Source organism: Adelges cooleyi, unplaced genomic scaffold (assembly GCF_023614345.1).
Source record: "Adelges cooleyi isolate 19-005CV unplaced genomic scaffold, UGA_ACOO_1.1 ACOO_flye_CR_arks_rails_tigmint_CR_PRNA_21, whole genome shotgun sequence".
Classification (NCBI taxonomy): domain Eukaryota; kingdom Metazoa; phylum Arthropoda; class Insecta; order Hemiptera; family Adelgidae; genus Adelges; species Adelges cooleyi.
In genome coordinates, this window is record NW_026095871.1 from 10,487,959 (window position 1) to 10,591,057 (window position 103,099).

At 35.3% G+C, this 103,099-nt stretch overlaps 3 protein-coding genes and 1 long non-coding RNA gene across 12 annotated transcripts; 2 read left to right on the forward strand and 2 right to left on the reverse strand.

Moving 5' to 3' along the window:
- Positions 1–10,966: 10,966 nt before the first annotated feature.
- LOC126834930 (mucin-3A) lies at positions 10,967–78,009 on the forward strand. Of its 2 annotated transcripts, none has more exons than XM_050567159.1 (18): positions 10,967–11,525; positions 61,660–61,716; positions 62,887–69,753; positions 69,823–70,040; positions 70,104–70,476; positions 70,542–74,609; positions 74,675–74,916; positions 75,002–75,131; positions 75,198–75,344; positions 75,417–75,539; positions 75,618–75,871; positions 76,047–76,295; positions 76,364–76,466; positions 76,557–76,683; positions 76,764–76,878; positions 76,950–77,030; positions 77,122–77,210; positions 77,283–78,009. In XM_050567159.1, the coding sequence occupies exons 1-17, from the start codon at positions 11,432–11,434 to the stop codon at positions 77,152–77,154; spliced, it is 13,281 nt and encodes a 4,426-aa protein (XP_050423116.1). In that variant the 5' UTR covers positions 10,967–11,431; the 3' UTR covers positions 77,155–77,210; positions 77,283–78,009. The 2 variants fall into 2 exon arrangements, with proteins under 2 accessions (XP_050423116.1, XP_050423117.1); XM_050567160.1 differs by having other exon boundaries at positions 69,826–70,040.
- Positions 78,010–79,951: 1,942 nt separating this feature from the next.
- LOC126834336 (uncharacterized) lies at positions 79,952–84,545 on the reverse strand. Of its 5 annotated transcripts, XR_007685068.1 has the most exons (7): positions 84,141–84,428; positions 83,785–84,032; positions 82,195–82,289; positions 82,014–82,135; positions 81,030–81,121; positions 80,405–80,690; positions 79,952–80,327 (listed from the first exon to the last, which is right to left on the reverse strand). It is a non-coding gene; the product is annotated as an uncharacterized LOC126834336 (long non-coding RNA). The 5 variants fall into 5 exon arrangements; XR_007685069.1 differs by lacking the exons at positions 83,785–84,032; positions 84,141–84,428 and adding an exon at positions 84,440–84,545; XR_007685065.1 differs by lacking the exons at positions 83,785–84,032; positions 84,141–84,428 and adding an exon at positions 82,642–82,739.
- On the forward strand, positions 83,392–91,148 carry LOC126834335 (uncharacterized). Of its 4 annotated transcripts, XM_050566184.1 has the most exons (4): positions 83,392–83,486; positions 83,592–83,717; positions 85,720–86,113; positions 89,743–91,148. In XM_050566184.1, the coding sequence occupies exons 3-4, from the start codon at positions 85,964–85,966 to the stop codon at positions 90,217–90,219; spliced, it is 627 nt and encodes a 208-aa protein (XP_050422141.1). In that variant the 5' UTR covers positions 83,392–83,486; positions 83,592–83,717; positions 85,720–85,963; the 3' UTR covers positions 90,220–91,148. The 4 variants fall into 4 exon arrangements, with proteins under 4 accessions (XP_050422141.1, XP_050422140.1, XP_050422143.1 ...); XM_050566183.1 differs by having other exon boundaries at positions 83,483–83,717; XM_050566186.1 differs by lacking the exons at positions 83,392–83,486; positions 83,592–83,717 and adding an exon at positions 84,600–85,377.
- A 1,194-nt stretch (positions 91,149–92,342) lies between these two features.
- Positions 92,343–102,349, reverse strand: LOC126834654 (platelet binding protein GspB-like). The gene is made up of 6 exons (XM_050566747.1): positions 102,037–102,349; positions 98,287–98,400; positions 97,562–98,179; positions 95,640–96,297; positions 93,953–94,472; positions 92,343–93,151 (listed from the first exon to the last, which is right to left on the reverse strand). The coding sequence occupies exons 1-6, from the start codon at positions 102,040–102,042 to the stop codon at positions 92,692–92,694; spliced, it is 2,376 nt and encodes a 791-aa protein (XP_050422704.1). The 5' UTR covers positions 102,043–102,349; the 3' UTR covers positions 92,343–92,691.
- Between the last annotated feature and the right edge of the window lie 750 nt (positions 102,350–103,099).

Here is a 103,099-nt window from a genome sequence, read left to right on the forward strand (position 1 = left end):
TATTGATAAATGACATTCAAGGGTAAAGCTGTTTTCGTGTAATGTGCATTTCACTAATTTATTTTTACTGTTTACACGCAAACTATACTATATATTAACAATGCATACCTAAACGTTAAAGTTTACACGGGTGGTCGTATTTAGTTTAATTCGACTTTTTGGAATTAAAAGCATGCTACTGCTTTGGAGAAAACTGTTTACCATATCAGGGTTTTATATAATGTCGATTAGTTTAGTAGATATTTGAAAGTCAGATTTACACTGCGACAGTCAATTAGGCCAGAATATATTAGAGGATGTCTAAAATAGTATTTTATATAATAATATTTTAATGTGAATCAACAGTAAAAAAAAAATCTTCTTTAAATAAAATATAAAAAAACAATGTCACTTTATAAAAAAAGTAATGTCACACTTCCAATTAAAAAGAGTGTTTTATCAGATTCATTCGTGTCATAGTATTGTTAAAAATGACAACATATTCCCAAGTAAAATCTTACAAGGTATTGTTGTCGTTTGCAGCAAGGCATCCGCTCACTGGAGCGTCGCGCTTTAAGCAATTATTATTATATATTGTACTTACAAACCAGAACTTGGGTATGTTTTATTGCGTACACTGTACGATTACACTCACCTATAAAATTTATAATCCAAATTCTAACGGGACGCGCTTTACTTTATGTTGTACATTTTATTCGCCGGCCGTGTACTGTGTAGTGCCTATATTTTATGTACATTATTATAATATTAGAGCATAATATATTGTAGTTACGATCAACGAACACGGGTTGAGTGTACAATGATAATTGTATATAGTCAAAAGTAATTATACAATGCGGTTAATTAGTTATTCGATATTACAAGGTGAAAAATAAACATTATGATATCCGCAAACTAACGGCGTTTTCCAACCGGTAAGCAATACGATCAAATATTATAATCTTGGAAACTAAAAAGATATCAGTTAACAAAAGAAGGTTTGAGGTTTATTTTATTATCAAAAAATATATATTTACAACGTATACAATTTGTACATTAAATGTAAATATGATAAAAACGAATAACATGACAGTGGCATGGGAAGGCTCTCAGCAATACTCATCCGACAATTTGGGTGCATTTTCAGGAACGTAGGCCGAGAATAGTTAGTTGCTTTACTAGGGGATTAGAATGATAGCTAATTAGATTAGAACGGAAATTTGAGCAGTGAGACTTAGCCGACTGGTCAAGTTTAGGTATTTTTTGGTCTTTGTGTAAATGTTGGTTTTATTTTATATTATAACCGGATAAAGTAGAACGGAACGGACGAGTACAGTATTGAAATACTGTTTTGCAATTTTATAACTTTGACTTTATTACAATACTAAGTCGGAAACAAAGGCAGTGCTGTCCGATTGGTGTGAACTGTGAAGAAACGCCGTTATGCGGTTGTAACGATAATAAAACAATGCGTAAGATTTGAACACCGTATAAATGAATCGTCTAATTAAAAAAAAAAAAAATTTCATTCATTTCTCGCCAAACGATAGCAGTTAAACATAAAGAGGTTTACTATCTATCACAGGACAAGCGGCGATCGAACGACAAATCTGTCGCCGCATTACGACCACAATAAAATTAATACACATACATATACCTATATGCGCAGTAATATTGATAATATTCTAAACGACCAAAACGATTACCACGGTGTTCCATTATGGTGTTACAGCCTGCAAATCCTGTCCAATTAACAATATGCACACACGCTGACTCTCCACGGCACCGTCAGAATAATATGCAAGAGAAATTTCCCGCCGACACAGCCGTTTAATGAAGTAGGTTGGCCGCCGCCGCCGCTGTTATTAAAAACACTGTTTTTAATAGATATTCATCTGGAGTCGTTTTAGACAACACGGAAATACATTATTATTTTGGTTTTTTTACACATCTTCGGCATGCGTTTAGGAGATACCAGCCGAGGTGTAAAATCAATTATTTCTGGACGACGACCCTGTCCGTCCATGACTAATAATTAACATCTAACAATAGTAATTATGTTAATATAAGCCGACTTTAACGTATGCTCGGGATAATCGTAAGTACCTAGTCATAATACTGTTGTGAACGCTTTCATTCATAGTGGTACTCATATTCAATATGACATATTGGATGGTTGTATCCTAACTTAGCCAGGGGGTGATAATAAGTCAAATATTATGAAGTAAGCGAAAAGGCGAGCTGCAGTTGGTCCATAACGGCGAAATTACATTTATCTGGTACATATTTTTAATTAGCAATACAAAACATATGACTTATCAATTATATGTCATGTTATCATGACAATGTTGTGAAATTTGAATTAACCTATTGATCTGTTTAGTCGGCAAGGATTACACTGTCACAACTTATAAAAAAAATATTAATTTCTATTTTAAGCGGCAACATTGTCTCTCGCCTTCTTGATCACTTCGTTGCTGACAGCAGGGTAATCATTATATGATGTTACCACTCTATGATATTTACACACGGTTAAAACAACAACATATTTAATATTAGATGTTCTTGCGATTGGTCCATATCCGGTAGCTGCAATAAAATATTCTGATATCGTTTTGGCCTCGGAGGAGTTTAGACGCGTTGGCTTTTTTCATATTTAAACAAAGCCCTAGAGAGTTCCCAACGGTCCCAACTCCCGTTTCGGAAAAGTTAACCGTAGCACGAATCATCGGCAAAAGAAATGAAATGAACGCGTTCTTTGGAATTTGCAATAGTATTAAATTGAATCGCAGTCTAAATGTAATAATAAATCATAATATTCAAAGGTAAAAATATACTTTTGACTTTGAGAAAGTTCAACCCCGCATAATATGTCCGAAGAAGTGTTGCAATTCTTCCGTACAAACATATATTGTCATATTCAATATCAGTTCCTGTTTGTTTCAAAATATACTTTTATCATAGTAGTAGGTATGCACGAAGTTTTTCAGTCATCACTTAAGAAAACCAAACATATACGTCTTCCTACATTGAATAAATTAACACTATCGTAGGTACTTTTTTTCATTATAAAATATCATAAACTACCATAATATGCTATTTATATTTTATATTCTTGTATATATGGGTAGCTTTCAAATGAAATTATTAACTTCTTGTTATATGATATGTTAAATAAATTATACTAATCTAATAATATTTATATATATATATATATATATATAAAACAATAGATAATAAATAATTGTGTAGGATATTACTTACAATATTGTTTTATATAACTACCTAACCTAACCTTACGACATTTATTTTGTTGGCAAATGTATCGATAATTCCTTCAAGTTCCCACACAGATTGTGTATTATTTTATAATAATGTGCCTAAGCGCTAATAAGGCCCTGGATAAGTTTAAAGTAGAAAGTACATATCATTGTATTAGAAATGCAATAAATCATCAATGATATAAAAACCATGCAAATCGCAAAGAAAAAGAAATATAAAATATTATGTTGTTTGGCGATTTCAGATTATTATTATTATTATTTTTTTTTTTTAAACAGACAGCCTAAGTACTAAAATGCTAAGTGCGATTTTCATTGAAACGTCAACCGGGCAATTCTGAAATAGTTGGAGCGTGCAATGAAAAGTATTGTGTCCGTTTCTACGTGAAACAATACAACAAATCCGTCGCGCGGACAAGGTCAATATTTTTACCAATAAAAAACGAAAGGGGCAAAAAAAATCTCTGATAAATCGCAATTGATAAAAAACGTGGAATTTTCACCAGCCATTTTCACACTTTGAGCACGACACCGAAAAGGCTCACGATGTTCGTGAAATCTAAAACTCCTAACATTCGAACCCGATACGTTGACACTTAACCCGACACTTAACGCGTTACAGTACATAATATAATAATAATATTCTGTAATAAATTGGAAACGCAAGCGCGGTGTAATTCCAATAAAAACTACCGAATTCAAAGCTGTGGTACACTTAACTTTTTTCGATGACCTAAAGTAGGTACTTACTTGCTTCGATCAGTGCGTACAATTTCAACTAAATTATCCAATGATCAGACATTATGCCAATAAAATATAATATATCTTATGTTATACAAGGTGAACATTTTATCTCGAACCACTCAATATCTCATTGGGTTTAACTAATAGTTGAATATTTCTTTGCCATAGTGTTCTTACGTATTATGTGATCTCAATTTTCGACAAATTTTCATTCCTGCCCCTCTTCCAAACTAATTATTTTAATATCGACGTATGATCTTAGACGATAACGCATAGGTACATTTTTCATTAATTTTTTAAATTGAGAGAATAATGAACTAACAATTTTTAAAATCATTAGTTAGGGAGTAAAAGCAAAAAATATTGTGAAAAAATAAGATCACATTGTATAAAATCACTATGAAAAAAAAAGTGTTATTTCTTATTAAAATCTTTGTGATATTGAGTGGTTCACAATAAAATGATCACCTTGTATTATTTTTATTGTGCTATACGATCCCGTCACGATTCAGTGGGGTTTAATTTTTTTTAATTTTTTATATTAACGAAAAAACCAACAGTATCCGACCAATAATTTATTTGACCTAATTTATGTATTATATTATTGTATATTTGTATATAATATTCACTCTTACTAGATTTAATAAATACGATCACAGACAATTCAAAGCCCGTGAGAACTATAGCCGAGTTTCCGACCGGTGACTATACCACCGACGTCCATCATATTTTATCATTATACCTTATAGAGCGCATTTTTAATTGACAGTGTACCTCTAAGTACTGTATAAAATATAATATATTATTATATATGCGTGGACAGCGTGTACCTATACTGCTGTATAGCTTTGGTACCAAACAATTATATTTCACGGATTACCTATTTCGTCGGACGTGTAACATAAGTGTCCACAATACGGTCAGACACAATCACTATTATTAACTTATTGTACAGAGTGGTTCATTAAGAATAAGACATTAGGTTTCTCTTAAAATAATATTGCATTTTCATAGTTTTTTCTTTTTGGAGACACTTTACTTTAATACAAGTTGTTTTACAATATATTAGGTAATATTCAAGTTTTTATCTTTTTTCCATTCTTCCAGAGCTCTATCGAGTTTTTAAATTTTATCTCATGGAGGTGGAGTGCGGTAGAGTGCGCAGATAAATATAATACTTACACTCCACCTTTTCTGTCGTCCTAAACTTTAATGGCTTTAAAAGTAACCATCCAAAACTGAGCTCTGGCGCGAATATTAAAAACAAGTAAGAGAAAAACGATGAAAAACTCCAAGTAAACTAAATCAGACGAATACCGCAGGGATAAAGCGTGGTTTAATTAATTGTGTTGATTTTCGACGGAACCGTTCACAATTTATTGTTCATTAATTACAATAAACTTAAGTTTTTTTAAAAAATCATCATTTTTATACCCGTTGGATTAAAAAAAAAAAAGAATACCTTGTTATTTGTTAATCTTTTGGTTATTACAATTTATGTAAAAATAAAAGGGTATTCCATGCTATGTACATTTCAAACGGTATTAAATCCGCTGGTGTAACATGCATTCGATAAATTTATTAAAATATAATTATTGTAATCCGATACCGTTTGGAAATATCATATCGGGTTCTAATCGAATAAAACATACTTAAAAGCTGTACAATATGAACTAGATATTTTATTATGAACGTAATATATTATATACATATAATATAACTAACTCTTTGATTCTGAGCAATTCAATACGATTCAGTAATTATTTTGTAAACGTGTATTATTGTAATATCACCGTTATAACGATATTTAGTTTAACAATGTATATTATTACAAAAGCTTTTATTTTTTTTTATTGAATAATATGATTTACAATATGGCGTGTGTATACTATATACATATATAAATGAAACGCAATTACAAGGCGGCTTGATAGAAAAAATATAATAGAAAAATAACCGTGGATCGTATAGTAATTTCCCCAAACATAATAATATTATTATTATTGTAACCGACAAATTAACGAATTGGCGCTGTACGAACCTGACCGTGTATAAAGTCAACGTATATTATACCAATAAAACACTTTTTCCCCTTAACTTTCATTAAAGTCTCAAAAATTCGACGCAAACGCAACATAACAATATTATATTACAATATTCATGACTAAGGTTAATATTATTATGGTCCTTAATAGGCCTACTGTCTACTGGTCGTTAAAAATTAAATCTAGAACTTAAAAGGCTAATGATATTAATATGATTGATTTAATAGAAACATAAAAGTCTGTTTTTTTTTAATGTCATGCAATAAATAAATAACAATGAGACATCAATGGAAACATAGGTACACGTACAACATGAGAGTGTAGGTACTTAATACAACGGTATTTTTACTTTAAGTAGTTGTTGTAAACGTTAAAATATCCCTTGGCTACAATGTCCGTTATAATCATATTATACAAATTATTTATTTATTTTTAGAAACGCATTTGAATAATATAACATTGTGTCGTTGTGGTCGCCTGAGAGATGAAGTGTGAAAGAGAAAGATATTTGCATAATATATTTGAAAAAAAAATCTTTTTTTGGAACATTATTAAGTATCTCTGATTTGGCTTATTAAATAAGTTTAACAATGATTGATTGACATATTTTTGGCAGTTTAAACTTATAGGAAATTGTCGAAAATAAATTAGCACAATATCCTGATTTTTATGGAAAGAAAAAAAGTATTTAAATTCAATTAAAGCAGTGATAATAAACGTAGGTATACTTACGGTTTTCGTTTAGATATTTTATAAGTAAAAGAAAAATTATTCTGAAAAAAAAATTAAATTGAGACCTTTAACATTCTAAAAGGTTGTTTTTTTTAAACATCAAATGTTTTAGTAATTAGTATGATTAGGTTAATGATTTGGTATATATTTATTATGTAGGTATGTGTTACAATCAGATGTTATCAAAAAAAAGGAACGCTGTAAAAAACATACAGAATAAGTTACTTAAATGTATAAATGTGGGGACTGTATTTAAATGATATTTTTTTAATGAAAAATATATATAACTATCAACACCTTTTAAGGTTTTTTTATAATATGTACCTGCTCACGTGTCATTTTACAATATTACGCTGTATTAATTTACACTTGCTTTATGAGAAGCAAAATACAATATTTTTTTAACTGTATTTAGTTTCACACAAGTGTAATTAATAATTATAATAGTTAGTTCGATTTTATATCGATTGTAATGTGACCCGGAAGTAGAAAAATATTTTTTTTAAAAACCCGTATTTACACATTTTTCGATTATTAATTTTGACATTTAACACAAAAAAAATGAACTATATCAATAACTTTCTTTTCATGAATCATATTCGCATTTTGTAAATTTCATAAAAAATATATATTGCTTTCAAATGTAAGCCTTATCGTCGTTTTGCTAATTATACTAGTATGCATATTAGATTTCCGTCTTTAGGCCATCGTTCCAACGAATGGATCATAACATTACTCGAGCGGTTGTCATAAATATAAATTACTAAAAAAACCAGCTTTCGTGATAAAATCCTAATTGTGCCTCTAAACCAACAGCAGCTGCTATAATATAGCTCGCCGACCAAGAGAAAATACATCCGTTTAAACGATATTTAAATATAAATAATCACCGAACATTGACGTTTACCGGATAGGTTAGATCTGACATATAATACCTGATTTGTATGCAATCAATTAATTATGGGACACGATAGAACACTGCGTTGATTGACAAGAATAAAATTTCAAAATAGAAAAAACACATATTTCCAACAAAAAAAATGACACTAAATAAAACCGACATATTAGTGAAATCCTGTCCAGTTCGTCCATTACTTTTACATGAAAACGCAGTGGGTAACTGTGCTCAAGATACTGGACCTGTTGCAATAAAAATTGTATATTAATTGAATGTGCCCGAATTCGATAAAACGGAAAATTTTTAATTTCTTAATAATGTCTAAAAAGATAATAATTTGCACGCATCCACCAAAGTGCTTAGGCCGACATCCACAGTTATACCTACTGTAGGAGAATAGAAGCAAAATGTTACAAACATTGTATTGTTTCATACAACTATTTTCACGCTGTTAAATATTATAATATTACTATAAAGTAAAGACGCTCGCAGACGTCAAACAAGTCATCACTACGATGATAATATTTGATGTATTTATACATTATTTTTAGTCTATTTACACTTTCACGCTTTTATATTGAGGGCGCTCACGGTTTTAACGACAAAAAATATAAGGTCAACACGATAAATACTTAGGCAAATGTATTTTATTGTTTTTACGATATGTGACAACCCGATCATAAAAATATATATTACTCGAAACCAGTTTTCATCTTAGTATAAGCATATAGCTGTAGTATTTCCAATGGTAATTTCTTTTAGTGTTGTCGAATAGAGACTTGTGAACTATCTAGCTTTAGTATTGATTAGTATGTTTTACTAATATTTGTCATACTTGATTTTTTTTTTGTAATTACAAAAATAAGTACTACTGCAATAGACTGATTACTGACATGTTGCCAGGAATCCGTTCGCGGTAATACTTCTATGCGGTTAAAGCGAAGAAAGTGGCACGAACTCGTGAATTACAACATCAAAATGAGCAATCAGAGATCCCAACGTCAATTTTGATGTCTTAACAAAAGAAATTTGTTATTAGGTATATTTTTAAAATAAATAAAAACTTGTTGTACGGGTGGATAAAGATTAAAAAATTAATAATTTAGGTTCAAGCATTGGCGAAGAATTGGGAGAGGGGGAGAGTGGCTTCGGATTCTAAAAACCGTAAAAAACTTAAAATCTGCGTGCTCCATTTATTTTTATTTCAACAAAACTCTCACACTAAAAAATGAATGTAGGTATTTTAAAAAGGAAACTTATTTTAAGTTCTAAGGTTTTTAGTATCCCCCCCCCCTTAATCTACGCCCATGGGTTCAAGTTGAGTAGACGTGGGAATATTAGGGTACATACGTAGATAAGGGTGTAAACGAAAAAAGCAAAATTATTTACAGTTTTCTGATACAAATATAAAGTGATGAAACCATTTCAACTTTTATCGTTAGATGTAAATGTTACGGTTTCAATTGAGATAAGTATATTACTTTGCCAAATATGACTTTACTAATTATGAATGACATAATTGGGCATTTGTGATCTATTTAAAACCAACAGACATTTCAGAAAATTACTTGTAAATATTATATTCCGAAATATTTTAGTTTATATTATAATATTTTATGAACTTTGCATTACTTTAAAGCAAAAAAATATTTTAAAAAATTACTTATGAACGCGTTCAACTTCTGCCATAACGCCACAGAAGTAATATAAAAGAAAGTAACAACGGCTATAACGACCATTTGGCAAACCGCCAATGAGTTATTTACATACCAAGTTGTCTTATGCTTATAAAATGTAAAAAAAAAAATTACATATTATGTTTGACTTGTATGATAGTCCGAAAAATGTTAGTTGGCTTTAATGCAAAAAAAATTATAAGCAAGTAAAAAATTAAAATTACCTAGCAAGCTGGAAAAGAAAATGACAATAATATTAGGTCTCGGAATTTCATGCATTTGCATGTTTTCATTAAATGCCATATGGGTGGAAAAATAACTATAAATGATACAAATTTGAATTACATTTTAAATAATCCAAATTTCAAAAATTTGTATGCATAAGTTAGCACATTTTGCGGTTTTTCTATTAGTATTTACGAATATTTTTTAATGTTTTCAAAATATTTGCATTTTTTAAATTGCATTTATCTAAAATTATCATAAATATAATGAAAGTATAATACAATTTTTTTTAGCATAATATAGAGAATTATAATATAACAAAAATTGGTATTATAAGATGAAAATGAAAAGAAAGAAGTTGCTAGTCATTTTTTTTGTATAATTTGTGTTTTTTTAACTAACAGTATTTATTATTATTATTTTTTTTTTATTAACGAATAAATATTGTAAATTTAAATATATATCATTTTTTCAATTAGACTTTGTGGTTACAATTAGCAGTTTTAACGTAAAACACTTAAAAACGCTTCAAGAGCATATTTAGTGTTTTATCAGTGATTAAATACAGGTCATTTTTTACAGGACATAAACGCATGTATATTTGGGTTATTTTAATAATTATTAAAGTTTCTTCTTTTTGTTTCAGCCACCGGCAGCCAACGTATGGTAGGTGTGATTAGTATCCAAGTACTAGCCGACATCTAGTGTACTACAATTATTACAAATATATAATGCGTTTTATTGAATGCATGTGAGTTATTCATTTTTTTACAGCGAATACTAGAAGTGTATACCGTGTATGACGGAAAGGAAGGAAATTACAGTTTTATTTACACACACTCTGAGTAGGTTTTCCATTAAAGCGCATGTTACGGGTAAACAACCACACCGGGTCTAGCCGGGATGTGCTATATATTATACGGTGTCGGGCCCAAGTGATTCCAGGACAAGACCGGTCATTAGGTCTCCGGGACCGCGGCCGCCGCGGGGGATTCTTCCGGTTCGGACGCGACTACATTAGGATAGGTTATACCGTGTGAGGCACAAGTACTGTAGACAAGGCGGGTCATCGTCGTCGTGGTCAGCCCAGGCCGGCCGTCAAAGCAGAGGTCAACGATGGCAATATAATATTGTATCGACGGAGGCGGCGAGTTTTAATTAATGAAGTCGGAAGAGACGCGACGTTTATAATAGGTACATTTTTTTTTTTTTTTTATACTGCCCTTCTCCTCAAACGGACGTCCGATCGAATGTGCGGCGCGTACAATATAGTAATAATAATAATAATAACAATATTATAGTCATAGTAGAGCTGTAGTAGTACCTAGTAGTAGTAGTAGTAGTAATAGTCTTAGTGATAGTAGTAGTAGAAGAAGAAGTAAAAAGAGACGAAGAAGGAAACGCGGTGAAAGATCCGACTGTTTGTGTGTGTGTGTGTGCGAGCGCCGTGGATTGAGGTTAACCTCATTCGTTCGTTGGCACAGACAGCGGCATCATGTCTGAATCGCGCGAGTGAACCGACCGGTGTGATATCGTCGCGTATAATATAATAAAAATTAAATCGTTTTATTTAAATACATATATTAATTTTTTTTTTTTTACTCAAATATTACTTACATTTTACCGGCGTGTCCGCCGCGTGTGTTTTGGCGCCGATCCGATTTTGTTTGCCGCGCCCGCCAGTGTGTATTGTGTCGCCAACTACAGACTGCAAGTACGAGAATAATAATAATAATAATATGATGTTTGTTGTCGTTTCCATGGATTACGAGCACGCGGTATACCCACAAGTGTCGGTTTAACTTTCGACCGTACTCCAAGTCCGGTGCGACGGCCGCGAACACCGTGAAAATGCCGGCCAGGCGCAAGAAGCTGTTGCCCGCCAGAACGCTGGCCCTGCTGTTGGCCAGCGCGTTCTTGTTCGACTGTTTAGTTCTAAGTACAGGTGAGTCCTCCACATTTTTGTGTTCTATTTAAGCCCTTAGCCATTCACCCCCGACCAAGGATCTGCCGTTTGGACCTTTGAATAGCCGTTGCAGGGCCAACCGGCAAAAAAAACAAAATTTAATAATATTTTATAGAAAAACCCAACCGTGAAAACTATATAATATTAAAACGTACGCTAAAAATAGTAAAAACACACTATCCGCTTTGTACACGGTAAAAAAATACATAGTTGGTCCGGCTAAAAACTATAGAGACACAATAAATAATTTATAGTTGCAACTATACAAACACTGGCGGACTGGGCTGCAGGGTGAAAGGGTTATCGCCCGATGGACTGTTAAAAATTTGAGCTATCTGAGCTCATGAAATTACTTATTTCTAGGTATTCCTCAACCGAAGAGGTTTGATTGTACAATCGCCCGGGTCTCTATTTTATCCCAGTCCGCCCCTGCAAACTAAACGCATGGGGTTACTTTAACATTTAGTTGGCATATTAAGCATAATTATTTTATTTGGTCAACTGTGAATTTTTTTTTCCATGTACCGGTCGATGCGAGCATCATGAGTTGCAATAACGCATATTTTGTTTATGCTGTAAAATTGTGCTTGTTTTAAGTTTTCCTAACCGTACCAGTAATCCGCCACTTTCATGACCGTGCGTTCAAGTCACCGACAACCATCCAGGTCTCCGGGTCGACCTTCTATAGTAATAATAATCATCTAAACCGCTTCGGTAGTTTTTTTTTTTTACAGCCTCCGTTTTATTTTTACGACGGTCGTAAATCGGATGAAAATATCTCTTCTCTAATCCGTGCGGCATTTTCGTTTTGATATCCACCAATATGTATGTATAACACAATACTTTCAAGTGGTCGTTTCCGACTTCCCTTTCGTTTCGAAATCACAACAATATTATTATCATTGTTTGGCGTTATTCTATTAGACTGCCGCCACCGCTGCCGTCTCGCCGGGGCGCTATGGTAAACGATACACACCGGACGAACACAATGGGCGACAAACCGAACGGTGGCGGCACCGGCGAAGGTCGATTCGAAACAAATTAAATACAATGGGAACGAGGCAAAGGCAAAATACACACGTAAGATCGCAAAACAATACTTTCTTTCGTGTTTGTATGTAAACACAGATATAGATCTTTAACATAATGCCATACACTCATATATATGTATGTATCTACCGGCGTGTACCTATCTACAACTTTTGTTTGTTTGGTTTTCCTACGAGACGTTATTTTATTACCATTGTGTTTTCGGACGCGTTTTTCCATGATGTCGGCAAATTTGTATTAAATGGGCGTGCGTACACGCTGCGGTGAGAGATGAGCACAGGGAAGACGACACTTATCTGTGACGTACAATAACAATATGGCTATCGGGTGATCAAAACCAAAAGCAGGCACGTCACCGCGCCGGATAAAAAAATAACAGCGAAAAGTAAAAGTACAAATTTGTTGCATTGTTATATTGTCCGAATAATGCCGGATGAAAACATAACATAACGTGGTACTAATAATAATTATCAATCAAAACGAGAGTGCGGATCACAACAAATGCAGGAAGTACATAATATGTCACCGACCCGGCGTACCTTTTTATGGAAATATTATGTCTGGGCTCGGCAAACATCTTGGCACTTTCTGTAACAGTTGTTGTAAGAAGTCGCTCGCCCTCGATACTTTTACCACAGTTGTGGACAAAAATTAAACAGTCCGTGCAACGCGTGATTAGGCAAAAACATATTATGATGGACCCCATATCTTCTAGTTCAAAACGGGGTGTATTGTAGTACACTGACTTCCATCGGCGGAGAAAGTCGTTGCGCTAAAGGCCCCTTGGCTTGTCGTCTCGATGATTACTGTCGATGACTGGTTAAAAACAATACAATAATATAATAACATATATGTACTCAATGTGTAACCAATAGCCAAGCCCTCGAGTAGTCGGCCGTTTGTAACGCTTATAATATTATATTATTATGTTCTGCCGACAGAAATATACCGGACGCTTCTTATTCTCTTTTTCTTCTTCTTCTCCTCTTGTAATAATAATAATAATATTGTTATTATTATTATTCGATTTTTATGCGCGCGCGCACTAGTCAAAAGCAAGATGAAATAATTACGTCTTTAAGCGTTTCACTTAAAACGGTTCAACCTCTTTTCGCTGACACTTGAAAAAACCTCACAGAAACATTATTATCATTATTATTATTGTTCTATTAAAGCCGACGCTGTGAATAATAATGATTGCGTTGGGTTTTCTTCCCGACCGATCTTGCAGACCTTCAATATTTTTGTTATTGTTGTTATTGTTGTGGTTCTAGAACAAGTTCTGATTTTATTCGTTCTAATATATACCACTGATCGAACGTCTTTAAAAACATTTTATGGAAATTAAACAAGATCAACGTACTCGGTCGGTTTTTTGTAAAAGACACCGCGGTGGTAATGGCGCGTTGAGCCATGGCCGTCACAGGCGAAATCCTCCGGCGAAGGCTTTACATACACTTTGGTGGGAACCCATAAGTCACCATAAGTGCGTCCCGGTCCAAATGTAAACACCAACTTCGACGAAACCGAAAAACCCAAAGAAAGCGCGGATCCGTGGCGACTGTGAGCATATCATAACCACTTTTAATGTATTCAGAAAATTTGGGATTCTACATTATTCAAGATACTATGATTTTATTTGAAAACCCTAACATGCCTTTACTGAACAATTTATATTTAATATTTATACGCCTTTGGGATGGATACAAAGTCGGGTAATCCGCCATGGGAATTCAACGATGATGTTTCCTGAAATATCAGATCCCTATAGGTACCTACTGCGTAAAACGGATCAACCGAACAATTATTTTTACATAATTAGTATTTAATTTCGTAATTGGGTCGTTTTTAATGTATGGGCTTTTGTTTGTCCGGCGCTCAAAGCTAAAACCGAAAACGTCGCCCCCATTATTGTTGGTTTTGCCGCAGACGTTTCTTTGGTGCAGCAGCAATTGGCGTCAGCCACTGCAATCGTGCCTATAAAGCGGCGGTATTATTGTATTCTATTCTCGGTCATTGAGGAAAAGAAGATTTTTTTTTCTTTTTTGGCGGTGGTTCGGTCGTGAGCAATGGTCACGGGGCAGAGGGAGAAAAATAATCGCCGGATGACGGTCGTGGGTTTATACCATTCGGCGGCGGCGGCGGCGTCTGACACAATTTCTCAGGTCGATCGGAGCCGGAAGCCTCCGAGCATAGTGTATAATATTCTATGTATTTATATAGGTGGCACAACCAGTCAAACCACACTCGGTTTTATGTGCTAATGCCGTTTTGCCGGCAACTCTCGACTTCGGCACGTCTATCCGCCTATATGCTGTCCATGTTGGTGCGAACGGTCCAAACGAATTCCGAAAATGTGTTCGCTAATTTAGTTTGTTTGTATTAATTTTTTTTTGCTTGCTACTTTTACATATCCACATCAAGTCCCGAGGCCAGACATAGGTACACACAAGTTATTCCACCGGACCGTGTGCTGTGTGACTCATCGACTCGATCCATTCGGTATTAAAGCGACCGCGCATCGGTAAAACTATTAACAACAGCAGAGTTCGTATGCGATGGCCCGCAGGTGAAAACTACCCACGGAAATTGAAACGATGCCGCCGCCCAATAACAATTAAAGATCCAAACTAAATTTGCCGACGCGCATGTATATATATATATATGATGATAAAATTGCATTCCTTAATAAACGACCTGTCCCGGACGTACCACGGAAGAAAAAAAAACTTACAAATACACCTCTAAATAGAACAAACTGAAAGTTTGCCGAAGTGTTGTGTTGTAATTGATTAGGATGAGTTAAAAAACTATTGTTGGAAGTGAGGGAGGGGGGCGGGACAAAGTATGAAAATTCTCCCTACGGAAATCACACACAATATCTATAAAACAAATTCAATCATATTCAAATCAACGTTCGCAACCAGTATTGTTTAGAAATCTAGCCTTGTTGAAATAAAAGAAAAGTTGTATATTACCATATTATGGTTTAAGGTGTTCCGTTAAGAACGCGTAACGTATTATCTGTGAATTAAAATTAATCACTCGACGTTAGTGTGTTACGTGAACAGAGTACGATCATCACGTTTGTTTGTGTACATAGAAAAGCAAAATTGCCGTTGCATAACGTCGAGGAGAGGCTGTGTACGGGTTTAAAGCGACCGCCATAATTGGCAATAACACTATTGCCCACCCTGTGCCGTCTGTAAATAATTAAAAGTACTTGTTAATTATATTAAAAGGTGGCGTAACACAGCAGCGACCGGTATAGATCGGCCGGCGTAAATATTGCAATTATTGCTAGCCGTTTCAAAAGTTTGTACACATTTTCTGTGCCGGTGTATTATGAATTATGATAAATAACATAATCGTTTTGACACCGTCCATGCCAGATGGTCCCGTGGTGTTCTATATGTTTTTGAGTTTGACCAATCGACGATATTGCATTGCTGTAAATCACACACACATATTCGGACACTGCGGATTATTATTAGAGCTATCGAACCATGGGCAAACGTTCTCGGTGAAAACAGAGCCATGCCGGTCAGTGACTATACTATGGTTATCGTTATAATAATACCCGAGAAAGAAAATACACGTATTATTATTATTAAAAATTTCATTTTGTCGCCATCGTTGTCGTCCGTCGGAATGAATACATAAAATGCGGTATAATATTATTTATATGATATCCAAACGGCTAGCACGTGGTTTTCCTACACCTACCTATACCTACACCATCCGGCCGACCTTGATGACCATTTGACTTGAATTTAAATAGGTAACTCCAGCGTAGATACTCGTGTAAACACCGACGATAACCCATAAGGCACTCTTGTACATAGCAGTTGTTCGGATCTCGGTATACGATTAAAAGCGAAACTAGCAAAACACAAAAAACTGGTATGCGCGCCAGTATGCAATCATAATTAATTATCATACTTATTAAATCGAGTATCGAGTTTGTTGAAGTTCAACGAAAACCAGCTATTCCACTCTCGAATAGGCACTAAATAATAATATAATATCCAGAAGAAGAAAAAAAAATCAACCAACGATATTTGCATTGAAGAAGAAACGGGCACGTCGACAGCGGCCACGCGTTACCTATGTATATCATATTTTTCTTTTTTTTTTTTAGACCGTTCATGTCCTTTGCCGCAACCATAACTTCCACCTTCGTCTATCTTTTGCCTCCCAAGTGCCCATTTTTCGAGTTCTTCCATTATTCTACCCCGTGCAGTGTCGCAATTATATCAGCATATTCTTCTAACATGTGTACCGTCTTATAGGGTTTCTTATAATATTGTTTTTACCGTAATCAAACCTCAAGGTATCCATCCTGTAGTTGACGAAAGGTACGAAAGTTTTGGTGCGGGCACGTTTTTTTTCTCTTCCGTTTTTGTTTTAACCACAAAAAGTAAAACTGTTTGCCCGCGCGCTTCCTTATCCCAAAGGTATACACAAGCGGTTCGAAATCCTACACACGGTTTGTGCACCCGGGTCCTTATTATTATTATTAGTTTCCTTTCCATTTCGACGGTTTTGTCACGGTACGGTAATGCCATTCAAGCGAACGTCATCGATCACGTTTTATATATATATATATATATATATTTTTCATAAATAGAAAACTACATTGGGCGGCTTGTGGTATTCAAAATAGCTCGCAGACCTATCCGCGGCTGACAACAACAACAACATTATAATATTGTTTTTGACGGATTTTCCACGACATCGGTGTAGGTACGCGTTATTGGTTTATGTAACGCTTTCGGAGAGAAAACTCATAGAACACGTCTTATGCCTATACCTAATGTCAATTCGAGTCATCCTCACAAGAGTAGGTACGTGTAATGACCAATGACACAGTAAAATATCGTTTACTGTTTTTATTGTGTTGTCCACTATACGTACACCGCAGCTGTGACTCGACTGAAAATCATAGATGTGACGACGGTGTGGCGTTTTTTATTCGGAAGGGTTCATTTCGTTTTTTGCCCCCCTATTTTTCGATAGACTTGTGTATACCTATCCCACGAGGTCAAGACGTCAACCAGTGACAACGCAGTCGTTTTATCGGAAACGTTCGACGGGTTAATAATGATATTCAGAAACGGTGCATTGTCCGCACCGAGACGAAATCAATAACATTATGATGAATGATGATGGAAATTTTTGTTTCCGGAACAAGGTGCCTCGGAAAATCGTGCACAAAACGATATTGTAATTCATCCGTAGTAGGTACATACCTACCAATGTACGTCCGACCGTGATAACGTGTGCGTTTTTCCGTTCACTTTTCATTTCACTTTCCTATAGCTGTCGAAAAAAACATGTCAAGCCGTTCAGCAAGACATCGAGATTCGTCTTGGGCTGTCCAAAACGCGCGGGGGAGTCAAGTCACTCTATACAAGAGGGGGAGGGGCTATAGCGTCGTCGTGTAGCCCGGTTGTTCTATATTTACATACTATTATGAGCACGTGCATGTGTGTGGCCCGAACTGGTTCACACGCTCCGGGCTCTTCTTCTCATCCGCCGGCGTGCGTTCGTACAGTATACCTCAAACCTACAGCTAAAACTTATACCTAATAATAATACACCGGTGTAGTATACTGTACTATGTTGGGCAGTGGGCGAAAAAACGAAAAAACGTGGTCGTGATGCGGTAAAACGATTTTATACTTTTATTAACGTTGGATTTTCTAATTTCCCATTAAGGAAGCTCTTCGGGGCAAGCCCACGTTGTAGACTTACGACCGCGGCTCGTTGCCTTATCCACCGTTATACAAGTTCAGCAAGTACAGTAGTATAGTTTTAAAAACATACAAACCATTAGCCGATTCAAAACATTAAGATTTTTTGCGCAACCCAAAACGGCTAACGTCGGAGTAGGGTAAATATTCTTTGTTTACAACTAAAAAAACGTCTTCTGCCGGTTGGACCGTTTCGAAATACAAATGTATCGCCCGTCCAACCGAGATAAAAATAATATTCCAGGCGACCTCGACAGATAATTTGCTAATAATATAATATTATGCGGCCGTTGCAGTGCGCAGCAGACTGCATCTCAAGATTGAGCAACAGTTTTTATGAGATACATTCGATTATTGTATATTCAACATAATTTCAAGGTCCGACGAGTTTGGAACAACGTTTGTGTTCGGCTCGGATTGACCCGATTTGAAATATTACAATAATGGGAATCGTCGTTAACTATTAAACAATCGCGAAAGCAACCGAATTACCATAATATAACAGACAGCATAGTAAAACCAAATCGTATTTAGTACAATTTTCTAGTGTTCAAACAATGTATGTTACGTGGAATTGGTTTTTCACCAGCCAAGTCACGACTTATAAACGGCTACGACGTCGAGTATACACATACATAGGTCGACGAACGTCCACAGTGGATCGAAGATGTACTCTCAATAATATCTATAGCACCGTGTAAAACGTGCAATGAGGGTTTAAGGGGAATTTCGTCTCGAAAGTGCAAGACCATAGTGTCGGATACTTCATATTATTATTATACCGGCCAAGAAAGGGGAGACACCAGATTCCATGTGGCATATAATAATATATTTTTATGTAGCTGCCATAAGCGAGTGTCCGTAAAAGGGCGGTGCCGATCTACCGCGGTCGGTGGGCGCGAATCGGAAAGTTTTTATAAATTTTTTTTTTAAGTCTGTTTTGTTATATATGGCCAAGTCTGAATCGTCTAGAGCGGCGTTAACGCGTAAGAATGTGATATTATGGCTGCGCCCTATTTTTATGTAATGACATAGCACAACCCCGATAAAGTCTCATAGTATTATATGTGTAATGTTGATCATCGCCTAAACACAACGAATACCACGCGTTTTACGATCATAATGGTTGCAAAAATTCAATTTAAAAAAAAAATAGTCATCTCTAGTAAGTCGAGTCCATAAGTAACGGACACAGAATAAAAAACTGATAGGATACGCCTATATAATAATACTGGCAATGTATAATTAGTGGTTTAGAAAAGTGAAAGATTTATAAAAAGATAGGTATATTATAATTTTCAAGCAATACTCAACGGATTTTATAAATAACCAAAAACAGCAGTAATTTATGTTTATAGGTAGTTATTTTATTGTACTATTTTCAAACTTTTAAATTTATTACAATATTACATACGTTTTTATTACAACTTAATTAAAAAATACCTATACTTTCATTTATTAAAGTTTTTTGTTTTTATCTTAATACTTTTAATAATAATTATTGTTTAATATGTATATTTCATTATTGTTAAAAACGAAAGTAAAGACTTTATCCTCAGGCGACAAGCTCGATGTCATCGATCCATTCTAATCGTCGTCGCAATATCACAGAGTTGATAATATTATTACACCTGTTTGGAAAATCATTAGCGGGCAACGTGCAATCAATTAGCGCGCTATTTATCGTTATCCAAACAACAACGACAGTCGCTATTGTACAATATGTATAATATTATTATAAAGTGTTCACACCGGTCGTCTGCAACAATAATTATTATTATTTATTATCATTATTATATTGTGGTGTACCGGCTATTTCGCAACGGACAATCGACCGGCGCAAGTACGGCATATTATAATAATATACCAGCTAATACAAATAACCGTCTCCTCTTTTTACAATATACAGATCCGATTTGAGATTTCCGAACAAACAATGCGCGGCTTACATAACGACAACGATAATGCTAAATATCGTATCCGGTCGACGTCTCCAAGGGAAACTACAGCGCCATTTCGTGTATATGCATATAATAATAATACAATTATTATTATATATAATAATATATTATTATTATAGTAATTGACACTGTCGGCACGTCCGAAAACACTCGACGCAATAGCGACGGCAACTTATCAATTCCATATTATTATATCATGTGGCTGGTATAATCGGTGTAGCGTCGTCTTGATAGGCATTTGTACCTACGTTTCTAATATTTTTATATCGAATGTAGAAGGAAAAAAAATAGCTGTTAATTGATTTCTTACTTACACGGGCGTGGTTATAGTTTAATAATTGACATTAGAGAATGTATACCGGGATTATTATCGTGTCGACGGACGGCTGCAGCTGCAGCTTTCTTATCCGTGATTATGAAATAAATAACTTTTGGACGGACTCGTGACAACATGATTAAAATAAATTAACAATATAATAATTCTATATTATTTTTATACAACATCTTCTTTGGAACCGACGCGACGGTGAAATTAATGTATTTAGATGTTATTATTGTACGCTGATGTTTAAAAAAATATACCTGGACTCCCTGGTTCGTTTTCGAATATATTAAATTATATTATTATAATACCGATAGATATATAAGTAAGTCCGAAAGGTAGGTAATTTTTTATTTTTTTTTTAACTTTACGATTGATGGCGTGCGTCCGTCAGTGAACGCATACCTATGTATGTACTTTATACGGACAACTATAATAATAATAACAACTGGACCTTGATTTCGACTGGAAATTACCGTTTTTTTAAGGCCTTAGCTCGACTTTCGTTTAGGTTCCTTGTACGTATACAATTATGACGGGAATGGGGGGGGGGCGTGCAAACGGATCAGGGTAAAATCGTGGACTCGTTGATGATGCCCGGCGATCATTAACAACGATCCTTTTCTTTAACAATTTTTTTATGGCGTTGGTGGCGTAGTCGATCGCCCGAACGGTCTGGAGAAATTTCTCGTTCGCTTAGCTTGGCGTCAACCGTACACAAACCGACTAATATAATAATAAACGAAATCAACTTGTAATGACGATCGAATTCCATTTGTTACTTTCATCGCTAGTGTGTGTATAATATACAATATTATTCTTGACCGTCGTTGTCAGCCGTCCTTTCGCTGTGTAATATACCTAAGGTCCACGCGCGTGTAATTACATCATCCATCATCGTCATAATACCTAACCAGTTACCATTATTACAATTACTCGGCACCGGGGTATTTGCGCTCTGGGCGTTCATTAGATCATTTCTATTCTTATTTTCATTTTTCTCGTGGCCCTAAACGGGGTGGTAATAAATCCCAAAAATATCATTTCTAACCGGTTCACGCTCGTTTAACACAATATCGGCCGACTCCGCCGTAGAGACCGAAGACGTTCTTCTATAATGAGATACCATACCATTAATGATTATAATCGTGTACCTGTTAGTTTTTTGTAACGACTCTATTGTTATAATAATTTACATAGGTAAACGCACACAGCCACTGCGGACTGTCGTCTATGGGACGGATTATACATAGTAATATGATATAATATTTATATGTACTTTGGGTTGTAATAACACATTGATAATAATAATAATAATATATAGCTATAATATTCGGTTTGATGAAATCAGTGCATGTATCGCGTCGCCACGGCTGAAAATGTAACACTAATTTTCTTGCTTGGACCGATGCTGTTTAAAGGACACGCTGCTCAATTGCAATCTCTGGGACAATGACAAAGTATATATACGGTTTTCTTATCATTCTAGGACGCGTCTTATTATTACTAAACACAAATAATGTACGTGCATGCGATTGATAACATGTACTATATTATTATTATTATTATTATGTATATAATATTCTGTACGCAATAGAAGAAAAAAAAATACTCAATCAAGTTGTAAAGCGACGTCCACGGTTAGATCTAATATACCACCCACCGACATAAGGCAATTATTTGAAAAAAAATAATGTTTATTTTTTACATCGGCTATTTAACACAGCATTGCCAGACAAATTAAATTATAATATATCATCATTTAATGATCATTATAGCTATTCTATATTATAATGTTCATTTGCATTGTATAAAATCAACTTATAAATCTATTATTATAGAACGTATAATATCCGTACTAAACACTACATTTTCAGCTTTGCCGGTTAGAAAAAACAAACCATAACAGCTATGCCGTATAATTAACGTTGCAATTAAGCGGGAAAACGTCCATATTGTTTAACGACTGAACCGAAATGTGCTCAAGAGTCGTACTTGGCCTTGGTACCGAGAAGATGGAAAACAATATAAGTTTTTCTTTTTTGTACAAGCGTACTTATATTAAAAACGCGCAGTTACAAACAGCAACAATGATTACCTTGACAGAGAACCTTCTCCAGTACCCAAATATGATTGGACTGGCCGCGTGGATCGAGATCGACGATTTTGGCGCACGATTTGCGAATGTTGTATCTCATAAATCAGAGTGGTGAAAACGTAACCGGTGCCGGCCGATAAGGTCAAGTACAAAACGTGTATCGAAAACCATCGTGATCTCGGCTATCTACAGCTTCGGATGGGTGTAAACTTTCTACACAGATCGATGGCGCACCGCGAAAGCAAAAGTGACAGAGAAAGTCCACCGACGCTTGTAATGTATGTATATTGTTAACACGGTCCAAGTGCATGCTGTGTATTTTATACTACACCTAAGGGCGACTTAGAACTGGTTCTGTGGCGAATTTCTAATCGGTCCGCGCAAAAGGGACAAACCCGGATAGATTACGTCATTAGTCAGACAGATAACGCTTTATCAATATAGGCTTTTTGACAGAAAACCGTTTTCGGCCGAAAATGTACCGTTTCGGAAAACACGCACTGACGTTGTATAATATATTATATCGGCCCATTAACTGATTCAGCAGACCGCCGCGCCGCCATCGAGTAATGCGCTGTTTAGATTAATATTTAAATGGGAAAAATGCGTTCCGACGGTACAAACGGTGCACCTAGGTCTGGTCAAATAGCAGCGTTTATGATATCACCCGACGCCCATAGCATTGGAGAAGTATTGGCCTCTGTAAAGAATCAACGGTATAATTTTAACCAAATTGCCTACTGGAGATTCCGGACGGTTGGCACGCACATATTTTGTGTATCTCATAAGACGGTTTTGACGATTCCTCGGGGCTTAACTAACTAAACTGGCTACGACAACGAAGAGAGCGAAATCCTTTACTCGCCCATAGGGTTTAAAAGCCATCGGCGAATCCGGGTTACAATACCAGCCGGCAAGGAAAAGTGAAATTGCCCAAGTCCTGCGGGTCCCCAGTGGTAAAACTATATATGGTCTGCCCGGTGTACTATCCGTGTAAGTTCATTTCGATGTGGTCCGTGTGAACAAAAAACCAACGAGCGTTAATTAATCGTTTCACTAACAGGTCAAGGTGCGGCCCCGTTAACGGTATATTTTGTTTTGGCCGTTTCCTCGGATGGCGTGTACACGTTCATCGAGATGTCTTGGCAAACATATACCGTATTGTACATGTGTGTAGACGGAAAACAATACAAATAATACTATATATATATATATTAACCCGACCGAAGCCGAGAATCAAAAAACGAAATACATGTATTAATTCGGTTAAACGGACCGGTTGAATATTCATTACCGTAGGTAGCTTAACAAGAACACATTTTAAACACCCGACAGAATTAGCGTTTTCCGATACAAGGCGTACATAATTTAGTCGAATTTAAAATACAAGAAAAAATACATTTGTTGCATATTTTACCGTCGTATAGATGAAACACAAAGGTTTTATCAACTTTTCCTCACACATATATTGTATTTTTTTTTCTATACCAGAAAGAGAAAAAAATTACTGGGTTTCCCTTTAAAAAAAAACGATTACTCACGATAAAACCGAACTCGGACGTTTTCAGTGTAACCTAACCGTCGTCGTAAGTGGTGCAATTAAAATGTATCGTTCCGCACTTTAAGTGCTGTCCGAGAACGACGGCTGTCCGCCTGACGGGTTGCCGTGTTGCGTAAGTAGCCTGAGTAGCTGAAGCGCGCCACGACGGTTGGCTCACTTTACGTTCTGTCTATACCTATACGCCGTCTTTATGGACGTGGGTGACGTGCATCCAATGTAGTATTTAACCCTTTTACATAGGCGTCAAAGACCATAGTGGCTTATAGGTATTAAGCTGTTAATCTTTCGGATACGTCGTATTATTGTATTAACTAAAAACTACTCAAGTGACGTAACCCTCTTGGTTGACCTAAGGTACAAAACGCCCACGCACCATCGACAACCCGTGGCTTTCACGCTAATCGAATGTAGCGGCGGATAAGCTAATTACATTATGCCAGCCATACCTTGGGCACGGTAACGTTAAGTATAGAATAATATACCCGCCGTTTTGGTCTATGCCTGTACTTAGACTATCCTTCGATAACGGTCGGATTTATTTTTTTCTTGCTTCACTTTCACTGCCTCCTGCGCTCCATGTTCGTGACCGAAGGGGTTTTAAGTATATACACATACACAATAATAATATGTGGCCGCCTCCGAGAAAACGTGAGAAGAGGCCCGGTAACGTTTTTTTTTTTTAAAAAAGGCGCCGACGGTTAATTGTGATAATTATTGACTAGAAAAAAAATTCTACAAATATCTACTACACGCACCGACCGAAAGTTTTGGACTTGGTACTTTTTTCGACGTCACCATAGCGACCAGGCGTTACTATGGGGAAAAATAGACCATAGAAAAAACTCGGTAGAACAAAAATTAATCCTTTCCGATATTTCAGTCACGTCCCCCCGAGTGCAAAACAAATAATGATAATACACAGGTCCAAGACTATATAATATATGTATATATTATATCTACACAATAAAATATATATAATAAAATCATAATCCTAAAAAGATTTGGCTGTTTTTTTTTTTAGTGGTTTTACGATCCAGACGTTTTTATCTATTACATTCTTATTCAAATCACTTTCCGTTCGCCTACACCGCGTCTGACGCTTTTGTACAGGACTGGTTCAATATTATAATTATTACCACAATCCTCTAGAATATATTATATGATATTTGTTTTACATATTCAATAATATTTCGCAAGAATACCTATACTGCTGTAAATTTAATATTTAAATTCGGTTTTGGGTACGACCGGTCGCGATTAGGTTTGCGTCACGCGCATATGTTGTTATGAAAAACTTACAGTGTTTAGTTGTTTACGTGGGATCCGACATTGTTTCTTCTCCAAAATAAATTAGTTTTCTTGCACAACGCGGTCGCCTCCTTGTTTTCTTTCAGACGGAAATTATCCTTAAATGAATAAAAATAAAAAAAACAGTCAGTGTTTGACTACAGTGAGTGGCGGGCAATGGCACGAAAGCTCCTAACCGTAATCCAACGATACGATTGCGTTTACAATAAAAGAATAATATTATAATAATATATTACTTAATAATTTGGAAAATTTGATTTAGACTTTTGTTTTTGATTGTCAGTACTGAGAAAAACCCGTCGGTTCGCAGGTGCTTAAAAAACGGTATACATATAATATAAACATACCCGTCTATATATGTACAAACGAAAATTCCACGTCCGCATAAATCACGCAGATTTATTAAACGTCTACGGCGTGTGTCGAGGGTAGGAAACCCGGACAGTGACGGGGGGAGGGGAGGGGGTTGGTCGGTACATTCACGTGTAACTGCCGCCCACCGGAGCTCGGGCTTTCGACGGATTCCCCTAAACCGGGGTCCAGGTCATTTGGGACATCTGAAAGTTAAAAAAAAAAAAAACAGCAATATACACCTGATACGCTAGTCTGGCTGGCGGTGTTCTCGTTCTGCAAGCCAATCGAATAATATTGATCATTATCACGGTCAGGTGGCAACGGCCGGCTCGGGTTTGACTAAAAAAAAAGACAAATCAGAGTTAAAGAGGGCCGCCGCAACAAGTAACAAGTATTATGAAGCCAGCGAAAAGGCGAGCTGCAGTGTGGCCATAATGACGAAACTACATTTATCTGGTAGATATTTTTAATTTGCGATACAAAACATACGACTTACCAGTTTTAATATTATCATATGAAATTTTAATATTTATCTATTGATCTGTATAGCTGTTGATAAAGATAATACAGTGCAGTGTTCAACAACTTATAAAAAAAAAAATGATTTACTTGTATTTAATGCGATCACGCTGTCGCTCGCTTTCTTGATTACTTCGTTGCTGAGTGCATGTAGTATCATTTATATGATGGTACAGCATTATATTATATTTTTTACTCTACGGTCAAAACAACAACATACTCAATATTAGATGTTAGTCTTGCGATTGTTCCATAATATTATAATATCTGGTAGGTATAACAAAGTGTTCTAATATCGTTTTGCCCGAATCTCGGATAGAAAAGAGAAACCCGTTGACAAAGACCCGCCGGTCGAATATACTCCTATACATTTCCAAACAACGAGTTTTATTTGGAGCATTTTTTTTTCATCTGGATAAACGGGTTATCGTCGAAACGTGCACTCGTGTTGGTTTTTTAAACAAACTGGTAATTAGACCTACGGTCGAGATGTTTGTTTTTTGGAATTGTCACTTTTAAAACTAGTCATTATATATATATACGTACAGGATTAGGTATATTATATTATTATTATTATTTACTTTTACTTTTTTTCTCCTCGTTATTTGTATTAGCTAACCGCGTTGATAACATGTCCAACACATGTCACCGGAATGTTGTCTAAGCGTGTAAAAAAATAAATGGCAAAAATCTATATTACCTATCAACAATACGAAATAATGCAATATTGCTGATAAAAGCTGTTGCTCGACCAAGTGTGACAACGGGCTGTTTGTGAAATCACAATGTTATTATGTTACTAGTTTGTTATCGTTATGCCGACGGTGTTGGCATTGATGTATACAATTTGTCATTAATTGTCCGGTACTTAAAGATTCTTTGATACAGAGGCGGATACAAGTGTATTTTTAATGTTTATTTATGACGTTGTATATGAGATTATGTATTGCTTTTACTCTGCAAACTTTAACTCTTGGTATTTGAATTTTTTTCTAGCTCCCCCCCCTTCTTTTTATCATTATTAGAACCGCCTCTTCTTTGAGATGATGAGAGTTGTTAAGACGATTTTGGGTAGCATTAAACGGGAGGTGGACAGTCAACTCAAAAAGTAACACCAATAATAATCAATCGGTATAGTGTTATTTCTGATGACTTGATGTGCGCGAGACCAGAAATGGAAAATGCATTTAACTATCGAGTCGGTAATTTATTGCTGGATTGGAAACCAAATACCGACTTCTTGATACCAATCTCTGAAGCTCATGCGCTATATTGTCATCACTGTAATATTACACAGAACCTAACCAAACCTAACCAAAGAAACGACCAATTCTCCACGTGACTTTCGGTCGGACACTTTTTATTTTTTCTCACGCAGTCTGTACCTACTTGTATTTTTTACACGTCAACTTGCATTCACGATGCGAAACGGCTGTTTTTTTTTTCTTCTTATTTTTTTGATCGTTTGTTTTTCAACGTTCCTCCTCGACTACCGGACGACCGACCCTTAGTGCGGTCGAAAAGCCTTTTTGCATCGATCAACGTCCACCGGGCTACCGGGTCGTGATAAATTATTATTATTGACGGCATGCCGGCGGCGGTGGCGGTGGTGACGCCGGAAGGCTTTGATTTCTCTCCGCCAACCGGTTATCGGAATTCGGGACCTACTTCGGAGGAGCTGCTGTACAGATAGATAGGTACATCCGGGCTCCGGCATTTCCAACACTATCTCCTAAAACACACACACATTAATACCGTGTCTGTGTGATGTGTACATACACACACACACACGGCGTGTATCCATTTAATGACATTTTTTTTTAAACTCATATAACATTGTTTTGGGTCGCCCTGGCCGTGGGTACTGTCTTGGAGAAACGACAAAATAACGGCGGGATCCAAACGATAAGAGGCCACTGCGACTCGCGCGAGAAACTCGAAACGGACGACAATCCACTTGTAATTAGGTATTATTATTATTTTATCTAGATGTAGCGGCCACGAGAGTACTTACCCACATCGGACGCCGTTAGAAACAAAAACAAAACAAATTATAAAATATGTAATATACAATATGTTTTATTTCAACTGTTAAGAGGACGTCGTATCCTTTAAAAATAATCGTTAAAACGTGTTAATGGAAAAGTGTGTAGGCCAAAGCGAAATGGTCATAGAAATCAAATTTTGATACCATTAAAAAGAATAAAATTTCAACCCGGGTTTCTCGTCGGTTTTTTTTTAGAAAACTTAAATTTTACTTTAAATACAAGCACTTTACAAATGTAAAAAAAATGTCAGAATTCAATTGATAAATTGTGAATGTTGGGTAAATAATATTAAAAAAAAGCCGACGAGAGAACCTTTCTTATTATTTTGAATAAATTAAAAAAAAAGTTGTCTACGATTATTATTTATTTGATAATAAAGAATATGCGTAATAGCTCTGATTGGATGATTTTTTTTTTAAATCACTGTCAAAGATGCTGTGATAATCTGAGAAACAAATAAACTACCAAAAAAGAGCCCTAATTACAGAACTAATAAGTGCACATACAGTTTAACCTTTAAATTAAGATTTTGTAAAATATTGCCTATACTTTACTCCTTAAAAATGGACCTAAGAGTTATGCCGGGACCGAAAATTATAATTTACGATTTTTATTTTCGTATACTAGTGAATAAAAGCGTACCTATTTAATATCATGTTTAAATATAAAATACACAATATACCGGTACGGATGTAAGTACTCGACTTGGAATTGAAAAAAACAAACAAACACCGTAACGCCCGTGACCGAGTGGACTTAAGTCGTCGAAATTCGCGTTGAAAAACCATAACGTTAAACGGGAATTTTCCGTCCCGAGTGTTTTTTTTAAGAAATAAAATTAACTTGGGTATTATGGTGACTTAGCGGTGCGTAACGCCCAGACCAATATATTTATATACTTGTCGAAATCACTTAGCATGTGACCGTGCACCGACGGAACGCAACGTCAAATTACATGTCAAATACCAGCCATTTATTATTATTATTATTCTCTTTGGCCGTTAGTATACTTAGGTCCGGTTTGTTGAAACGCGCTCGGAATCACTAGCCGGCTTAACTATGTACAATAATATTATATTATTTTGATAGAAACGCACTGTTCCAAATCAAATTTTCAAAAGGTCTCGTCTTATAGAGGCTTAAACTTGTAACTTACAAACTTCATCGACCCAATCCCACACGCGACTGGTGCCGGCCACCGCTGTTAAGTTCAGTTCTATCCGTCTCATTCTACCCTACGCTCCTCCTGTTCTCCCTTAATAACATTCGCCCACTTCCTTTAATTTTTTTTTTTGGCTTTCGCAGACACTAGCATCCCTGATCTTTTTCAATAAAATAAAAGACCGTAATAAAAATATAAACTATATTTTTTTTACAGAGTTCTATTTTTCATGGCATGTACACGGTTTTATATTTGTCCAATATTTCTACGAAAACTTGTCTACGGATAATTCTATTATCACCCCGAATATCATTTAATAAGTAATACTTGTAAATGTTTTTAAACAACTGTAATTATTATTATTATAGTTATATTTTTTTTCTAATAAAACTTACGGTTGTACAAAGCGCAAACTATAATGGTGTTGTTAAATAATATTGGAAAACCAATATTCGAAAACAATAGAACTGTCGTGCTCTTTATTAACGTTTGATGTACTTTTAATTAACTGGCCAAAAACCTAAAACTACAGTGGTTGCTGTGCGCAGTTAACGTGACGTAACTATTAGTTTTAGAACAATTTAAATAGTTTTAAGGGTAATATTATAATAATGGAATCGTTCCGAAATACTCTTTATAGATAGGTCTAACAAAAGACGACGAGAACCCTGAAGCGCCGCACTAATCGACCGTTATTATACAACGTAGACTAATTTAAAGCTGCTGTTGTGCGCAGTACAAATAATATTACAACAATTTTTAGTTTCTACAAAACTTCTGCAATATAATATCCGCTACGATTTGCCGGCTAAACGTTGTGCAACAAGACACCACTGCAGCTGTACACAGCAAATTTAACCCGGTAAATTGCGCGCCATTGACACGGTAAAACGATGTCACGTTATGTAAGTACGGCCGATTGGCACAAAAGGCACCTGAATCGATTTGCGCTTTTGAGTTAGGGACCTACGGCAAAATTGAATGAAAAACGCCTCTAGAAAACGACGTTTATTGGATTTACACCGGCTACGGACCGTCGAATATTGGAGATGGCAATACGTCTCTATTGTGCAGGCACATTACAGAGCGCAAAAAAATAAAATATAAAAAATTGCTGGAAATAGAGACGTACCTACACAACAATACCGTGATCGATGAGTGCGTACTTACACCTACAGATCAAGTGTGCAACACCTTGTACAACGATGATTAAATAAAACCATCGCACCCCTCCTGTGACGCCGAGCTATATAGCCTCTCCACAGGAACCTCACACAGCGTTTTATGTTACCTATGGACCGCCGTGTTATGCTGTTGGAGACAATAATATTTTGTCGATATCAATTTTACCCATGATTGAAATATACAAGGTTATTGCACATAATATACCCCTTCTTTGTCAAATATTCGACGATAAAAACAAATGTGTCGGCGTAAAGGGAGCCCAATCGAAATAAAGTAAAATATATAGTAAAATATTGATATCCCCTTACACTGCCATGTGCAATAACCTGTATATTTCAACCGTGATTGTACCGGTGGAAATAACGTTTTGTTTTTATGGAAAGAAAGAAAGAAAAAAAAGTCAGCAATCGTAGTAGACGATAATGATAATAATAAGACATATATTTTTTTTTTTACATGAGAAAAAATACAAATAACGCGACGATGCGCAAAATATGTATAAATAAGCGGAGAAAAATTATACCGCTCTCGCAAATGACATAACGAGTGTTAACGGAATCTGTCGAATGCAATAATCTTGTAAAAAAAAAGGGGGGAGGGGAGAGAGGCGCGACAACCACTACGATTCCCAGTGCAAAAATTGCTATAAAACGTTTTCAAGTGTATGTATTTTATACATTGGCGTTTTTTTATTTTACATATAAACACACAAGTGGGTGACCTGAGCAAACCTTCTACGAGTCGAAATTTTGTTTAAATGTAAAAAAAAACCCACCCAAACAAAACGATCAACCTCTGATGCGCGGATTTGCACAATAATATTAATCTATGCCGGTTATCGTTAGTCACGATTTGTGAACGCTTATTGTCGTTACATTAATAATTTGTATAGACTATATTATTATGTAAATTGATTTATCAATGAGGCACACGCGTTTCGAGCTACTGTTGTAAGAGAGTCTAACGTGACGTGGCTGGAAATTATGATAATATCGTGCGAGGGGGGGGGGGAATAATTATTATCCATTATAATACACCAAACTGTGTACATTATAATACGTCTTGACTCTTGTGTGTCTTGACACAATCGTTTTCGGTCTTCGTGAACTTCAAATTTGGACGTATTAAGAAATCGAACGGCTGATTCCCACCCTCGCTCCCTCGCTCGTCGAGTAGTGAGTATAATAATAATTTTTTTTTTAAAAAAAGCGTTCCAAATAGTTTTTACGGTTGTTGTTTTATTTATTTTTTCTTTACATTAACATTGACGGACGTCGTCAAACGGAACGCGTCGACAAAACGGTTGTTTTTTATTTTATTATTTACTTCCAGCTCCAGGGGATGACCTCGGGGGTTGGCGGGGGGGGGAGGGGGAGGTAAGTGTACACTATGCGATTGACTAGTCGCGACTCGTGCGCAATCATAAAAATATCTAGTGCACTAAATCGTCATCGTCTCGAAAGAATGCCGTCGAGCTGCCGAGTCGACCGTCGGCTGGCTATAAGCGTAGGGAATAAAAGGCGAACCCGTTAACTGGCAGCGGCCAATTGCCGTGAATATTATGAATTATCATCTTGGCCGGATAATCCCGAGCCGAAGAAGCCGCTTATACAGTGTTTCCGTTCCAATGAACCCGTAAAAGATCACGAGAAAAACGCGTTGGACGATCCGACGACCGCGCCAGATCATAATAATAATAAAATAAAACAACGACAATGTAACTCGAATAAAATATATTATTCTAATAATACTTTTACTTGAACAATGTGTTGTATGAGATAATAATGTGTTACATATTATTATGATTATTTAGATAACGTTTTGTTAGAATGATGCACAACTCTGCGCTTGTCTGTCAGCGCAAACGGTTGATAAATCGAACGGCCCAATAAAAATTTAACGCAACGGTCGTGGATCATTGGGATCACTACTACTACTCAATAATTTAACAAACCGCTTAATACAATGTCGACTCAATAATATATTATGTATATCCATTTCGGTAGTCGTGCTAAATCGCCAAGTCTTATGGTATGTAATTTGGTATACGGATGTATTAAATAGGTACATACATAGTTAATGTGTCATGTATGTGTGTGTGTGTAACTGAAAAACTTTACAATTCCAAATATACTGCGTGTGTTGTTCGCTGGCATCGCAATATATTATTAAACAATAATTAGTATTTGTTAAATGTGTACATTCCATTTAGGAACCATTACGCTATTAAATAGGTCGATGCGATCCGATTGCTTCATATTATAATTATTTTATCTATTATATTCAACCACGTTGTATAGGTCGTCCGAACCTAGTAAATGTCAAAACATAGGTATTATTGGCGGTTTTATTATTTTTGTTTTAATGAAAGTGGTTGTATCATTATTTAAATCTACTACAGCTTCAAACCAGTGGCCATCTCGAAACCGGTGACCGCGATTTGTAAGATGTCTATTCGCGCACGGTCAAGTTTGATAGGTAGTGAAAATTACACACAAATATTTAAATGAACACATTCAATACTGCTAGCCGCCTTTCCAACAGGCTATTTCGAAACTATTCAAATAACCGTTAGCAAACGTTTGTAAAATTACATATTAAAATCCAACAATTTTATTACACTATAATAATATATACAGAAGTTATCTAGCTAAAGAATCAACGTTTGTAATTCGTATTATTATTATTGCTCAATACTTCAACGATAGTAATGAATCGTTAATTTTGTTTTTATTAAATAGGTTTCATACAATATAATATGTATATATATATATATTTTTTTTACACCCACATAATAAAATTCGGCTGCATGACTTGGACGCGCAGTTCGTGACTGGTAGACGGGTATTTACAATATAGTGCCTAATAAGTTGTTTTGATTGTATTTAATTAAACGAAGGCCTTAAAAATAAATCACCCGTTAAGAACATCACAACAATTTATAAACCTTATAAAGTGATGCAACTAATGTGTTTTCAACGAAATTATAATATACATCTTTTTATTCTTGACAAATTAACTAAATTCGATCATCTTTTTACTACTTTACGCGTGACACTTTGGCCAAACACGTTTCGTTCGAAATAATAATTAGTTTTTAATTAATTAACATATCATTCGCAGAGACATTTTGTTTATGTGCCTATCAATAAATCTTGTTTGCATCTTTATGAACGACAAGACAAGTCGATTATATTTTTAGTTTATCAACACTTTCCGTCAGTTTTCACTCGTTCGGTAAATAATTCAATCAACGAATACAAATTAATAGATACAAATTGGCTCTAAACCCGTTTACCGGTTTAGCTATTGCAATAGGCAATCTGCCGATAAACTACTATATTTAATGATGACTATATGACTCAAAGCGCATAAATTTATATCAATCATTTTTAGTTGAACGACGATTTTGTCTTAATATATATTGTATGAAACAAAAAACATCATAAAAGCAAATATGATATCTATATTATTATAACTCAATTGTATACTTTTCAATTAATCTAAACCAAAAATTAACCTGTATGTAGTTGTTTCCAAAATATTAATGTCTAGAGGAACTTCGACAGCTGTTATTGACACACGTGACAAGTTAATTTTTAGTTTGATGTATTTAAATACATACAACTTTAAAGTTAACCTGACGTGATTACAATGTATAATTCACGGACTCGGCCAATTTTTGGCCGTTGTGCGCGTACTTGGGCGGCTATAAAATTCGGAGAGAGAGCATAGAATAAAAAAATAAAACAATATATTATACACTTATGAATGGCGGCGGCGGCGGCGGAACTGGTCAGTGTGGCACAAGTCCATAAATCATCGGTTTGTGGAGTGAGTCAATGGGTCATGTTTGTCGGTTGTAAAATCCGAATTTTTTTATCGCTTCTGCCTTCCGGGCTTTACCCTTTCGGGATAGTCTTCAGCCGCTCTCTAGTTATCCAGAGAAATCTCATAATCATCGTCATTATTAAAATATATTATTATTATTTGCATGAAGAACAACCGCTCGAGCATTGTGTGGTCTTATCTATTTATCTGTGCGTGGACAAACTTATTAATTTAAGGTGCAGCCTCTACAGGTGTACGACAGTCGGACCGTATTTATTCTTATACACAATAGGCCGGCCGGACGATCCGCAATGAAGACGTCGACGCAGATAATAATAATATGTGTATATTATTGTTGTACAGTGTGTATTTTTTTTATATTGTATTAACCGCGACGTTTAAAAAAAAACAATAGGGAAACGATTTTTGTACGGTATTTTTTTTTTTTACTGACTTCTAACCGCTGCCGCCCGTGGCAATGAGACAATAGCGAACACCGCGGTGTACACAAACCGTGGTACACATTATCAGTATTGTTTTTCTCACTCTGTATAATACACGTCTTGTGATGTGTATACATAAAAGGTCAAACGGAACCAGCGACGATGTCGTCGAACGCGACCGTTGATCCGTGAAATTTGCCTATTGGCGGCCGAGGCGCATCTGTCATCATCGACAAAAAGCACCTCGCCCCGGTTTTTTTTTTTTTGCGCACCTGTAAAACAAAAAATACCTTCCCAGGTCTTACCGAGTGCTGATGCTGGTAGTGGTAGTGGTCTCTACCGCTTCTTACGAATTTTCTTCACTTGTACACAGAGTTTTGAAAAAAAAAAAGGCACAGAACGAACGGGAAAATACACAACACCGCCGGCATTCGAATGCCCGGCGGACCATAAATCTCGAGGCGGCCGCGTTCGTTGCCCGCCAATTATATTAGATCTCAAGACGAAGAAGAGGCCGCCGCGTACTTACCATGACCGAAAAAAAATTAAATAATAATATTTAAAAAAAAAACGTACGCCGTATACGACTAACCAAACGTTTCGATGACGTTTGGGTGTACCGTATAGGACACACGCAATAATATGGTATATAATAATAATATAATTACCAGCCACTATTATCATAATATACAATACCGAATCGATGGCTAAAACGGCGTGCTAAAATATAATAATAATTATGTCATACTAAAAATTGTATGTGATACCTTTTAACAACACGAGCTTTCTGTTTATCGTTGTGGATGATTATTACATTCATAGGTACACCAACAATAGGGCTGCATTGGATGTATTTATTAGAATCAAGCCTACGAGTTAGGTTAGGTAAACTAAACAAAAATTTAATTTCTGAAAATTCGCTCCCCTCGGACGACCGCAATCAGGTGGTACTACTGTTGAATGATGCATGTGGATTCCAAGCGGTGACTGCACACCCAAATAATATATAATATACCTATTGGCATAAAAATGGCAATGAGTCATACATTTTCGACACACTTCCATACTTAGCAGTATAAGAAAGCGATATGGTTTACTTTTAGTGCCTAGCAACGCACTCACATCACTGTCATGTTATGGGCAGTGGCCGATAATGTACCCATCTATAATCGCTAACCTACTGGTATGTTAATGTGAACTGTTGAATATGTTCAGACCTCGATGACGATTATTATGATTATGGAATACCGCTGCCGGGATGGCGCCGTTGGTTTATTTTAGCTTCGACGAAAAGCTGCTATTTTGAACAGAGGAACAAATTAGTTTTATTTATAGTCATTGTAAAAAGAGCAGTGCGCGGAGGGCAATGTATAAATTCGCTTGGTTGCCGCTGCAAAATAAAGACTAATCTCTTGTAAAAGACTTTTGCCGTAAATCGGTTTGATTTATTATTGTAAGTTATTTCGCTGTGGTGAAAATAAAAGTGCTTTTAATCCTTTTCCCCTTTCTTTTAAAGTTCACGGCGAACGTTCTCGGTAATCCTCATCAGAAGTCGACGCAACAACTAAAGTTTCGTTACACCTACTACTTGTTGTTTAATAATATATTATTATATGTTTACAATAGGAATTAATGCTTCTTAATGGTGTTTGGTGTACTCGACAAAAGTCAGCAAAGAGCTTACGTGAAAACACAAAGATGTATTGTGTAATTTTTTATTCATGCCAATTAGGTTCATTGTCATCGTGTTTGTATTATCGATTACACGCTAGTTTAGCGAAACATCAAAGAAAACTATGCTGTACAGTGTACTATAAATAACGCTATTAATGCGTTCTTATTATAAAAAGATTAACATTGTAATAATGTAAAAATAAGTTTCTATGTGCGAATTACAATATATATATATATTGTTTTATTCATTCATCAAATGGACGGTCAATAAGTCTTATTACAATGTATGCAAAATTCTATAGATTATTAAAATATTCCAGTAGGTATTATATAACATTTATCTGATGTCTACAAACATTTAAGGGCTGTACAAAATAATCAAATTCATATTTATTACCGGCAATCGTTAAAAGATTGGCGAGACTGTTTTGTAATGTAATCTTTATGCGAGACGTACACCGTGTGGAATGTAGATTAAAGCGAATCCATTCAATATCCCAAGGTCTGCAAAATAACGAGTTGCAGTGAACAATATGCTAAACAAACGTATATTATATTAAAAAAACAAAAAGAGTTCAATTGAATTTCTGACCAGATTGCCTTCGATTCAATTACCTACTCATCTGTCAACATTGTACTCGACTATATTTAAATATAATAAATTAAACGTTTTCTCGTACATATTAACAATTTTCAAACAAATATAAATATCAATAAATTTGTTTTCGACTTGACCACCTTCAAATAAACGGATATTATATAATAGGTATGAGTTAGCACGCGAACAAGCAATAGCGTAGGTTGTCCGGTGATAGTCGATGTGGTTTCGAATGGTGCTGAGAAATTTGTACGACTGTATTAATAACCACGTTTAACGTGAATAATTATCAGAATGAATATCAGCACAATATATGTGTATTTTTTTCTATATGCGGCGAAAGTGACATTGAATGTGTTGCACGGGGCAAATGTCCATCGCAAAGCGGAAGCAGCGTTGGCCATTCATATTTTGTAGAAATTTGAATGAATATGAAAATGAAACGATAGTGATTCGTGCGATCTTGGTTCGGTCACACTTGTTTCTTAGATATCGCACAATGAAAATGACGGGAAACTTTTATTCACAAAAATCGTCACAGTCCAACAACAGCCTGTTGTTATACATGTTCCCAAACGGACAGACGGGACAGATGATCAACTTGGGAGATGTTTAGTTGTACACATTACGCAAGTTTGTTCATAAACGCTGTATTTCCGCTAACGTGTACCGGATTTCCGAATAGTACACGAACGTTGTTATTCAACTGCCGAAGATCTTATTTGATTACAACTCACTGTTTTAAAAGCTATATGTTGTCGATTTTCGTACATTTTGGAATGCCTATTTTATCTATTTCTTCTACGTTAAGAAGGTTGCGGAGACGACATTCTAATGTGTTACAGTTAAATACAATAAAAAAAAACGCTTTTCGATTTTCTATTGATATTCGTCCATGAATATTTACCAATCGATTATCCGATCTGTGTCAACGACGGCATTCCTATTGGTTTTTAAGTGTCGTCGGTTGACAATGGCAAACGACTCTCATTCACATCCGCTTCGACCAATTTGCGCGTCACTGCCAACAAACACAGCACAATAACAGTTTATTTACAATGTGTGGGTCAGGCGGACGGGCGGGCTAAAAAGAACTAGAGTTTTTTATTTGTTTATTTTTTTTCCTCCTTTACTTGGCCGCACAATGCAAATTGCCCAAAAAATCACTTTACAGCTCAATTGCCGAATGTAATTCGTCAACATTTTTTTTTTATTCTAGTACGGTTATTGTGTATCTAAAAAAAAAATCAACAAAAAACGGAGGGCAACAATACTATATTATAATAACAAGTACCCACACAAGTGTACGCACTTTAGCAATAGCATCACGGACCAGCACCAGGACCGTGTCCAAACCGATAGACTGCCCATAATATACATACGCCAGCACACCGGGCCGTCTCCTCCTGCCTCAGCTCCTTATGTTTGCTTGCGTGCATCCGATTTCTTCTTATTATTTTAGGTACCTACTTACACACGGGAATGACGCGTGTTACAGTAAGGCACGTCGACTTTGTGCTCTCATTTTTTTTTATCATGTTTACATACGTATGAAATGTGTATCTACGCTAGCTGGTACCGCTCGACAATGAAGGAAATCGCGCGATGAAAACTTACACGGATTCTCCGTGAGGCACTTCCTGCGGTAAGCAAGCAAACCGGTCGTCGAACCTCGCCAAAACTACATCGTAGGTACTTCCAAAACAAGTATGCCGAAAACTCTGTCATGTGTAAATCCTTAATTCTGATATTAACGCGTCTTTTGCCGAGTCCTAAGGACTTCTCGGCAGTCGTCGGAACGGTCCATGTGAGTGGGCGCCATATCTTGATTGTTCAACACCGACGGTACCTACTTGGATGGAAACATAAGATAGATTATCATGAATTATTATACTGTTTTTAGCAGGCCGTTTAACCGTACAGCAACATAACATAATAATAATAATAAATGTTTGACAACATTGTGACTATATCGGTTTAAATTAAATTAATTCGGTCGTGCAATAAAAAATATGTCATCGTTGATGTACACGAAGATGTATCAGTAAAAATTCTACCGTTTGTATGTTGTTCGCATTAACGAATCGTAGTAATCATTAGGATATTGAATATAAAAAAAAACTAAATTATAACGACGAGTTCGAAGACATGGCGTTTTAAAGATTCACCTACCGCGGTCGACTTATCCGAGTCGGATCTGACACACCCCGCATCCATTATTATTTTTTAAAACCGGCACGTAGCAGCATTATAATATTTAATAAAGGTAGAATGACGATGAATGGACAGTAAATAGTGAAATGATTTTTTACCGACAGCTAGATAATGTTCAATGGATATGATGGCGGCGGCGTTATCAGAGAGAATGCGCGAGACGGAAACCTTCCAGCGGTGATCGGACAAGGCAGAGACCGGTAAATAAATCTATGTTGGCTGTGGGCCCGTGAGATTAAATCGATGGGCTATACAAGAAAGTGAATGACTATCAATAATTGTTGTGAAATGAAAACACCGTCGAGGTGTCAAAGATGGAATTCAAACGTCGTTCAAGACCAACTCTAAATTAGTATTAACGATTTCGCGCACTATAAAATATATATTTTTAGCAAGTTATCAAGTTTTATCAGTTTCAATGAGCTGTGACTTGATAAAAACAATTTGTATCGTGAACTATCAGAAAGGTGATTTTTTTAAATGGAAATTTAAAATTTATCATGCTAATCAAATACAAAAAAAAATTTAATTAACGAGGAAGTACTTAGAGATGAGTTAGACATCTGAAATTTTAGAAATTGCTTATTCGTATAGGCTACTATGTGATGGGAGGGGGGAAGGAAGTAAACAAATTTTTTCTTTAAACAGTAATAGCCAATAGGCAATATGGCACGTGTCGAATAAGTAAAGATATATTGTTGACCTCTCGGAAGTGTTTTTTTTTTCAGTCTGGTGACACTTTAACGAAGACACCGTGTGCGGCCGTGTACGTTAAGTGCAACGAATAATAAATAAAAAATAAAAAACCTATTGTCGGCGGATGCCCGTCACGTCGAGCGCGCTAACGATTTAAAAATTAACGACTTAACGCGAAAACACCTAAAGCGCGCGTCTGTGAACATGTACAGCCCGGATAGAGAATATACACTACTCCAATCGACCAAGAGACATAATATTATGTTCTAATGGGTTTTTAACCGCACTTGAAAAAGAAAAAACGGTTGTTGGCTGGCAAAATACGTGGACGGGGCTGCGTCGGTTGGCAACAAGATGAGTTTGAGCGCCAAAATGTAAACATGCGTTGTCGACCCACTGACTCATTTCCTTAAGGCTTTTTTACAATATGTATGAGCACACACACGCATATGTATTTATATATACATATAATATAACCGCACCATTGACAACCGTTAAACAAGGATTCCGTCGTGACTGGATTCGCATACAATGAACGAACACACGTTGGCGATTTCTATTATGCCGTGTAATTTTTATTTTTATTTTTTACCGACACAATAATAAAAATCCGCCGGAATCGTATCAGTGAAACGCATCGAGATAATATATTCGAATTATTATTATTATTATTATTTACGACTAGCGAACCGTCGAGTCACACATACATAAAGTCCACCACCAGCATCCACTACCATTAATATTATACCAATATTTAGGAATAGGCGTTTATACGGTACATTACTATAATTTAAATATCTATTATATATTATTATTATTATTATTATTAAGCCGCCGTCGCGGAAATTTAATATAATAACAGGTTTATAAAACGGAAATATTATGAATGTTAGCCGATAGCAAAAAAATAATAAAACATCTAAATACGGGGTATACTTAAAGATCTAACGAAGTCGATAAATCGAATTTTATTACCACACACACACATATTAGAAAATATTCTTGGCCGCGACCGTTCGGTTTATTAATTTTTTGTATTATTAAATTTGTGTGATCGGCCGGTTTTGGTGTTCCACTTGAACGCGGCTTAACCTTTAGCCAGACCGACATTTATACCGAAATAATATTATAATGTGTATGTAGCCCACAAAAATGTCAGCAACACCTGAAGTAGTTGCCTATAATACCATTATGTATGTGTACCAAAAACTTGTGGGATTTTAAACTGAGCATTTCACCACAGGCATGCGATTAATGTTCGTGATCCGGTTTTCGCCCCGAAACCAATATATATATACCTACATAAAATATATTTTTTATTATCGCCTGATTAAATTTAATTATTATAAATACTATATTATTAACATAACACGTTAGTATATATAATATATATCGTATATGTGTGAACGCCGGCAGAGAAGGTATGCCAGTGTTGCTTTTGCGGATTAAAAAACAAAATTGTACCGTCCATTGATAATAACATGTAACATGAATGAGTCAAAATATGAAAATTGAAATATGGAGGCAGGTTGGCTTAATAATACTGTTGGCTCTTAGAAATGTAACGTTTCTTGCCAGTGGCTCATATGGACGGGAAGTAAGAGGGAAGATAGAAGTGCTAGAACACTCGAGATGGGAAGTAATTGAAAAAAAATTGCCTCTCATCAGCTTACTACAAGAGAAAAAAAAGGTGATACAATAAGTAAAGACCATCAGTCCCGAATGGATTAATCTTTCTATTTTTTTTTAACCACCAAACAAAACGTATTGACAAGTAAAACCGTTCATCAACACTTTTTTTTGCTCGACGCTTAAATTATTCGGTAAAGTTTAAAGTTTTGTTTTGCGCAGACCATTAATGATTTGTTTTAGTTTTATTTCGAGCAAATTAAAGGTAAAGGTAGTTTCTGCCTTAACCTTGATCCAACGGAGTGAACAAAATATTAATCAAAATGCTGTTAAAAACTTTGTCGAATCGAATTGTGTCATAGAATTACTTACGGTATTTTTTTATTTTTTCTTACGGAACCAGCCGTTCTTTAAGACGTTCTTTAAGACGGCTATAGTACGAGGGCATTTTTTTGCCAACAAAACCGGTAGTGTCGATAAACGATTAGCCGGAAGCGACTATTATTCAGCTCGCGTAAAGAACCCGCGCAAGGTATGTCGGACGGTCGGTTGATACCGCGAACCAGGTAAACGGTGTCGACCGGACAACTATGAACTTGACCACGCGAAAAGCCCATTTTTGAAAAACAACCACCGCCGGTTATGGATAATATACCGTTGTCGATAATTATTATTTTCATCGTCTCTCTCTCTCTCTCTCTCTATGGACGTTCCAGTAAGGCTGGACCCGGTGACCATATAATATTATATAGGTCTGACGGTAAGTGCCCGCCCGTGTAGGTCGGTGTATACCCCTTAAAAGTGCATAATATTCTTGGCCATTCGACTACAACGGCTGATAACCGTTGTGTTTATCGGTCAATAGCTGTGGACGACAATTTTGAAAACCCGTCGTTTTCGTACTTGGTTTAGCTTGGCCAATACAATCGGACATTACTTACATACAAATATATACATTTAGCGAGTTGGCAAGAGGTTGGTTTGGACGTCCAGAAAAAAGTACCTAATTTGTTAAAAAAAAGCGCACTTCCGTTTTGTCGATTTAAATACAAACATTTACAACCATAAAGATATACCGATTGAGAGACGAGAAAAATTAATTATTCCTTGGCACGATTCTACAAAATGCACTTAAGTGTTGTTGCCGGTTTTTATATTTTATGATTTACCTATCGCAACACTGAAAATGCAGCTAAGTGCAACGCTTCGACTACGCCAAAAGCAATACCGGTATTATGAATTATTACTTTTTTACGTTGCTTTCCAAGTATAATTAGTTTTTGTTTATGAAGTTTCGCCAGTTGCGTTGACAGAAAGTAACGTTAATCATAGCCCACGGTATTATATTATTATTACTTTTCTTGTAAACAATCGCGTTGTACATTTTATACGAAATTGGTTTTAAGTTTAACAGGAGAAAAACATTAAAAAAGGAATGTCCTGAATTCTTTTTAAGCTATTACCATACGATTCATCTGTACATTCGATTACCGATTTGTAATCTCATCTGGAATCTCTTAATAGTGCTTCCGGATCGAAAACTACACACAAACTAGTCGGTTATCGCTTTGGCCGTCGTTGCACATTTGTTGAGTGCCAAAAACGATTAGAAACGAATATTAATTGTGGCTATTATCATAGAATTAATTTTACATTTTTTTTGCGAGACAGTAGTAATAGCATTATATTATACTCCGGGTGAGGATTCTAAACTATAAGTGAATAGAAAGTTAATTCTAAGCTCATTAGAAAGAGTTTGACAAGAACATATAAAATATGAATTAAAAAATTAATTATTTAAGTTTTTCACAATAATTAAAAAGATAGTCAAATGTAGCTATTTTTTCCACTCGCAGATATTGGAAACCGATAAACGGATTTTATTGTTTAAGATCTTATTATACAGAGCTTTAAAGTTGTATATCATAAATAAACAAATAAAAAGTTAAACACGTACATAAACATATTTTAATTAAACTTATTAATTCTCCAAAAATTAAAAATCAAGAAAGTCTACCTCGACTTGGCAAGGGTAATTTAATAGAAATTTCCCGAAACAAATGCCTGCGTTACACAGATGCTATACAATAGCTCAACTGAAATACCTAATATTTAATTATGCAACGGCCAACTGTCGTTTGGAACATAAACGGCCACGACCGCGCTATATGTTTGCATATAAAACATAAAATAATGCGTTGCTCGGAAAACATTAATAAAAACCATTTTGAAAACATAATACATATTATGCAAAACGACACGGCCGTGAATATAGCTGAACAGTTTGTCGCCCGCGCTAAGCTCTTCGTGTCGAGACGTTTACGAGACGGTGTAATATGGAATAGTTGTATGAGCGACAGACAATCCCTATGGATACTCTAAGACAGAGAGAGGCGGGCGGACAGACAGACAGACAGATAAAGAATCATGGACCGTGCGCGCAGTAACGGTAAACGGTTCACCGGATTTTAGCGATATTAGTTTTACCGCTAAACTATTGCCCAACTATTAGTTAACTCGACCGTATTGCTCACCCACGTCTCTATGAAAATAAAAAAATATATATGTATATATATGTATGGTATAACTGGAAACGGCATAGGTAACGATGGCGAGCATCCGTCGCTTGTAATTTAATACAGTACAACATCATGTACAGCGTACGCTGAACCGAATCTGTCGGTAAAAACGGTTTTTGTCAAAACGAACGAGACAAACAAAAATATTATATAAATAGAATTTCAAAAAAAAAAATAACAATAACGCGTACACGTTACAGTAATAATTATGAAAAAGCTTATTAAATTTAACAAACTCGAAATTGTGAATAACTGTTTTAAAAAAAATTGAATTTTCGACATCGTTTTTCTCATATTTCAACCCCACTCGATTCTATACAGGTTTCAGCCGTGTCAGACGAAACCGTCCCATATCGGATGCCAATTGTTGCTGTGTGTATATTGTTAATGACACCCAACACAAGTCGTATATAATTTGTGCATACCTCATGTAAGAGTCGTTGGCCGGCGAAACGGAAACCCAAAACTTTCGGTTGCGACTGTTTTTTTGAAATACAATAACACTATATAGTGTTTCAAACGTATCGTTTATAGAGTATTATGATTGTAGCTTTATCGAGTGGTCTCTCTCACTTGTCAACTCTAGTTACGTTTATATTTATATATATATATATATTTTTTTTAACGTGATAACCTGGTCGTCGGTTTTTTTTTAATGTATTTTCTTGTACCCACACACCATTGTCTCGGCCGCGGGTAATTGCGTTTACACGACAAACGTGACATTTGCATTGTTCCTGCGAGCCAAACACTTCACTACCGATAACCACAAGCCGAAGGTACTGCACCCGGTGGGTCAACCGTTTTCCGGTGCTCGGTTCCGCAAACATGACTTTAGAGCCTAATAATAATAATAATATTATTAACAAAACACATATCAATCACTGAACTCAATACATGGAACGCGCATTGCATATACAGTCGGTTGCTTATGCTTATCATCACCTGACCTGACATTTCTAAGGTTTAATAAATAAAGGTGCGAGTGGATAAAAAGATATTCAAAGGCTTGGAACTTTTTTTAATTTTTAAGCTCAACACACATTCAACTGTTATAATATTTAGCTAAATTGTGGGTAATATATTCTAATGCATCCATTCATTCAAACTATTATCATATATATATATATATATATATACATTATTATTATTATTATGTTACAACAACAACAATCTTAACATTGTGTTTTGATTATAATAATTTACTAACGTGTTCTGTGTTTTTATTTTCTGTTACAGGTAAGGATTTTCTCTAGTGTTTTAACCCATTCGTTGACACGGTTTCCAACAAAAACTATTGGTGGTATGTAAAACTAATACGTTTGACTAATAATAAATGTTGTCTTATAACCAAAATCGTGATCGTTGAATCGCCCTGTATAACGTGAACTTTGGTTTTTGTTTCAACTCCGTAAAACGTGTATGAGTAGTTAAGACCTATTTCAACTATTTTTTTTTTTTTTGTAGCCTACTTCTTAATATAAACATGATTTTTTATGTGACACACAAAATATGAACGATGAAATGGAAAGGCGATTAAAAAAAAAAACAAAATCAAAAGCAAATAAACTATAAAATTTACACGAAATCTGGTAACATTATAATGAGGGAACCGGTCGGTCGGATCTCACACGGTCGGACGTTTTGTCTTCTCTGTGTTCTTAACCTCTCTAACCGTTAATAGCGTTTTCCTTAACAGTGACACTGGAAAAAAATCAGATATATACACAGATAATATAGGAACAACATCAAAAGGTTACCCCTCCGCGACAGTGCGATAACGGGACAACTCGTTTTGTGAAGAAAAATATCATAAATAAACAATTCTCTGACAAATTCCGGCGGACATCCTTGTTCTCAACTAAATTACAGAAACCATTAGACAACATAAACGGATAGCACAGTATATACATTATGTACGCCTCTTACATTGGTAACCTTAGTAGTTCACGTCAAGTGTCGTAAACCGGTAATCCAGACGTCAGGCGTTTACAAAATATTTGTTGTATTTTTTTTTCCACACTCAATAACGATATCATATAAAATTGTATTTAGATTTGAGTAGCCTAAAACCAGGTGCGGTTCAGATGGGGGTTAAGGGGCTTAATCTTGTTCACCATTAAAACTTTAGAGTTGTGAAGTCGAATTAAATATACTTTACTCCTTCTTTCAGGGGAGAAAAAATATATGGTGATTCATTAACGATAAGACACTCGTTTTCTCTTAAAATAATTGTATTTTTGTAGTTTTTCTTTTTAGAGACCCTTCAGTCTTTTTTATTTTTTCATGAATGTTTTTCAACAAACCACAAATTGCCAATCTGGCTCAAATCAGCTTTTTTCATTGTATGCAATTAATTTACTATGTATACTTCTACTATTATATTGTATGTGTTCTTTAATGTTTTCTCTTCCTCTCTTGTGTCTACATAAAATGTTATTGTAAATGTTTAAGTTACCTGATAGAAATGCCGTTTGGCGTATACGATAAATAAATAAATTAAGTTTGAAGGCGAAATTTCTTTTCAGAAACACGATATTGTATATTTTCCCTTGCACAAGATTTTTTTTGCATTTCATTGAATTATTCATATAGGTAACCAGTTTTGGCGTTCATCGATCACATTTCATATACCATATCTACATAAGGAGCGCGCTGCAACATATTGCGAGATTAAAGTTTCCCTAAGGGTTCAATGCAACTTTATAGCGGACCTACGAGTCTAATGGAAAGCCTACGTTGGCGGACGTCGCTAAGTTTAAACGCATTTGAGTCTCAAGACGATTATAACAGGACAGTTATTGTAATGTGCGAGGAATCCGCACATTGAAAGCTTGTTTTCCTCGGTAACTTCCACGAGACACCTCGGAACTTTAACAATTATTATTGCTATTATTATTATTATTTATTATTAAATGTAAACGCGCACAAAGTATGGCGAGCCGGCGTACGGCGAGTTTTTCAGAGTCACCTGACCGGCACCGACAACAATGTAACTACATATATACTATCTAGGTAATAGGTGTATTATTATTATTATTGGTTGGCTGTGTAATATAATAGTATATAGCTATCAGCCGTATTAATATATTCGCGGGCCCGACGATAATGTCGATTTACCGAGTACAATTGATAAAAACCCCCAATAGATTTGAGATTTGTTCGGATCTAGGTTAGCCAGTGACTTGTACACATCAGACATCATAATATTATACAGACTCTCGAGCGCACGCACACGACCAATATAACCTCAATTCGCCTAAAACGCCTTATGGAACTTGCGCGGTAAAAATGTTTCTCCGACCGTTTAATTGTCCGCATTGTTATCAACCGAGTGCGTTTTCCCATCGTGGCCGCGATTTCCTTCCTTCGAATAAAGTACACCAATTCACAATTTGAGTTTGTGGAGGGGTATTTTTCAAATTGCCTATACCAAAATCCTTAATAAATAGGGTGTGAAACGTCCAATCATTCGTTAAAAAAAAAAAGTAGACACGGTAAATATTCCGAAGATATTCAAACTGAATAGAAAAAAAAATAATAACAAACGATCAAAGTTCGCAGAACGTTTTGGGGAAACGTGGCTGGCACAGTGTCCTCGCCCTGCCTACCCGCCCCGTTATGAGCCACTTGTAAAAAGACCGTTATAGTACTCACTACTCATCATCCTGGTCGTCGTTAACGCATAACATGTGTGTAATCGCTGTAATCAAAAGCATGTAGAGAAAACAAATTTAAAAAAAGAAAAAAAACATTTATATATAATTTACTATGGAATCGTTAAACGCCCGCTTATACCGACGGACGCGATATTTTGTTGGTTTCATTCCGACGAAAAAAAGCGACGCGTTAAAATGTGTGTAATAAAATAATAAAAAGCAACAAAACGGGTTTTCAATATTGCGAAAATGCCGTTTAAAAGGTTGTAAATTCTGACTTGGGCGGTACGTTGTGTGAGGTCGATTTCGTGTTGCTGAGCTATATTATTCTTTGGTCGACCACAAACGGTGAGTTCAATTGCTTCTGAACATAGGCCTATAAGAATAAAAATATAGCGCAAGAGTTGTCACTTGTCTGCACTTATGTAAAACGATATGTAAATTTGTTGGACGCGTTTAAGTACAAAACACAATACGAGAAATGTAAAAGTGCATAAATCAAATTTGAACTGCAGTGTTAAAAGGAATGCGTTTATAAGGCGTTATGCAATTATTTGCAATATTATGTCATTTCTAAAGTTCACTGCAGTCCAGTGCGCCGTTTAACAAAGCCAAACCCTTTTTCTTTTGCACATAAGTTCAGTTGGGTCGATTATTTCAGAAGCAATATGTAAAAATATCAATTGTATATTATGAGGCGCTTAGAAAAACGAGACATACATTTCAGATAATATTATTATAATGTCCCTAACAAAGAGATATTGTTGACTCAGCTCAATAAACAAGATAATATCGACCTATTCAATAATATTGTTGTTTACCCATAACTCATGGGCCGTTTAAAAATATTGAGCATAAACGTTTTATCAGATAATCAGTGGCGAATTGGGGCTGGGGATGGCGCTGCGCCTTCCTGTATCGTCTAAAACCCTCTGCAAATCGTTTAACCAGCTTCTGCAAGTTAATTTATTTTGGCTAATATTACCCGATATTCTGAAGCTAATTATTGCACCACTGCAAATAAATTCATCTCCGGCCTTATCAACATCAAACCCCGTCACGGCGAAACCAACTCATACGAGGCACAAATCTTTTAGACTTACAATCTTCTAATCGTGTACCCGTCTAGATGGTTTTCATTATACCCCACTGCTGCAGTCGGTAACAATTATATTGTGTATATATATATTTATTTATTATCGTTATTAAATATGATAAGATATTATATCCTCTGCGATACACACAATGCGCAACCGGTTAAATTCCATCACGGCTATTTCCTTCCCGGTCGACCAGTAACCTACCGGAAAATGAATCGCGGTCACAGACCAGAAGAGAGACGACTCAGACGAGTAATACGTTTAATTAATAATAATAATAATAATAATACTGGTCGGTGCGCGCGTGCCCGTTTCCGTATCCGATTGCAGCGACCACGCGCTGACGTGTGTGCTAAATCGTTTATGGTCCGTCTGTCAGTGTGTCTGTGTGTCCTCTCTTCGTCCTCGCAATTTCCAGCCACAATAATAACAATTACGGATAGGTTTGTTCTGTAAAATAATGCGGGAGAGGGAAAAAAATGCTCATAAAAACGATGCATCTCTTGCGAGCAAAGAATTAAAACACTTTTGTGGAATAGATGTACGTTTGCCCGTCAAAAGCCTAAAATTAGCATACAGAAAATGTCTCACGAAAATATAAAAAAAAAATAATAACAATAAATTGCTAAGAAGAATTTAGTTAAGGATCACCGTGCATTATTCGTCCTAAAGTTTTCCAATGAATCCTCTTTACACAATGAACATGGTACTAGCTGTTGAGCTAGTTTTGACTCTCACTGCAAACCGCTATTAATGCGTTTGCCAGTTACCACTACTAATATGAGTTTACATACACTTACAAAAAGTAAACCAATAATAATAGCTAATATTATATAATTGATACAATGTGGCAGTTAAATTTAAATAAGCGCAAACACGGATAAGATTATACAACGGGTTATTATAAAAACAAATTCAACAGAGAAAAAGTATCAATTAAATAATTATATTTAATGTAATTCAAATATATAATTAGTGATTTCGTTTTCGATTGTTAAAAAAATTATGTTATGTACACATCATGACACGATGACCCATAAAAAATGTACGTTTTCAAATAAACGACTGAAACTATGTTAAAACTTATCCGGTTGATAATAATGCTGTTATTAAAATTAATGATACACCGTGAGAAGACAAAATTAATTTAGACCTTTGGGCACTAGAAATTTAATTAACAACGCCTGTAGAAGCCTGTAGAAATGAGAAGAACCACTATTAGAAATTAGTTTTTCATTCTTAGTTTTTTACATGTATACAGGGTTATCGAAATTTCATGTTAACTATGGTTTATCTAATGTAATAACTATTTAGCTTATAAACAATTTTCTAATAAAAACCTTAATATGTTTAATGATGAAACGATATATTTAATATTTAGTGAAAAAAATAAAGGGTACTTTTAAAGGATAAAAAATGTTAAAAATCAATAAGTAATTAATTAATACATATTTTAATTACTTATCAAAAGCAGAATGATGTAATCAAATTAATACTGATCGGTAAGTAGGTTTGAATAAAATATACTTTTTGAGTTAAATTAGCATTTAACTCGACCGGTCATTATTTTAATTACGTGATTTTGATTTTCATAGGTTATTATTGAATAATTCGACTTTTAAAAGTCTCCATTTAAAAAAAAAGTAGGTATTTTTTACTTGATTATTATAAATATAATTTTTGATGAGGAATTTATTTGAATGTTTTTCAGATAAAAACGTGGAAAAAATTAATATAATATGACATTTGAACAACCTTGAATAGTGTAGTAAAAAACAAATTATCAAAATCAGGAAGCTTAAAATATCCATTCGAACTAAGTTGATACCGTTTCAATATTACTTAAAAATGACAGCATTCTTGCGCCGCTATGTAGAGTACCATTGAGTATATAATATAATATATACGGTAAATACACAATGGTAGTACTAACTGGAAAATTGTCATTAGAATTGTTCGGCTAGGTTGTGAACACACTGTTATAACTGATGATAATTTGTTCAGCTAATCTAGTTAAGACGGAGCGCGGCCAAAAAACGCTAAATAATTTTTCTAACTGTTCCGCATGCACCCCAATGTTTTGTGGTCTGATGTTATGAAATTAACATAAATATATGTATATATATATAATATAATGTACACACATTTTTTTTTTTCGATCTGTTTCGGTCAGTCGGGTTATTATACATTTGCGACGGTCCCGAACAAAAAAAAAACACTTCGGCTGCGACACTTGAGTAATATAAAAAAAATAAGTAGCCGTTTCAAATATTTCAGGCGCGATAACCCGATACTTCCGCACGCAATAAGCGAGCATTTAATTTCGAAAGGAATAAGATACGCAGTTTCTCAGGGGGGACGGCGGGGAGAAGAAAGTAATCTTAAGGATTAACCGTTTTTAAATAGTTAATTAATGTTTGCCGGGCGCGAACAAGTTCAAAATTATATAGTACCTAAAAATGGGAAAATGTACAATTAAACTAAACGTTTGAACGTTTCGCGCACTCAATAAAAATACAAACACGTATAAAATGTACGACCGTGAGAGCAATTATTCCGTTTTAGTGTTCATTGTAGTCAAATAAAGTACACTTTTCAGATATAAATATCCAAACGTACCGTGCGTGTTTCGCGCTAATTACACATTACAGTAGAATATATATATATGTGTATATATACATATATTTTTTGTTGAAACTTGAAATCCTAACCGGAGCAGCAAAGTCGTATATAAAACCATTTTTTTTAGATCGGCGTTATTGCACTAAATGCAAATTTCTTAACACGGTATTGTATGAAATCCACATTTTTTAGCTCGTCGCCGCGGTGGACCGAGTTCGGGTTTATTATTGGCAACCATTAGTGTCTTCGAGCTCTGACCTAATCGGCGCACGAGGTTCTCAATGACGACTTGCGATAGCACAAGACATAAGACTTTTACACAGTAACTATAGGTAGGTACGACTTGCCGGGCTGGTATGGCACACAACCGTTTGTGGGGTTCGACGCCTGTTTGCTCGGACCGATGAAGCGATAAACACACGGTAGGTATAACCGCACCGAGACCAGTTTAGCGTGTCGTAACTGCGGTGTGTGTGTGTGTTTGTCAGCCCAAAGAACAAAAACTTGATCGAACGCCGGCGCTGAACCGTTGTGTAATAATTTCGCGTGTGAGTCTTTCCAATCGTGACCGTCGTCGCCGTCGATGGATAGTCGGTCGCATCATCCCGAAGGAAAAACAACAGATACTAAAAAAAGAAAAATTAATAAAAAAAAAAAACATTGCACAACGCGGTTAGGTGGCCCTAACACGCGTACCTACCGGGAGCGTCGGTCTTGACTTTTGATCCGCCGCCGCCGTCGCTCAGGGGACTGCCGGTCAATGTGCTTTCACCCGACAGCTGTTATAATGTAATTAGCGGTTAGGTCGCCATATTATAATGTGTACTTGCGTGTACACCCGACCTGGGCGGAAACGCGACGAGTAATATCTATATTGCACCTCACCTTTTGACACGGCCAACACAGACCTGATAGTATCTTCTTAAAAATTTTGAAAAAATAATCGTGAGAATTTGTTGATAAAAATAGAAATGCAGAAGCGTGTCAACGTTTTTAGGCTTTGTTTTATACACGAATGAATCGAGTAAATGAGTAAATAAATCTACTAATCCAGTAAACGAATAATCAAATCAAGTAAATAAATACAATAAACGAGTAAATAAATCGAGTAAACGAGAAAAGAAATTGAGTTAACAAATATCGAGTAAAGGAGAAAATAAATTGAAGGAACGAGCGGACAAACCGAGTAAATAAATCTAGTAAACGAGTAAATAAGATGAGTTAAAAAAAAATTCGTTTATTCGATTTGTTTTTACTCATTTATTTGATTTTTTTTTTGCCCGTTAATTCGATTTGTTTACTTTTTTACTCGAACTATTAACTCAGTTTATTTATTCGCTTACTAGATTTTTTCATTAGTTTACTCGATTATTTTATTTATTTGCTCGATTTGTTTACTCGTTTATTCAATTTGTTTACTTATTTGCTCGAATTATTAACTCACTTTATTTATTCGCTTACTAGATTTATTTACTAGATTTTTTCATTCGTTTACTCGATTATTCTATTTATTTGCTTGTTTACTCGATTTGTTTACTCGTTTATTCAATTTGTTTACTTACTTATTCGAATTGTTCGTACGTTTATTCAATTTATTTTTTTATCGTTTACTCGATTTATTAAATTTAATCTTAAGCAGTTTTTGAGCACCATTTGACTGGACTATAAGTACTCAATCCTAAAGCTGCTGACAGAGTTGGGCATTATTCTAGCAATATCGTTTTATTTATATACTATTCTCTATAATTATTATATAACGACATGTGGAATGACATTAAAAAAACTATAAATATTTACCATAGTAGTTTATGTAATGTTGCAAAAATTGTGTGGCCAATTCATGTGCCACCAAATATACAAACCTACATTATTTCCTATAAGCCAAAGGTATAGGTATATATTTTAGAATGTATTTACCTGAATTTTATTTGTAATTTGTCGAATAATGTTCTTTGAAAAAATATTATTGTCGCCATTCAATTAATAAATTATTCCAATTGTTTTAGCTTTTACATGTTATTTAACTAAATGTTGAACTACCCTGGCCTCTATGACTCGTATAATCCGTGTGGAAATGATTACCCCACAATGCTCATCTACATGAGACAACGGTTTAAACATTAAAAGGGTTTCGCGCTCAGATTAAAATCAGAAAATCACTGTCATAGGCCTATAATTAATTTGTGTTTACACATCTGCTGGTGTATTATTAAATTACACCACTGATATTATACCCGTTACATGACTGACACAGTTAGGGCATCTTTGTTGTACTCACTCTATATTTACGTGGGCGAACACGGTAATTGGAAATAATTTGACACGATATTCGATATCATTATGCAATAAAAAAAAAAAAAAAAATTGTTCAACGGACAATAGCCCATTGACTAGTATAATGATAATAATATCGATACGGGATAATAACTTCAGCGCACGTCCTGGACACATAGTTGTAGTAATTCGGTAAAGACCACAGTTATAATATATATATATATATATATATTTTACATATAACTTGTCAAATATAATATCAAATAATTAAAGGTCTTGTCCGCACAAACAAACAAGTTAACTGGCAAGCTATATGAGAGCTTTGGGCTTTTGACAGTTGAATATGATACTCGAGCCAGTCAACATGTTAAAGGCCAACTATGCAAAACGAATTTCGTGGAACAAAAGGATCCAAATGATTTTGACCATATGACTTTGTTGTAAATAACATACAAGTCGAGTAACTAAGTTGGTCAAATGAGACGGATCTAAGGTATAAACGAGCTGAGGAGTAGTCCTCACCCCACCTCTTTTTTGGCGTTTTCCTCCTTCCTTTCTTTTATCAAAATTGTAATATATTTCACCAACAGATCTACCATACTGTACGACGCTAATGCTAATGAATAGTGTAAGTATGTCTGAAAATATTGTTTCATTGTTAACACACCTTGACCTCTAATTAATAAATTGACGGTCGGTAACAATTAACCTAGTTACACTAGCCCGCTTTACACGTTTATAACAGAATTCCCACGGACTCGGAACTTGGTTTTTAGTTTTGAAAACGCACTTATTGTTTTGGCGTTTTATTTTTTAATTACACCATTCTGAGATCATTTTTAATTAAATTCGGGAATTTTTTTTTTCTCAAGAATATTCAAGAAAACTCCACTTGGGGTACATTATGATACTGTGATTGTGCTATGTGATTGGTCTATCCTGTTGCGTGTACTGCGCGGTATGCCAAGTATCGAGTATCTTGAACTTTAATAAAAACAATTAAATATGTTTGTCTGCACAAAGCCACGGTGCAGGTATGTGTGGTCGGGGAACGTTTAAGACGTGGACCGCAACATTGCGGCGGCTCTGTGTTATAACGACCCCTCGTCAATAAATCTTCTCAACAGTATACTCTGTCACGTGATACCTAGGTAAAGGTTAACCCACGTAGGTAATTATTTTGCGGTCGGGCTTGGAGTGTAATCAAAGACAACACGAGTGTAGCGATTTGATATACATAGCGGTATTGTAATACACAAAATCGGTCGCCGTTGTTTGTATAGCACCACTTGTTTGTATATTCTAACACCAATAACATAGTCTAGAGAGCGGATTATTAGATTTTAAAAAGTTTAAAATATAACACTAATATGCATCAATAAAATATTAAACAATCCCTTATTGTTCCAAACTCAGTAAAAATATGTTAAAAAAATGCTCAAACTGTCCACATTTTGCATCCCCCGCTGAGCTGCATAAAGCTCATAAATATGGGTAAAAGTCTAAAAATCTCGTTCTCTAAGTATATGTATAAATTTATGGAACAACAAAATGTCAAATTTTCTGTTATTCAATTGAAACAACAAAATCGAATAACACAATTTTAACAAAGAAAATAATTTAAATATTGCATGATAGATTCAAATATTATAAAAAACATTTTATTCCCGAAAGATATAGGAAAGATAAGTTTAGGAAAGATATAGCTACTAAAAAAAATGTCCAATTATCGTATTGAAAACAATATTTCTAAATACCAAAACATTTTTAATAAATACAACAATTACTATAATGTCATCGCATAACGTTAAGTTGAATAATCATTTTTTAATAAATTGTATTTTTATAAATTGTTCGCCATTTCTTTGGCAATTCATTTATGCGTAGTAACTTTTAAAATAGTCTGTCTTAAAATCAATAAATATGATTTTTTACGGACAATTATGTAATATGTAATTTTGAATTGAGCAAATTATTTTCCAATCTCAAAACTTTCCAGCGATCTCCAATCTCAACTTATGGAAAATAAATTTGCTTATAGTTGGCGATAGACAAATCGTGTACATATTTTGTTCATCCCCATTGAACTGCATGTTAAGCTCTCCAGACATAACCTACCGGTCTTCCGGCTACATGTTAACCTGTATTAATAATATTTTAGGCGTCGGTGCTCTTCGATATGGTGATCCGTCCGGCCAAGCTAAACCGACCGTGTAATCCGACAACGACACGTGACCGGACAGATTAATTTGCGTGGAAATTCAACTGCCGTGTGCGCGATAATGCACGTGATTTTTTTCTAATTACAAAATCGACCAAAAAAACGAGTCTCAAATAAAAAAGCTAAAAAAAGAATAACGACGGACCATCGTCCGCAGCCGTGTAGTACGTGCGGCTTATTAGCGCGCGTTAACAGCAGCTCTCCAGCGGTTAACCCACCGGATTGCTGTTAAATGTCAAAAAATGATTTCTTGACAAATCTAAAAAACAATAACATTCACCGAGTCTAATATCTCGGCTGATTGACAATAACTAGTCCCCACTGGGTAGCACACGTATGCCTCCGTCACACGAGGTGTATACAGTGTAATATTAACAGAAGGAAAAAAAATCACTTAACCTATATTTTGTATTTTAGTAATGATCGCGTGACATGGGAATAATGTCAACCCGAATACGAAAGGCCGCGTATGCGACGTGCCGGCGAAACGATTCGGTTTCCACTTTCCACGGTTCATAACGAAAACATCTAGAAGAAAAAAAAAATACACGTTTATCCAAAATCTTAGCTACCGATCACCTTTTGATCCGATCGGATACGACTATGACAACGGCGTTGATATTTTATTTATGGTCGATTAACTCGCATAAAAAATGGTCTTTTCGAGTTACACAAAAAAATAAATCCCGCTTATACTTAATTAACCATAATAAGTGTACCTAAGCCGCTCAAAGAGGTGAAATCCACTTGAACGGTATCATCGTTTTGACATATTTTACGGCAAGACCGTTGTTTTTATCGTGAAAAAGATATTATAACAAAATTTCCAAAAAAAAAAAAGAACTGTAAAATTAAAAATTAAAATTTCAACCGACAAGTGACGATTCTTACTTTATTTCAAACACTTACGGTGTTCAAAGTTGAATTAGTTAGATTTTGAGTATTAACCTATCCTTAATAGATCTTATTAATTTTTTTTAAAAATGTGTAGTATCAACAAAGCAAAAGGCTCTTTTTGCAGTCCGACAACAACTTAACACACAGTTGTTACACATTCATTTGGACCGTTACACGAAGAAATTACTTGTCTTTATATTCATTTTGCAACAATATTACAATTGTTGTTACTTAAGGACGATGAGTCGGGTCGTTTCTCATACGTTTGCATTTCTCTAGATGACTTTGAACATGTGCTCTGTCTAGATTATCCAACTCACTCGATGAACGTCGTGGGACCATTATGCGGACGTGTTTGTGTTTCGTTACATCCGTCTTTGTTGCACTTATATTATAATTAAAATTATATATATATTTTTTTTAATTCGATCATTAGTAAACGCAATTGTAAAATGCGAGTAACCGAACGCGTACCTAATCCTAAGTAATCACTATTGATATAACTGTTGCTAAATTTGTATACGACACACACAAAAAAAATAAATTTATTGTAAACTAAAAATGAGCTGTACATTTAGCTTGCGGTTTCGTTAGGTGTGTCGAACAAAGGAATTAGCTATACCTTCTAATAAATTCGCCATATCTAACAAAATAGGTCATCCAGACCAGTTTCCCAGTAATTGTATCGCAAAGAAACTGCATATTTGTGGTTCACGGAGTCGAGTCATTAAAGTCTGCTTATATTTAACATTTTTTTGTTAATTAAATAAGCACAATACGACGACCCCACGGGGAGATTTCAACGAGTGGGGCCATTATTCACGCGTGTCGTCGTACACAAACGTTTTAGCCGGTACGTTACTGGCTTTTTCCATTTATCATCGTGTACCTTGGAGTGTTTTGGAAAATTCCCTGTTTGAACGTCAGCGATTCCGAACACTTTCTTCGTTTGATTCACTCTCGGCGATTTTGCAAAGTAATAGCCACCGACTGTCATTGTTACTTGCGCGTTCCAAGCGCACATTCAACACACTCACACGAGATGATGTATAACAATCATGCGCAGGCAATAAACCGGTCGGTGTTGCTGATAGTATTTCGCATCGTAGCGCCGACCAACAACCGGTAGAGTTCAGCGGCTCGCACACTAACCCACATAAGATTCGAACGAGAGAGCACAGGAAGAAGAAAAAGAGAAAAAAAACACTGATAATTAGCTCATACGGTTGGACCGCACACGACGCGCAATTTGTTTTTGACATTTATCAGAACTACCAATATTGTTGTTACTCCAAGACTTTGGGCCGAAAAGACTGTCGCTCGGATCGGTGGAATCCTCGGTGGATCAGCTCGATCCCAGTCTGAAATCTACACACTGAAACGCGCACCTAGTATGGTGGTGCCTATCAGATCGGTACAGCATACAACCACAGAATAAAATATAAAGCCAGATAGTGCTTTGTCCTGACATTTGTCATCAGACATCTGTCTGTACTCGATACCGACTGGATTGGAAGATAATAATCACGTGCATCGTTAAAATGACTCATACGTACATTTAATCGGCGATACAACGCTCAGCCCGTCAAGTCTATAGCAGTTTTTTTATGAATGGAAATCGCCCGAGTGCCGGCTAATGAAACGCAACAAGAGGAATGCGCGAATCGTAGCCCAGTCTTAAGTACGGCCAAAAATAATATGATAAAGTGCGTGGAGGGCAAAGCCACTATTCGCTGACCCTTTAACCTCTCGCAAACACTTAATAATGACGTTTATTATATTATACACGAACAGTCGTTTATTATTGTACGTACCAATTAACAGTACGATAATATTATGACTCACGATTAACCTTTATAGAGATCATTGGCTCCTCTTAAAAGGAATATCCAAATAGATGTATTATGTTCTTTACGTTTGCAAATCAGCTACTCTATTCATTGGTACCGGTATGAGTACATAATAATATTAACAACGATGTGAAACTGAAATCGTACTAATTGTTAAAACTGTAGAGACCTATCATTAGCAAACAATATAATATTATATATTTTACTAAAAACCACTCGGTGTGTATTGTTAAAGAGCTTTGATCGTCATGATGAAGATTAAACTAATAATGAATCCATTGGAACCCAAACAATACAACCTATGAGAGGTACTCAAAGGAATATCAAAAAGTATATAGTACAGTTTTTACATTTAATATGTACAAATTTGCCGAAATTGCTCAACGTTTGATATCATTTCAAAACCGGGGAAAACAATTTAATTTTTTTAATTTCTAAATCAATTTTTTACCCGACTAATTAACCAATCTATGCACAATTTTGCATTCGTTCGATGTGTATTTAATATTTATACACACCATTTTTAAGTACATTTTTTCTGTTACACATTTGTATACTTACCTATGCGCTTCTATTCCGTCAAAATCGTGCGATGAACGATAATAGCGATATTGTAAGATTACTGTACACTCAACCGAGTATAATATTTTAATTCGAGCTATAAAATTGCATTGCATTGCAATAGTTTTTTAACAACACTATACGTGGCATTGGCGGTCAGATGTAGACGTAGCGTCGTTGGCCGATTAATCTACCGCATTAACGTATGTAGGTAATTTTCTGCGTCTGCTCGTGTCGAAAATTCTTAAAATTATAATATGTAGGCTACACAAAAGAAGATCGCATTCTACTCGGGTCTTCCGTCGGTCCAGCTAGGATTCCCCGGGCCAACACCACAACCGGTTCGCACATCCAACGGCAATCGTGCCCTGGGTGTAACCGTTTTCTACTTTCGACCGCATTTTTCGAACCCCCTTTCTCTTTCCTCGGTTTGTGGCCGCGAACGTCGCACTTGGGCACTTTGCGCTTTGAACTTTCGTCATAGACTTTCGCTCGATGACGTCATCGACGAGTATCGATAATTATTATGTTGTGTACATTGAAATGCGCGCATAACGACCGATTACTGCAATGACCATACGATAAGGCACATCCAGGCGAGCCATGGAAATCTTCATAACACTCGAGCAGTGAAACCAACAGCCGTCCCTAATAATCAGTTGGGTGTACTAAATAATTAGTTAAATATATTTACATTTGAAAATAAAAGAATCCCACGAATCCAACAAATATTTGCAACATATCGACAATGTGCTAAGCTAGCCAATTTAATAACAGAAGCAATGGCAGTTAGGTCTGTATGCTATCATTCAGGAAATCTTGTTGGTGGCTTTTAGTTTCATCCAATAACCCAGACTGATATGGAGACCAGATGCACAGTGCAGTACATTAATGCTAACAGGATCAGTGAATTCCCCAACAATTACGTTTAAGGAACACACATATGTACGTGAAAACTTATTGTGTATTATGACAGCTGTTATGTGTTCATTACAAGACAAATCGGAAGAAAGCGTTCGTTCGATGTTTTCATTTTTGTCGCATGTCGAGGTGTCCCCGATCGTCTTTATTATTATCATGACAGTACTTAAAAAATAATGACATTTCTCACTCTGTTGCAACGTTTTCGAAGATTATTTATGTTAAAAAAAAAAACACAGTTCTTAGAATAAAAAAAAAGAGCCTCATCTAATGTGTTTGACTTATTGTCATTTTCCATATAGTAAAAACAACGATCTTTTTTTTTTATACTTTACTTTATAATTTATACACATATATTTATCTAAATACCAGTGTATATTTATGTATATAGCAGGTATATAAAATTGGATGCAGCGTTACTGTTTTACGAGAACGCACACATCAAAAACCAGAACCAAATAACAATGAAATGAAAAATGAATGGAATTTTTTTTCCTGCAATTTAAATACACTTTCGAACCATATGATAGCATTTGAAATATCAAAACGTGAAATTGGGTGTCTCGTCCGTATAAAATAACTCTCTCAAACATGATACTTCAATACTTGATATTGCACACTTAAATTTTTTTTTTTTTTGGTCATATACCCAATGTCGATTTGTTGTGTTCATGTTTTTTTTTTCAATACAATAATAATATTATTTTGATTCGCAATACTCTCGCTGGCGATTTTCTCATGTGTTTTCTTTCGGCAACGGAAAAACGTTAGACGAACTTGTAAATTTTCATAAAAACATAACAATATAATAAGTGGAAAATATTTTAACGAAAAAGAGCAAGGTTGTTCGATTGTAAGAGCAGATACATTTAAGTCAAATTAGTATTTGGATGTTGCATTCGTTTATCTAGTTGTCGTCCGAACGATGATATACAATATAACACATCATATAGCAATGAATGTTGAAACAATAATTTTCATTTCCATAGGTGTTTAAATTTGTATATTCTATTGTTGCAGGTGATATATTGCTCAATGAAAATGATAAACTTGTGGAGAGTATCAAAAGAGATGGCGGTAAGTTTATGATCCAACCTAAAAGTTAATATTGTACATATTGTATAGAAAACTATGAATAAGTGGATAATGCATAAGTAGGTATATTGTAAATAGCTAGAAAAAATGAAATCACAAATCGAGATTTAAACCTATCTAAATAATACGATTTAACTAACTATGAATTGTTCTTATCTATTTTGATTTTTATTAAGGTTGAACCATAATTGATTTTAAATAAGTTTCCTAAATTTAAACTAATATTATAATTCGAAGTACTTCTTACTGATTAGTTATAACACTGGTATACTATGTAGGTATTAACATTAATGTGTATTTAATAAGATAAAAAAAAACACTCATACTCTAATAAACACATTTTTAACTGTTAGTATATCTGTTTCTTTTTTTTATAGAAATTTTAAGAAACTTTTAACTATTAAACGCTTCTAATAATATAATAGTATTTGTATTACATTTTTAACAAACCCAAGGCTAAGAAAATACTTAAAGATCAAATTAAAAAAAAATACTTTCCTTGTAAATAATAATATTATACTTTAGATAATATATTCTATAAAATAAAAAAAACTATTAGTTATCTTATACCTAATAGTTTTTGTTTATTCTATTATAAATAAATGTATTTATATTTTCAAAATGCATATTGCAAGTGTATAATTATGGTCTAACAAGTTTATAAAAAATAAGGTTAGTTCCTGTATATATAACATCATTAAATTTCTATACACGTTTAATCGACTAAATACTCGTAAATAAATAATAAGTAGTAATATCACTGATTGGTTAAATATAAAGCTTAACTTTTGTAAATAGCAAATACATATAAAAATACATATTTAAAAAAAATATATAAATGAAGAGTGAATTTGTCAGATAGTCTAAGTGACAAAATAAAATAAAGTACCGAGTGCTGAAAAAATCTCGTAAAAAGTGGGTGATACTTCAAAGCACTAATAAACATAATCCTTTTTTTTTTTTGTTAATACTAGAAAATAATTTCGGGCCATGGCTTTGAGTACAAAATGCATGAGATGAAAAAACGATTTTGTGGGCACTTGAAACGTTTGGCAATTTCACTCTCCATATAATATCTTAATTATATATTGATGTTTGTGTAATTTCTTGTCTATTCTGTCGCTCTAACTTTGCTTCACCCCTGTGGTTTAGATGTCACTGTATTATTATTGGACGACACCGGCAAGAAGAAGACATCCCCAACTACCGGGCTATTGTCTTCGATGGCCCGCACGTTTGTCCAAGACGGTGTTACCACAGAGTATGCCACTCACGTTATCGGCACTACAGTTGGCGACCGTTATGCGCACATTGTTAGTACAGGTTCTCGAGTATTTTACGATAGCATTAAGCCCACGAACAGGCACGATACTCCTGAAATCAACTTGCAAACTATATTAGATAATTTAGGACAGCCGCAGATCTTCGAAAAACCTAAAGAAGAGGAATCGAACTTGATCGAAGCGAAAAAGCCGGAATCGGCAACGACGCCAGGACCTTCCGGCAAGCCGAACATATCGGTTAGGCAAGAAGTGTCTGTGAGAAAAAATTTCGGATCGGATATCATTAAACCGGCGAAAGTTAGTCCGAAAAATGGTTTACCGACATTTACGGTTAAGAGTAACGACGAGGAATATTTACCACTCGCAGAGGAAACGACGAAACGCGATGACTCGGCTCTGAACAAATTGAGATTATCTAAAAACTTGTTCAGAACGGGACTGAAGCCGGTTGAAATTAAAAAATATGAAACGGTTACATATTTCGGGTTTGCTGACTTTATGACAACTGTTGGAAATACTGTCATAATATTTATGCCGAAAACCCCGTCTTTGTCAGAACCTACTGGTGTCACAAGTATTAAAGGTGAAGCTACCCTTCGACCGGAAGACCTGATAAAGCCTTCGAAGTCTAATCAAGTATTCCCCACTCAAACATTAGCTCCTTCCGTGGAAAACATGGATTATCCTAGCCTAATAGAGTCGAGCATGACGAATTCAGAAGAATCAATGTCTTTGCCTACAGAACCACTGTCTCGTCGTATATCGGAAACCACGAGAGTATTTAACAACGAGCACGAAGCTCTAGGCCTTTTGAAGACTATTGGAGGAGTGGATGTAATCGATAGTAAAACGACTAGACTCACAACGTTCTTCTACGGTACGTATACCAATGGAAAATACACACAACTTGAACAGACTGTTTCAACACTACTATCAAAGCCTTCACAAGTTACTAAGCATCCTAAACCCGAAATAACATTAACCAAAGTAACTACTACGACAACAGAGTCCAAACCGATTGAGCCAGTAACCGAAGAAAACAAAGTCGTTACTACTACTGAATCTGAAGTTGACATTCCAACAACGCCAGAAGAAGAAACAGTTACACCGAGTTCGATTTCCGAAGGAACTTTATATAAAACTTACACATATTTGACAACTTTCTTTATACCCGTCGACGAAAGTGTAACGAAAACCTCGGTTAAATCAAGAATTGTTTTATCTCCTGAGCCGACTAAAAGCATGTCAACAACCATGATGGAAACAATTAGCAGTACGACTGAAGAAGTACTAACAACAACTCCCGAAGATGAAGACATAAAGTATACAACAACAGAAGAAATTCCAATTACGACTGAAAATGATTTTATTGAAAAGAAGCTTGAAGAAAAGGTTCCTGAAACGACTACTAGTTCTATGAAAGAAGAAATTAAAACTACAGAAAAGTCAGCCAGCAACGAAACAACGAATAGCGACGTAGTAATTGAAATGCCAACAACTACAACAAAACCCGAAGACGAGGAAGTTGAGCTACTATTTAAAACATTTTATACTACTTATACATATTTAACAACGTATTTCCATGAGTCAACAACTAGTGTCTTAAGCAGGGAAGAAGTAGTGACTAACGTCGTTACGTCTACTTTGGAGAAAGATTTCCTAGCCACAGACCCAGCAGTGGCTGGATTGTTTGCCAGGGAAGACGGTAGCTTATTAAATTCAGTTGTACACGAGACTGCAAGACAACCGAGAGTACTAGCAACGCGTGTTCGACCAGAGAGACCGTCGTCGGCTTACTTACATAAACCAAGTGATAGTTTATTCGCTTCTACCTTAGAATCGGTAGATTATAAAAAAGAACTCGCCACACCACCATTAGATGACGGTGCAGTTAAAACCTTCTCAAAGACATACACCTACTTTACAACGCTCCTATCTGACGGCTCTACAAACCTAAAAAGTCATACAGAAGTTTATACAAACGTTATCATGCCTTCGAGTATGCTGGTATCCAAAAATATTCAACCAACAGTCGTACAAAATAATATCGAATCGGCTGTATCGAAAGGTTCTGAACCACTCTATGAACCTATGGATGAACCAGAATTAAATTCCGAGGAAGAAAAAAATAACGAAGAAGTAGATGATGAACAAGAAGATAAAACGGAAAGTAAAGAAAACAATAATAAGATTACACCATCTTATAAATATGACATGACAATAACAAGAAATCGTACTAATTTTAATAATGCACCTGAAGACAAACCAATAAAGGATATTATTGGGGAATCGATGGTAACTGATACGAAATCAATTTCGTCAAACAATATTAAACGGAAAGTTTCCACTGAAGACGACGAAGATATGGAAAGTTCTGAAACAAATGAAGACTTCGAACCATCTCCCACGCGCGAGTTGCAAACAAGTTTCACTACTTATACATATTTTACGACAATCTATAAAGGAGTTTCTTCTAGCGATATCATAAGTCGTTTTGAAACTGTCACGAATGTCGTTCCTCATACTATACAGCCTACAGAAGCTTATAATATAAACAATGAAGAATCTACGTTACCAATAACCTATTTTACAACTTATACGTACTGGACCACGTTGTATAAAGACGGAAATACATTAGTTACAAGTCGAGAAGATACATTAACAAATGTTGTAACACCGTCTGTTTCTGAAAGTGTAATTGCTTCGGTTATAAAGCCAACTTCAGTAACTGAAATTACAGCGACGACAAAACCTCATGAACTTGAGCCAACCACTTTCTTCACTACTTTTACTTACTTCACAACGTCTTATCTTGACAATGAAACAATCGTTAACAGTAGATTGGAAACGGTAACTAGTGTTCTAAACACTTCAGATGTCAGTCAAACTACAACCGATGAAGACGAAGAAATGGAAGATAGTGTTATAAAAACAGCACCAGGAAATACATTGTCAGGAAAGCCTCCAATGCCGATTTTAAAACCAACAGGATTACTTTCGTCGATTACAACTCAAGAGGTAAATAATGGTGAAACGACAGCATTCACAACAGATGTCTATGGAACTTACATTGATGGTTTGTATGCACAAATTCTTGAAAGTAGATCTAATATTTTAAAAGCATCGCCAATACAATCTGATGCTAAAAATACAGGCGTTGTTGCACTAAATGAAGGCAAAATTATAGATGCAAATGGAATTAGTACAACGTTTTATACAACAAAAGCTATCGGTACATACATAGATCAGCTATATGCTCAAGTCATTGAAAGTACATCGTCTATAAAAGTAAATGACAATAAAAAAACTTTAGACCCATCTACAGTAATAATCGGTTCTAAAACCTACCGTACGGGTTTAATCAGTTTAATAGAAGGGACAAGTGTCAAAGATTTAAGTACCACATATTATGAAACAAAAGTCTTAGGGAACGTTGTAGATGGAAAATATACACAAGAATTTGAAAGTTCTTCCGTGGTAAAAGTAGGAGTGAACCCAACTGCAGTTCAAGAAACAAAAGCGTCGGCAACTCGACTAAACGAAGTATTAAATGAATTGCCAATATCTCCTTCGCCTGCTGTAATTGAGAGTTCACAAGGCGAAACCGGTTCTACCACTGAGAAGAACGATGAAGCCATTGAGGATGAATCATCAAATAAAAGAAAACAATTCCCCGTAATTAGGCCATTTGCTTCAAGACCACGGCCAACGTTCTTACCGAAAAAAAAATCGACTGATAGTTTAGGAGCTGCGACAATAAACCGTAGTATTACTCCCACAATTGTCGCTACGCCTGCGCTTAAGTCTAATGAAAAAGGTTTTGGATCTACTAGTCGAAATCGATTTGCTGGTGTTCGAAAACCTAGCTCATCTCAATTATCTGAATTGAGTCCATCATCTGCAAGCACTCGAAAATTTTCAAGATCTAAAAGTACCAACACTCCATTAGTATCTCCTTCATTAAATTTCAAGAGCCGATCTTCAATATCAGCTACTAGAGCAATATCGGCATCTTCAACTGCTAGTTTTGGTAGTGCAAGACGAAGCAGTCTTAATCAGAGATCATCAAGTTTAAAGACACCAGAAATCGCACCCAAGAGCTCATTGCCATCGAGATTTAGAATAAGACCAACAGCTTCTTCTGGATTTAATCGCTTTTCAAGCACATTAACTACGAGTACTGAAGAAATCCCCGACAATAATGAAGTTAGTACTTCGATAGTAACTGAGGAAGCTGTATATACTCCTGATGACGAGAGCGAAGGCATTACTGTGCCGGCATCGACTACAACAGAATCGTCTAGAAGAGGAAATAACCCATTGCTAAAACTTAGGCGACCTCCACTTCCAAAAACACCTGCAACTACTCAATCTCCAAGAAGAAACACTGTGAGAACTGCTAGCCCAACGACAAGCACAACGACGACTACACCTAGACCCCAAAGGCCAAAGACACCCAGTCCTTTAATAACACGCAACCGACCCAGGCCTGTGAATGGATTGTTCCCATCTAGAGGGCTTGGGAAAAAAGAGCAAGAACCAGAGGTAATAAATGAACAGAATATAGAAGAAGAAAGACCACAACAAGAATTTAAAACCGACGATGAGTTAGAAACTTCCTTTGACGCTTCTGGAGTCCAGGTAGAACAACAATCTAACGCAGTCGCTGAAACCGAACGGCCATCTAGAGGTAGCAGAACTTTTAATAATCAAGTACAAATAAGACCATTCAGTAATAAAAGAGGTCGATCGAAACGTCAGGTTGAATATGGTAGCAGGTCCTATGATAATAGCAGAAGCTATAGAAGTAAACAACCAGCTAAAAACACAGCCGTTGACTATTATTACTATGACGAGTATGTTGAAGCAGAAACTCCAGCTCCCGTGAGAACGCCACCACCTCCACCTAGAAGACAGCCTAGTCGAACCAGACAACAGCCAAAAGTTAATCCTACAGCTTCGTCATCTAATTTTGGTAGGTCACAATTTACATTACGAGAAAAGACACCTACAACTACGCCGGCGCCAACCCAAAGAACGTCGAATTACAGAAGAACGCGGCCACCAGTAGTAGAAACTACTACATCTAAACGGTTATCTAGATTGAGATATCCAACTACAACTACTCCGGAACCCCTTCGTAATGGTCGTCGCTATACACCATCTTCGCGTCGCCAAAGTACCCGACCTAGATATAGGGATCAAGAGTTGAATACTTACGTTAACACACAAAGTGTATTTGATGGTACAATAACAGTAACTCATAAAATACCAACCGAGTTAACTATACCTATTGTCATAGGTAAAAACACAGAATACAAACAAGTATTGACAGCTAAACCTAGTCTCGAGGTATTGGGTCCAAATCAATATAGTACAGTTGCAGGCAAGAACGGTTACCCAACCGTTCAACTTGTTAGAGAGGTAACTGAAACCTTGCAAAACGGAGTAACAGAAATAACTAAATTCGTAATTTTTGAACAACCAACGAGCAGTATTACATTTACACCAACTTATATACGGGGAAGGAAAACCTCATACTCGCATATAATACCTAGTACAATATATGAAATAAGACCTGAAGTTTCCACAGTCCAGCCACAATTAAACAATGCACCATTAGCTAATTTGCTATTATCACAATTACTTTTGGGCAACTTAGGAATTCAGCAAACGGTTAACCCCTTACTAGCCTTAAACTCAGCTATGGTAACACCTCAATCACCCGTAACTGAATTCAAAACCAAAAGTACAACTTATGTAACCACCGTAACAAATTCGGTATCGACAGTGTTGCCAATCACTTTCAGAGGAAAAGTTATATCGACAACAGTTATTGATAGCTCTACTAATGTTATTACTGCCACGGAATATATCACGGAAACTATTGTGACTACACCAACTATAACGCAACAGCCAACTAATCAATTAAACACGTTACTTTTGCCAGCGTTACTCCAAGCCCAGCTATTGGGGCAAGCTACTACTTCTAATAATTTGCTGGGCAGTATTGATACGACTCAAGAAGACCTTCTTCAAGAGCTTATTGAACCCACGCCGAAGTACGACGATGATGTAAAAGGTGACACAAAACCATCAAAAAAGAAAACGGTTGCAAAAAAACCACCGGATCCGGCAATAGATCCTGCAGAAGCAAGTGTGGTAACTCTGTACGTATCAGGGAAACGACCAGGTGAATTCAGCACTGTATTATCGACAATCAATTTTGATGAAACAGCTACAGTACGCAAACGAGAGGTAGAACCTTCGTCTGTATTAGATTTAATGGCAACAGTATTTGAAGACTTCTTATTGTCACCTACTGACGAGGATCTTGTTCATGGTTACAACGAAGAAGAAACTCAGAGTTTGGAGAGTATGTTGGGCGATGTGAGTAAAAACGTAAAACTCGAGAACCGAGCTACAAAGGTAAAAGTGCTACTCGCTGAACCTACCGCCAAGCCAACCCAAGAAACTACCGATCATTTTTTATGGAAAAGCTCCGCTGATGCTCCAGTTCAGCGGGAAAGCATAAAACCAAAAATCTGGAGTTCTGGAAGTCGAACGAAAAGAGAAGCATCTCATTTTTTACCATCTAATGATGTTTTTCTGTTTGACTCTTCAAAAATACCAAAAAAATCATTAACCCAAAACAATTTTTATAATGTCGGTGATAGGAAAAATTCTTCTTTTACTATCTCAAAAAATCTACAACAAAATAAAATTGACGCAAAAGGTAAGATATTTGAATGCAAGTCCTTGATACAATTATACTCTTTAATACTAACACTTATGGTTATTTCAGCAGACGAACAAAGGGGGTTCGAAGATAGGAAGTTTAACTTTGCTACGAAAAAAATGAGCAATGGTGTTGAAGTAATAGTTGCTGGAGATAAAAGCACATACCCTGGACAATCTAATGTACTAAGAGTATTGCCCACTTCTCCCGCAAGACCTATAACACTTGCACCAAGTACTCTAACCGACCATATGCTCATGATGCTACCCCATCCAATTAAACAAGTTTGTTTTTTAAATGCTTTTAAATTAACGTAAACTAAAACAATTTTTATTCTCTTATTTTAGAGCATGAACAATCAATTTGTTACCAAAACATATTTAACAACTTACACATATTTAACAACGTTCTTGGATGGAGAGGCTACAGTAGTATCTAGTCGAGAGAAAGTGGTATCAAATGTTGTTACTGACGAAGTGAATAAAATTACTCCAACTGCAACACTCAGTCAAGTTACATTAACATCAAGCCCGAGTTTAGAAACTGGGGTTTATCATACCACTTATACGTATTTAAATACGATTGTGGACGGAGACGTTCCTCTCGTTATGACCAGCCAGAAAACCGTGGCCAACACTGTAACAGCTCCGCATGAGTTTTTAACACCTTTACAAGCCTCCGAACCTGCTTACCACGACACTAACACCTACCTCAATACTGGTAAGATATTTTATTTTTATTTTCGCCATTTACTAACAAAAGTTAATTAATATTTTTACTTTTAGTTTCATTTACGAAGACGTTAAGTGATGGTCCTGATTATACTGTAGTAAGTACGGAAGACATATTGACTCAGGTGATCATTACAAAAACGGATAATACCCCAACTTTGGATAAAACTTTATCGAAACCCGAAAGTTCAGTAACTGACGTAACTAAAACTTATTTTGTTACATATACATACTTTAATACGGTACAAGAAGGTACAAACACCGTAGTTAAATCGGATATATCTGTGTCCTCTGATATAATCACGGAAAAAAACCATATAGCAACCAAAACAGAACAAATACTACCAACGCCAATTGTTGATAAACAACCGTTTAATGTGTATGCGACTAAGACGTATCTCACAACGTATACTTATTTTACAACTTTATTGAAAGACAATGATGGGAAAAATCCGTCTAACACACAAATCAAATCCAGAACTAAAGTGGTTCAGAACATTGTAACAGAGTCGTTGAATACATCATTGTTTGACTCGAATTACTTATCTGCTATAAGTTCATCAGTACAAAACGAAAAAATTCCTATAACCGCCACAGCGACATTAGGAAATGGTCAAAAAGTCGAATTTACTGCTATGAATGAAGTACTGCCAACGGAACAAAACGATATATACCCAACAGATTCGGTTATTTCAACTTCGTCTCCTGAAACAGAAAAACCACCAGTCACAGAAAATGTTATAAAGCCAGCGGATAAACTTAAAGATTCTATTAAGCCGTCTAGTGTTAATAAAATATCACAAAAAACTGAGATACAAAAACCACCAAAGAAGAGTCCTCCTCCAAAATCTGAACAAAAATTCCCAGTAAATGCATTGCCAGTTAAACCAGCCAACTCAAATACGGGGGGTAGTTTGATTGATTTTGGAACAATGGCTCAAAGCTTAACAGCCTTAAAACCAGTTATTAGTGCTGTGGCCGGTATAATACAAAATAACTACAAAAGTGAGCAAAAAACTAAAAATGTTCACATTCAACAGAAATCAACGCCCAAGCCAGTAAAACATGAAACAACCAGTAGATCCCCGATATACATACCTGTTGGTGGACTAGCAGATTCTGTAGGTTCAGAAAGTCAACAATATCCAGACACAGATCAAAGACACCCTCACGTAGGATCTGCAAGACCACCACTCGAAGCAGCTATGTTATCTGGAGGGATACCAATAAGTCCTGGAGAAGTAATAACAACTAATAGTGACGTTATTATTGGAAAACCATCAGTTTTAGGACCCAGACCGCCAGCTGATAATTTTAAAAATGACGAGAACCCTTTTGGTATAAGACCAACGGTAGAAAACTACAAAAACGATGATATGTCATTTGGTATGAGACCACCACCTCCTTCCCCACAATTTAAAGATAAGGTATCAATACCAAATAACGGAGCGAGGGAACATATTAAAAATCCTTTACCTCACACCGACAGAAAAAATACTCAACCATTGCGATATCATGAAAACCGGGTGCAAGGCCATTATCAGATAACTAACGCACCAATTAAATCAGAAGTGAATATAATACCTTTAAGTAAACCTGACCCTTGGCCAACAAAATTGGTCACTGATGTACAACCTTTAATTTTAACGAATCCAGACTTTGACCCAAACGTTAGCTACAGTGATCAACATCTAGTTACATCAAATAAACCTTATCTAGAACAAACAGCTATTGACCCTTTGTTGGTAAACATTCAACCATCTCAAGTAGCTCAAGTTGTAATACCGCATGGAAGTCAAACAGCGTTAATATACAGTGATCAACCTGCAATCGGACATGGTCCTAAAGGTGAAATATTTAATGACCCGCAACCTTATCCAGAAAACCATGTAAATCCTGGGTTTGTAGGATTAGAAGTGTATGGAACTGAAAATCGTCCAATAAAAACTGAAAATCGTCCAATAAATAGTGTAAAATCAAAAATACCTGCAAATGCTATACACTTTGATATACCAGTATCTCCAGCAGGCATAAAAGTAGGTGATACAGAATCACACCACGTAGTTTTATATGATAATGACACTGGAGAAGTAAAAACCAGGCCTATTGAAATCCCTAGGCCTCAAAATAATAACAACCAATATTTGGTCCCACCACCAGTGTCTCAAGTTAATTCATTTATTCGGAGACCCGAAGGAAGACCTGAAGTAGGATCTTCAGTAGAAGATGATTTGTTACAATTTGAAGATGGTGAAGTAACGCAAGAGTCAAAGAAAACTCCATTAAGACCAGGAGAATTACCTTATGGGGTCCATAGTAGTGAGTTTGATGAAGAAAGAACACCTATCATCACGGGTAGACCACATGGGGGCAACTTCAAAGGAGAAGAACAGATAGTTTCAGTAGGAAAACCTTTAGGAACTAACGAACACATTGAATTGAGACCCGGTAACTTAGTCGTGTCCAATCAAAATCATCAAGAAATACAGCACAATATTCAATATTTCAACAATGAACTAAAATCTCCTAATCTCACACCAACAACTGGCAATTATGATGATACGAATAGACCAAACAAGCTTATAATAAATGTCCCGCCTAGAGATGATATCAAGCAGGCTATGGACATGGACGAAAAATTACCACCATTACCGCCATCGTCACCGACGAAAAATGACAATAATGATTTAGATGTTCAAGGAAGCACACCACAACCAATAATAGTAAGACCACAGCACGATAACGAAGTGTTGGGATTATCTCCGCCTCCAATGATAACTCACACTGTAAAGTATGATAATGTTACATTAAAACCACAAAGTTCAAGAAGACCGTACCGTCCTAAACCTAGGACTACGACTCCACCTCCATATCAGTTTGAGAGACCTCAAAACAAACGACCGCCACCACCATACCAGAATCAAGAAGATGTAGTATTAAAACCGGTGTCCACTACAGCGAAAGTTGAGCCCGTGCATAAATGGGAAGCTTCTCCAAGTTTAAAACCAGATCACAAGCCAACTTACGAAGAGAAACCGGAAATTTTAAAAGCGGAAAGTAAAGTAGTCAGCCAAGGTTCGTATGTTAAACCCAACTACCGCGAAACGACAAAAGACAAAACAATAATTTACGGAAATCCAGTGACAAATGTAATCCCAACAATTGTCACACATGAACCAACTAAATGGCACGACTACAGTCCTATTTCCAGCACCGAAAGCAGAATTGAGACAATACAGTCTACTACTGAAACTCCAGCGTTGACTTCTTCTACTTTGGGGATTATCAAATCATATACAACACCGAGCAAACCCGCGATTAAGCCCACAAGTAAAACGACCGACTATCATAGCGTTATAAGTGTTGTTGTCAAAAATGAAGAGAAACCCGAAGAGAAAATAAACGAGGATGTCTTGGAAAGTCCTACGACTCCAAAACAAAAGACTCAAATGAGACCGCAAGTAACAATTTTACAACTACCGGAAAGACCATCGTTTATGGACGAGTTTCACAAGCAACTCCACCAAGCTTCTTCGTTACCGACGCGATTTGTCACCCACACCCAAACATTATCTGTAACAATAACGGAAACAACTGTTCTTCAGAGTGATGGTTTTGAACCTTCGACGCACACCCTTGTTCTTACTAAAACACAGACGTCGACGTTGGTGGACACAGTGACCGAAGTCCATACGTTAGTCAAGCCTACTCAGGTGTTATCGACAATAACCACTACTGTGCCGGTGCCGGTGCCAATTCATACCGATCCGGTATTATTGGCCCCAGTTGTCGAAGGAACCAAATCCAAAACCATTGCCGTGCCTCCGGACGAAAACGAAACGCTTCTAGTCGTTATGACCGATAAAAAAGGCGGAAGCAATCACAATCATAACTATAATCACAACCATGGTATACCACCAGAAATTCAAGTCCCTGACGAAACCAACGAAATTGGTCCCAGTGACGTTTTATTAAGTGGCATTTTAACTCATTCGTCTGATTCGGAATGCCGGCCCGAATGTAAAGCGACCAAAAACGAAATTTGCCAACGAGTAGAAAACGTAATGCGATGTGTTTGCCGACCTGGATTCGCTAGAATATTTATGGACAGGCCTTGTAAACGTAAGTTATATGCATTTACAAAATTAATTCAGTAACAATGTTAACTGTAAGTTTATTGATTTCAGCTACGTACACGTATACAATGAAATTGGTTTTGGACAAGTTCCGCAAAGAACCAATAAAATACTCCAATTTCTTGGAGAATCCTAGTTCGTCTCAATACCAACAGCTGACTGAAGCAACCCGGGAAGGGCTTAATCGGATGTCAATGCAATCGGATCTCAGAGACATATATCACGGTGTTATCGTAGGAGGATTTGAGCCGGCGGTCAATGGCGAAAAGACGGCCGTTTCGTACATCATACAAGTATGGTTTTTTTGTTTTTTCTATCAAATAATATCACTAAAATACAATTTCATAATCCTCTTAAACCTTTTTTGACAAATTTTAGCTATCCGAAAACGCGGAAGACACTAAATTATGGGAAGCGACTAAAAAATCACTTAGAGCTACCAACTTCAGTTTGGGAGGAACTGATGTATTTGCTGCTCGTGATCATTTACAACTTTTATCAGCCGAAGGTAAAACGTTTCTATGGAGCACACATTTTTCAGTAGATTCTAATTCGATTGATGTACGGCTTTTAGATTTTGACGAATGTAGTGACACGAAATTCCACGACTGCTCAGATAACGCCAAGTGCTTCAATTTACACGGAACGTACACGTGCAGTTGCAAAGATGGATTCACTGATATTTCACACAACGCTCAATTCCCTGGAAGAGTCTGTTCTTGTAAGGATTTTTTTATTTTATATTTATAATAGAAAATATTCAGTTTTTGACCGACATCACTGTTATTCTTAGCTGAACTTGTTGGATGCGACTTATGTAACTATCACGGTACATGTTATTTAAGTAACCAAGATCAAACTATTTGCGAATGCTTCCAGTGGTATGCTGGCAAACACTGTCAATTCAATTTAAGAGGTGAATCATCCGTATTACAATATTACAAATTATGTTCATTATTAAAATATTATTATTATTTCTTATTTTTTTGTATAGTGCTTCTGCTAGGTCTGATAGCTATCGGAGTGATGTTATTGTCACTGCTTATCGCATGCCTTTTGATGGCGTGCTGCAAGAAAAAATCTAGAGAATCGGTAATGGGACTCTATCAACCTCAGCGACCAGTTATGGGTTTCCGACGTTATCGAAACATGATGGCTGCCACCAGGGGCGATAAAAGAGCAATGATCAGCGTCGATACGGGAAGCGAAACGAGCGTCGACCGAACGCCTCCTCCATACGTCAAACAGGTATGAGCTACAAATATTAAATGATCCAATGATTTTCCTACAAAGGAAGAACTAAATTTGTATTTTTATTTAACCTTCGATATAAAAGATTTTAAACGAAATCAATTAGAGTTTCACGGAGGAAAATACAATAGTTGATACTAGTATTGAATCTGTTTTTTTTTTTCGATTAAAGGTGATGAGCCCGCAAAGGCAAGTGCACGCTCACGGGCATTCTCACGCTAAAACACCGTCGCCTTCGAGCCACGGCGGCAGTACCATGCGTAGTGGACTGGACCAACGAGATAGAAGTCTGACAGTGATGATACCAAGGGCCAAGTATCGGGCTGCACCACAGCAATCGCCGTCGGTGTTGACCATGTCTACATTCGGACCCGAACAAAAGGAAATGACCTATCTGGACTCGCGGCAAACGCCGATCAAGGTATAAACAAACATAATGTAATAACAATACCTCAGTCAGTCCATTGAAACTTACTCGCTTCTTTATAGGGCTCAAGGTGTAGCAGCAGAAAACCTAGTGATACAACGCAGCGGTCGGTGGAAATACCTCCGCCTCGCAAGAAGTACGCAGCCCCGAGAAAACCATCGACGGGTAAACAAAGTTATATAATATAATATTACTTAATTTTTTTTTTCTCGACTTCCTGGATTTTTTGAGCAAGCACGATTTTCTTTCTCTTAGGCGCCCTCGTGTCAGCCGGATTCGAGGTCTCGGCCACAGTGGTCAAGACCAAAGAACTAGATGAAGCGTACGTGGGCCGCGAGGACGACAAACCAGATTTCAACACTGCAAGAACAACCGCCGCCAGGTAAATATTAGTGCTGTTAATAATAATAGTAATAACCGATTGTTTGTCACATTATTTAATCGTTGGTTTTCTTCAACCAGGACCGTATCTGTGGCGAGGTCTTTCGACGAAACGACCATACAGAATCCGACAAAATGCTATCATGCCGACAGTCATTACGAGTCCAAATCGCAGTATTCCCAAAAGACAGCCGACGTAAGTTGATTTTTTCTTACTTACCACAATGCACACAGCTCCTAATAATATGCCGTGTATTTCTTCTACAGGAGGGACACACGATGGTCGAAAGAGACTTGGGCTCTACGTACCTGATGCCCCAATCAAAACTGTACAAGCCGGATAATAGGGTAAGTGGTGTCTGAATGAATATATTATGTTGTATATTTTTTATTTTTGGTCATTGTTTTTCATCATACATATGTAATCCCAAACCCGCAGGGAAGTGATACGTCGAATTTCGATTCACTGTGATGGATTCGACAGAGATTACCATCCCAATCATGCCATACAATATTATCAACAGTCAAGTGTGTTATTAAAATATAAATATAACATTACTGTAACTGTAAAAATGACAAAAAAACTTTTGCCTGTTTCAGATAATCATGTTCATAATTTACCTACGTTGTACAGCTTCCGAAACTCTGTACTTTTAATTTATTGCTGTATTATGATATTATTCTAGTTACATCCTAAAACAGTATTATCTTTAGTATTTTTTATATGTTATTATTTACATAGTTTTAATTACATACAATGCCATATATATAGGTAATTTTGTTATTAGTTTAATTGTATATTATTCATTATTTGTTTCGTGAGATCGTGTTTTTAAAATTTTTTTACTTAAACATTTATTTGTTATGACATATTATGAGATGTTCTCTTTTCTTATGATAACCTATTGAAGGATCATAATGAAACGACAATACCTCTTATTTTATTATTATTTCTTCGATTTCGATATTATGTAAATACACGTATGTTGAAATGAAAAAAAAAGAAATACATAATTATTTAATTACAATAACATTTTGTTGGTAATATGCAGATGACAAATGTTTTGATCAATTTTAATTTAGTTGCTAAGGATACCAAGCCTTATTTGTGCCAAAAAAATATTGTCATCTTCTGAAAAGTTACTTAACAGACAATAACAAATATTTGAATACATATTTTTTTTACCTGCCATTTTACGTTATAATTATAGCCTATTATCATCTGTTATAGGCTAATAAATTGATTGTACTTCACTGTTGAATAAAACAACGAAGTCACTTTAGATGTATGTTAATAATTGTTTAAGAATATGAAAAAATAAAGATGTATTTTTTTTTCATTTCATTAATGACTGTTTTTGTATAACCTTGATTTATATATGAATTTTTATTATTGTAATAAACAAATAAAACAAAACATTATAATACACGGTGGTTTTATGTTTATGCACAACTTCCAATGACATAGATAAAAGGTATGTCATTAGTTTATTTTTTTTTTTTTTAGAATAGAGGTTATTTAAATAATTTATTTTCAGTCTTACAAGTATGAATATTTAAAAAACAAAGTATACAATTGTTATTACATTATAGTGGTATCTATATAGTTAGTAGCTATTACAAAAGTAAAACTGTAGAATAAAAGTACAAAGTAACAAAGGTAGTCGGTACTAATAGACTAAATATTTTAGCTAATGCTCGAATGACTTGTGGCTTGTTTATAAAATACATTTTAGTTTTTATCAACAATTCTTAAATGGTCTGGCATTTATTAAATTATAGATTGCTGGTAGTTGACACTTAATTTATATTTATATTTATCTGTATAAATGTACAAGTATGTATTTCAGTCCAGTAGTTATTACATGGCCCCGAAAATATATCATCTGATTTCAATGTGACCAAATAAATAACTCAACACTTGCCATCGCTGCATTTTATACTTTCAAGTGTTTGGACACAATATTTCATCTTCTAACATTCATAATATCGATGAAATAACAATGGCGGACGGTCACTTGAATTGACTGTCACAATTAAACTCTGAAGGCGTTCTTGGAAATGTTAGCGAATGCTACTTACGGTACAAAGTTCTGTCTTACATCAGAATACCGACTCAACTTGTACTCGAGGGTTGCAGGGAAATTCTGGAAACTCTTGTTTTATGCACAATACAACCAACAGCAATGGAAGGGTACGCGCTTTTCAATGCGATGTCCGCCATTTCCAAACTGGGCTTTTGTCATTCCTACAACGGTTATAATCGCACACAATAGTCAATACAAACCATAACCATTCACTAGTGTCTATATTGAAACTATACACAAAACGGAATAGTAACAATTATGTATAATAATTCTATAGTCATTGGAAACGTAGAACAACGCATATTTCCCCTTTTTTTTCGAGGGGTAAACTTAAATAAAAATAAAAAAGTTCAACTACAGATTTTCATCGATTTTTTTTTTTATTAAATTATTTTAATGACTGGTGCCTATAACTGCTGGTCTGTTTCTGGGATGTTCAGTATTTAATCACTGTGACTTACATGATACAGTACTAATAGGTTGGCACACAATTATTTATAAGTATTATTAAGCTAGTGTAATCATCATTTTTAGCGCATTAAACAACAGTGCGGTCAATTATAGGTAATCCTTAACTCTGGGCATTTTTAACAAATATTAACCATGTTTAAATTTAAAAATAATAACGACGATATTCATATGAAATCTTAACGGTGTTGGTTTGCTGGAACGCGATTAAAATGTTATATACCATCAACCATTAAGAAGTTACCAGTGAGTATATAGTTGAAAAACTAATAAACAATTTTAAATACTTATAATAAAATACTTATCATTAATCATTAGATACATTCTAATAGTATGAACTTATACACGTACTTAGATCACACAACATATATTACTCAGTATTAGATTATGATTTATGTGTATTTTATCATTAATATTGCTAAATAAATGTTGGTAAATGTAGATCATCAATTTTCAATTTTGCTAACATTTTTCTTTTATTCGATATACTTATATTGTGATTATATAACAGGCTATACACTAAATTTCAAGTTTTGTATCACTTTTTGTGTTTTTTCATTATCTCATAGTTGGCCTACGCAATATTAAGCATTATAAATTAATATCAAATAACTAATCATAATATGGTTGCTAAAATTAAAGTAATATAAAAAATATACATATATTTGGCTCATGACTAATGTTCACTGGAAAAGGAATGAACATTTTCTGAAGTAATACTTCAATCCTTTTTATATTTGAAAACAACTCAACACTTAATTATTTTTAGAAAAATTGTATAATATTTTATAAATCATCCTGTACATAAATTTCTATCTTATCTAGACTGATAATTTTGACATTGTCTGCCCCGTAGCTGGTGTTTGAGAATCTTTTGTATCCTCCAACAACAACCCAAGGGTTACTCGGTCTGTCAGATTCGTTGTCCAGTCTTTCTTTTCCGCAGATACCTATGCAGACATGCCCGTCGTCAAGTGTTCTTTCATGACGTGGATGTCGATATTAATGCCTGCGACGTCCCAGCTGAGGTTAAACGAATTGACAATTAGTCTGTCGACTCCATCAGTACTTGACTCACAAATATAACAATCTGAAACATCAATAGAGTTAAATGTATAAAAGAAAATTATCATGTTCCTGTTTTTTTTTTTTTTTTATGTAACTTACATTAAGTTAGTGGGGCATTTCGACCCCCTCGATGGTGACTCTCCTAAGCCTCACCATAGTCCCTGAGTACACAGTCACCGGACTGTTAAACGTGGCTACGTTAAACCAGCTGATGGTTGAGTACCGACTGGTGTGATGTCAACGTCCTCTATTGCTCCTCTTAATGGGCGTACTGCTACTGCCAGCGACCAGATAATTTCTAGCCGCCACTGATATTATCGAGAGCCAGTGATGTCCACATTACATTCTTCTACTGCTATTGTCGTTTGCATTGTATAGATGAATGCTTTAATAACCAATAAGTTTTTAAATAGAACATAATATAAAATAAATTAAATACCAAAGTTAAAAAATTAACTGATCAATTATGATTTTAAGCGTTGAATACCAAATTTATTACAATAATAACATTTTTGTTGTCCTAAGTGGTTACTAAAATTGGAAATATAACTCTTAAATTGCGTAATAACTCAGCCAATTACTTAGTATTATTTTGAAGTAGTCAATATTCCTTTTAGTATTTAACTTTTTTTGTTTTTTAATGCATTTATTTTTGAAATATTGTTCAAACAAGAACTAATTATCTTAAAATTTAATATTATTAAAATACAATATATCTACATACTACAATTTATTAAGTCTGGAGGCTCTAGAGATGCATTTTCACCACACAAATATACTGGAAAATGACCACGGCATATGGTATGTTATAGTCATCTGAAAATCGCCACCATAACATAAATTAAATTAAAAATTTTCTTAATTTATCACTTTTTCTTCTCCAAAATAAATATTTAAAATATTTTATTGTTTTTTTTATAGCAACACACCCCAAATAGTAAATTAATTATTTCAAAAATATCATGAAAGTTTTTGCCATAACCTGTTTTTAATATTTTTACTGGGAATTTTCTAAAAGAACACCATGCCAGATATTTATTGTATGAAGTATAAACAATTGCTCGCAAGTATTAATTTATTACAGCTAAAAGAATAGAGTGTAAACAGTAACTTTAGTGTAATACTGTAATGAGAATTCTATATGGGTTGTTTTTTTATTTTGTCAGCTTATACAGTGATTTCTGCAAAAAATATGCAAAAATATGCTTTGGATGGGACAAACTTTTGAGAGCATTATTCACACTAGATATATTACATTTTTACAATACACAGAAGATAGCTTAATCTGTTTTTGTTGTACAATTGGTTTTTGAAAGTGACAAGGTAATTGATAAATATACTTAACATGAAACATGTGATAATACACACAATTATTTATGTCTTAAGACTTTATAACCAGTAAAATTGTTTAAATAGTAGACATGTTTATAATGCAATTATTCTTTAACCAAAATATGGGGCAATTTTGGTGGATAAATGTACTAGTGAATACTATTAAAAATTAAAAAAATTAACTGGACTTGCGTTAAAGGTAAAGTTGGTTATTGATCATTTAGATTAGATCGGGTTGGAATAGATTAAAATAACTAAACCAAATAAAAAGGAATACAAAAGCTACTGTAACACCACTTACTTCTTAGCTAAAACCACTAATATTTTTTAAATGATTTTATGGTTGTTAAAAGCAGCTATTAAAATTCATATTTACCTATCGGATTTCCCTTGTAATATTCTCGAATTCAGGATAACTATATTCAATTAAGTGTTCGATTTTGATTTTTGATCTTGCCGATTCGTCAAACATTTTTTTTTGAATGCAGTATAGATTGCCTAAATATTTTTATTTTTTTAGTTTATACAAAACAAATACAAATAGGAACATTTATTACCGCCAGTTATCCACTTCTATCGCACAACAGTTTTGGAAGAATATCAACGTTTATTGCTCTTTTAAAGTTATCGAAATATAATATGTATTTTTCATCTGAAAATCACCAACATAACATATAAATAAAATTCATAAATTATTAAAAATTAATATTCAAGTAAATTTTTTTTTCAATACAGCCCAAACATCTAATTATAAATTGTTTAAAAAATACCATAAAATTTTGGCGATTAAAGGTTTTTTTAAATATTAACTTTTTTTAAAAAAAAATGTAAAAATAACATATTTCATAAAGCATTTTATTATTTTCGAATATAAATATTTTAGTTAGTTTAAAAGCATACATTTCTGTCGTTTACCGTAATAACAATACTATTGTTTAATATACGTAATTTACATTTTGTATTGATATTGCTTTCATTTGTATATTTTAATAGTTACTACATACTTAACGTCGGTGAGACTGCAACAACAAATTTTCGGATTTCGGTTTTCATGATTCATCCCATTTTTCATTATTTTACTACAGATAACAGAATGTAAACAAAATCTGAGCTGATAATGAAACCAGTGTGACCGCATTAGTCGGAACAAAATTATTTAACTTTTTAATTACCATAATATTTATAATAATAAATAATACAGTTTTTTAATTTTAAAATTATTCCCCTATATTTTATAACATTTAAAAAAATAATCGAACTAGTTCCATGCATTAGTATGAATTCTTATTTTGAAAATATAAAAGTCGACAAACCAAAAAATGTCCAAACCCTTATATATGTGATTTTAGGACCTTTAACCTTAAGGTTTTGGAACTTAGACTGATGGTAGATCTGTAGTCTACATAATTATATAATTTTCTCAAAAGTCTGTAGTCCAACTTTTTTTCATTAAGAACCCTCAAGTGCACACAGATGATCGACTCTAATCGTAAGTCCACCCTTATACTCGAAAAATAATTTTAAGCTCTTACAGCTTTTATCGATATTTGTAGATCTGCTACACACAGATTGACAACGAAACGTTTATTTGACAGCGATTTTATTACATTCATTTATAATAGTCCCAGTCCACCCGTGACCTCCCTCGGTCGCTATACCTAAACTCCACTGTACTAGCATTCTTTTTTTTTTCTAATTAAAATAAACGATTTTTTCTGAACATTAACTGTCGCGGTAGTCCGCGAGAAAGACTCGACAAGTGAACATTCGGAATTTCAGTTAATGACGTTATTAATTAAAGAAGAATGTTGGGGGGGGGGAGAGACAATAGTACTTAATACAAACAAAGGTAAAAATAACAATAAACACTATAGTTGGCCGTGTAGGTTTGACGATGACGAATCAATGTCAATTTTAGTATAATCGTTTAATATTATTGCAACATCATGTACAGCTCTGAGCGAGACCCGTCCAACGTACTATGCCCGTCGAAAATCCAAACAGTCACTTCGCGGTCTTCGACCAAAACTCACCGCCAACTGCTAGTGACGGTTGCCCGTCTTAACTGCACGACTCCCGAGTAAGTGAATTTTATTATAATATATTAAACATTTCAATATTCTAACAAATATATTTTCGATACTTACACGACGGCCAAAATTGTCGCATACGTTCCATTAAAAACCGCGTGAAATTTCCTACTCTTCCCCGGTGGTAGATGGGCGCCATTAGTTTAGCAGGTACTTAATTGTTTATCGAATTACTTATTTAATTCGATTTGTAACGTTTAAAAAGAAGAACCAATACCGTCTGAGCCGTCAATTGTAAAAAAATGTGAATTAGTTTTTCCGTTGTCATCAAAATATGTTCAAACTATTGCACATTATAGAATATGCTCATTTGATTTTTAACACAATTCGCAATAAAAAAAACAAATAAAATCGATTATAGCTGTACTAATAATAAGAAAGATATACACGAAGTGTATTTATACATATCTTACAGCGAGATGTTGTAGCCGAAATACATATTGGTTTTTTTGAATAAACGTTCCCAAAGATAATCGTTAAATGCAATTTATCTCTGATATCATATCATTACAACTATGTCTGACAAAGATCCAAAACCGGATAAACGATTTCAATTTCTCGAATCGTGCCTTTGCCTAACGAAGCCCCTTTGTGAAATGACTACCGTACAAATTGGTATATTAACAGCTATAGTGCCAAGCACACATTGGGCAAATTATGCTGTATGCAATGTACAGCATAAACGTTTATACTTTAGAAGATACCTACGCACCCGTTTATGACATCTCTTAGCAGCAACTTGGTAATATGTTCGTACCTACTCAAGTTTTTACTTTGGAAAAGTCTCCAAAAACAACCGCGAGTAACCACTTGTGTTTTTTTTTTTTTAACTTTGACGCTAGAGATTGAGATGGTATTTTTTTGTTTTATCGTCCGCGGTTTTGACCGGATTGCCGCAGAGTGGAAGGGAGCTGTAGTTGTCCTTGAACCGCAAGCCTCTGGTTGGTATTTTTACACGCTCGAGTCTTTCACTTTTATCGGGCCGGGTTATCGTTGTACACAGGTGTACAGGTATTTTTTTTTTTTTGAAATAATTGCTTAATATGTACGCCTTGGGTCTGGTGTAATCCGGTCACCGATGCCCGATGACATAACACAATACTGTGTTTATAGACCGTGCGTGGCTCATGCTTCTGCGGATCGGGGTCAAAACCACGATCATAGTATAGGTAGGTATAATTGTAGGTATTAATTATACCTACAATTATACTGTATAATGTACGAACGACCTGCTCGGGAAAAGAAAAATCGCTTACATTTTTAGAAAATTAAAAAAAACTTGTGAGAGGAAGGGGGAGATGGCAAGGATTAACTAATTTCAATTATTATTCTGACAACCGCTAGTGACGCGTAGGTCGAGAAGTTGACCTCCGTTTAGCTACAAAAATAAATAAATATGTACAGAATAACAAACATGGCCCGAATTAGGAATATGTGCGTATATCCGTTTACCGTTTAGCCGAATAACAAGCGTAATGAACGCCTTAGAAATAAATTAATTGTGTAAACCGTCGAATGATAAAAACAAATATATGAAAAAAACACATACAGTAATCGAAAAGCATCCGTTAAACACGCACGTTTGGGATCTGTGCACTATTTTATAATACATATATTGTTATTTTTTTAACTCGACACTTGGCGACTCAGGTGAGTTTTTTAGCTCGTTGAAAATTAAATCCATAATTCTGTATGCAGAGGTAAGGGGGGTAATGGGGGAGACCTAACCTAACCTCCCGTTGACCGTCGCCTTTATACATTGTGATAGTTATTTGGGAAGTATTGGAAAACTTTAGTGCCGTTTTATTTTGGAGGGATTTTGATTTTAGGTTACTCTTAAAGGGAACACTGTCTTGGCAGGGGAACGACCTGACCTAAATTAGCCCTTCCACCCCATTTTACAAAATCCTTCTCATGCCACAGGTTAAACAGTTATTATCATCAATTACCAAAAATTATCATAATAGTGTTGTGTAACGTTTGCTCGTTTAGAATCGTGCTGGAAGATGGCCTACTGGTGGATAACGTCAGCCATATGGTACGTTGTCATCATGGTGATCGCTAACCCTTTGATGCCTACGTTGATCACCGAGGTTTTGCCCAAATTACCTTTGCTGCTCATCCGACGTTTGGGCACGATACCCATGGAAACGATTTGAAGCATTTAAAAACAATTAATACTTTTTCCTAATTCAATTTGGATTTGATTTGGAAAAAAACAAATAGAAGAAAACCTATGGCTAAGACGACGGCAAGAAGCGGACCGGACGTCCTTCGGACCGGTTTGCATTACACACGTCCACGGAAAACTGTTCATAAACAGAAACCAGGACAGTGTCCGACGACCACTTTACCGGAACGGGTCGAACCCACTATGAACGTTAAGGTATGGTAAAAAAAAAAATTAATTAAATAAATAAAAAATTGTTGTGCTTGAAATAATTATAAGCAGAGTCGGCGAACCCCCCCCCCTCCCGAAAACACTGTGCTGTTTTGTTTTTTAATTTCAACCCAGCAAATGTTTAGTGTATTTACCAACCCTAAAACTTGTGTTTTTGCCAACTCTGATTATAAGATATCCGTTTTTGTTTTTTTAACATATTATATGTTTTTTTTTGAAAATAATATATTTATGTTTGTGGTATGGCGACACCTGTGCGCTGTGCAACATTGCAAGACTGCAATTTTTTAACGCGCTTTCGGTCGTGTCAATAATAATATGTATACGTATATATACCAACTCGGTTGTGTTGCAAAATACTGCATGCTTGCAATTCTCGTGTGTTGTTGCTCAGTTCTTACTTTTACCGTACACCATAATAATAATTATCATAATACACTATACCGCTGCTTAACGAGAACAACCGTCGAATTTAATCATTGCATTATTTATTTATTTTTTAACGCTTATATAACAAAACCCGCAGATGACCTTCTGAAAAAAAAATCGCTCTCCTTAAATCGATAAGGTATTTTTTACACAAAAGAGTCCTAGGCAAAAATCAATTAGTATCTACTTATTTTAATTTTCCAAACGCCGTTTCGAGTGGTAGTATAATATTATCATTGTTATAATGGATTTCCTGGTCAATTCATTTAGGTAATGCATAGTTTAAAGTCAAGGACTGTGTGCTTATCCGCTTAGTGCCGCTGACAATGTTTGTCGTGAAAGATCATACTTTATCTGCAAAATATATTATGTACATTAAGTAAAATACATTTTCAAGGACACGTTAAGCATTTAAATAATGTATACATTATAATAATATTACACTTGTGACTTCCGTAAGATGACTGTCGAAATTTGGTTTCACAAAACAAAATAAACATAAATCATAGTATATTTAACGTCTGATCTGTTGTAGAAAAAATGCCTTCAAATTACAGTACAGTTGGCGACTTATATTCTTATTAGGTCTTACAAACCTAATTTATGATTGTTAGGTGACGCATCTAAATGTAATAGTATACTGTCTAAGAATCCGTTGGAATACTTATTCAAGTAATGCAATAATATATTCTGGGAAACACCGTGAAAAGCTTTATCGGTCGCTTGTAAATCATTTAAACGCACTAACAACAAATAATTTGCAAGTATTTAACAGTACTTGATGTACAAACAATTAGGCATGCTGTAAAATATGCGTGTGCACAGTTTTTAACTAGCATACTTATGTAGTTTAAGATTTTTAAGAATTGAAAAAAAAACAGACAAAGAGGGAGCAAACAGTTCGCGTTGTGTCATAATAATATATTGTATTGGTTTGGACCACAGCACAGTTTTCAGATGTTAACCTTTGGTTCATGACGGACAGTAATTGTTCATAATACTTATGGAATGCAGTATGTAGAACATTATATTATAATCATTATAGATCCATAAAAGTCTAATCAAACCTATTAACGTGATAACAAGCATCATATATAAATATAACACATGCAATTTTTCATTTCGTTTACATTAGAGTGGTATGGAATAGTTGAACAGTCGACGGTTTCAGTGTTTCACACTTCTAGCTATTGTTTTATTTTAATTTTTTAAATATTACTTTGGAAGTTAAAAACAATACAGCCGTGAGTAAACTTGTTTAATACCAAATATTTCAGTTTTAAATCCAGCATAAATAAATTCAAAATTTAAAGGAAAAAAATACATAATATACATATATTGTTACTTTGGGGTTTGTAAGCTTTAAAAATAATTGTTGTTTAATCTAAGAAAATTTTAAAAATATTGCTAAAATCAATAAGTTCGCTTGGCCGTTTTTATCGTTTTAATAATAATATTATGATATTAAAAGTATAAACATATTACAATATAGTTTTTATCATCAAATTAAATAGGTTATGATGCAAAGTGCAATACTGAATACATAATTGAACCTGTAATACCGGATTATTGTTACTGTTTTCTCCGTTTTCTTTAGTATTTTCTTTTAACATTTTTGGCAGAGAGTAATGAAAATCTTTTATACAAAATGCTTAATTAAAAACGAATTTTGTGTGTTTTATTTTCTTTATATTTTGAACCTAGGTCCATTCTACATTTTATAAAATGCATTATCAATCAACTGCAACAACCAGTTTTTCAACGTTCAATGAACAGTAGAATGTTGTTTATAAGAGAAAATTGCTTAATTGGCGCAACTTGAATTGTCTAATCACTCTTTATCCACCAAAATATATTAACTTATGCGTGTAAATTAAATTATAACAATTCAACGTAATTTTTTTACATTTTCAAATATTAATGGCAATTTACCTACTCGGAGGTGGAAAATAAAACGTTTCCAAGCTGTGAGCAGTTTTTTTCAAAATGATTTATTACTATAAACATTAAACAATTTTCTTTTAAAATTAAATCAGACGGTAATAATAGATATTACATGATATTTGGTTCAATAAAGTATTTACATAACTGAAATTAATAACGGTGACCTAGTAATGTATGAGTAGTTTTATCTTCTAGTACTTAAATGCATTTGAAAAGTATATTAAATAACGATAATACATAGTTGATCATGACTAGTTCTACATCAAAACTTGTATTGTGCAATTCATAATATTTTGCAAGGTATCTTTTTAAGATGTTAGAAATTATATAACTTATAAAAAGTAAATAATAAAAGTTTTCCGTTATTTCTTTAAATTTACCAATCGAAGGCGCCATTTAAATTAGAAGAAATTGAACAAACCAAACAGGTTCCTTTTTTTGTTAAACAACGGTTAGGTAGTTACAAACCAGTTACACACAAACAGTTACAAACCAACCTGCCGTTATCATAATGCCGCCTTTAATCATTGTAGTTATAATAAACATTGTAAGTTTTGGCTTGATGACGTTTTTAATCCCTGAATTTTCAACTCAAATCTAGTGTAATTTTTTTTTAGTCAAATTATTATTATTTCTTATATCAGTTACATGTACTTTAAACTTACGTGTTCCCCAGTAAAAAAAATATTTATGTAACAAAAAACCTTAAGGAAATAATATTATCATAAACAATAATGTATCCTAAATAGTTTTAATTTTCTAGACCAATAATAATCGAGTTTTGCTTTTAGTAACAACACCAGTGTATAATTGGCGTAGTTAAAATTATTATTTTTTATGTACTTGGCATGCTATTTATTCGCTGATAAAAATAAAACAAAAACGATTAAAACGCATATTATGAAAACAAAATAATAAACTATTTTTACGTTTTGATTTTAATTCTTTTACATCAAAATCATATTATTTGAAGTGTTTTTTTTTTTAGTCAAAATATTATAACCAATCTCCTTCTCACCAAACTTGTACTCTATTAAAACTTATAATTTTTAAGAACATTTCACAGTTGTTTTTTTAATAAATAAAATTTAAAGCAATATAAAGCTTGTTATATTTGGTTGTTTTGGTGGAGGGGAGTAACCTAATTGTACAGTAGGTTTTTTTAAGCCAGACGAAACCGGCTCTAAAACAACTCAACACCTCAAGCATATTCAATAAGATTTTGGTTTGTGTGTTTTCAGATTAGAGCAGCTTGCGTCCTAGTCATGTTCCATATGCTGGCGGCGCTGCCCGTGGCCCAACTGGCCGCCGTCAAAATGGCCCGCGTGCCCCGCGTCTACAACGCCGTCATCACCAGCGAGCAACAGCTGTTGCCCAGCCAAGTGGATCCGGTGGTGACGCCCGTGCTCCGGCCTTTGCCGTTTTTCGTCATCAACTGGCCCGTGTCGTCCGGCACTTCGTACTATTCGTATCAGACGTCGTCCGGCGTGGAGGCCAACTCTCACGGACTTGTAGACGCTGCCGGACCGGTCGAGTCCGATGGCCCGACCGGCGGAGACGACCTGGGAGACGCCACCGCCGTCGTCAAGAACAACAGGCCCCTTGACACGGACGTGCCGGACGTACCGCCGCCGCCGCTCAGGCCCACCAAGGCCGGAAAACAAGAACGGAAAAAAACGGAAGAGTTCCCGCCCGCCCCCGTCGGTTTCGCCATTTGAAAACGGCCCACTTATAGACTATGCCCATAAGTCCCTCGGCACTTTATTAATTATTGTTTTTTTTTTAAATTAATTAATTTAAATTCAATGTACTGTAAATGGTTTGTTTCTTTATTACTAGAAAAAGAATCTAACCTAACATGTTCTACGTTTTTCAACTCACACTTCTTCCCAATTCCATTTAGCCAAAGGCCTAATTGAAAACACATTTTCAAAATTAAAAAACCACCCGTCAATGCAAACTTACAATATTATATTTTTAATTTAAAAAATAAAAAAAGCCGACCCAGTTAAGTTACTTTTGAGTGAGAATACATACAGTACCATATTTTTGGGCGGTCTTCTTCGAATAGATTCGAGCTCAGATCAAACACACAAAAACTCCTTTTTCTTTTTGTAGTTTATAATGAATGTTCAATATACATGTAATTACAGTCTACATAGGTCTAAGGGCTCGTATTTCAAACGTGTGCGGTATTATTCGATGTCCTCGTTGGCGACATGATCGTTTTCCGAACTGTTACACATATTTTGTACATTGTGATATTATATTCGTGTAAACCGTTTGTCGTTATAATTGTTTAGTCATATAGTTGATTGTATAATAATTAATGTTAGTTTCCTAATCAAAATCTCTATGATCAAATAGACGTGTCGTTTATATTATTAAATATAAGTCTGTTAAACGTAACGTGTTAATCATTATAATATAATAAAATATTCATTGTATATATATATATATTAATTTTTATGTAAATCAAAATAAAATCATTGACGTTTGTAAAACGATATTGATTAAGATCTTGTGCGAACTACGATTCATTTCAACTGTGTGTTATAATTTGTAGATAATAAAATATATTGTGTTTTGTTCAAACGACGTTATTATAAGAATAAACAACTTATGATCAATAAATGTCTAACGAGGAGTTGTATTTTTTTCCATGACTATAATGTGATACACTGCTGTTCCTTACTAAATTATTTTTCATTGAACGTTTTTTCATAGTTATCGTCAATTTATGTCTTGTTATCTAAGATAAAACTGTTTTATTGTTGCCTATACTATGCCCCTTTAATAGTTTTGCAATTGCTTTGTTTTTGCGAAAAGAAAATAGTGATTTTTTTTCGACCAGTATGTTTTATAAAAAAAATAAAATACACCAATAACTTTACTGTACAAGTACTTTACTTGTTTGATACCCAATCTAAGTACATTTTTTAATTTTCGTGTTTAATGTTATTGTAAAAATGATTAAAAAACTTATAAAATTGCAATTTTTCAAATAGAAGTAATTAATTCACTAAAAATAATTTTAAAATTGTTCCAAAATCGATACCTTGTAAATGTTAGGAAGAATTCGGATGCTTTTTCAAACCGTTAACCTGAGTATTCTTTGTAACATTTAGAAGTAGAGCCGTATGTTTTAGTACACAAAAGTAAGGCTTGTATGCGTTATAAAAATTGAGAAAAAAAAATAGTATCAAAATAGATCTCTCTTTGTTGTGTTAATATGTGAGTTTACATATTTTAGCATAATGTTAAGATTTAATGAAAAATTGCCTATACAATGCGCCTTAATAGATGCTAACGTAGAGGCTCCCTAATAACTTTACAATATTGTTTGTCATAATGTCATTTTTTTTACACGATAAAAATAGTGTGGTTATTACCGGACACGTTTAGGCAACCTAACCTAACTCGATTTGCCAAAAATTGACTTGCTCCTTTTTACCCGCACACCGTTCAATTGTATATTTAATAAGTACATCAAGTTTTATAAATATGTATGTTGTGTCTTAGGTGTGTATATATGAGATAACCGGGAGGTGTGGCGCAGTGGACATCTCAGGTGCCGCATGGCACTTGAGGTTAAGCTGTGTCCGTTGCTGCTTGATCCCGGATGGGTGACCACCCGGGATTTTTTAGCGGCGACCCACACTATCAACCCCGGATGCATGGCTGAAATGCCTCATGCACCCCGGCGACCGAACTGGCATAAAGTTAGCCATAGCCACTCCCGGTCAATACGTCAATAAGCATATTTTATATTTTTTATATATGAGATTATAACACTATTTTTAAGGGTTTTTTTTTATTATAAAATAATAATATATGTTGTATACATATAAACTCGTTTCAAAAAAGATCACAATAGTTATAATATTATACATAATAATAATAATAATAATAATAATAATAATAATAATAATAATAATTTTAAATAATTATAATCAATAAACCTCTTTTTAGTTGTTTGTAGTTGTTTAGGGTCTCGGGACGGTTGGGATTTCATGATATGTATATGTGTCCATCTGTCGGTTTCTACAGTCGTCCGTCGAAGACTACTCTTAACCCTTCTTGGATTAAAACTTTTTTTAACGTACAATTTATTAAGTGTGATTATTTTTAAAAAAATGGCATTTGAAGTTTCGGTGTATGGATGACATTCTAATGCAATGGCGACAATCTTAGGCCTTGGCGCTAACCGATGCCGTTTCTGTGGTGCTAGTGGTAGTGCTGACCGTGTCTGCGCTGGTCACCGAAGGGCTGCTCGATTCGACAGATGCGACCTGGGAAGCAAAGTCGTAGGTCTTAAGTCCTTGTGGGTTGATCTTAGGCTCTACCAAACCGGGGTACGGCACGTGGGCGTTGGTGTATTTGAACACTTGGCCGTGGAACGGATGGTCTTTGGAAGCGATGGACACGGGAGTGACGGATTTGATTGTCTGGATGGACGGCACGTTGTCGGTTGGCAACAGTGAAGGAGAACCTTCGATCAAGTACCCTTGCCGGAACAGAGAGCCGAAATCTGTGAACGCCGTTTCGGGCGAGTATGTGTCCAAGGCGGCTTGCCCGGAGTAGGCGGTTATTGACGGATGGTTGAAAAATTTGCTGCTGTCCAACGGTAAGCTGCTCGACGGATCATAGCTAAAAAGAAGAGAAAACAAATCAGAAAACTTACAGCCGTCTCCTTCTAGTTGTATCATTTGTATATTGTTATAACAAATCTAAATTGAAAAAAAGTTATATTCATTAATCTATTGTAGGGTTAAAAATATAATCCAATATAATGAACCCTTTCAACGGATATACTAAAAAATAGTACAAGTCAGAACGTTATTTTTGATTTGCAGAACCGTGTGATAATAATATATTAGGTCAAACTCATAATAGCATAGAGACAAAATTTACAATAAAAAGATACAAAGGCAAACACGTCCTTTTATGGAGCGAAAGTTATATTTTCAATGTATGTACGACCTACCATTGTATCGTTTCTTGCGACATAGGTTAAAGAAAATCCAAGAATTATGTGAGTGAATTGTTAAACATAAGTAAATAGCAATAATTTAGAAAACAAAAGTTTAAGTATAATTGTTTATGAACCCCACCTTGACCAACTTTTGGCTACTAAACCGCTGAACCGATTTCGTCATGTAGTAAGTCTATGGATCAAATATTGTACCTAAATCCTAATCGAGAAGAACATCCAAAAACTTGGGATGTTTTGCTACTTAAAATTACACCCTACTGTGTTGAGTTTTTTTTTTATAATATTATGTAGTTTTCTCCAGTTTTTATTTACAACCATTGTTTAACTATTTTCAATATTAACACCTAGAGCATGACGATAGACATTTTCGGCATGCCACGCCATCCTGTAATGTTACTTTTATTTGGTTGGTTTTGGTGGCCATGCAAAGGATTACAACTATCGATGGTGCTTACAGTGTGGGCAGTCCAGAGAAAGACGAACCGTCTTGGATTATTTGCACGGTATTACTCTTTTTCGGTGCTTCTACGGGTGGTTCGTTTCGTGCACCGGATTGACTGGTGTCTTTTTTCTCTGGACCATCATCGGATGTTGTCGAGGACACGGTGCTACTTAGCGAAGCACTATTACTGCTGCTGCTGATACTGGTTGTGCTGCTGCTGCTACTTTCGGTTGTCACGGTATTGTCCGAAGCGGGTGCTTCGCCGTTCTGGACGCCCTTGACTTGGGCACCGTTGTTGGAGATTGCGACCGACTCCTGTTGAATGTTTCCGCCGAGGTTATTGAACGCACTTAGGCCCGCCCCCGCAAAGCTAACGGGGTCGTAGTAAGGCAAGTACAACGGCTGTTGTTGTTGTAGGTCGAGATTTTGCGCAAAGGCCGCGAATCCGGGTTGGCCGAATAGACTCGCCGCACTTGGGTCTGACACGGATACGACAGGCGCGACCAGTCCGTTTTGCAATGCCGCCGGGAGTGCTGTAAATAACACGAGAAATATTATGAATGAAACGTAGAATAATGTTTTTAATAAAAAGAAACACAAGAGTGGCCCGTAAAACAATCACGGTTTTTGGTCCAACAGACCTCATGCAATCCCCTTAATGGTAAAACTATTTACAGCTATTTCGCTTACCAACGCGCGTTCTCTAACCGAATGAACTATTTATTAATAACAAAAATATTAACGCTATGTAATCATGTTTATGGAATATACGTCCAACACATATAATACCGGTGAACCCACTTTTATAGTTTTTTTTTTTTCAATTGTCGGCGGTGACGTGCAAATTCTTTAGCCGGTCTATTATTGCAAAATTAATTATCTTAGAACGGTACATTGGTTCGGTGCGTTAATTACATGCGCTATTCTTTATGACTACTCCTAGACAAGTTAAATAGTTTTTAATTAATAGGCCTGGCTGTACCTGGTACACGCTATGGGCTAATAAGCATATAGCAGGTATATATTATTACACGTATTGCTACTTGCTGGTATATACTATAACTATAGTATTCAATGAATACGATATGAGGCTCTATAATAAAAAAAATATATTTATCATTACGACCTTATTTAGATATGCGAAATTGAACTTTCTCCGATAATCTCCAAAGAGTTCAGCCAAATAAGATGAAAGATCTTAACAGCGTCCTTTAAATTATCATATTACTTGGCAATGACTTTTAACTTTGTGTACATTATTTTATTATTTGGCAATTCAATGGTTGGATTCCATTCGTCATTTTGATAAGTATCCACTGGAAAGCGTGTGGGCGAAAATTAATTAACAGCACCAGTCACCACCAATGCCTTACTAACGAAATATTTTTAAATTACTCACAGCAACATTGCACCAAGAAATTGCAGTTAAAATGGAAATTCAAATGTAGTCAAATTATAGACACAAAAATACCTGATGCTATCAATAGAACTGTACGGATTTTTAATTTGTATTGATGTAACTTGGCTGAAGATCTTTCGCTTGGAGTAAAATAGTCTTAAAATAATCACACCCGACACTATACCTTTTCAGCGTTTGTCCAGCGACCTACTCACAGGTTACCTCGAGGTTTCAATCGAGTGCCATTGGGTTAGTTTGTAACAATTATTATTATTTTTATATCTGTCTAAAGTTCAATTACCGCCGTTGACGAGCACTGGTTGTTTGTCAGCAGGTTCTGCTGGCTTGTCTCCTATGATCTCTTCGGATTTTTCAACCGTCGCGGTTTCTGTTGGCGCCGACGGAGCAGAATCACCGACTACCGCCGTCGACTCGTTGGAGTTTTCGTCAGTGCTTCCGCTCGAGCTGTCGCCGACTTGTTCGACTATCACCGGCGTGAACTCTTTCGGCTCTTGAGACGCGTTTTCTTGGACTTGCAGACCTTGGCCGTTTACAGCACCTTCGTTACCGGCATTGGGTTCGTTGACCCCTTCCCCGGTGGCCACGACGGATTGTTCTTGGTTAGGTTGTTGGCCCGTTGTATCGTCAGCCGCTGGTGCTTCATTGTTGTCCGAAACTTCGGAGGCGGCGGTGGAGGTCGTGCCGGCGTTGGCCTCCTCCTGCGACGGTGAACTGTTGGCTTGTTCTGACTTGAGTGTGTCGTCGGCGGTAGGCAACGTAGACGATGCCACCGATGGCTGTTGGTTTGTGACCTCTGTGGATCGCGACGTTGCCGAACCTCCTTGAACAGTGGTTGGGGTAACGGGTGCGCGGAATCTCTCGTCGATACCTTGGCTTTTGATCGTAGAGCTACCGAGGGCCGGTTCGGCCTTGCCGAATGTCGGAGCTTGCGGGAAAGACTGTAAAAAAAAAATTTGAAAAATACAATTATAAAGTAACCCTATAATATTAATAGACCCTGCAAATACATTGTGATTTGAAATAGAACGCACTCTGAATAAAATGGATCCTCTCTGATGTAGACATATTTTATCTAAAAAATGGCTTTATTCTTTGCATAAAAAAATCAAACACTGACTTTCATAAAATCAATAATATCCTTTATAAATTATACACACGAATAAATAGTTTAATAAAAAATATCTATCTTGTGATATTTAAAGTAAACAAGTATGATTTATCATTAATTGTTATCCCTATTGGTTGTATTTTACATATTTTTCATTATGATTGCCAAAAAAATCCGTTAATGTACGTCTAAGAATAACCAACTAAAACACTTGTGTCTAAAAATTGGCAATTTACGTTTAGAATTTAACATGTCGAGTGAGTCGCATCCCACTATTTTTACGAACATGATTTAATAAAAAAAAAATTAGTCACCTTTGAAAATTGCTGGGACAAAATAGATTTTATATAGATATTCTATTTCTAAGAACTGATCAGATCAGGTATTAGACGGTGTGGTCTGACACTGAATTGAAAGCGCGTTTATTTTTTAAGGAAATGATCTCCAAACACAATGAAAGAAACAGATGGACTATCGCAGATTGTTTTGTTAAGTATCGCGTGATGTATGATTGTTGTGTGGACAGACACAAATGGTAACTCAATAATCACGTGAAAAATGATCTCAGTACACTTCGACATCACTCACAAACAAAACGCTTAGAGTTCAGGGTCATGGTTTTTTACAATAGAAAACGAAAAAACACCTGGTTGGACCAACTAAGAGTTTTGATTTTAAATTTACTCGTCCGAATTTCCAAAAATAAAAACCATGCCCATACATTCGTTTTCATCTGAACCCAGCGTGCATTTGTACATAAATACCTAATCACTTCCATACATGGAGAACTAATGGTCACGAACAGGAAAGTAAAACAATAATAGTTCTTATTGTTATGTCACGAGTATTTCTTTTGTTAGATTTTTTTTCCGTTTCAAAAGTATTTCACAAAGGTTATTAGACTCTTCCTAATGATAATAATGGTATTTTACGTTAATCGGATGATAATATTTTGCAAGCAAGTCAAGTTGGTCAATTTTACCTAATAAATATCCGGCTTCAGAAACACCTCTTTCTTATTGCGTCTTTTTACCGAGGAGTTTAGTTCGTAAATAATACTTATACATAATAATAAAATAGGTAACCCGACATACCTGGATCTGTGGGTATGGCTGATATTGTGGAAATCCGAATTGTGAATATCCAAAGGCTCCGGGGCTGGGGAAGTTGAAGTTTTTGAAAATCGTCTCGGTCGGAATGATCGGTTGGCCGAACACGGCGGCGTCTTTGGGCTTGGAGTTTTTGAGGTTATGGTCGAAAGGCACGGTGGCCGAAGAGAACTCGGGTCCGTGATATGCGTTGACGTTGTGTTCTTGGAAATATTTGCCGGGCAAGGGGAAGTTGGCAGCGGCTCCGGGTACGGTTTTGTACGTCTTCTTTGCGCCGACTTTGGCCGGACCGAAACCGGACTGCGCCTGAACAGGTGCCGGGAACGGATGGAATCCTAAGGGAGTCTGGTCGGCACCACCGAAACGGTACGAAGCCTGTGGATACGGTGCTGGACCGGGATAGCCGCCTCCGTGGCCCGGATAGACCACTGGTCCGGGATATCCGGGATAAGGACCGAACTGTTGGACGTTGCTCCCGAACGGTCCGCCGTGCTGGAAATGTTGAAAAGGTTGTCTGAACTGATCGAATGACGGACCGTTGAATTTTGCTGCTACGTTTTTCAGCTGATTAGGCACCGCGACCGACTTGAAATGTTGTCCTGGCTATTGCGAAAAAAACGAAACAATGCATATTTTTTTAATAATTTTAGCCTATCACATGAAGGGATTATTCTGCTGTTTGGATACTATATATTTTCTACAGTTATTACCTGGTTTGTGATAGGCGCGTGCAGAGCTTTACCAAACTGGTCGAACCCGGAAAAATCAAACGCCCCACTGTAAGTCGTGGCGCATAAGACGGTCAATCCTAACACAATGGTGACCTAATCAAACAACATAAATGTAAGTGCAAACATATAAAACACACAAACGAGTAAATAAGGTTTCGACCTTCGATTTTAAACGAGCATTTATTGACACTGAAGGTTTGAAGGGATACGTTTTTTATGTGCATTCGTCTCACGTATTTTTTTTTACTCTTACGTCTTAGCATTACAATGTTTTAATTGATGTTTTGTTTAAAGTACATCCGCCGTAATATGTGATTTATGGCGTTTTTTTAAATACGAAATTGAGTAGGTAAATATTAACTATTGTAAGTAGTATATCATTGTCGAGTTTAGTATAGCGTAATAGGATTACTTGTATGAAGACCTTGAATGAACCGCTTCAAATATATTATAATAAAAAAAAAATAAATTTTAATATTAAAATTATTTTATAACAAAGATTATCCAATAGTTATTGTAGTCCGCCCAGAAGAAATTTGTTTATTTAACATATTATTAAAAGATTAATTAAACTGGTTTGCGTAAGTTGAACATAAGCCAATACAATAAGTGGTTTACATTTGAAATACAATTCATGTTAGGTGATAATAAACAAAAGAGTTTTACTTGTAGTGTCAGAATTATTTAAATATATTTTACTGGACAATTATTATAGTGTTTCATAAAAACAACTTTAAATGGACTAACTTATTTTATCCGATTAATATTGATTGAAATTATAATAGAAATTTAATTTTGTTTTTACTTGTGTATCTATTATAATATATTAACAAATTTAATTATTGAATAAACCCAATTTGTTCACCTTTTTTTTAATGGGACCCAACAAATATGTTATTAAATTAAGTTTTACTATTACTTATTAGCGACGACTCTGATGGGCCCCATTTTTTGTTGTTTTTTTTTTTTGTAACTTAAATAACTAGATGGGGTAAACGAATCTATTTCTGGTCACATTATGTTCTACAATAGTATGAATACGTTCACCAGTAATTAGCAGGTACATAAACGCACATAAAGGTCGCGCATTGCTCGCAGGCATTTCTCATTTCACAAGGGTAACTTATATTACAATTATTTTTCATAATGGTACTACTTAGAGTCGAACAAGCTATAATATAATAATACAATGTTTTGCGGTCGAACGTTGGCTTTTCTTCGGTCAGTAGTAAATCGTTCAGTTTCTAACCTTGACCTTGGGGTATAGTATTATTGTACAAATAGAAATAATTATTTCCATTTAAAAAATCACAAGAAAAGCAAAAATATTCCAAACACATTGAAATCGATTTCTTTTGAGGAGACCGATAGTCCGATTGCATTCGATTTGAACCGTTTGGATAAATCAAAGTTTAGCGGGAACAAAAGTCAAAAATAAAATGCTCACTGTCAATTAAGACGAATTGTTAATGGATTTTCAAAATCGACCTTTGACGGTTGTGGTAAAAAAAAAAGCGATCCGCCAAACATTCAATTATTTTCATAATGTCTGTCATCGACTGAACGTCAGACGACGAAACGTTCAAATCATCTGACCATTTTTTTGGCACGGCATTTGCTCAACAGTTTTTTATATTTTATTTCAATACTAAAATATAATTGATGGCCTATGATTACTATATAATAACAGCTACATAATAAGACTCACCAAAATATAATAATGGCAGTTTGAATAAAATTTTCCGTTTATTGGTTAAACAACTCTTCGGCAAATAAACGATGTGTTCTTATTTGAATATATATATATTATTTTTTTGTAATCAGAAAACAAACTATAATTAATTTTCGCCTTGAAATAAAACCGAACGTTACAATTTATCATGGCGGAAGTCTTTATACCATTATCTGACCGTACATCGACGCCTATCTGGACGGTTGGTTATTTACATGTTATCATAACAATCTAGATTGAGGTGCTCAATGGCGTTTTTGAAAAATAATAATAATAGGTACTTTTCGATTCACCGAGAATTCTAAAAAAAACACATTAATTTTACTCTGTTTTTGACACTACAAGCCCGTACAAACAAAACCATTAGACTTTCCTGTTTTAAACCGATTTGTACTGTCTGTAGGTGGGCGATTCTATAATTCATTGTAATAACGCCTTCGTTAAATGTAAAAAAAAAACGTTTGCTCGTTGCACAAACAATCGGTTTGCAACAGAATTTTGTAAAATCGTTTTTTAGCTCTGTTCAACAAAGGAACCGAATTCCCTACAAATAAAGCTTGAGTTCAGTTTCCTAAATGACTTACCAAACAGACTGGGCCAGTGGAAAATTCATAATACATTTAAAAATGGTTTAACATCATAAAAAAAAACTGTATTTTTAGTAATCGAGTAAATACTATCAACCCTGATCGTCTGCGGATCTTAATAACAAATAAAACAATATAATGAACATATTTCTCAGACATATGTTGCCTGTTGATTCATTCACGGGTATCAACCTGGAAATTGAATACGGTACAAGTGGGATTTCCCCCTTTTTTTTAGTTTTCCCTTAATAAAAAACACGTTTGACTACAGACTTTTAAGAAAACTGTATGCGCTACAGTCCCATTCTAGATTTACATTCAGTCTAATTTTCAGACCTAAAATTACAAAGCTACGCTCAAAAAAGTGTAAATAAGATAAAAAATGTCTAACCCTTCTAGGGTAAAGGTTTATAGTAGTTTTTTCGTTCGATGATGTATATCTAGAAAATATACCACAAAAGTTCAGACAGAATAAGATTATTTTTCCAAAAATGTGTAATTTTTATTTTCTCAATTTTTAAGGGAAAAGTTAGCACTTACAGCCGGTAACTAAACGTTTTCTACAACAAATGTTGGATATTTTGCCCTTATCTGTTTACAATTTATGCCATTTGGCACTACGCATATTGAATAAATGCAATTCACCGAAACCGACCAGTTTATGGGAACATCACAAGACAACGATTGCGTTAAATATTAAGTATTAGGCGTAAGTATTTCAATACAAAGATGCCGTGCTACCATGTGGGAATTAAGTATTATCCATACACGGTTCGCTGAACAAAGCTGTAACATTTCACAAGACTGTTCGGTGGAAGTTAATAAATTATAATCATATATAATACAGCATTCAGAGATGGCTACACCGAAAACGCAACACTGGGGATTACAGAATTCTAGTTTTTGGACTATAATAATGTATGGCGCAATTAAATAAACCTTATGTTATCAATCAACGACATTGACTTGATGGTAGATATTTTGTGTTAAAATAAATGTATATGTTGTATGTTTTTTTTTACACTGAACTCTTATCCCTGTTAATATAGTATCAGCAGTCTATACTCATATCTCGGTGGAAAAAAATCAAATATGATGCATTAAGTATTCAATAAAATGTGTGTATTCAAATGTAATAGTCGACTGGAAATAAGTTTCATAAAAAAAATATATAAGGCAATATTTAAACTTTTAATTGTAAACTTGATATTTTTTATCAATTCAATTCAGTTAAAATGAAATACAATTTTGAGTAGATTTTTAAACAAGTTAAAAATCTAAAATGTGTGTTTAAAAAAGTCTCGACTTTTCGACGTCCTACTTAAATGTATTAATAAAAAAATAATTTTTCTAAAACATAATAACACACTTAAAAAAAAATGTATTTAAAAAAAAAAAAAAAATACTTACTCCCATTGTACGGTACGTTAGTCTGTGGGAGACTAGTGGATGACACGAAGGATGAAATGATAATGCGAGAACGCTATTTCGGCGCCGGTCACTATACAACTGGTTCAGGATCAATATGCGATTTATTATATTGTATTATTTAATACCGGTTTTTATGTTTATACAGTAATTAAGTTAAGCTGGCAAGGAAAACAGATTACCGCTCGTGTGTGTGTGTAGTAAAAAGAAAAAAACCGCACACTCAGACCAAAGCCTGTCGTTGGCAGGTAACGTACGACAGCTCGATGGTGAACCGGTAGGGAGATTGTACTGTGAGCACCTGAGTGTGTGTGTGTGAGTGTACCTATGTATGTATAAGATGCTGTCGGCATATTATTACTCGGTTTTAATATACTTCTTCTGTTGTGTGCACCGACGAGACACTCACTCGACAAAAGACAAGGACGTCCGCCGCAAATCTTAGGGTTTAAGCCGAAAACCGGCAGAGCTGTGATAATCCGTCGGCGTTAAAGTCTAATAATAATATTGTCCTTATAATATTTTAAAGACGTGCAGACAGGCCCGACATAGTATTATTGTCTTGACATAGGGCACCGCGTAAACACAAACATGACATTTTTAGCACGGTGCATATTGTGATATTTAAAAGGTGACAGAAACAATAATATTTTCCAAGACACCATTAACGCCGAGGACGCCTATTTAGTTATTACCGCAATACCGAAAGTTGTCTGTTCGTATCCAAAACACATTAGTTCTTACGACATCGCCTCTTGAATAAATACAACAAGTAGGCACGCTAAACGTTGTGCCGATCACTGCAATTTAGTACATTTTAATTTTGTTTGTCGTTTACTATGGTGACTTGCTGTATTCCCATTCCACTTATGAATTACACGTTATTTGATTTGCCAGTGTTATAAATTTAATGACCCGACTATTGCATTATAGTAAATGATACTTCAACTAGTTCACAAAGAACAAAAGATTGTTCACAATAATATTATCGAGTAGTTAGTTTAATAATGTAATGGCTAGTCATTGTTGTGTAATGAAAAAAGTG

Coding starts and splice junctions, on each gene's coding strand:
- LOC126834335 (XM_050566184.1), top strand. CDS start 85,964: ATGGCTAAGACGACGGCAAGAAGCGGACCGGACGTCCTTCGGACCGGT. Junction 86,114..89,742: donor AACCCACTATGAACGTTAAG/GTATGGTAAAAA, acceptor GTGTGTTTTCAG/ATTAGAGCAGCTTGCGTCCT.
- LOC126834930 (XM_050567159.1), top strand. CDS start 11,432: ATGCCGGCCAGGCGCAAGAAGCTGTTGCCCGCCAGAACGCTGGCCCTG. Junction 76,684..76,763: donor GCAAGAACAACCGCCGCCAG/GTAAATATTAGT, acceptor TTCTTCAACCAG/GACCGTATCTGTGGCGAGGT. Junction 76,879..76,949: donor ATTCCCAAAAGACAGCCGAC/GTAAGTTGATTT, acceptor TTTCTTCTACAG/GAGGGACACACGATGGTCGA.
- LOC126834654 (XM_050566747.1), bottom strand. Junction 96,298..97,561: donor AGCCATACCCACAGATCCAG/GTATGTCGGGTT, acceptor TTTTTTTTACAG/TCTTTCCCGCAAGCTCCGAC. Junction 93,152..93,952: donor TTCTCTGGACTGCCCACACT/GTAAGCACCATC, acceptor TCTTCTTTTTAG/CTATGATCCGTCGAGCAGCT.